We start from the raw sequence: 135,882 nt of genomic DNA, 5'->3' as shown, positions 1-135,882 counted from the left end.
TTAATTGTCCTACAAAAAAACTTAACGTGAATGTAGACCCAATGAAAAATAAAAAAAAACAACACATGGACTTAGGTCCACATATTAAATGCATGGCCACAAAAATACTAAGAATAGTTCCACGTATAGAGAAACTGTCTATTGCTTCTTGAAATATATATCAGATAGTACAAAAACAGAAGTTGAACTTAGGTCCACCACTTGCATGGATTCATCTAAGTTTTCCTACGGACATGAAAATATAATTATTTTGATACCATCTGGTTTTTATATAGTTATATATAATTACACCTTGGATATATTCGAGGATAGTTTGATACAAACTATGGAATCATTTTATCCCCCTATTATACAATTTTTAAAATGTCTGAAAAAAGAAGAAGAAGAATGACTAAGAGCTGTAAACTAATTACATGTATTTCAAAATATATGTATGGAATTAGTTCCTTTATGAATTCAACGTAGAATTTTCGTATCAACGAACATGAAAAAGATTAGCATTCTACAAATTTTTTATTTCGATGATTCCGAAGCTTATAGAATAAGTCATATATATATATATCGAGAGCAACCCAGTCCATATAAAAAAAGTTTAATCCTAAGAAGCCTAGTGACTTGGCTAGTTGGACTGCTCACTTTAAGGCCCAGAAATATCGGGCTAAAGTAGATTTTATTTCATTATAATTTGAATTAATTTACAATTATCAATTTAAAGTGGGCCTCATAATCCACTAACATAATTCCATTACCTTTTTCTCTCCATCTCTCCTACTTTACCAATTTTTTTCTCCATCTCTCTTACTCTACCAAATTATCCATTAAAACCCGTACCGTTTAAAATGTCCCTATTTTTAAAAAACGTCGGGAGTAGAAGATACTCCAAAGCTATTAATGAAAAGGAATGGTACTAAATAATCAAGAAAGTCTTGCAAATCCAATCATCCTACTTAACAAAATATAGTGCAAAGCTATTAATGAATCATGAAAGTCTAGCAAATCTCATCATCCTTGATCTGCCCTTTCTCCATGAACCTCTTGTTGATTCGACGGACGGATGGGATGGTTGCGGACAAATAATTCATTCTTGGTGATTTACCACCTCGAATCGATATCACAACACAACATGCTGACATATGATGTGACGATAGAAGTGATTCATGTCGATTAACATTATGAACTACAACGAGATCATAGACAATAACTCAAAACTATGGTGTGTGTCGGATTGACACAATAAAGTTAAACCTGAACACTAAAACAACAAAGACACCTTAGAACCCAAAATCTACACAACAAAGAAACCGTAGACACGAACACACGAATGTAGACTAAAATTCTGAACTAAAACGATATCACATTCTTAAATCCAAAATTTTTGAGTGAGAAAAGGCTAGGATTGAAAATCAGGGGACTGACTAAATCCGTCGCATCTAAATCCTTAAACATATCCACAAATTCAAAAGTTCCTTTCTTGTTGGAATAGTAGATGAGACGACCTTTGTCCAATAACATCAAAATGTCACCATCTTTGAAAAGTTTGAATGGTTCAACAAGCATAGAATTCCAATCAAAATCACAAATAATTGGACCCAACTTGTACTCTATAGTCCAAGATTCCTCAACTTGGTATTCCTTCATCAACCATATGATAAAATCATCATCAAAGGTGTAACAATAACACAAGCAGTCTCTCAAAACGCACAAATCCCCATATCCATATCCATTAGTAGGAAAAGAGAAGATGCTAAAACGTTCTGTTTCAACGTCAAAACCACAAATAGAATTGTTATACCACAAATCTATTACCGTCCAATTGAGGCTGTGATTACATAAAATAGGTTGAGCCCAAAATTTGTAATCAGATGCAGCTCCGGCTTCAATGTGCCTCCATTTTCCTGTTCCGAGGGTGTATACATAATGAGTGTTGAAACCATTGTCCGCATTGATGCAGACCACCTTATATTCCCCACTTATTTTGCTCACACCGAATCCAAATTTTAACACACGCTCCAGGATGTAAAGAGGGTAAGAGGGCTCAGTATATTCACGAGTCATCGGATTGCATATGTAAAGAGGAATACCTTTTGTTGCTGATGGGAAGAGAAGAAGCAAGTCATTAGCAGTGGTACCTTCTATTGGTGATCTGTTTGGGTGAGGGATCTCCAAATCAGCTTCGTCTTCGTCTTCAATTTCGAAAATCGTGCATCGAGCTGAGGGCGTGAAATGAACTAGAGCAGATGCGGTTTTGATTTTGGATTTGACGATATCGTTGGACTCGATCAGATTGAGCCATGGTTTGCAAACACATTTGCTGATTGCAATGCCTCGTATAGAGAGCCGCGATAGGATGTTGATTGTCATATCTGATGGTAGATTTGTGAAGAATTCACGCTCCATTTCTGGTAGAACTCTGCCGTTCAAACAAAGTGATGAAGAAGATGAATTAGGGTTCTTAGCATCCCCTTTTATACTGTTTTATTTTTGAATTCTTAAATGCAAAAAAAGCAACTTTATTTTTTTAAATTCAAATTAATGTTAGGTGGTGATGGATCCGCGAATTTCTGACGTTAATAAATGCTGGTAGAGAATGAAGATTATGACACAAAGAAATTACGTGGTTCGATTTACTGAGGTAAATCTACGTCCACGGGAAGAAAAGGGGGCAGAGTTGTATTGCTTGATCTGTTTTCTACAGCTTACAAATACAAACTTGCTATTTGCTATATGGTCTTTTATCTCTAGAGAGCTTAACCTTCTTCTATCTGATCTAAGTTCTATTTATATCTTGAACTAAGATCGTGGCTTGCATCACCACCCTAAGTCGTGGATGTCGTGTAGGTCATGGCCTAAGATCGTGGATGTAGCGTAGGTCATGGCCTACGATCGTGGCCTGAGTTGACACCACGTGGTAGTGGGTGTGTTGGACATCCTGTATGGGTCCACTAACTCCTTGTTCGGTCGAATACTGAGACCGAACTGCTTTGGTTGCCGATCTGAGAGTAGAGCTTGATGCCGACCTGAGAGCAGAGCTTGATTGGATGGCTTTTACCGAGCTGTAGGCTGAGGCCGAACTCTTTGGTAATGCCGAACTCATACTCCTGCTTTGGTTGCCGATCTGAGAGTAGAGCTTGATAGGTTGGCTTTTACCGAGCTGTAGGCTGAGGCCGAACTCTTTGGTAATGCCGAACTCATACTCTTCCTTGGGCTTTGGGCTGATGGGCCGTCATTGCTGTTGGGCTTGTTTAGTACGCACCCCATCACTACCCCCCCCGAAAAGCGAAGTGAATCACTTCGGCGAAGCGAGTCACTTCGGCATTCTGGAAAAGGGTACGGGGGAGGCTGAAGTCAGGGGACGTGCCCTGCGCGTGACTGCATTAAATGCTGCATTAAATGCGACAGTAAAATCCGGCCGTCGAATCCTGAAAAGGTGGGATATGAAACGGTGCGATGATTTGAAATCTTTTCCAAATCTGATAAATACCGCCTTTCTTCATCATTCGAACACCTTTGCTATTGGCTTCTGCACTCTCGATCTTTTGCGTGAAAAATTTCCTTCCGCTTTCAAAAATTTCCACAGGATTTCTTCAAACTTTCAAAGAGTAAGAACCATGTCTGCTTCTTCTTCGTCTGAGTCTGGTAGCGGTAGAAAAGGGGGTAAGGGGTCTTCTAGCCGGAAAGAATCCGGGGAGAAGACCGTAGAGTATTTTCACAGTATCTTGAGTAAGGATACTGTGATATCCCTTCACGAAAAATACTCTTTTCCTGGGGGGAAGGTGGTGGTACCTGACGGTGATCATAGGGCTGACTCCCCGCCGGAGGGTTACGCCACCGTGTACGAGGCCTGCTTAGAATGCGGGCTTCGTTTCCCCCTCCCTTCTGCCTTTATAGATTTACTAGATTTTTTTCAGCTTCCTTTAGGCCAGGTGACTCCGAACTCTTGGAGGCACTTGTCGGCCTTCGCTGCCGAACTCCGTAGGTTAGGAAGGGATTTGTCTTTGAAGACGATCCTTAAATTCTTTCAATTTAAGAGGAAGGGGTCTTGGTTTTACTTGATCCCTGTACAGCCCTTTAGGGCCTTTTGTAAAACGAAGTGGCCGAAGTGGCAAAACCGCTTCTTCTACTATGATAGGACCGCGGCTCCTAGTTTTCCCTGGAGAGGGCCGAAGTCCGTTATCCGTCACCCTCGGCCTGAACCGTTGGACGAGCTCGATGGCGAGCTCAACAAGATTCCCATAGTTAGGAAACAATACACGGAGTCTGAGCTCGTCAAGGGCGACGTCGTGTTCGACATCTCGTCTTCGGACGAAGAGGCCGAGGGTGAGGATTTTTCTTTATCTTTATGCTCTACTGCTTTAACGAAGAAAACTAACCTTGCTTTCTTGCTTTTTGGCAGTGTATATGCTGAACAAAGCTATCCGAAAGTCCTCCGAGCTTGTGGAGCCGGAGAGGCAGAGAGCCCCTTGCTCGGCGTCTGAAGCCGAGAAGAATCCGAAGAGGCAAAAAAACCTCTTCTTCGGATCCGAAAGAGCCGGAGTCGTCTTCGGCTAAAGGGAAGGGGAAATTTCATGAGTCCTCAAAAGTGCCGGGGAAAGAGCTGGTCATCTCCGAGGTGGTTGCAGACATCCCGGAACACGTCCCTGAGCCTTTTCAATGGCCGACGAATTTTGTGGAGGTAAGCTTTCTGACTCGGCTTCTTTTCCACATTTTTTGATGGCCATTCTGTTGAGTTTTTTTTTTCTTGTTCATCTTCAGAGAGCCAAGCTCGTCTCCGTGGAGCTCTCCAAAGTATCCCACGACTACGAGGAGATGCAGAAGGAGTTGCATCTTGCTCGTAGTCTGGCCGAACAGGCTGAGGCCAAATTTGAGAGGGCCCGAGCTGCTAGGATCTCGGCTCAGGAGGAAGCTCGGTCAGCCAAAAACCAGCTGATCATCCTGCGAGAGCAGACGAAGCTCCGGGAGGCTCAGAAGGAGGCAGCCGATGTGGCTTCCCAGGGGGAGGCTCTCCGTGTTTACACGGAGAAACTCTTTTTGAGCAGCCAGTTCTCGGCCTTTGTCGGTAGTCTGGTAAGGCTAATTACCGATAAGGGCGAGCAGGGGGCCGACGTCGTGCTGCCTCAGTACAGCCGAGAGATAGCAGCTCGGCTTCAGAATCTGCCGCTCCTTGAGGAGCTCGCTTCATCCTCGGTCCTGCTTTCTGCAGACCGAGTCCGGAGTTGTCGAGCTGATCGGGACGAGAACCTGGAGGCTATCTTTGCCTCCGTGGGACCCGTTTCACCCGCTTCGACTTACAACGGAGAGGGTGAGGCCGAGCCGCTGGAGCGGGAGGCCGAAGTCGATCAGGCCGGGCATCCGGAGAAGGAAGCCGATCAGGAGGCGGAGGCGAGGCCGGCAGGAGGCGAGGCTGAGGCTGAGGTAGCCCAGGAGAAAGAAGCTGTACCAGACCGAGGAGCCGGAGACGAAGCTGGCGGAGTATGATTTCGTCTCCCTTCTCTTAGTCTAGTTTCTTCCTTGTAAAATGGCCTTGAAGCCCTAGTGTAAAAAATTTTCCTTGTGAATGAAAAATTCTCTACACTTGTCTTCGTATAGCTTTTCGTACTCGCCTTTATTCCTGTTGTATTTTACTATCTGCTCGGTACAGCTGCCGAACTAATATAGCTGCTTTGTACCCAAGGAGATGGAGATACTTCACTGGAAACGGCTGTACTCTTCGGCTTTGGACGAAGCTGAGAGAAGAGCTATAGCCGATCAGACGAAGAATGACGAGCTTCTGGCTCGTTTAGTGAAGCTGGAGGCCGATATCAAGGACTTAGAGTCCGATAAGAAAGATCTGGAGGCCGAGCTGAATACGGCCATTGCTGAGAGGACTGCGTATGAGGATTACATCCGTGTGCGCGGGGGAATGACCATATCAGATGTTCAGAGTCGAGTTGACGAACTGTGGGAGGAATATCATGTACTCCGTATGAACAATGTGCTGGAGAGCCCGGCTTGCCAACAAGTTGTGACATCACTGCGGCGTTGGGCTTCTCGGTACAACATTGTTCTTTCTCGGCGCCCCTCCATAGAAAGATTCCTTCGGCATATCGCGCCAACAGATGCTCGCACTCCAGATCAAACCTCTGGTTCCCTTGTTCAAAATCCTACTCCCAGCCAACAACGAACTCCGGAACAGCCGGAAACGTCAAGACGAGAACGGGCTCAGGAGCAACCGGAATCGTCAAGACAGGGACGGACTGAAATTCGCCGAGGAGTTGTGACTATGAGCGAGCAAGATCAGCAGATGATTATTGCAGAGACTCTTCATCGCCGAGGTGTTAGGACTTCTCGGGCTCGGGGAAGAGGCGTTGGGTCGAGGATAGCATCTCGTCGACCTGCTTATTCTTCATCTGCTCGGAACAACCGAACTCGGCTTCCAGAGGATTTTGCAGATAGGTGGCTTAACTTCAGCAACCCTGGACAGTAGAATAGTCCTTTGTAATAGCGTAACGCCATTTTGTAGGGTAGCTAAGTTGTATGCCGAACAAGATTTGAAAAATGAAATTTTGTTTTCGCTTCTAACACTGTATTTACAGCTTAGCGAAAAAATTTCATCGTACTCGTCCTCGGTCTTATGAAGTAAACTTCTTTGACCGGACTTGGGCCTTGGTCTTATGAAGTAAACTTCTTTGACCGGACTTGGTCCTTGGTCTGATGAAATAAACATCTTTGACCGGACTCGTCTTTGGTCTGATGAAATAAACATCTTTGACCGGACTCGTCTTTGGTCTGATGAAATAAACATCTTTGACCGGACTCGTCTTTGGTCTGATGAAATAAACATCTTTGACCGGACTCGTCTTTGATCTGATGAAATAAACATCTTTGACCGGACTCGTCTTTGGTCTGATGAAATAAACATCTTTGACCGGACTTGGTTTGTGTTCTAATTTGGCGATTTTTGTCGCCGGGATCGAACTTTCCCTTGTCCTAATTCGGCGAGTTTTATCGCGTGGATCGGACTTTCCCAGTTAACCGAAGTGGTCTTATGCAGTAAACCTCTTTGACTAGACGTGGTCGTCCCCGGCCTTATGAGGTAAACTTCTTTGACCGAGCTTGGTCGTCCTAATTCGGCGAGGTTTATCGCGTGGATCGGACTTTCCCTTATTGCAGTTCGCTTCAGACGAAGTGCTTATTAAGCTGAATTGCGGTCTTGTATCCTCCTTGGAAGCTTGGACTCACAATCGTTGGCTTATTGCAGTTCGTTTCAGACGGACTGCTTGTTAAGCTGAATTGTGGTCTTATATCCTCCTTAGAAGCTTGGACTCACAATAGTCTTTAATAATCGATCTAAAAAGGGGATCAGTCTTTAAAGAACGATATACCTTGGTACCATTTGTAAGAGACGACAAGCACATAGAGACAAAACACATAGGGAAAAAATGAAAAAGACGAAAGAAAAAGACTTTAAACCTTTTAAAAAAACGACAAGTAAAAGGTACAAGTAAAAAACAAACAAATAAAAACACATACCCCTATGACCGAAATAGACACGAGACGGACTGACCGGACTGTCTCTTACAAGTGGAACTTCTTGAGGTTGGAGATGTGCCATGTTCGGGGTACTTGTTCTCCTGACATGTGAGTCAATTTATAAGACCCTTTGCCGAGGACTTCTGACACCCGATATGGACCCTCCCATGTGGGTTCGAGTTTGCCCAGCTTTTCTGCTCGGCTTACTTCGTTGTTTCTCAAGACGAGATCTCCCACTTGAAATTGAAGCTTTTTCACCCTTTGGTTATAATACCGGGCTACTTGCTCCTTATACTTGGCTGCTTTTATGCACGCCAATTCTCTTCTTTCTTCGGCGAGATCTAGTTCTGCTCTCAGTCCGTCGTCATTCATTTCTGAGGAGAAATTTAGAGTTCGGGGACTGGGTACGCCGATCTCCACTGGAATTACGGCTTCAGTGCCGTACACCAGACTATACGGAGTTTCACCGTTGGAGGTTTTGGGTGTAGTTCGGTAGGACCATAGGACTTGAGGGAGATTTTCTACCCATTGTCCTTTGGCTTGTTCTAACCGAGCTTTTAACCCTTTCACCAGAATCCGGTTCGTTACTTCCGTTTGTCCGTTTGCTTGGGGATGGGAGACCGAAGTGAACCGCTGTTGAATGTTCAGCTCTTGGCACCAATTCTTGAACGTCTTGTCGGTGAACTGAGTCCCATTATCCGAGATGAGGATGTGGGGTATGCCAAATCGGCACACTATGTTCTTCCAGACGAAGTCCAATGCCTTTGAGCTCGTTATCGTAGCTAATGGTTCAGCCTCCACCCACTTCGTGAAGTAGTCCACGGCAACGATAAGGAATTTCATTTGCCGAGGAGCTTGAGGAAGTGGTCCCACTATGTCTATGCCCCATTGCATGAAAGGCCAAGGGCTTTGCATAGTGTATAGATCGGTCTGCGGCATCCTTGGGACATTTGCATGAATTTGGCACTTCGTACACTTCTTGACGAGCTGCACTGCCTCTTGTACCATGGTTGGCCAATAATATCCCCATCTCAGAACTTTTTTAGCTAAAGCTCTGGCTCCGATGTGGCTACCGCACGATCCTTCATGAACTTCTCTGAGGATGTAGTCCGTCTCTTCTGGTCCTACGCACCGCAATAACGGCTGGAGGTAAGACTTTCTAAAGAGGACTCCTTCATGAAGTTCGTACCGAAGTGCTCGGCACGTGATCTTCCGAGCTTCTCTCTTATCCTCGGGCAATTGTCCTTGATCCAGATACTGCAAGATCGGCGTCATCCAGTTCGGCGAGCTGGATACTGAATGTACCTCGGCTTCATCAATGCTTCGATGCATTAATTCTTCCGCCTTTGAGCTCGGATCTGAGGCCAATTTACTTAAGGCATCTGCTCGGCTATTTTCCGCTCTGGGAATGCGGATTATCCGAAAATAGGAGAAACTTCGGCTGATGCTTTGCGCTTTGTCCAAATACTTCTTCATTCTCTCGTCACGAGCTTCACTTGTACCCAACATGTGATTTACTATGACTTGTGAATCACAATGGACTTTGAGAGATTTGACGAGCAGACTTTGCGCTAACTGGAGTCCGGCCAGGAGGGCTTCGTACTCGGCTTCATTATTAGTAGTGGGGAATAGGAAACGAAGTGAGTAGGTTACCTCGTGTCCGTCGGGAGCGACAAGTAAAATACCAGCTCCACTTCCCATCTTGTTTGAAGCTCCATCTACGAATCCGCTCCAGCAGTCCGGCGGCTCTACTTCGGATTCCAAGGGCTGTGCTAGTTCGGCATTGGCAGGATTCTTCTGTTCGGCAATAACGGGAATTGCTTGATCGAACTTCGCTTCTGCAAGAAAATCCGCCAAGGCTTGTCCCTTGATGGCTTTCCGAGGTAGATATTCAATTGTGTGCTCTCCCAACTCTATAGCCCACTTGGCGATTCTGCCTGATGCTTCTGGTTTGGTCAACACTTGCCGAAGTGGCAGATCAGTTAAGACGCATACCTTGTGAGCATAGAAGTATGGCCGCAGTCTCCTTGCTGCATTTACTAATGCTAGAGCAATCTTTTCCAGAGGTTGATACCTGGTTTCTGGACCTCTTAATGCTCGGCTTGTAAAATAGATGGGAAGCTGCTTTAGGCCTTCTTCTCGTACAAGCACCGCGCTGATGGTTTGATCCGATGCCGCTAAGTATAAGAATAGTACTTCGGCTTCGGTTGGAGCAGAGAGAATAGGAAGCTCGGCTAGATAACTTTTGAGCTCGTCAAAGGCCTTTTTCTGCTCGGCTCCCCACTCGAACTTTGGTGCCTTTTTCAACACCTTGAAGAACGGCAGTTGCTTTTCGGCTGCTTGGGAAAGGAATCGACTCAGTGCGGCTAGACATCCGGTTAGCCTTTGCACGTCATGTATGGACTTCGGCATTGCCATGTTCTGAACGACTTGAACTTTTGAGGGGTTTGCCTTGAGTCCGTCCTTTGAAACCCAACAACCCAGAAACTTTCCCGAATCTACCAAAAAGGTACACTTTTGGGGATTAAGTTTGAGGTTGGCTTTCTTGAGCACGTTGAGAGTGGACTTGAGGTTGTGCTCGTACTCCGAGGTGCTTTTGCTCTTGACGACTATATCGTCAACATACACTTCGACCTCCTTTCCAATCAGGTGCCGAAAAAGCTTGTCTACCATCCTTTGATAAGTGGCTCCGGCATTCTTTAAACCGAATGGCATCTTTTTATAAGCGAAAATGCCGAAATCAGTAATGAAGGCCGTTTTTGAAGCGTCAATCTCATCCATTAAAACCTGATGGTATCCTTTGTATAGATCAAGAAAACAAAAAATTTCAAAGCCTATCAGAGCTTCTACTTTTTTATCTATGTTCGGAAGGGGATAGCAATCTTTGGGACAGTGCTTATTTAGATCGGTGAAATCTATGCACATCCGCCATCCTCCTTCCTTTTTCTTGATCATGACAGGATTGGCCACCCACGAAGGATACTTCACTTCGAATAACACATCCGCCTTCAATAATTGACGGACTTCGTCATGGATGACTTGACTTCGTTCTGCCGCAAAGAGTCTTTGCTTCTGTTTTATCGGCCGGACCGAAGGATCAATATTTAAACGATGAGTGATTACCTCGGGGGGCACTCCGGTCATGTCCAACGGAGACCATGCAAAGACGTCTTTGTACTCCTTGAGGAGCTGGATGGTTTTTTCCCGAAGTAGAGGCGTTCCCGCGAAGCCGATCTTAACCGTTCTGGATGGATCGTCTTCGTACAGCTGAACTGTCATCGAGTTCGGCTCCGGTATGACTTCGGTCATCGCCTCTGACTCCGGCTGCTGTGATTGCTATGCTTGGTGGTGCCGATCTGACTGCTCGGCACTTCTAAGCGCAATTTGCAGACATTCCTTTGCTCTCTTTTGGTCACCTCGGATGACCGCTATCCCTCCTTTAGTAGGGATCTTGATGGTGAGGTGATAAGTGGAGCAAATGGCCCGAACTGTGTTGAGCCAGTCTCTTCCCAGGATGACGTTGTACGGGGACCGAGCTTTCACCACGAAAAACTCAATCATCGTACTGGAGCTAGTAGGCGCTTTCCCCACCGTGATCGGAAGGCTGATAATACCTTCAGGGCGGGTGTCCTCCTGGGCGAAGCTCTTCAGGGGAAGCGGAGCCGGGCTGAGCCGAGCTGGGTCCACTTCTAGTTTGTCGAAGCACTCTTTAAAAAGAATGCTGACTGACGCTCCTGTATCCACAAACACCCTGTGGATCAGTTTGTTTGCCACTCCGGCTTGGATGACAATGGCGTCTTGGTGAGGAGAGATGGCCGGGACGGGATCAGCATCCGAGAACGTAATCACTTCGTCCTGCTTCAGCCTTTTATGCGTTGGCTCTTCTCGATTGGAGCCTCTGCGCTCTGACTTCAGGGACGACTTGGTCTTCCCGGCAGGGAGAGCGTCAATAGTCAGGATTACTCCATCATATTGCGGCTCGTCATCGTCTTCGGGATCCGGCTGCCTTTTCGGATCCTGAGGAGCGCAGTTCGCACCTCTCTGCTTCTTATTCTTCTTTGACTGCTTGTTTTGGTATTTTTTCAATGTCCCTGCCCTCACAAGAACATCGATACCTGCAGCCAAGTTTCTGCACTCCTCGGTATCGTGACCGTGGTCTTGATGATAGGAGCAGTAGTTATCCTGGGGTCGGCGCGCGGCTGATTTCGTCATCCGCTTTGGCTTTTCGAACAGGTCAGAGTGCAGTTCGAAAATTTCCGCTCTCGGCTTGTTCAGCGGTACGAACTGAGCGGGCGACTTCTCGGGATTGAGACGAGGTCCCAATCTGTCTTGCACCGGAGCCCTTTGAATTCTTTCAAATGGAGTCCGGCGAGGATGCCCCTGATCGCTATGATCGGGCTTCCTTCTGTCTCCTCGGGTCGATGAGCTGTCTAACGACCGTTTGCGACGGTCTGCCTCATCGGCCCGGGAGTACTGGTCCGCAATGTCCCACATTTCCTGAGCTGTCTGCGGACCGCACTCAACGAGCTTCCTGTAGAGAGCTCCGGGCAAGATTCCATTTTGGAATGCCGAGATGACAAGCAGATCGTTGAGATCGTCTACTTGCAGGCATTCCTTGTGGAATCTTGTCATAAAGTCGCTGATTTTTTCGTCGCGACCTTGACGAATGGAAAGCAGCTGAGCCGAAGTGATTCGGGCTTCCGCTTTCTGAAAGAACCTCCTGTGGAAGGCATCCATTAGATCTCGGTAAGATCTGATGCTGCCCTGGGGGAGGCTATCGAACCACCTTCTTGCGTTCCCGATGAGCAGCTCGGGAAACAGCTTGCACATGTGGACCTCGTTGAGACCCTGGTTCGCCATGTTATATTGATAGCGCCCCAAGAAATCGTGAGGGTCCACGAGCCCGTCGTAAGTCATCGACGGAGTTCGGTAGTTCTGTGGTAGGGGAGTTCGGGTGATGTCGTCCGAGAACGGAGTCTTCAGTGCTCCGTACACGGCGAATCCGATATCTCGTCGGTATGGAGGAGATTGAGTTCTCCTGTGATTCCGGTACCGAGGAAGAGCAGGAATATGTCGGGGTTGAGGATTCTTCTTCCTGGAAGACACGGCACTACTGCGGTAGTGACTTTCATGTCTGGATGAGGAAGGAGAATCCTCCGCTTTCGTCTTCGGCTCTTGGCTCTTTTGCAGGAAGGCTAAGAACTCATCCTGCTTCTCAGCCAAGAACAGCTTGACAGCCTCATTCAAATCAGGCTGCTGGGAAGACTCAGTGGGACGATTTTTGGAGCGGCCTGTTCCTTCGCCATGAGAACTGGTGGTGGATTTATCCCTAGGCTGTTTTCCAGACCTATGGGATGGATTGGCTTCCTCCTGGTTCTCACGGGCAGGAATACGGGTACTCTGCGATCTGGTATGCATTTTTTGGGTGGAAAAAAATGGATCAAAAATTCGCTTTATCACAAATTTTGTTCTCTTCGTTTCCCACAGACGGCGCCAGTGATGGATCCGCGAATTTCTGACGTTAATAAATGCTGGTAGAGAATGAAGATTATGACACAAAGAAATTACGTGATTCGATTTACTGAGGTAAATCTACGTCCACGGGAAGAAAAGGGGGCAGAGTTGTATTGCTTGATCTGTTTTCTACAGCTTACAAATACAAACTTGCTATTTGCTATATGGTCTTTTATCTCTAGAGAGCTTAACCTTCTTCTATCTGATCTAAGTTCTATTTATATCTTGAACTAAGATCGTGGCTTGCATCACCACCCTAAGTCGTGGATGTCGTGTAGGTCATGGCCTAAGATCGTGGATGTAGCGTAGGTCATGGCCTACGATCGTGGCCTGAGTTGACACCACGTGGTAGTGGGTGTGTTGGACATCCTGTATGGGTCCACTAACTCCTTGTTCGGTCGAATACTGAGACCGAACTGCTTTGGTTGCCGATCTGAGAGTAGAGCTTGATGCCGACCTGAGAGCAGAGCTTGATTGGATGGCTTTTACCGAGCTGTAGGCTGAGGCCGAACTCTTTGGTAATGCCGAACTCATACTCCTGCTTTGGTTGCCGATCTGAGAGTAGAGCTTGATAGGTTGGCTTTTACCGAGCTGTAGGCTGAGGCCGAACTCTTTGGTAATGCCGAACTCATACTCTTCCTTGGGCTTTGGGCTGATGGGCCGTCATTGCTGTTGGGCTTGTTTAGTACGCACCCCATCAGGTGGCAACTAAAACTACGTTATTTTATTTTATTATTTAATTTTAAAATGTAAAAAATAAAACTCCACACAATCATCGATCGTGGATCCTCTGTCGTGGAGGAAACACAGCGGGAGCTACAATGCCATGAAACGGCAGCATTTTTTGGGTCATTTACTCACTTTGAATTCAGAAGTAGCTATCATTCTCCATTCCAAAACTAGCGAGAGAGAGAAAGCTCGAGGTATGAAGGTGATACGGATCCCCCGACAACAGCCGCAGCCCCAGAGCAGCACGCAGAAGCAGAGCTGGAAACGGCGCCTCCAGCGTTCCCGGAGCCAACACCGAGGGTGAGGGTCCGAACGGAAGAGATGTCGGCGACGACGAGATCCTTGAGGCCTCGAGACAAGCTCAAGCCTCCAAGCAAGTTCAAGAAGTAGAAGAAGTAGCCGTGTGTTTTTTATTAGTCCTTTTGATTTTCTCTCCTTTTATGTTTTATTGATTTGTGAACATTAATTTAATTACTGTTGAGTCGGGCCTGATTTATAAGCCCCGTTCGGGTTTTCTTTGCGGTTCTTTCCCGGATGTCTTAGGATACGTCGAACCGCCCTAGGGTCCTTAGTATAAAATAGGGTATTTCATCCACACATTAATTTTATGAATGAAATATTTTCCCTAAACCTATCTTGTGCAACAAGTAAATTACTTTCGTTTCTTTGCTGTCGCGTGGAAGACGTCCACGAACCAGCAAAATTCTCGATCAATTCCGCGAGGTTGTCGTGGGAATTGCTCGTTGTTCCGTCGAGAAGGAAGATCACGGGCTCGTTACGGAGAACGTCCGTAACAACTGGTGCTTTCATCCCGTAACTCATCATCAACAACGCATACGAAATCTGATGGCGTCGGATTTCCCGGTGGCTGGTACGTCGTCAGCACTGCATTTAGAGCCGGCGCGTCAGCGGAATGTGAGCGAGATCGGGGGTCCACCCCCATCAACGGACCCGATCACGCTAGGGTTTGCGCAATTGAATGCGCGTTTCGATAAGATGGATCGGCGGGTCGACAATTTGGAGCGCCGACCGCCGACACACGGTGAACATCACGAGACCGTCTGGGATGACGCCGACCAAGAGTGGGAAGAATACCGCGGGAACGGTCGGACCGGCCGCGAGGAGTTTGATCGTCCATACCGCCAACAGGGTCGGGGTCGCGGACGACCTGGTCGGGGTGGTCGCGGTGACGTTTCGGGGACGGAGGGTTCCCGGGCAGGGGAGGTCGCCTCTCTCAACGCCGCGATGATCCGGGATATAGTACGGGCCGCCGTCGAGATAATTGGGACCCACCTCATTGGCACGACAATTGGGATGACGATGGCTACGAGGATCGCGGGGTCTCCGGCTGGGGCCCGACACTGCGTCGAGAGCGTGTTCCACGCCAGGGGTCTGATTATTCATCGGGTGTGAAGATGGACGCCCCACACTTTAACGGGGCGGATGCGCCAAATTGGATCTCCCGCGTACAATATTATTTCGATCACAAGCGGATTCCGGAGACTGAGCGCTTGCATTATGTGGTAATGCTTTTTGACCCCCCCGCTTCAGAATGGATATTTAATTATAGAGAGACCAATGGGTTTGTTACTTGACCGGAATTTTTGGACGACGTTAGACATCGATTTGACCCATAAAGCTTCCGAAACTACACTGGTTTGATAGCCAAGCTGGTTCAAACATCCACCGTAGCGGAATATCACGCAACGTTCGAACGATATCTCAATCGGGTGACCGATTTATCGGAGTCAGCCTTGATTCCTATCTTTATCCAAGGGCTAAAGCAGCCCCTGCAGGAAAAGATCGAATTGCAGAACCCGGAGTCATTGGCGGAGGCAATGGCATTGGCGCTGCGTTTAGCCGCAACACAGGAGGAGCGGCCGCAGCAGCCGTCGCCTTACCCGCGACGTCAGTGGTCGGGACGGGAGCAAAGGGCCACCCCGGTCCCCATTTCTACCCCTGCTTCAGGCCCTCAACTGCAGGAGTCGCGGGGCCGCGACACAGAGAGGACCCGGCCGTACCCAATCAGGGTGTCTAATGCGGAGAAATCGGAGCGAGCCCGCCGCGGGCTTTGTTACCATTGCCCCGAAAAATGGGTCGCGGGCCACGTTTGCAAGGCTAAACTTCTTTGCTATGTTGACGACGACGTTGACAGCCCGCGGGAGGATAACGCGGAGGATCAGGTGCCAGAGGAGGAATTAATTACTGCAGATTTATCGCACCTCCACGCCTTGGATGGCCGCGGGAGCTCGAAACCGTTTATTGTACAAGGAACACTGGGCGATGCCAACGTACGGGTATTGATTGACACGGGAGCGACCTTGGACTTCCTCCAACCGCGAATCGCGGAGATACTCCAATTAGAGCTGACACCAATCAGACCGTTCCGGGTGTTAGTAGGTAACGGTGCATCCCTGCTTTGTACCCACATCTCGCGGGGCACGAAGCTAACGATGCAGGGCAACATATTTGTGGTGGATCTCCATATTCTCGCTCACCATGGACCGGATGTGATCTTGGGGATGCATTGGTTGGAATCGCTGGGGAAGGTGTCGGCGGATTTTGTCAGAAAGACGTTGGAATTTACCCACGGAAAGCGGACAGTTTTCTTGCAAGGCTTGATGCCGGGACCAAAACAAATCTCTCTTCATTCGTTATACACATTGACGACACAACCATTGGACCACGAGTTTTATGAGATTGTGCCAATTGACAGTGGGGCCGACGCGGTGGACGGGGCCGATGTTTTTCCCCCTGATTTACCGCCCGAAATTCTGGAGGTCTTGACTACGCACCAGGCGGTGTTTGAGCAGCCCCGCGGTATGCCTCCACCGCGGCCATTCGATCATCAGATCCATCTTCTGCCGGGAACAAGACCGATTAATGTCAGACCGTACAGGTACCCCTACTTCCAGAAAACAGAAATTGAGAGGCAAGTTCGTGATATGATGGAGCAAGGTATTATTCGCCACAGCCATAGTCCTTTTTCATCCCCAGTATTGTTGATCCAAAAAAAAGACGGCACTTTTCGTTTTTGCATTGATTACCGGGCCCTCAATAAGGCAACCGTTCCGGATCATTTTCCCATACCTACGGCGGATGAACTCTTTGATGAGTTGGGCAGTGCAAAATATTTTACAAAGTTAGACCTTCGCTCGGGTTATCACCAAATTCGAATGAGCGAGGACGACATCTTCAAGACCGCTTTCAGGACTCACGACGGCCATTTTGAGTTTCTCGTTATGCCTTTCGGGTTGACCAACGCCCCGTCTACCTTCCAAGCGGCGATGAATGCTATTTTCCAGCCATTTCTCAGAAAGTGTGTTATTGTCTTCTTCGATGACATATTGATTTACAGTCCGACCCTCGAGTTGCATAGCCGACATCTGGAGGCAGTTCTTGAGCTGCTCCAAGCAAATAAGTTCTTCGTCAAGCTCTCAAAGTGTTCCTTCTGTAGCATGTCGGTCGAGTATTTGGGGCACATCATTGACGACGGTCTCCTCAAAGCCGACCCGACCAAAGTGCAGGCGATGACGGCGTGGCCTACGCCGGGAACAGTGAAGCAACTACGGGGTTTCTTGGGTTTGACGGGCTACTACCGCCGCTTCGTCGCTCATTACGCGATGATCACGGCGCCCTTGACGGATCTACTAAAGAATGAAGCATTTCGGTGGTCCCCCGAGGCCGAGACCGCATTTACGGCTCTTAAGACGGCGATGACCTCGGCCCCGGTCCTACAACTGCCAAATTTCAACTTGCCGTTTTGCGTAGAGACGGACGCGTGCGAAGTAGGAATTGGCGCAGTGCTAATGCAACAGGATCATCCGATCGCGTTTTTTAGTAAGAAACTGGGACCTCGCCGGAGAGTGGCGTCTACGTATCATAAAGAATTGTACGCTATTGTGGAAGCCGTGCAGAAGTGGCAGCAATATCTTTTGGGGCGCGAGTTCATTATCCGAACAGATCAGAGGAGTTTGAAAGAGTTACTCCAACAAGTGGTCCAAACACCGGACCAACAGCTTTATGTCAGGAAGTTGATGGGGTACAAATTCATGATCGAATACAAACATGGCAGCACGAACAAAGCGGCAGATGCTCTGTCCCGCCAACACGATGTGCCCGCGGCTCAGCCAGATGAGTTCCCCAGTGACAATGCCCACGTCCAGGAGACGACTGTTGAAAAGGAGGTTCAGCTACTAGCAGCCATTTCCAGACCAGTACCCGACATATTGCGGGTTCTGCAAGATGAAACCGCATCATTACCCGAATTAGTTGAGCTATCGGCTAAGATCAAGTCGGGTGCCGCACCCTCGCATTTGTCGTGGGCAGATGGCCTTATATATTACCATCGCAGGGTGCTGGTGAGCGCGGAGTCCAAGGCGAAACGTGCGTTGCTGCAAGAGCACCACTGCTCGCAAATTGCGGGTCACCCGGGGCATGAGAGAACATTCCGGTTGTTGGCGGCAGGTTTCTTTTGGCCGAGAATGCGCAAGGACGTGGTGACGTTCTTGAATGAATGTGTGGTGTGCCAGTCCACGAAGTACTCGACGCGCAAGCCGGCAGGGTTGTGGCAGCCCCTACCGGTTCCATCGCAGGTGTGGGAGGATGTATCGATGGATTTCATCACCGGGCTCCCCCAATCCCGCGGGTACACGACCATTATGGTGGTGGTGGATAGGCTTTCAAAGTATGCTCACTTTGCCCCACTCCCCACCAAATTCGACGCCATCCGAGTGGCGCAGCTGTTTGTAAATACGGTGGTCCGACACCACGGATTCCCTAAGACCCTGGTGTCGGATAGAGATTCGGTTTTCCTCAACGCAACATGGGAGGAAATGATGCGTTTGAGCGGCACCAAACTTCATTTTTCGACAGCTTATCATCCGCAGTCGGACGGGCAGACAGAGGTCCGCAATCGGGGTTTGGAGCAGTATCTCCGAGCGTTCGCGTCCGATAAACCTTCGAAATGGACGAATTTCCTACCGTGGGCTGAACTAGCACTAAATTGTTTCCATCACTCCGCGTTGGGCACGTCGTCTTATAGGGCCTTATATGGAAGAGAGCCGCCCTCCCTGGTCGCGTCTCCGCCATCGGCAAAAACGCCGCCTAATGTGGCAGATATTATTAAGCAACGGGGGGAGCTGCTGATCACTCTGCGTCAAAATCTCTTGCGCGCTCAACAGCGGATGGCGGATGTAGCAAATCGACACCGCCGACATGTAGAGTTTGACGTTGGTGACATAGTTTGGCTGAAACTGCAGCCTTACAGACAACACTCAGTGGCCAGACCACTATCGGCAAAGCTAGCGCCGAGGTTCTACGGGCCCTTCGAAATCTTGGAGAGGGTTGGCCCGGTGGCTTACAAATTGCGTCTCCCGGAAGGGAGTAGAGTCCACAATGTGTTTCACGTGAGCCTGTTGCGGGAATTTGTGGCGGGTGACGGCGATGTGGACGGGGTGAAATTGCCTCCAGAGTTTGTTGGGGATAGGCCGGTGGTCCGCCCGGTGGCAATATTAGAGGAACGTGTCAGTGTGCGTGACGGTCGCCCGGAGAAACAGGGCCTGGTGCAGTGGGAAGATGATGCTTCCACGCCGACGTGGGAGCCGATCGAGGAGATTGGTAGGCAGTTCCCGGAAGTTCGCCTTGTGGACAAGGCCATTCTTAACAGAGGGGGGGTTGATACGGATCCCCTGACAACAGCCGCAGCCCCAGAGCAGCACGCAGAAGCAGAGCTGGAAACGGCGCCTCCAGCGTTCCCGGAGCCAACACCGAGGGTGAGGGTCCGAAAGGAAGAGATGTCGGCGACGACAAGATCCTTGAGGCCTCGAGACAAGCTCAAGCCTCCAAGCAAGTTCAAGAAGTAGAAGAAGTAGCCGTGTGTTTTTTATTAGTCCTTTTGATTTTCTTTCCTTTTATGTTTTATTGATTTGTGAACATTAATTTAATTACTGTTGAGTCGGGCCTGATTTATAAGCCCCGTTCGGGTTTTCTTTGCGGTTTTTTCCCGGATGTCTTAGGATACGTCGAACCGCCCTAGGGTCCTTAGTATAAAATAGGGTATTTCATCCACACATTAATTTTATGAATGAAATATTTTCCCTAAACCTATCTTGTGCAACAAGTAAATTACTTTCGTTTCTTTGCTGTCGCGTGGAAGACGTCCACGAACCAGCAAAATTCTCGATCAATTCCGCGAGGTTGTCGTGGGAATTGCTCGCTGTTCCGTCGAGAAGGAAGATCACGGGCTCGTTACGGAGAACGTCCGTAACAGAAGGACTGAATTAGCACAGCCAAACATTTCAATCCCCGAAATAGTTCTTGTCTTACTAGAATAGTAAAAGAGGGAGAAGTCACCCCACGCCATCAACATGTCTCCATCTTTGAACACTTTGAGTGGCCGAACTACTTCATAACACTCACCCCTATAGTCCTCACTTTTTCTAATCACATATTATTTTCTCCACGATTTCTCGTCTCCATATTCCTTCATCAACCAGATAACAATCTCATCTTCGGATGAGTTATCACACACGCAAAGGCTTTCCCCCAAAGCAAACACGTCTATCAGAAGCCCTCCTCCTTGATGCGGAGGAGGAGCTGAGAATACGCGAAACATCTCTGTTTCAAGATCAAAGCAAGATATCATGGGCTTGTTATCTAAATCAAGCACAAGCCAGTGAAGATTTCCATTCAGAAACGCCCCAATGGAACGACAGTTATACACGAAGGGAGTGGGAGGGGCGACGACCCTCCTCCATGAACCGGCTCCAAGGGTGTACACGTGGCACTCGGATTTGGGAATCCGTAATACTCTATACGTGCCTTGATCACGTATGCAATCATGGAAAACCCTAACTAACTTATGTTCGTTGGTTACTCTGCTGGCTCCGAATCCAAATGTGACTACTTGAGGGTACGTGTAGTCAAAGTCTTGAGGTGAATGGATTTCAATATATTCACGGGTGATTGGATTGCATATGGAAAGGGCATTCGGCCTGATGTTGGTGTTGCGCCAGAGAAGGAGGCCGTTGGCTGGCGTTGATGTAAATTCTTCAAGGGGGAGTTTTAAGTTGGGGATGAGGAGATTGTAGTGAAGCTCATGGTGCTCGAGATTATGCTCGTCTTTGAATATGTAGAGTTGTTGTGATGAGAGGTCTTCGTGGAAGACGGCTAGGACGGGGGTGGAGTTGGAAAGATGATGGTTGATGAATTCTTGAGCGTTGAGAAGATCGAGCCATGGCTTGCAAACGGATTTGCATCGCAAAATGGTTGGGACGGGGAGTCGGGAGAGGATGTCGATGGTGATGTGTGATGGTAGATTTGTGAAGAATTCCTCCTTCATTTGTTGGGAGAGTTTTGTATGATAATAAACTTGTTGAAATTTTGGCTGTATTTGTAAGGAAATGCATTAGAAAAGTATGGGAGATAAGACTCTTGCCTTCCTATTTGGAAAAGTCTTCTTTTTCTTAGAAACGCGTTTATGTAGAATATTCAAAGTAGTTGAAATTTCTTCACACGCCAACAACCAATTAGATGGCTTGTTAATGAGTTAACTAGTTTCTTAATTAGTGTAACGTAATAGAATATTTATAACCATATAGCTTTGTAAGAAAAGGAAAGATCATAATTTGTTAGTATAAAATTTTATAAGCTTGGTACTTTAAAAAGTTTTTATTTGGATCAACTAGATTTTATTTAAATGATGAACAACAATTCGTCATTTACTCTATAGTTTTCCTTTGATCTTAATTATCGGTTATAGATGAATCGTCTTACAAACTAAATATCTTTTCGTCATCATATGAACTAGCTAGATTGTTTTCCAAAAATATTGCTAGATCTTATAACTTGAAACAATTAAGGTAATTCACAATGCACGTCCCTTGTCCGTCCCGTTAATAAGGCACCCACAACCATCCTATCCTCTGGGACATAACCGATGCCAAATCGGGTCAACCATCGATCGTTTCATGATCGAAAAGATCGATTTTTCCTATTCAAGAAGACCTAAATATTCGGTCTGATTTTTAAAATGTTGAGTGAAATACCAAAACTTGAATCACTCTAGCAAATCCAAACACCACACTATAATATAACATTCAACTCAAACACATCTTGTACAAATGCAAACACAATTGGAACGAAGAGTGTATATTAGAAACAAAAATGTTAAGAAACGAGTAGATTATACAAAAACAAGAAAGAGATATGGTGATTTTATGAGTATATTTGTAAAGAAATGAGAGATAGAATTAACGAAGTAAGGGACAGAGAAAATACTGGATATGATGAAATACCAAAACTTGAACTCATCGCAGCAAAGATAAGGGTTTCTTACTGTACACTTCCTTTCCACAAATTATACTCATCTTTGTTATTTTGGTGCATCCACAAAAAATGAGTCCAATAACTTTGAAAGACAGTAATCCACTATAAGAAAACCTTCAACAAGAACACATCTTGTAAAATTAAGACAACAAAGCAATTTAACAATATAAGCTAGAGCAAGATTATAGACAATAGACCACAAACCACCTTTAATTCATTAGATGGCACAAACAAGCTACGGATGAATAACAATCAATCCATAAATAGTTTCAGATGAGCCTACAAAGACAACCAAACATTCGACATGAACACGTATGTAGACTAAAATTATGGACTAAAACGAGATCACATTCTCGAATCCGAAACTCTTGAGTGAGAGAAGGCTAGGACTGAAAATCAGGGCATAACCCTTCTTTGCATCTGCATCCTTCAACATATTGACTTGTTGGAGAGTTCTAGTCTTGTTGGAGTAGTAGACTAGAATAGAACGGTCCAGCAACATCAAAACATCACCAGTAATCAACCTCCATTAACAACAGAAATTAAGAAAATTAAGAATCAGGGTTCTTCTCTTCCGAAAATGGGCCAAAACTCAGACAAAATATTAGGCGTGATTTAGTTACATGATTTGGTGTATAATATTGGCTTGATTTAGATATTTGTTTCTTAAATCTTAATCAAATCATAAATAAATGATTTAGAAGATTTGGATATGTTTGTAGAATATATTTAATATACGTATACAAATATATTGATTTAATAAAATTGGAGGAAATATTTAATAAAACAAAATAATGGATTATATGAAAAAGATTTAGGAGATTAGATTAAGATTATAGGGTGAATTTAAGATATTATATAAAAAATATTACATGATTTTATTTAAGAATTAATTAAGATTTAGAAAATATTACTCCTAAATCACGTCTGATAATATATGGAAAGAATAAGATTACGCCTAACTCACGTCTAATATTATGTGGAAAATATTTTGGAGACTTTAATTAAGATTTAGGAAATAAATATCATAAAATTATGCCTAATATCACCAAATCACGCCTAAATATGTACTCCTTTCATCCCTGAAAAATAGACAACATTTGAAATCATACGAGTTTTAATGCACAATTGGCGGAACACCACACGAACATTCAACACAAACGCATTGAGAATATGTAGATTTATTTCCTTTTTCATTATTTCTTTAAATTATTTTCATTAGTATGTAGATTTATTTCCTTTTTTTAAGTTGATTTACCTTCCTAATTGAGAATTCGTAGGAGTAGTCCATTAAATTATTACTCTTAATTTATGAAGATAAATAGATTGAATTCCACAAATTGTTAAGCAATGAATAGTGTATACTAAAACATTAAAGAGATGGTGATTTTTTGATGAGAGTATATATTTCAAAACACGAGAGAGGATTAGCTAACCGAGTAATTGAGATAGAGAAAATAAGTGGATCAAAATGACATATAGTGCGTGTGGGGCCAACACAATAAGGCCAAACCTAAAAATCACACAATAGAGAAACATTGTACACGAACATGACTAGATAACTACAAAACACATAGACTAAAATTGCAATTTAGAACGAGATCACATTCTCTAATGCGAAACTCTGTAGTGAGAAGAGTACAGGAGTGAAAATATTGGGAAAGGTGAAGTAATACTCCCATGCATCTGCATCATTAAATATACCTACTTGTTGAGTAGTTCTTGTCTTGTTGGAGTAGTAGATGAGGACATTGTACCGCCCCATCAAAATGCCGCCATCTTTGAAAACTTTGATAGGATAAAGCCAATTTACATTGTTATTTAAATCAATAGTACTCAACTTGTACTCTATGGTCCAAGATTCCTCAACTCGATATTCTTTCATCAACCAGATGTTGATTTCGTAGTCCCGTGTGTAACAGATACACAAGCAGTCCCTAAAAACAGTCAACTCCAAATTCAACTCCTCAACTCCACCGACATGAAGGGCTGGAGGAGGAGAGAAAATGCTAAAACATTCTGTTTCAATATCAAAACCACAAATACGATAGAAGGGTCGAACCCAATCATCCACTGTCCAATGGATGTTACCGTTACATACAGCGCGTCCATCCCAACGGAATTCGAAACCAGAAGCAGCCCCGGTTTCAACGGTCCTCCATGATCTTGTTCCAAGGGTGTATACATGAACCGACATGGATTCGAAGATCCCACCCAAACAGACCACCTTATATTGCCCACTTATTTCGCTCACACCAAATTCAAAATACGTAAAACATTTAATTGAGGTGTATTCCTTAGGAGGGCAGAGCAGGATATGTTCACGAGTGAGAGGATTGCATATGTAAACAGGATTTACAGGATCATTGGTGTATGAGTATAGAAGAAGCAATCCATTAGCAGTGGTACATTCCGTTGCACTGATTCTGAAAGGGATATCGAAATCTGTGAGCGGAATGTAGTGAAGATCGTGGCTCTCATAATCGGCTTCGTCTTTGTCTTCGATTTCGAAAATCGTGCAATGAGGTGGGTTCCTCTTGAAGCAAACTAGGGCGGGAGGGGGTTTTATTTTGCCGTAGTCGGAATTGAGCAGATTGAGCCATGATTTGCAAACGCATTTGCTGATTGCAACGCTTCGGAATGGGAGGCGTGAGAGGATGTTGGTCGTTAATTCTGACGGCAGAATTTGGAAGAAATCACGCCCCATTAGTGTAGAAGAGGCAGAGCAGCTGTGAATAAGAATTAGGGCTTTAATAAATCTAATTATGAATTTGTTCACGCAGACAAGTTTGAAACCCCAACCCAAGACTTCCACATCCCGGCCCGATAGTATTACGAGGGGTGTTCTATTGGCTCGCTAAGAGGAGGCTAAATTGTCCTTTATAAAATTGTAAAAACATAAAAGAAAAGCTAAATTAAAAGTCAAAACATCAAAAAATAAATTTAAAAACGCAGAACGGAAAATAGTGAGTTTATAGATTGATATTGACGTTTTTACTTAATTAGTTTAAATCTTTTCTTTTAGTAGATTTTTCCTTTAAATTATTTTTCATTAGAATGTAGATTATGTCAAGATTATGTTTCATACTTGAAGATTTATTTCCTTGTTTATTTTAAACTGTCCATTAAATAATTCGTATTTATGAAGCTAAATAGATTGCATTAATTCCACAAATTGTATTGACGTTAAATCCACGGCTATTCACAGAGACAAGACGAAGAGCACATGCATTGAAGCAACGAAAGTAGAGAATCCGAAATGGTTAGGAGTGAAAACCAGTGAGGTAAAGTAACCCCTTCTCAACTGTATCCTCAAATATACCCGACTTGTTGAATAGTTCCTGTCTTGTTGGAGTAGTAGATGAGCCGATGTTTATTCAGTAACATCAAAACGTCCCCATCTTTGAAAAGTTCAATTGGATCAACACACATAATCCCAATCAAAATCAAACTGAAAATCACAAGTACTCAACTTGTACACTACGGTCTAAGATTGCTTTCTCGTCTTGGTATTCCTTCATCATCCAGATGACAATTTCTTCATCCTCCTCTATACAAGAATAACACACGCAGTCACCATTCCAAAGTTGTACAAGGATTTGGAGGTGATGGAGAGGTTGGCCAGCAACTTTGGAGCTTGGTAGCCTTGCGTGCATCTCACGCTAGTTAGGGTTCTATACCGGTTATCTTTAAGGTTAACGATCTTCGCAAGGCCAAAATAAGAAATCTTCGCGCTTCTCGTTCAATAGGGATGTTCTCAATCCCTACATTCCTCGTGTAGATATGTATAATAGCCCAACACGATCACAAAACGCAACATTATTCTCGAACACCACAAGAGAAGAAAACCTCTAACATGATCAGATACACATCCCATGCAAACACGAACACGATAATGGATTAATAACACGATAAAATTCATGTTGACACGATCTGATACAACAAAGAACAAAAGTAGAGCAACTTTATCAAACTAGAAGTCTAGAACAAGATAAAACAATAGCACAATATATATACTAGCTAGGCTCGACATATAGTGTGTATCAGTTCGACACGAACAAGACCATATAACAACAAAACACAAATGCAGACAAAAAGTATTGACTAGAATGACGTCACATTCTCGAATCTGATTCCTAAGTGAGAAAACCCTTGGAGTGTAAATCATGGCAAAGCTAATGTCATCCTCACCCGCATCCTTTGGATTTCCATCCGTAAGCATACCGACTTGTTTAGTCCTTGTCTCATGAGAGTAGTAGAAGAGGCACTTATCTTCAAACAACATCAAAATGTCACCATTTTTGAACAGTTTGATTGGATGAACAGTCATATCATGGCAATCAAAATCATAAACAAGATCAATATCAAAATCAACACTATTCTTGCAGTCTATGGTCCAAGATTCCCCGACTCGGTAATCCTTCATCAACCAGACGACAAGTTTATAACCTTGCGTGTAAGACAAACAAAGGCAGTCCCTCAAAACATTCAACTTCACATTTGCAACACATCGATCAACGGCGGGAGCAGAGAAGATGCTAACACGTTCTGTTTCAAGATCAAAACCACAAATCCATAAGGTATGAGTCGAATCATATACCGACCAATGGAGGTTGCCGTTACATACAATGTGTGCATTGTAACAGAATGTGTAGCCACAAACAGAGCCGGCTTCAACGCGCCTCCATGTTCCTGTTCCGAGGGTGTACACATGAAAAGAGCCGGATCCAGCGTTCACATTGGTACAAACGACCTTATATTTCCCACTTATTTTGCTCACACCAAATCCATAACTCATCAAATAAATATCCGACTTGCATTGCCTGGGGCAGCACAACTTGATGTATTGACCAGTGAAAGGATTGCATATGTAAACATCAAGCTCTAACACTGAGTGTAGAAGAAGCAATCCATTAGTTTGCTATTGATTCTGATTTTCCGTGAGGGATTTCGAAATCTGTGAACAGATGAAAGGGAAGATTATGTCTAACCAGATCTGCTTTCTCTTCCTCTTCATCTTCTCCTCCGTCTCCGTCTCCGTCTCCATCTTCTACAATATTTTATCACGGATCTAAAAATATATAAAATTAAACTAAAGAAATACTAAAATCAAAATAAATCTATAAAATAAGGTATTATGAATTCAAATTAAATGGAGCCATTTATTAAATGATATACAATTAATGAAAATAAACTTGTACCAAGCCCATTTACATTACTTTTGAATGAGATTGACTAATGGGCTGGTTCTATTTGACCCAATGAAACTAAACCCATTGGTTTTAGCCCACAACCAATTAACTAAACACAATCCAGGTTAATAATTGGGCTAGTGGAGATTGGTAGATTAATACTCCCTCCATCCACAGATATGCGAGACGCTTTTGTTCACACCCATTTGGGAAATATGATATTAAATAGTTAAAATAGAAAAAAAGTAAGTAAGAAAAAATAATATAGAGAAGACTATTCCGTACATTATTTTCTCTTAGTTTACCTCTCTCCATTCTGATTACTTTACACAACTATTATTTTTTCAAAGCGAGTACAATGCCTTGCAAAGAAAATATCTAACCTAATGCGCACACGCTGCCACTATTTTATTCTATTTTCTGGTCTTCTATTTTCTTTCTTCTATGTTGATGCTAGAACATCTAGGCCAAGGGCGGAAATGGGGTATAGGGTTCGGCACATCCAAGCCCCCTGTTGGTGTGGTGGCTTGACCTAGGCTAGGTCCACCCTTCATAAAGCATGGCAATTTGAAAATAATAAGAGTTTAGTATGAAATTAGTAAAGTATAAGAGATATAAAAAAAATAATTAAAGTATTATAAACACATATGGATGAGTATATTATATAAACTTTTTTAATGGTTTTTCTTGATTCTTATAAATAATTCAATCCAACTGATGGTATGCACATTTGGAACAATATCACTATCTAGATTCTAGACAAAAATTGTATTTTGAGATCGGTCGATTGTTATGTGCGCTTGTAACTAGAGGTTATGTAGATTCTTATCTTTTATTACTATGTACTCTCTCCGTCCCATGTTACTCGCACTTTTCATTTTAGGCCGTAAATTTGAGATTGATTTTTTAGTGTAATTAAATTAGAATTTTAAATATAATAAGACATCACTTAATAAAGAAGCTCTTAACTTAATCTAACATATTAATTAAATGCATTAATTCTAACTTAAATTATAAATAGTGTAAGGAGTTTATGACGAGCCGAAAAACAACAGTGCAAGTAACATGGGACGGATGGAGTATTTTTCTTAAAAAGATTGGGTTATGTGACAATTTATTTCTTATCTGTGTATGCAATGCAAAAAAGAAAACATTTAATTTGTAAAGGGATAAAGAGAGTTTATAAAAGTATGACACATATTTCAATAGCTTTTTCAATCCACTTTGCTGTATATTTTTTAAAATTCGTGTTGTAACTAAAGTGAATAATTGTTGGCGAACGTAGGGAGTATTATTTTGATTCTAGCTATATATTCGAGCATATGTATTTCAACGACTAGTCCAATAATTTGGTGCATGTAGTTCATCAATTTACATTTCAAATTATTATGATTTCATTTTTCTAATATAGTTTATTTGTCTAAATTTCTTAAAGTTGTGACATGACTTACCTTTACTGTTATTTATCACTTATAATTCCATGACTCATCTATCCACTCATGAAACTTTTGTTTTGTTTTCTTTTCTTTTTCTGATACCTCAATAAAACACGAACCCCACTCCCGATTTTCTCTCTTTCCCAACGTGGAAAACAAAAGCTTTGTCCCACATGTTAATAAATTAAATAGACTCTTCTTAATAGACTAATATTTTACATTATTACTTGTTAAAAAAACTTTTCATATTAACACTTTATCTAATTTTGCCGACAACTCAAAATGATAAAACTATTCTGTTTTTGGGAGATGGGTGGAGTAAATAGGTTCTTGAATGAACTAGATATCTTGAAAAAAAACAATAATTGGGGATGGTATAATTTATAAACCATATGTCACTTTTGATGATTATTAGGCCTATTTGGAGGATAGTGTCAAGCTTTTCGAAGAATTGTTCTTCATTAAATTTTAGTTTTAGCATGGACTTCCATTTTTTCTTTTTTGTTATTTTGTTAATCAATAAATGGACCAGTTCAACGTTATCCATCTATAAAGTTTTAGTGTAAATATCTATCTAAATTTTTATTCAGAACAATGATTGGAGAGACCAAGACTAATAATATTATTTGTATTCCTGTCATTAAAACTCTTTCAAATTCAATTAAGTTATTTTGCTTTATTGTAGTAATATACTTCATGTAAAAGAAATTAATATATAAAGTATCATCGTGCATCGCATGTTCCAATAATTAAATGGTGACCGAAAATGAACTGAATAATCCAAAGCACTTATTCTTCTTACTAAAATATTTCATGATGATTAGCATCCTTTACACTTAACATCAGTCATTATATTTTAATATATATAGCTAGTGCTATATATATATGGTTTGATCTATACAAAACTAGATTTAAATACAAAAACGCAGAACAATATCATACGTGTGACACTTTTAAGTCATAGTTAGTTAATATTTAGGTCATGCTAACAAAGCATGACGTAAAATGATCTTAGCATGACATTAAACCCAAATATTATAATATGACCTAAAATTGCTTAATTATGACCTTCCAGATTTTTGGTTAATTATTGACCATTAGATCATCTAATCATAGGGCCAACATTTGGGCTGCATTTCTGGATTTAAATGCATTTTTATTTTGATATCTCCCTATATATATATATAGTACTAGCTATATATATTAAAATATAATGACTGATGTTAAGTGTAAAGGATGCTAATCATCACTCCATTATTTCAGAACATAAGAATAATACATTCTTATTCCAAAAAGGAGGACCAACATACATTTCTAGCTATTTTAAAGCATCCACTGTTTAATACAGTTTCTTTTTTTCCCCTTTCAAATATGGACTCCCATGCAGGGATCCAATGAGAAGTGTGATTGGTCTAAGGAATTTTAGAAAAAGTTTGTGGCTGATTTTGTATTTAACATATCACCTTTTAATATAAAATATATTTCTGGTTCATAAATAAATAATCCAATTATTGATCCTTTTTTAACTTTATATTTACATTTTGAGACAAATACTGTAAATATTCATCTCCTATAATGACGGAGTCATATGGCTCTGAGGGTATGGAGCCGGTGAAATTGTTGGAGCTAAAGTCCAGAGATTGAAGGAACGTTAAGTTTCCAAGATGCGGAGAGATGGTTCCGTGGAGGAGGAAGCCGGAGAAATTGAGGGCCGTGACCCTTTGGTGGTCGAGGCTGCATGAGACGCCAGTCCAGCTACAGACGGAAGCGCTAGTGGTCCAGTTGCTGAGCAGGATGGAACCGGGCTCCAAATTGATGGCGCTTTTGAAGGCGAGGAGAACGTCTTGATCAGTAGTTGAGTTGGAAAAGGAGGTGATAAATCAAATGGACTCTTTTTCCTAATTGACTAATAATTTGGGACGAGCCATATTATTGGTAATATTAGTGTTTTCACTGAATAACCAACGAAGACGTTTGAGAGTGTGGTGACTGAAAATTTGTTCCTTCGTTCATCTTTTAACTTCATTTACATATTAAATAGGATGAATAATTTTTTCCTTTGTTCATCTTTTAAGTTCATATATGAATAGGATTCTTATTATTTATAAAAATAGGTCCTTGAAAGAGCTATATATCTTGAAAAATAAAGAATTTGGGATGGTATAAAACCATATGTCTCTTTTGATTATTATTAGGTCTATTTGGATGATTGTCTCAAGCTTTTGGGAGAATTGTTCCTTCTTAAAATTTTAATTTCAGCATGGACTTCCGTTTTCTCTATTTTTGTTATTTTTTTTGTTCAACATTATATATCAATCTAAGTTTTAGTGTAAATAATATCTAGATTTTTATTCAGAACAATAATGATTGGAGTGACCAAGACTAATAATATTATTTTTAGTTATTTTGCTTTATTGTATTTGTACTCCTAATATATATACTTCCTATCAAAAAAATTAATATATACTATCATCGTGATTCGCGTGTATTGAATTTTCCGATAAATGGTGACCAAAATGAACACTAATAATCCAAAGCACTTATTCTTTTTACTAAAATATTTCATGATGATTAACATCCTTTACACGTAACATCATATGTTCATATATATTTATATTTATATCTATATATATATATAGGGGTGTGTTAAGGTCATTCGCAGCTTTTCAGTCCAAGCTTCAATCAGATCACAGCCATTGGATCCTCGAATTGGATGGTTGTGATGATCTGCACTATTTGACAAAAAATTTGCATTATTGGTCGGTGTACATTATTAGAATGAAAATCTACATTATTACACTATAATGGTGCATTATTAGACAGTATGCATTATTCAACTAAAAATCTACATTATTAAATGACACGTGGCATCAGTCTAACCGTCGGATGACAAAATCGTGGGGTTAAGATTAAAAAGAACAATAGAACAAAAGATACAAAAAGGAAATGAATACATCCCTATATATATATATATAGAGTTGTGATCAATGTCGAACCAATTTTAAAGACCGAACTAGAGACCAAATCTGGGCCATTAGATTTAGTTTTTTTGATGAGATGTGTTGCTGTGTAAATTTTTCAGTCTTCATTACAAGCCCATTTTACTTCATTGTATAGGTTTATTACTTCATTCCGTACGTAATACCTTGAAACTACAACATGTTTTTACTTTCTTCTAGTAGATTTTGAAATGATTCAACATATGTTTCATTTGAATTCATTGACCTGAGTTTTTACTTTATTTACATTAAAAAATACAATTTATTCAAGTGCGTTTATTACTTCATTCAGAAACGTTATTACTTCATTGGATAAGGTTTTTACTACTTTCCAATATGACTTCAAATGCTTCTACACATACTTCATTCCAATAATTTATTACATCATTCCATGTGTTTATTACATCATATTAGCGTTGTAGCGGTGGTGATAGATATTGTAGAGAGAAAGAACGACATGTGACGGCGAAACTGCATTTACGTACTGGGATGAAGTAATAATTCTACTGGAATGAAGTTAAATCTTCGTAACATGTTAGTATGACTTATTTACTTTCGGATGAATTAAATACGCTAGTGATGAAGGCGAAAATAATTGATAAATTTGTGCCTCTTATCCATAAAAAACTAGATCTAAAAACCCTAATTTGGTATGGTTCGGTGGTTCGGTCTTTAAGAGTGGATTTGTGAATAATGAGACTCTATATATATAGATATATATATAGAGTTGTGATCATATATATATATATAGAGTTATGATCATATGATAACCCCTAAATATCGTAATAACCCTATAACCAAATCTGGACCACACATATTTCTAATCATGCGGTTGAGATTCAAACTTAGATTTACTTCATAAAAAAAGCGCAGGGGTAAAACTGTCATTTCCCTCATTTAATTTCTGAATTTCGCCAAATATCACGTAAATGATAAAATGATAAAATGATAGGTTTATTGCATAGAATGATAGTTTTGAGATTCAAACTTAGATTTACTTCATAAAAAAAAGCGCGGGAGTAAAACTGTCGTTTCCCTCATTTAATTTCTGAATTTCGCCAAATATCACGTAAAATGATAAAATGATAAAATGATAGGTTTATTGCATAGAATGATAGTTTTGCCGGATAGAATGATACTCTGAGTTGATAAAATGATACTTTTGACTGACTGATAAAATGATTAAATGATAAAATGATAGGTTTATTGCATAGAATGATAGTTTTGCCGGATAGAATGATACTCTGAGTTGATAAAATGATAATTTTGACTGACTGATAAAATGATAGTTTTGCCGGATAGAATGATACTCTGAGTTGATAAAATGATACTTTTAACTGACTGATAAAACGATAAAATGATAAAATGATATATGTTAGGTTTATTGCATAGAATGATAGTTTTGCCGGATAGAATGATACTCTGAGTTGATAAAATGATACTTTTAGCTTATAAATGTTAGGTTTACTGCATAAAATGATAGTTTTACTGGATAGAATGATACTTTCAGCCGATAGAATGATAGTTTTGCCGGGTAGAATGATACTTTCAGCCGATAGAATGATAGGTATTTTTGGTGTATTAAATGACATTTTTGTTTAATAAAATGATACTTTTACCTAATAAAATGATAATCTAAGCGGATAAAATGACAGTAACCTTATAAAAATGATACTCTGAGTTGATAAAATGATACGTTTACTGCTTTGTAGGTTTGGATATTATGTATTGTGCCGATTATATTAGGTTTATTGCATAGAATGATAGTTTTTCCAGATAGAATGATACTCTGAGTTGATAAAATGATACTTTTGACTGACTGATAAAATGATATATGTTAGGTTTATTGCATAGAATGATAGTTTTTGCGGATAGAATGATACTCTGAGTTGATAAAATGATACTTTTGACTGACTGATAAAATGAGCGAAATTCAGAAATTAAATGAGCGAAATTTGGATACGTAAAATTTATCATGAGCGTAATGACATATTTACCCCCGTGCTTTTTTTTATGAAGTAAATCTAAGTTTGAATCTAGACCACGTGATTTTAAAAATGTGTGGTCCAGATTTAGTTATAGGGTTATTACGGAAATTGGGGTTATCATTATAATGCACCCATATATATATATATATATATATAGGGGAGCGTTATTCTCCTTTTCACATCTTAGATCCTTTTTCCTTCTTAATATTACGCGTTAGATCTAAGGCATCAACGGATCAGATTGATTCTATAAAACTGGTTCCGTATTGCATTATAGAAGGTGGTTGTATGCATTACAGGGTTATTATTGACATTTGACGGAAAAGTAACTGCCACATTTTGGTATCTGCGAATAATGCACCACATGGTCACGAGTAATGCATATAATTGACTATATAATGCACAATATGTGAACTGCAATGCATACGAATAAGATGTACCATGTTATGATGTTTGGACACACGTTTCTTGTTTCCCCTAAGGGTTTAATAAGCTTAGGGGCTAGGGTATAGTATGTAATCTTCACATGGTAACGAGTAATGAATATAATTGACTATATAATGCACAATTTGTGAACTGCAATGCATACGAACAAGATGTGATGTGTTATGATGTTTGACACATGTTTCTTGTTTCCCCTAAGGGTTTAATAAGCTTAGGGCTAGGGTATAGTACGTACGCATTAATAACAAATTATAAAACGATACGAATAATTCACCAAATTGTCACGAGTAATGGATGTTATTAACTATATAATGCACAATATGTGAACTGCAATGCATACGAATAAGATGTACCATGTTATGATGTTTGACACACGTTTCTTGTTTACCCTAAGGGTTTAATAAGCTTAGGGGCTAGGGTATAGTACGTAGACATTACTAAATGCACGTATGTAATCTTCAATCCGTTGATTAACCCATATACACAATACCTCTAATAATGCATAATATACTGAGATAATGACAATTAACAGCTACATAATGCACATACGTATATTCCAATAACAACAATTTGTTAGTAATGTCTACGTACTATACCCTAGCCCCTAAGCTTATTAAACCCTTAGGGGAAACAAGAAACGTGTGTCAAACATCATAACATGGTACATCTTATTCGTATGCATTGCAGTTCACATATTGTGCATTATATAGTTAATAACATCCATTACTCGTGACAATTTGGTGAATTATTCGTATCGTTTTATAATTTGTTATTAATGCGTACGTACTATACCCTAGCCCTAAGCTTATTAAACCCTTAGGGGAAACAAGAAACATGTGTCAAACATCATAACACATCACATCTTGTTCGTATGCATTGCAGTTCACAAATTGTGCATTATATAGTCAATTATATTCATTACTCGTTACCATGTGAAGATTACATACTATACCCTAGCCCCTAAGCTTATTAAACCCTTAGGGGAAACAAGAAACGTGTGTCCAAACATCATAACATGGTACATCTTATTCGTATGCATTGCAGTTCACATATTGTGCATTATATAGTCAATTATATGCATTACTCGTGACCATGTGGTGCATTATTCGCAGATACCAAAATGTGGCAGTTACTTTTCCGTCAAATGTCAATAATAACCCTGCAATGCATACAACCACCTTCTATAATGCAATACGGAACCAGTTTTATAGAATCAATCTGATCCGTTGATGCCTTAGATCTAACGCGTAATATTAAGAAGGAAAAAGGATCTAAGATGTGAAAAGGAGAATAACGCTCCCCTATATATATATATATATATATATATATATATATATATATATATATATATAGGGATGTATTCATTTCTTTTTTGCATATTTCCTCCTTTTTCCTTCTTGATCTCAGCCCCACGATTTTGTCATCCGACGGTTAGATTGATGCCACGTGTCATTTAATAATGCAGATTTTCAGTTGAATAATGCACACCGACTAATAATGCACCATTAGTGTAATAATGCAGATTTTCAGTTGAATAATGCACACCGACTAATATTGCACCATTATAGTGTAATAATGCAGATCATCTGGACCGTTGATGAATGAGATCTAACGGCCCATATTAAGAAGAATAAAGGATCTAAGTGATGAATAGGAGAATAACGCTCCCTTATATATATATATATATATATATATATATATAGGGGTGCGTTATATTGATAACCCCAATTTCCGTAATAACCCTATAACTAAATCTGGACCACACATATTTCTAATCATGCGGTTGAGATTCAAACTTAGATTTACTTCATTAAAAAAAGCGTGGGGGTAAAACTGTTATTTCGCTCATTTAATTTCGCAGCCGATAAAATGATACTTCGACCTATAAAATGACAAAACTATCATTATAAGCCAAAAGTATCATTTTATCAACTCAGAGTATCATTCTATCCGGCAAAACTATCATTCTATCCGACAAAGGTATCATTTTATCAACTCAAAGTATCATTTTATCTGCTCTGAGTATCATTTTATCATTTTATCAGTCAAAAGTATCATTTTATCAACTCAGAGTATCATTCTATTCGGCAAAACTATCATTGTATGTTGTAAACCTAACATATATAAGCCAATGTATCATTTTATCAACTCAGAGTATCATTCTATCCGGCAAAACTATCATTCTATCCGGCAAAACTATCATTCAATTCGCCAAAGGTATCATTTTATCAACTCAAAGTATCATTCTATCTGCTGTGAGTATCATTTTATCATTTTATCAGTCAAAAGTATCATTTTATCAACTCAAAGTATCATTCTATCCGGCAAAACTATCATTCTATGCAATAAACCTATCATTTTATCATTTTATCATTTTACGTGATATTTGGCGAAATTCAGAGTATCATTTTATCAACTCAGAGTATCATTCTATGCGGCAAAACTATCATTCTATGCAATAAACCAATCATATTATCATTTTATCAGTCAGTCAAAAGTATCATTTTATCAACTCAGAGTATCATTCTATCCGGTAAAACTATCATTCTATGCAATAAACCTATCATTTTATCATTTTATCATTTTACGTGATATTTGGCGAAATTCAGAGTATCATTTTATCAGTCAAAAGTATCATTTTATCAACTCAGAGTATCATTCTATCCGACAAAACTATCATTCTATGCAATAAACCTATCATTTTATCATTTTACGTGATATTTGGTGAAATTCAGAGTATCATTTTATCAGTCAAAAGTATCATTTTATCAACTCAGAGTATCATTCTATCCGGCAAAACTATCATTCTATGAAATAAACCTATCATTTTATCATTTTATCAGTCAGTCAAATGTATCATTTTATCAACTCAGAGTATCATTCTATCCGGCAAAACTATCATTCTATGCAATAAACCTATCATTTTATCATTTTACGTGATATTTGGCGAAATTCAGAGTATCATTTTATCATTCAGAGTATCATTTTATCAACTCAGAGTATCATTCTATCCGGCAAAACTATCATTCTATGCAATAAACCTAACATATATCATTTTATCATTTTACGTGATATTTGGCGAAATTCAGAAATTAAATGAGCGAAATGACATATTTACCCCTCCGCCTTTTTTATGAAGTAGCGTATCATTCTATCCAGCAAAACTATCATTCTATACTATAAACCTAACATATATCATTTTATCATTTTACGTGATATTTGGCGAAATTCAGAAATTAAATTAGGGAAATGACATATTTACCCCTCCGCCTTTTTTTATGAAGTAAATCTAAGTTTGAATCTCAACTGCATGATTAAAAATATGTGTGGTCCAGATTTAGTTATAGGGTTATTACGATATTTAGGGGTTATCATATGATCACGACTATATATATATATATATATATATATAGGGATGTATTCATTTCCTTTTCCTATATTTCCTCCTTTTTCCTTCTTAATATCAGCCATTAGATTAGAGAAATGGACGGTCAAGATCAACATTGGGTAATTAATCTCGTGTTGCATTATTTGTCTTATTTTGTGCATTATGAGGGTACAATAGTAATCTAATAATGGCTGGAAACTGCTACGAATAATGCACCACATGGTCACGAGTAATGCATATAATTAACTATATAATGCAAAATATGTGAACTGCAATGCATACGAATAAGATGTATCATGTTATGATGTTTGGACACACGTTTCTTGTTTCCCCTAAGGGTTTAATAAGCTTAGGGGCTAGGGTATAGTACGTAGACACGTATGTAATCTTCACATGGTAACGAGTAATGGATATAATTGACTATATAATGCACAATTTGTGAACTGCAATGCATACGAACAAGATGTGTTGTGTTATGATGTTTGACACACGTTTCTTGTTTCCCCTAAGGGTTTAATAAGCTTAGGGGCTAGGGTATAGTATGTACGCATTAATAACAAATTATAAAACGATACGAATAATTCACCAAATTGTCACGAGTAATGGATGTTATTAACTATATAATACACAATATGTGAACTGCAATGCATACGAATAAGATGTACCATGTTATGATGTTTGACACACGTTTCTTGTTTACCCTAAGGGTTTAATAAGCTTAGGGGCTAGGGTATAGTACGTAGACATTACTAAATGCACGTATGTAATCTTCAATCCGTTGATTAACCCATATACACAATACCTCTAATAATGCATAATATACTGAGATAATGACAATTAACAGCTACATAATGCACATACGTATATTCCAATAACAACAATTTGTTAGTAATGTCTACGTACTATACCCTAGCCCCTAAGCTTATTAAACCCTTAGGGGAAACAAGAAACGTGTGTCAAACATCATAACATGGTACATCTTATTCGTATGCATTGCAGTTCACATATTGTGCATTATATAGTTAATAACATCCATTACTCGTGACAATTTGGTGAATTATTCGTATCGTTTTATAATTTGTTATTAATGCGTACGTACTATACCCTAGCCCTAAGCTTATTAAACCCTTAGGGGAAACAAGAAACATGTGTCAAACATCATAACACATCACATCTTGTTCGTATGCATTGCAGTTCACAAATTGTGCATTATATAGTCAATTATATTCATTACTCGTTACCATGTGAAGATTACATACTATACCCTAGCCCCTAAGCTTATTAAACCCTTAGGGGAAACAAGAAACGTGTGTCCAAACATCATAACATGGTACATCTTATTCGTATGCATTGCAGTTCACATATTGTGCATTATATAGTCAATTATATGCATTACTCGTGACCATGTGGTGCATTATTCGCAGATACCAAAATGTGGCAGTTACTTTTCCGTCAAATGTCAATAATAACCCTGCAATGCATACAACCACCTTCTATAATGCAATACGGAACCAGTTTTATAGAATCAATCTGATCCGTTGATGCCTTAGATCTAACGCGTAATATTAAGAAGGAAAAAGGATCTAAGATGTGAAAAGGAGAATAACGCTCCCCTATATATATATATATATATATATATATATATATATATATATATATATATATATATATATATATAGTGATGTATTCATTTCCTTTTTCCATATTTTGTCCTATTTCCTTCTTGATCTCAGCCCCACGATTTTTTCATCCGACGGTTAGATTGATGCCACGTGTCATTTAATAATGCAGATTTTTAGTTGAATAATGCACACCGACTAATAATGCACCGTTATAGTGTAATAATGCAGATTTTCAGTTGAATAAATAAGGTCCTTCACAGCTTTTCAGTCCAAGCTTCTTTTTAATCACAGCCCTTGGATCCTTGAATTGGATGGTTGTGATGATCTGCATTATTACACTATAATGGTGCATTATTAGTCGGTGTGAATTATTCAACTGAAAATCTGCATTATTACACTATAATGGTGCATTATTAGTCGGTGTGCATTATTCAACTAAAAATCTGCATTATTAAATGACACGTGGCATCAATCTAACCGTCGGATGACAAAATCGTGAGGCTGAGATCAAGAAGGAAATAGGAGAAAATATGGAAAAAGGAAATGATTACATCCATATATATATATATTTCCCAATATACGAATAATATATTCTTATTCGAAAAAAAGGACCAAATATATTAATCATTGATAGCTTTTTTAAAGCATCCACTATTTAATGCACTCTCCTTTTTTCTCATTTAAAATTTGGACTTCCATGCAGGGACGGATCCAATGGGAAGTGCGATTGGTCAATGGAATTTTAGAAAATGTTTGTGGGTGATTTTTTAATTAAAGTATCACCTTTTAATATAAAATATATTATAGTTCATAAATAAATAATCCAATAATTGGTCCTTTTCTAACATTGCTTGATTTGATTATTTTTTAACTTTATATTTATATTAATATTTTCATCTCCTATTTCAAGCAATAATGACAGTCATATGGCTTTAGGAGGCCTTTTTGGAGGGTGTATAAGTAATTTGTATATTTGATAATTAGGTTGTATTAACAATATACTTTTTGTTATGTTGAGGAAGGTGAATTATAGAGAGTATGTTTGATAATTGAGTTGGACTTCATATACTATATACTTATCAATTTTTAATTAATAAAATAAAAATATACGTATCAATTTAATCTGACAAATGTTACTTTAAACACATGTTAACGATGTGGCTTATGCTTATTTGAATTTGCTTTTTTACTTTTTACCAGGTGATGAGGGGCCACTAATCAGAACACTAGCTACTTTCAGCGTTAATGTATAAAGTTTTATACCATTTTAAAGTTGAAGCACATTTCTCTTTTCTTTAGTTAAGTGGATATAATATATAAAATTTTTGAGATGGCCTTGGTCGGGTCCGGCCGCACCATATATAAAATTCCTATTTTAATTATTTTTAATTAATTGGTAAATATATTTTTAACAAAAGAAACATAAATTTGAATTAATGGTTATTAAATTTTAAATAGGAATTCATGGATTTTTGGGGTTGGAAACGTTTAACCGTTGATTAAAATCCACAAAATATTGAAAAAAAAACATAGATGAAAGTGCATTTTCGTTGATCCTCTATCGAAATAACAATCAAAATAACAAATCATCATTTTTCTAAACTTAGTATTTGACATAATGATAATTTATATTATAGTACATTTTAATTAGAGAGATTAATAATACGTCTTAATTGAATAAGTAGGATAGATGCATAGTGCATCTAGAGTACTATAAAGAGAGTTTTGGGGGAATTATTTATCCATTGCACAAAAAAACACTACACCTAAATATGGCTGCAACTGATAATCACTTTAAGCTTACAATGCTCCTCTTTGGGTTGCTCTTCGTCACCTCTCTTCATCTCACAGGTAATCAATTGCTCAAATTATTTATACCTTATCGTCAATTCTAACACAAACACTAGTGTAGTAGATGCAGTTTGTCAAGTGTAACAAACGCACATGTTTCATACGACATAAGCGTCAATTTTGTTAGGACCGAGTTGTGATCCTGCTTTGCAATGTTCATTGTATAGCAGGATTGAAACTCAGTCCCAACGAAACCTTTGCTTTAACTATGTTGCATGAAACACATATAGTCAACAAATGTTGACTCGTTAGACTGTCTTACACAAGTATAATGACAGTTTCTTTGTTGTGTGTTTTTCATGCAACATAAACTTAAATTTTGTTAGGACTAAGTTTTGATCCTGCATTGGCAGGATCGAATACCCCTGTCAAAATCCTTGCTTAATTATGTTGCATGAAACACATTTATATGCATTTAGCCAACTTGACCAGTCATTCTTACTTACACAACTAGAATTATGCAGCTGGCCAGGTTGGCACATTCTTCGGACGGCTGGGCACCAACGTGCCCGGCCCGGCCGCAACGGTGCCCCTGTACCAACAGAACAACATCCGCAGGATGCGTCTCTTCGACCCCCACGCCCCGACTCTCCGCGCCCTCGGCGGCACCAACATCCGCCTCATGATGGGCGTCGCCCACTCCGACCTACGTGATCTCGCCAACTGCCCCCAGGCGGCGACCGCCTGGGTCCGCAGCAACATACTCCGCTTCCCGAACGTCACGTTTCGCTACATCATCGTCGGGAACGAGATCGACCCCAATTCTGAGCTGGGGCCGTTCGTGTTCCCGGCGATGCAGAATGTCTACCGCGCCATCCGCGCGGCCGGGCAGGGAGGCCGGATCCAAGTCTCGACGTCCATCCAGATAAACCTCCTGAGCCAGTGGAGCCCACCCCAGGCAGCCGCGTTCAAGTGCAGCGTGAACTGGTTCATCCGGCCGATACTCGAGTTCATAAGGGACACCGGAGCCCCGATGCATATCAACGTGTTCCCGTTCTACGCCTACCTCAACGACCGGAGGAACATCAACCTCTCCTTCGCGCTTCTGCAGCCCAACAGCGGCGTCGTTCTCGGCGGCGTCTACTACGACAACCTCTTCTACGTGATCCACGATGCCTTCATTGCCGCCATGACCAAGATCCTTACGGCAGCATCGCCATTATCCCTTCAAAAAAAAACTGAATCGGATGTAAAAGTGGGGTCTAAGGTAACGTCTGGTCAACCAAGCCCGCCACCGCCACCGCCATCGGCACCTCATCGAAATGGAAACATTCCATTCGACGATGGAGAGCGCAACACAACAGCTCTCAGCGATGGACCCATCTACACGGTTAACAATGCAAGAACCTACATCAACAATTTGATGCGCGTAGTGAGGACTGGAACACCGATGAGGCCCGGCCAGCCTATAGAGACGTACATATTTGCTATGTTCGATGAGAATCTAAGGCCCGGCCCGGACTACGAGAGGCATTTCGGTATCTTCCTTCCCAACGGCCAGCCCAAGTTCCCGTTTCGGTTCCAGTGATTTCTTAAGTGTGTGTGTCGTACATGGTGGTGTGAACGAGTTTGCCGTGTGCGTTTAGACTGTACTCCCTCTGTCCACGAACTAGTGTCTTGTTTACTTTTAGCAAGAATTTTAATAAGTGCAATAGGATATCCATATCCTACTTTTATTGTAATTTCAAGTTGATTAATGTAGTTGGATGTGTTGTGAGTGAAATAAGTTCAAATGTGTGTCGTTGTAACAATGACTGCAGTGCGAACATTAATGGAAATATTAGGATATACTCCCTCGATCCCCCAAAATTCATCACTATTTGACCCGACATGGATTTTAAGAAATGTAATAGAAAGTGGGTTGAAAAAGTTAGTGGTACGTGGGTCCTACTTTTATATATTAGTTTTAAAATAAAATGTGAGTGAGAATGAGTTAGTGGAATATGGAGTTCATTGCCAAAAATGGTAAAAGTGAAAGGTGATAAATTTTCAGGGACGAAGGGAGTAAGATATAACGTTGATGGTTACAACAACAAATAAAATTGGGAATAAATTATGAAGTTTTGGTAAATTTTTATCACTCGCAACTTTGAAATTCCGCGGTAATATGGTGTAGAAAATCCTATCATACATGGACAAAATGTCCAACCATTTAAACATTTTGTTTTCTTTTCAAGGCAACCCTAACCCCAATCCAATCGCCATCGTTGCCGCAAATCGAAATCTATCCATATCCGGCTTCCCCTCAATCATCTTAAACACCACCAAACCATGTCCTCAATCATCTCTTCTGTCAACCTTCTCCATCTCTACAATCTTTGTTAGAAGTAGCCTCACACGCGATTGTCACGTTAGGAGCTTCAGGCAAAGTTAATAAAATATTCATTTTTGAAAAAGGTCATTTGGTATAATTTTATATATATACATCAAATTTGTGACAAATATAACCTGGTAAAGGGCTGGATCCGCCCATGGGCACGAGAGTGATTACTACAATCCCACTAATTAGCCCCAAAAGATCGATCTATTATTGAGGAGAATTGTCGATTGAACTTTGTGGATTAGGTACGATGAGAACACATGTCTCATGCACACTTCGCAGGCCCGTCAGTTCGCCACATGCGCAAGGTCATTTGTGCCTATCACACATGCGCCCACGTAGGCATGCACAAACCGAACCGGACCGGCGGTTAATCGCTGGTTCATAAACCGGAACTAGAACAGGTAAACCGCCAGACGGTTCGGCGGTTCACAAGGTCCGGTTCAGGTTCAATGAAATGTGAAACCGGAACCACTGGTTCCGAACCACCAGTTCAACGGTTAAACCGACGATTTAAAATTTAAAAAATATATACTTTTTATTTATAAAAATTAATTTTTATATTTTAAAAATAATTTTTACAAATAATTGAATACAAGAAATTTATAATAGCCAATATATATTTGATGGGCTTGTGAATTCTATGAAACCATTTATTTCTCTTTTATAGAGATATCCTTGAATGTTTTATGTTTCACTTTCGATGTGGGACAAAATAGGTTGAAGCGTTTTCTTTTATAACTACGTGTTTAGATCATTCATTCATCTTTTTCTAATGTGGGATACGAAATTTTCTTTTGTCTTCTACTTTTCTTCTTTTTTATATAATATATATAATAAAATTATTATTTGAATAAATTCTTGATTGATAAAAATAAATAACTGTTTAGAAATATGATTTGTATATAGAAAAATAATTATATGTATAATAGTTATTGTTAAGAAATAACTGTGGAGATCTATCATATATAGTTATAAATAAATAACTGTCAAGATCTATCATATATAGTTATAAATAATGACTTCTCCCACATTGAAAGAAAGAGTAACACATCCAAGAATGTGTAACTATAAAATAGAATAATCCAATACACCCTCTTCCAAATTAATACCTCGAATCCAACTTTAATTATTGGGACTTTAAAAATCAAGAGGTCTAACTTAAAGTATTGTTTATTAAATTTTATAAATAAATTGTAATCGTTATAAGTTGTAACTTTAGGTCTTGTTCAATTTTATTATCAATAAAATTGCAACTTTCACCTTATTGTTTGAATTTTATTTATGCATATTTTATACGTAATAAAGACTAAAAAGACAAAAAAAATCAATTGCTTATACTTAAAGTTAAACCTTTTGATTTTTAAAATATCAATACTTAATATTGGACTTTAACATTTAAATTGGAAGAGAGAGTATTGGATTATTCTTTTTTATAGTTATACATTCTTGGATGCGTTACTCTTTCTTTCAATATGGGATAAAATTCATTATTTATAACTATATGATAGATCTCACATCATTCTTTGTCCATATAAGTACTCTATCTTCTATTATTATAATTTAACAACAAATATTATTACATGAACTATTATTCAATAGTGCTTTATCATTATCGATTTGCTTATGTTTATGAATTTATCTATATGTTAACTAATAAATACTATTATACACATTAAAAGAATAATTATTATATAAATTGTATAAACCTAACGATGACTATTATACAAATAAATATTTTTCCATATACAAATCATATTTCTCAATAATTGTTTATTTTTATCTATTAAGAATATATTCAAATAATAATTTTGTTTATATATATTATACATAATCAAACATACTACTTCTCCACGCCACAACCATTCACAAGCTCTAAATACACACAAAATCAAACATACTACTTTTCCACGCTACAACCATTCACAATCTATAATACACACAAAATCATACTACTAATCCACACTATAACCATTCACAATCAATAAATACGCACAAAATAAACATACTACTTCTCCACACTACAACCATTCACAATCTATAAATACAAACAAAATCATACTACTACTCCACAATATAACCATTCGCAATCTATAAATACACACAAAATAAATACTACTACTTCTCCGCACTACAAACATTCGTAATCTGAAAATGCACACAAAATCAACAAACTACTCCCTCCACACTATACAACCATACTTGCCACACCAAATACCTCGACACGCAAGACATACCAAACATTATTGCTTAACTAAAGTAAGTAGCATACGATCTATCACCTGCGATGCTTCTTCTGCATATCTTCGACTGTAAACTTGGCTTTGATCTTCTGTAGAGCAGCTACTACTTGCTTCATGTTGATTCTTTCGTGTGGTAAAAAGGCCACACATTTCATTGCCAATTCAAAAACAGATGTCACACATTCTAACTTTGCAGAAGAATGTTCATCTTCTATTGATACCAAAACAGAGGCCACAACTACACTTATTTGATTTCCGTTTAATGCTTTACCCACCCACTCCTTTATGCTCATTTCGCCGTTGAACATATCATCTATCGGCTTCTTGCTTGTGAACATCTCCAACAACAGTATCCCATAACTGTATACATCTCCCGTTGTGGATACCATTCCTTCTGATACAAACTCTACAAATTGCAATTCTCACGTTCAACACAAATCATCATAATAACATAAATGATTGTACTAAGTTCACACTAAAGAAAGTTAAATTCAAGATTTTATAAAATTACGCATTACCTGGTGCTACATATCCAATAGTTCCCATAGCTATAGTGTGAACTGCAGCCTCGTCGTGGTCAAAGAGCTTGGCGATACCAAAATCCCCAACATGAGCAGTCATATCTGCATCGAGCAACACATTGCTTGGTTTTATATCACAGTGAGCGACAGGGTATATATGGTCATGATGAAGATATTCCAAAGCTAACGCCACATCGATTGCTATTTGTAGTCTTTCCACCAGATCAAGACAATTCTTGTCTGAATGCAGCCATTTCTCCAAGCTTCCATTCGGCATGTATGCAAGAATCAAGGCTTTGAATTCAGGGTTACTGCAACAACCATGTATCTTCACCAGGTTTCTATGTCGAATGGTGCTCAGTATATGGCTCTCAGTTTCAAAGATCCTGGCGGCTCCTTTTACTTGTAAGTTGAACTTTTTCACCGCAACATCTCTCCCATCTGCTAGTGTTGCTTTGAATACTGAACCGATGCTTCCTTTACCAAGGAGATTCGTCTCACTAAACGAACTTGTTCCCTGCTCTAGTTCTTTCTCCGAAACTAATTTCCAGCTCCCTAGTTTTGATGAATTATCTGTAGTAGGTGGATTTTCTCGTGGCCGCCTCCATCTCCTTATCAGAATGAGTAAACCAACCACCACAAATAAGAATGCAACAAAGGGTGGAACAACATATTTCATTACAACAGCAACAACCTTTGATTTTGGATGATTTTTCGGACAAGATGGCACTTGATATCTCTCCGAGCCACATAACTCAAAGTTGTTGAGAAATGACTGAGCATCAAACATGGTAAAACAACCCTCATCTGGTATATACCCTTCCAATTTATTATAAGACACATTTAAAAACTTGAGTTTGAGATTTTCCAGTGATTCAGGTATCAAACCAGAGAGGTGATTATAGGATAGATCCAATACCTTCAATCCTTTGGCCTCTCCCACCGACTGAGGGATGGAAGCATTAAACGTATTGTTCGACAAATCTAGGTATACAAGTGACTCACATCCGCCAATTGATTCAGGAATAGAGCCTGAAAACTTGTTAGAGGATAAATTTAACGTGTAAATAACTTTCAACCTTCCAATATACGGAAGTTGACCACTCAGATTGTTCGAAGACAAGTCCAAAAGTATGAGGTCTGCAAGACCAAAGATTTCCGAAGGGAGAGTGGAACTCAGCTTGTTCGAGTTCATTGCGACCATTCTTAGAGATTTAACATCCCCCAAACATTCTGGTATCGAACCTACAAGCATGTTGGCATACAAGCCCAAGTTGATCAATTTACTCATTCGACAGAGATCACGAGGGATATATCCTCCCAGCCGGTTATTATAGAGGAGTAACATCCCCAGTTGTTTCAACTTCCCCATTGTTGCCGGGATGAATCCTGTGAGATTATTCGTAGATAAATCCAAAGTTTGTAAATTGCTCAAATTTCCAAAAGCAGAAGGAATAACTCCTCGGATGCTGCAGTTAAATGCTTGAAAACTGGTGAGAGAGGCAGATAAGTTCCCAACCGAAGGCGGGAGAACACCATTTATCCGCGGGTTATGTGATATGTCCAAGGTCTCCAAATACGGGCAGTTAGTTAACGAAGAGAGAAATGTGAGCTCTTGATCCGGAGAGTCAGCTCCCGTTAGATTGTTTCCCCAAAGTCGAAGGACTTCGAGGGACCTTAAGTTATCAAAGTGGGGAATGGAGCCAGTGAATGAGTTATTATTCAACTCCAAGCTAGTAAGCATGGAAGCATTGCTGATAGTGGTTGGGATTTCTCCGGTGAGTCTATTGGAAGATAAATATAGCTCTTCGAGATTGACAAGTGAGAGGCCTATGTTTGGAGGAAGACGGCCGGAGAGATGATTGAACGAAAGAGATAATACCTTCAATGTAGAGAGATTAAATATGGAATGTGGGATGGAACCTCTCAAAGCATTTATCTGTGCTTGAATAAGTGTGATGTTTTTGAGATTACCAAGCTCTTCAGGTAGTTCACCTTTCATCAAGTAATTCATATTCAGTAAATTTCATTAATATATAGTAATGAACTTGCATGCGTCAGTGTATTCTTTTAAATGTATATCATGTCATTATACGGGGTAGGTCGGTGATACGATCCCACATCGGTTTCACACGAAAGTGTGGAATAGCATATAATAGGGAGTCAACCCTTTACCTTTGACCATGGTTTTGGGTTAAGTTAGGGCTTCCTATCTTATATGTTTATCAATTTGGTGCGGTGAACGTGGATCCGGATGTCCTACGGAAAGGGGCTACCCGTAGGTGTGACCAAGGGGTGCCACCGAAAAAAAAAACGTGGGCCCGAAAGGAAAAAAGGGCCGTAAAGCGGATGGTGGGCCCGTGGCGTGTGCCGTCCGTGGACGTCCGGTTTAAAAGAGGGATGGATTGATACGATCCCACATCGGTTTCACACGAAAGTGTGGAATAGCATATAATAGGGAGTCAACCCTTTACCTTTGACCATGGTTTTGGGTTAAGTTAGGGCTTCCTATCTTATATGTTTATCAGTCGGTATGATATAATGTACCAAAATTACCATACCGTAACTGTATCGAAAATATCGGTATGACTTATGAGAGAATATCATATCGATACCGTATCAAATACTTCGGTATACCAGATTTCGGCGCACTATATACTGTTATACCGTACCGATTACTAATATACATACCTGTCAACTTGTTGGAATCAATGAATAACGTTTTCAGCATAGTAAGGTTCCCAATTTGCTTTGGTATGTGACCTAAATTGCATAAAATACTTTTCAGTAAAAGAGCATGTGATGATTGAGTTGGTGAATTTTCAGTTATATCTTGTTATTTTCATGAGCAATATTTAAAGATATTAATAATCTGTTTACAAGACTACAAGATATGTCAGATAAAAGTACAATCTAATTAATATTCGAACACCAAAACTTGAGTGCAAACATGTGTAATTAAAAATCAAATATTGTATTAATTACTCCGTCTGTCCCCCATTAATTAGAACCGGTTGACTTGGCATGGGTTTTAAGAAAAGTAGTGAAAGTGGGTCCTACTTTTATACATTAGTTTCATAATAAAATGTGAGTATGATAAGTTAGTGGAATATATGGCTCATTACCAAAAGTAGTCAAAAGTCAGGGTGTCAATTAATGGGGGACAAAGTTAGTAATAGTTAATCATTAACTAAATACTCCCTTCGTTCCACTTTAGGAGTCCCAGTTAACCAGTGTGTCCCACTTTAGGAGTCCCGTTTGAAATATTCCATAAACGGTAATAAGTCACTCATTCCACTAACATTTTTCCACTCACATTTTATTATAAAACTAATATATAAAAGTAGGACCCACTTTCCACTAAATTAAGAAATTGTGTTAAATGAGTTGGATGAAGATATAATAAAATAGGAGATAAAATAAAGTAGGATAGATAAGAGAGAGTAAACTAAGAATGATTGAATACTTAGTTTTTTTGTAAAAAAAAAAATGACCCACTTCAGTTGAGACATCCCAAAAACGAAATACGACTCAATTTAGTTGGGACGGAGGAAGTAGGATTTATTGTTTAAAAACAACGTTCAAAACAAGGCGGATGGTCCGAGCGCACGCGTTACGCGCGAGCCCACATGCTCTTAGTGGTATTTCTTCTCTCCTTATAGTTTAGTGATATTTCTCAACTTTAGTCAACATGTTAATTTTACCTGTCAAGCTGTTGTTATTAAGTATTAGATGCTGCAACGAGGTGAGGTATCCAATTTCTTTGGGCATGTCACCTACAAATACAAGTACAACATAGTTAGCCAAAAAGAAGACTTCCAAATTATAGCTTCTACATACTCTAAAGTTGTTAATTAATTACCTATCAAGTTGTTGCTGTCAAGATACAATATTTGAAGCCTGGTTAAACTGTTGAAAATGGGGACGCTACTAGTAAGCATGTTGTTACCAAGGTACACAATTTCCAGAGAAGAAATGTTGAAGACAGATGAAGGAATGTCTCCTGCTCAATTAGAATCATTATATAAAAAAGTTGATGAATATTTAACTAAACATGATAGTAATTTCAAATAAGAAGAGATGATGATACCTTCCAAATGATTAAAAAACATGCTTAAGAAAGTAAGCTTCGTCAAGTTCCCTATTTCAGTCGGTATGTTGCCAGTGAGTTGGTTAGAGGATATTTCCAAATCTTCCATATCTCCGCACTTGCATATACTCTTCGGGATTTTTCCATCAATTTTATTTTCGGTCAGAAATAATCTCTTGAGTTTCGGAGTGTTAGTGCATATATCACTTGGGAGCTCGCCCGATAGCTTGTTAGAGCTGAGGTTGATCTCCACCAACATAGACATGTTGGCGAAGATGCCACTCGGTAGACCTCCCACGAGCTGATTACTCGCTAAGTTCAAAGTCTGCAGCCTTTGGATGTTGGACAGCTCTGAGGGTATGGAGCCTGTGAAATTGTTGGAGCTCATGTCCAGAGACTGAAGGAACGTTAAGTTTCCAAGATGTGGAGAGATGGTTCCGTGGAGGAGGAAGCCGGAGAAATTGAGGGCCGTGACCCTTTGGTGGTCGAGGCTGCATGAGACGCCAGTCCAGCTACAGACGGAAGCGTTAGCGGACCAGTTGCTGATCAGGATGGAATCGGAGTCCAAAATGATAGCGTTTTTGAAGGCGAGGAGAGCGTCTTGATCAGTAGTTGAGTTGGAAAACGGGGAGGAAGAGGTGATCAGTGTAACGCTGGTTAATGTCAAGAGCACGAGAGCGAGAGAGAAGGGAGGGGAAGAGGTCTCCATTAGTTGCTTGAATCTTTCGAAAGCTCAGATGAAGATGAAGACGAAGACATCATTTAATTTCGAAATTTGGTTAGTGGAAACAAAAGAAAAAGCATCTACTTTCCTAAAGCATCTTTGTGTACACATCATATTTAACAAACTACTTTTAGTCTTTTAGCTTATGTCCCACAAGCATTATATCTTTGTTATGTTCCACTTTATCACAATATCAGTAAATCTATTTTACTTCTGCTGACCTGCATAAATTTTAGGAAAACTATAAACTTCCATCTTATTGCAACGAAGTCGTTTCATGAAAAATAGTATCGTGCTTAAATTAGTATATACTCGTTTTAGAGAGTTGATCTGCTACATTGTAACAAAAAAAGCATCAAGCAGCAGCACGAAGTCTGAGCATATTAAAGCATAAACATATAAAGCAAATATACTACCTACATTAAGTTAAAACCTCATAGTTCTGCGGAAATCAGTCCAACAAGAAGAAGCTTCGCGGTCAGAACGAATATAAGTCTTCCATTCCAAAACTTCTCAGGGATAGAAAGCTTGAGGTGTGGAGAAGAATCGCATCTACACGAGATTGATCTCCACCACGAGCATCAAACATCTCGATCTTCCGCGAAGATTGTGTCTTGCCATTGTAGTAGAACAGCAGGGACTCATCACATTTCATCAAGATGTCCCCATTTTTAAAAACCTTAATAGGGGAAACAAGCCCATCATCTCCACAAAGCTTGGCATCTTTGTTGATGACATATTCCTTTATCCAAGACTTCGCCACCCCATATTCCCTCATCACCCAGATAATGATTTTTCCTTCGGATGAATTATCACATAAGCATAGACGACCCTCCAAAACCGACAAGATCCCAACAGACCCTCCTTTTGTCAGAAGAGGAGGATGGGAGAGAGAACGTGCTGAAATGCTCTGTTTCAAGATCAAAGCAAGATATTCGTGATGGGGATTTTGGTTCTACCACCAACCAGTGAAGATTTCCGTTAAGAAATATCCACATCGAATGATACAGTAGCTTGTCACCGGGTACGATACTCCTCCATGTTCGTGTCCCAAGCGTGTACACCTCACAGTGAGATCTGGTAACTGTAAATCTAAACGGATTCTCTGCTAACTCATAGTCACAGACAGCCGCAACCACCTTATGTTGACCAGTCGTTTTGGTCACTCCAAATCCAAATATAACTATATTAGACGAAGAGTCGAGAGAGTCAGGATACGGACAAAGCTTGATAAAGTCTCGTGTTACAGGGTTGCATACATAAAGATCACAAGGTGTGTCACCCGTCATAAAAACCAACCCATTAGCTGAACCCTGAAGCGCTTCAGCACGAGGGGAAACAACCTTGGTGACCAAACTGTTGCGGAGATCATGGTGCTCAAGGTCAAGGCTGTCTTGAAATTCAAAGATTTCGTACGAGTTAGACTCCACACCAGACCGAACCACAATAATAACGTCTCGGGCGGAGAGCCTTGAGAGGATATCAATCTTGTTTTCGGTCGGTAAATTTACGAAGAATCCTCTCGTCATTTCTCTACCTAAAACAACAGACAGTCGTATTAGAATGTTAATCAAAGAAATCCAGCAACATGTTCGATATCATATCAATTTCTAATTCCAAATTGATTCTATCTAAGAGTGGTGAATACCAAATTAAAATTGGGCGTAATGAGCAATCCTAATTGGTGAATACATAATCTGAAAATGACAAAGCTAACAAAGCTTACTTCTCTTAGTTGGGGAAAGGTAACAGAAATCACACACACAAACACTGATTTGCTAAGATGCGGGAGCTGAAATGACAAAGCCTATAAATATCACACACACAATCCTATAAATATCGCAGCCTATTTAAAAAAAATAGAAATTGATAAGATATTCGGAGATAATAAACCGAAATATGGAAATTATAGAAACCTATTTGGCAGCGGAAAGACGATGAGGTGGAAAGCGACGACGGCCGCTGGAATACGGTGGCGACAGAGCTGGTAGATTGGTGGTGGAGATCAAGAGAGGCCTAACCCTAGAAAATATAGGCAAATTAATTAAATAAAATTAATGTATAATTATAATTCTTATTCTGATTTTTTAAAAACAAACCCGCCCAACTCATATAACTTGAATTTTGCTATAATACAATTTGAGTTGAAATAAAAAAATTTATTAAAAAAATGGATGTTTTGTTTTTAGTTAAAAAAGGAAATGACGTACTTAATTGAAACAATTAAAAATGAATACGACTCAATTTAGTTGAGAAAAAATGAGTAGTAAAACTTAGTAGAATTTGGATCATACTTTTACATATATATCGATTTGACCTTATTGATACTGTATGTTGATATTGTATGTTGTTATCTTGTCTGGCTTGTGGAGTATATATATTGTGGGGCACCGTCTATGTATGAAAATACTCATTTTTGCTAGAGTGATTCAAGTTTTTGGTATTTCACCCAACATTTTAAAAATCAGACTGAATATTTAAGACTTCTTGAATAGGAAAAATCGATATGTTCGATCGTGAAACGACCAATGGTTGACTCGATTTGGCATCCATGATGTCCCAGAGAATAGGATATTAGACTTTCTCAAAGTGACAAATCTTATGGTTAGCTTAATATGCCATCTGTTTCCTTTATAATTGAGTTATTTTTTCATTTTGGTAAGTTTTCTCATAATTGAGTCATTTTCATATATAGTACTCCCTCCATTCCATAGTAGTTGAGACATTTTTTTCCGGCACGAAGATTAAAAAAAGTTGTGTTAAATGAGTTAAGTAAAAGAAAGAATAAAGTAGAAAATGAAAAATGTAAAGAGGATAAAGTAAGAGAAAGTAAAGTAAGTGAGAATAAATATGTTGATTTTTATTAAAAAGGGAAATGACTCCACTACTATGGAACGTACTAAAATGACAAAATGACTCTACTACTATGGAACGAAGGGAGTAACCTTTTCTCTTTCTTACTTTATTCTCTCAACTTTTTTCCCTCTTTTACTTTTTTATCTATTTATTTAACACTTAAAACCTCTCATCAAACTAAACTCACACGGAAGCGTAGTAAGTAGTAATTCAACTTCGAAGACTATTTTACACAAAATTTCACATGCATTTCTCACTAAACAAGGTAAAATTCACAAGTTTATCATCTATGCTATCATCCAAATTCTAAGTTACATTAGATGCATCAAAACCTAGCATATATAAAAAATGAACCACATAAGAAAATCAAAGCGAATGATTCAATTATACACGATGGTGGAGTTGTAAGTCGACTTTTTACATAACTAGTGTAACAACTGTGCTATGCACGGATCATTAATTTGCTACAATCTTCAGCGAACAACCGTATAATAGTACTCATCCGTCCCTGAAAATTTGTCACCTATTTTTTTTTTGTTCGTCCCTGAAAATTTGTATTATTCCTCGAGATTTTCCTCCGTTTCATTACTGTGGGTCATCTCTATCTATCTCCCCTTTCTTAATTTTCAAAATACACAAAATTTAAGTTTTTTTAAATCTTGAAATCTCTATCTGCCATTAGTGGTAATGAACAGTATCAATATAAATTTAAAATATATATATAAAAATAAGATTATTCAAAGGAATGACAAAAAGTATAAATAACCTTTTTTAAAAAATTTACATATCTGAGTTAGTAAATTCAATCAAAATTTGGAGCTCAAACAATCACCACAAATTTCATGATTCCACCCCATCTTCCGTCCCCTGTATACAAAAAATTAATCACTAATGCAATATTTCGATAATACAAATTAATGCAATTTTGCTTCTCATTAGCAATCGACTTCAACAACTCCGATCAAAGAAATTGATGAAAATAACATTAATCATTAAAAAACAGCAACTGAATTTACCAAAACAAACTGATGATACACATTAATGCAATATCGCTTCTCAAAATCAATCGGCTTCTACAACGTGTATATAATCAGCAATTCCATAATTTCCATTCATTGAAATTGATAAAAACAATAAACACATGAAAACAATTAGACATGCTTATAGCAGCTGAAAACCAATCAAACTTTTCTATACTCGATTTCTCCTCCGGCTAAATGGCTAACCTTGTGGCCAGCAATCTCTTGCGCCTTAGATTTGGTTGAAAGAGCGAAGAGAGAAGAAGGTATTTATAGAGCTTGATTAGGAGTAGTATTTAATTTCAGTTATAAATATAATTAAAATCATATTTACTAATCCGTTACAAACTTACAACTAAAGAACATGAAATTATGTAACAACAAAATTTTATAAAGTTTATTATCCAACCAAAATTATTTCCCCACACCGATATTAGATTATAACTACCACTAATTTCCCCTTTTCGGTTTTAGTATACCATGATAATAATGGTCTACAAATTTATACTTATAAAATAAAAACACCTTCATTTGAATTAGGCATAATTAACCTAATTTTGATTCTCACGTTTATTGATTTATAAATGCTATATATTTTGAGTATCATGCCCAATCATCTATCAGTAATTTATAATGTCATTAACTATATAACTGGCAACTCGATGAATATATTTCAAATATGTTATACTACTATTTAAAACAATTAATGGGCTCAAATATTTAATCCAATGACTGTTATAAGTAACTGAAAATGTTTATTATCAATTATATACACAATTATCTACAAATATTGAAAAGGTTCATAACTAATACATATTTAAAATCTTGCCCAAAATTTATAAATATTCAAAAAGATGGACAAAACTCGTCTTTTATATATGTATAGATGGATATGGAATTGTTGTAAAGTGAGGAAAATTTTTGGGAGGAGGATGTTGAAAACGTCATTGTTATACCATATTGATTTAATGATAATCATGTCTCGTATATATATTAAATGGTGAATAGCTTACATGGTATCAAAACAGGCCCAGGTACGTAGAAAGATTAACAGGGGAGCATTACTGTCCTTTCACCCTTCCTTCCAATCACATGCTGTCACGTGGCAGGTATAAGCAACATAATAATGATATTAAGCAACAAAGGATCGACACATAAGAATTACCTCAGATTGCATAAAAGACGGTTTATGCTGCATTAAATGTTATTTATTTTGTATTATAGACTAAAATGCAAAATAAATTGCATTTAATGCAATATAATAATGTTATTAAGCAACAAAGGATCGACACATAAGAATTACCTCAAATTGCATAAAAGACGGTTTATGCTGCATTAAATGTTATTTATTTTGTATTATAGACTAAAATGCAAAATAAATTGCATTTAATGCAACATAAACAATCATCCACTAAGTTTGTTGCTTAATAATATTATTTTATTACTTATATATGCCACGTGGCAGCATATGGTTGAAAGAATGTTCTGATTTTAATTTGAGTTATTTTTAAGTATACCCCAAAGATTAACATAAGAAAATATCTAAAATAAAGGAAAGATATCAAACTATAAAATCACTCTTTTATATTTTGCGTTTTTAAAATCTAATTTTTATGTTTTGCTTTTTCTATTTTAGAATTTTAATTTAGTTGAAATTTTATAAAGGACAGCGTATCCTCTTTACAAAAAAGTTACTATTATACTAAGAAATAGGTTTACTAAAGCCCTAATTCTTATTCACATAAAATAAACGCTTCTCTGCCGCTTCTACTATGTGTGTTTGAGTTTGAGTTCTCCATTAATGGGGAGGCGTGATTTCTTCACAAATCTACCATCAGAAATCACCATTAACATCCTCTCATGGCTCCCTCTCCGAAGCATTTCAATCAGCAAATGCGTATGCAAATCATGGCTCAATCTGCTCAATTCCGACTACTTCAAAATAAAATTCCTACTCGCCCTAGTTACCTTGAAAATTAACCCATCTCGTTGCACGATTTTCAATATTGAAGACAAAGGCGAAGCCGATTTGGAGAGCCACGATCTTCACTACATTCCGCTCACAGATTTCGAAACCCCTCTTGGAATCACATCAATGGAATGCACGGCCGCTAATGGATTGCTTCTTCTTCACCCCGACAGAGATTATACCTATAATCATGTTTGCATATGCAATCCTCTCGTGAATATATGTAGCACCCGCTCCTTTAAGAGCTATTAGAGGAAAAATGACAACTCTCCTTTAACCATAGGAGACCAATGACTCACCAAAGAGAGCAAGTCAAATCCAAACAAATGAGAGTTATTAGCCAAGTACATAGTACTACAAATCCAAACAAATGAGAGTTATTAGCAAGTACCTAGTACTACAAATCCAAACAAATGAGAGTCATTAGCCAAGTACCTAGTACTACAAATCCAAACAAATGAGAGTTATTAGCTAAGTACCTAGTACTACAAATACCACCAAAACTCCTTAACTAAAGGTACTACAAAGAGATCAAATAAGAGGATATGCTATGTATGAAAACAAATGAGGATCAACCCCATTTAATTCCCCAAAGTACACCAAGTTTGGCCTATATAAACCCCTTCACACACATCAAACTTCCCTCCTACACACTTCAAATCAACAAAGTTTAGTGAGAGTTGAGAGTGAGAAAGAGCAAGAGAGTAAGGAGGGACAGCCAAGGAACCAAGAGGAGTCAACAAGCAAGGTAACTCCACAACACCCTCTTGCATCATATAGAGAAAAAAAAAACTCATAGATGGTTTGAGCCATTAGAACCATAGACAAGACCTCAACAGTAGCTAGCTCTTAGAACAAATAATGGATCAGCAGCAACACTTGTAGAACCTCACCACAATGAACATTTGCTCAACAAGCAATTTTTCACATAGCAATAAAAGCTGCCTGAACCGAGAACAAAAGGGACTTGAACAATAACAAGGATATGCAAATAACTGCAGTAGCTCTCACATTAGAATTCAAACTCCAAAGCCACATAGCTACTGCCAAGACGGAAAAAAATTTAACGGCAAGAACAACGAAACCAAGGGGACTAAGGGGAACGGGACTTAGCTTAATCGTGAAGGAGGCAGTGGTGAAACGGTGACAGACGGCGGCTGCTCGTCGAGCAGCTGGAGACGGATGGAGCAGCCGCGGAGGTGACCGTGAGAGGACTCCGCTGCGCCAATAGCGGTAACACCGTGACAGCTCCATGGAGATGACGACGGTGGTGCTGACCGTTTAGTGGAGACAACACTGGATCAGAGGCGGCGGCAGCGAGCCGCAGCGCTTCAGCCGGACAGCCAGCGAGGCGGCGGCTAATCGGGGAGCAGCGGCTGGGTGCAGGAGGGCGGCGGAGTCGGCCGCGTGACAGCGGCGACACCGGCTCATTCTCATCTCAGAGCTAGCGGCTGGTCCGGTGCGAGCTCGCCGCGAGATGGAACTCGGCGGCAGATCTGGAAAGAGAGGAGGTTGACGGCGGTGATCGGTGTTGGCGGCGGAACCCGAGAGAGATATAGACGGAGGGCCACGACGGTGAACCGCGGCGCGCACAGCAGCGGCGGCGGCGGTGGTGTGAGCTGGGCCGAGAGAGGAGAGAGGAGAGGGGAGACGGAAGAGAAAGAATGAGTGGAGAGGGGAAACTGAGAGAGGAGGCGGAGCCGGCGAGCTCCGGCGACACGGAGCGGTGTCGATTTCGCCGGAGGAGGCGTGAGAGCTAGGGAGAGATGCGCCGTTTTTTTTTCCTGGGATTGCAAATTGAAAGTGAAGTGGGGAAGGGATGAGTTGACTAGGTTGATGTTATGAATTTTGTGACTTGGGCCACTTCAAATTAAATGGTTGGGCTACCTTATTTATTTAATTTGGGCCATTTAATTGTTTGATTTGGACCTTAGTGATGAAGAACAATAATGGCCCGATGTGGTGGATAAAAGAAGTGAGTTGGAAGTTTATTCTAGAAATGGACCAATTAACTCTAGTGAAAGAATGTGCTATGAATTTGGGCCAAGGAATTAGCATTGTTGAGCTTGGAAATTTATTATGTTGAGATGGAATTTATTTAGAGAATTGGGCTTGGAGCTTAATTAATTAATTCCCGAATAATTTATTAAGAATCCAAAGATGGAAAGTGGTGAAGTGGGAGAAGCAAAAGCCGGCCGGTGCCTTAAGAAAAATCTGAAAAAAGGGTTTAAATAGGGATTTTCCAAAAATCCATATTTTTATTTAATAAGTGCTCAAGTAATTATTTTTTTGAGAAAGTAGAATTTCTCCAGAGTTAGTAAAGCAGATAAATAAATTATGCAGAGTAGTGAAGCCGAGGTAGGATTAAGAAAAATTCTATAAGACGAGACTAAGATATAGGTGCTATCCAATAGGATGCATGTATTCTTTTCTCAAGAGAAATGGTTCAAGTACTATTTAGCGTGCTACGTTATTTATTTTCAAATGATAAACTGCTCAAGGGCAAGTGAGGCCAAAGCGAGTAATTGAGTTGAGAAATAAGCATATCAAGTGGGCATTCTTTTCAAAACGTGATTATAGTATGAAAATGTGAATCTTTTCTAAACATGTTTGTCATGCCATGTTTTGCTTTTACGACTACCTATCTGCTTGGCTATGCCAATCATGTTAGATCAAATTCGGGTCCCAGTAAGGCCGCAAACCCTACTCGGACTAGTGTACACATATGGGGACCGTGTGCTAGCTTTCGAGTTAACCGGTCCAGTGACCGTCGTGGAATGTGGCCACATTCCCGGTTCACATACGTTCAGATATGGTTTTATGTTTATGTGATTGCGCAATCAATTTTATGAAATGAGAGGAATTTAGTGACTCGGGTCATTTTAAACTAAAAACCCAGTGTTCACTCAACTGTGATTGACAAATTAAATGGAACTTATTTTTGACATTATGCTCACTGAGTATATCAAGTACTCAGCCATGCAATCTACTATGAAATAAATTACTATTAGAATTGAAATTAAACTAACCCATTTAGTAAATGATACTACAATTAGTTAAAATAAATTAATACCAAGCCCATTTATTACTAGTTGTAGTATTATTTTTAAATAATCGAGCTTGATTAATGGGCTGGATTGACCACTTATTGAGGCTATTTGACCAAATGAAACTAAACCCATTCGTGTGAGCCCACAACCAATTCTTTTTTCATGCTCATTTTGAAAAAATAATTTAAAATAATTAAAATAGAGAAAGAATAATTAAGAGAGACTGATATAGAGAGGATTCTTCCATATTTTACTTTACTTTTTCTCCATTGTAACTAATATAGAGAGGATTCTTCTATATTTTACTTTACTTTTTCTCATACTTTACTAATTTTAAATTAAAACTTAGTGTCATTCCCAAAGTCCTTATTTTTACGAAATGGAGGAAGAAGTAGGGCTGGCAATTTTTGACACGACACGATAACACGACACGAACCGGCACGAAAATAATGGATTTGGGTCAGAGCTTATTGGGTTCGTGTCCTTATCGGGTCGACCCGTTAAGGACACGAAAATTTCGTGTCGTGTTCGTGTTATCCGTTAACAATACGTGTTCGTGTCGTGTTCGTGTCGTGTTCGTGTTATCCGTTAACAAATAATATTTTAATATTATTAATTCTTATTATTTTCATTTTTAATAGGTTTAACCGTTATCAGGTCGTGTTGTTATCGAGTCGTTATCGTGTCATCTCATGTACGTGTTGTTATCGTGTCGTGTTGACCCGAATTGGTTCGTGTCGTTAATGGGTTCGTGTCGTGTTCGTGTCTGAGGGTTTCGTGTCGTGTTCGTGTCTGAGGGTTTCGCGTCGTGTTCGTGTTCGTGTTTGAGGTTTTCTTAATAGGTCGTGTTCGTGTTTATTGTTATCGTGTTCGTGTCGTTATCGTGTCGACACGATAATGACCCGACACGCACGATTTGCCACCCCTAGGAGGAAGTATTATTTTGATTCTAGCTATGCGTTCGAGCATATGTTTAGTCCAATAAATTAAATAGGTGTATGTAGTTCGTCAATTTGGATTTCAAAGTATTATTAATTAAATTCATTTTTCTAATATAATTTTTTTGTCTATTTTCATAAAGTTGTGACATGATTTATCACTTATTCCATCACTCATATATTCACTTTGTCCCACATGTTGATAAATCAAATGGACTCCTTTTCCTAATTCACTAATATTTTGGTAATATAAGCGTTTTCACTGAATGACCAACGAAGACGTTTGAGAGTTGACTCTGAGTGGTGACTGAATAATTTGTTCCTTTGTTAATCTTTTAAGTTGATTTATAAATAGGATTCTTATTATTTATAAATAGGTCCTTGAAAGAGCTATATATCTTGAAAAATAAAGAATTTGGGATGGTATAAAACCATATGTCTCTTTTGATGATTATTAGGTCTATTTGGATGATTGTCTCAAGCTTTTGGGAGAATTGTTCCTTTTTAAAATTTTAATTTCAGCATGGACTTCCGTTTTCTCTAGTTTTGTTATTTTTCGTGTTCAACGTTATATATCAATCTAAGTTTTAGTGTAAATATCTATCTAGATTTTTATTCAGAACAATCATTGGAGTGACCAAGACTAATGATTGGAGTGACCAAGACTAATAATATTAATTGTAGTTATTTTGCTGTATTTTCCTATAAAAAAACTAATCCCTCCGTCCCCCAAAGTTTTTGTCACATTTTACCATTTTCGTATGTTCCACAAAGTTTGTCCCACTTGGAATCTTACTAAAAATAGATATCAAATGCATCATCAATCTCCTCAATGTAGAACCCTTATTCCACTACATACCTTCATTTATTACAAAATCAAACAATTTCTTAAAATTCGCACTGGTAAAATTAGGACAAACTTTGGGGGACGAAGGGGGATGGAGTAATATATACTATCATCGTGATTCGCTTGTATTGAATGTTCCAATAAATAAATGGTGACCAAAATGAACTGAATAATCCAAAGCACTTATTCTTTTTACTAAAATATTTAATGATGATTAACATCCTTTACACTTACATCGATAGCTTTTTTAAAGCATCCACTATTTAATCCACTCTCTTTTTTTCTCTTTTAAAATATCGCCTTCCATGCAGGGAGTGCCAGGGAATTTTAGAAAATGTTTGTGGGTGATTTTCTAATTAACATATCACCTTTTAATATAAAATATATTTCTAGTTCATAAATAAATAATCCAATAATTGGTCCTTTTTTAACATGGCTTAAATTAATATTTTTTAACTTTATATTTATATTAATATTTTGACAGAAATACTGTAAAATTTCATCTCCTATTTCAAGCAATAATGACGGAGTCGTATGGCTTTAGGGGGCCTTTTTGGAGGGTGTATAAGTAAATTTGTAGATTTGATAATTAGGTTGTATTAACAATATAATGTTGAGGAAGGTGAATTATGGAGAGTATGGAGTATATATTATAAAACAACAACATTCAAAGGCACAATTCTCACCACTAGCTGATCGATGAACTTCACATTAATAATCAATGCTTAGAAGTTAAAACTAGTAAGGAAACATGTAGTGTGTGTGGGCCATAATTGAGTTGGACTTCATATATATATACTTATCAATTTTAAACAAAAAAACTAAAAAAATAGGAATGAGATCAAATGCAAGCTCTAAATATTGTAAACGGTTATCTGGATCGTTAGAAAATATCAACAAATGATAAAATAATAGCAACAAAAAATGTCAACACAATGTCAACGGTTGATGATGTGTTGAAATTGTGTTGACATCAAAATCTTGAAATTTTATAATGTGTTGACGTTGATACTGTGTTGAAAAGTTTGAAATTTGTACAATATATGAGTTTGCACTTTATTACTACCCAAAAAAATATACATCAATTTAATCCGACAAATGTTACTTTAAACACAGTTAAAGTTGTGGCTTCTGCTTATTTGAATTTGCTTTTTCACTTTTTACCTGGTGATGAGGGGCCACTAATCATAACACTAGCTACTTTCTTCGTTAAGTAAATATAGATAATGCATAAAGTTTTATACCATTTTAAAGTTGAAGCACATTTCTCTTTTCTTAGTTAAGTGGATATAATATGTTAAATTCTTGAGATAGCCTTGGTCGGGTCCGGCCGCACCATACAGCCCTAGCTTTATTTCTTATTTATTTTAATTATTTTTATTTAATTGGTAAATATATTTTTTACGAAAGAAACATAGATTTGAATTATTGGAAGCGTTTAACCGTAGATTAAAATTTACAAAAAAAAAAGATGAAAGTGTATTTTCGTTGATCCTCTATGCAAATAACAATCAAAATAACAAATAACCTAACACTTAAAATACGCTTTAAATCATTTATCAAAACATAGTATTTGATATAATGATAATTTATACGATAATAGTACATTTAATTAGATAGATTAATACAGTACATCATAATTGAATAAGTAGGATATACGCATCGTGCATCTAGAGTGCTATAAAGAGGAGTTTTGGGTTAATTATTTATCCATTGCACAAAAAAACACCATACCTAAATATGGCTGCAACCGACAATCACTTTAAGCTTACAATGCTCCTGTTTGGATTGCTCTTCGTCGCCTCTCTTCATCTCACAGGTAAACAATTGCTCAAATTATTTATACCTTATCGTTAATTCTAACACACATACACTAGTGTAGTGGATGCAATTTTTCGAGCGTAACAAACGCCTATGTTTCATACAACATAAGCGTAAATTTTGTTAGGACCGAGTCGTGATCCTGCTTTGCAATGTTCATTGTGTAGCAGGATTGAAACTCAGTCCCAACAAAACCTTTGCTTTAACTATGTTGCATGAAACACATATAGTCAACAAATGTTGACTCGTAAGACAGTCTTACACAAGTATAATGACAGTTTCTTTGTTGTGTGTGTTTCATGCAATATAAGCTTAAATTTTGTTAGGACTAAGTTTTGATCCTGCATTGGCAGGACCGAATACTAGCCCCGTCAAAATCCTTGCTTAATTATGTTGCATGAAACACATTTATATGCATTTAGCCTATCTTGATCCGTCAGACAGTCTTACACAAGTAAAATTATGCAGTTGGCCAGGTTGGCACTTTCTTCGGACGGCTGGGCACCAACTTGCCCGGCCCGGCCGCAACCGTGACCCTGTACCAACAGAACAACATCCGCAGGATGCGTCTCTTCGACCCCCATGCCCCGACACTCCGAGCCCTCAGCGGCACCAACATCCGCCTCATGATGGGCGTCTCCCACTCCGACCTCCGCGATCTCGCCAACTGCCCCCAGGCGGCTACCGCCTGGGTCCGCCAGAACATACTCCGCTTCCCGAACGTCACGTTCCGCTACATCATCGTCGGGAACGAGATCGACCCTAATTCAGAACTGGGGCCGTTCGTGTTCCCGGCGATGCAGAATGTCTACCGCGCCATCCGTGTGGCAGGGCAGGGAGGCCGCGTCCAAGTCTCGACGTCCATCCAGATAAGCCTCCTGAGCCGGTGGAGCCCGCCTCAGTTAGCCGCGTTCAAGTGCAGCGTGAACTGGTTCATCCGCCCGATCCTCGAGTTCCTGAGGGAAACCCGAGCCCCGATGCATATCAATATATTCCCGTTCTACGCCTACATCAACGACCGGAGGAACATCAACCTCTCCTTCGCGCTTCTGCAGCCCAACAGCGGCGTCGTTCTCGGCGGTGTCTACTACGACAACCTCTTCTACGTGATCCACGACGCCTTCATTGCCGCCATGACCAAGATCCTTGCGGCAGCATCGCCATTATCCCTTCAACAAACACCTGAAATGCAGGCAGGAATGGAGGTTAAGGGAACGACTGGTATTCCATCAGGAGGGGAAAATGCGGCGCCTCCGCCGGAGGGAAGCATTCCATTCGAGCGCAACACGACAGCGCTCAGCGATGGACCGATCAACACGAATAACAACGCTAGAACCTACATCAACAACTTGATGCGCGTGGTGAGGACCGGAACGCCGATGAGGCCGGGCCGGCCGATAGAGACGTACATATTTTCTATGTTCGATGAGAATCTGAGGCCCGGCCCGGACTACGAGAGGCATTTCGGGATATTCCTTCCCAACGGCCAGCCAAAGTTCCCGTTCCGATTCCGGTGATTTGTTAAGCGTGTATGGTGGTGGTGTGAACGAGTTTGCAGTGTGTGTGTTTAGACTGTATCGTGAGTGCAATAGGATATCCTCCTATTACTATTATTGTAATTTCAAGTTGATTAATTTAGTTGGATGTGTAGTGAGTGAAATAAGTCCAACGTTTGTCGTTGTAGAAGGGATCGTTTCATAATAAGTTCTATAATTAAAATCTTTCTTTACATAACACATATTCAACTAGGGGAGTGTTCATATCCATAACAGAAATTATGTCAAAAATCAAAGCAAATCACATTCATTGGATCTTGTGATGTAACCGTTAGATTAATGTCATGTGTCATCTAATAATTTAGATTGTGTAATCTAATAATATAGCTCAGATAATAATGTAACGCGTAACAGATAATCCCGATTCCAGATTTTCTTCTACTCCACACTAAGACCATTCGCAATCTATAAATACGCACGAAATAAACATGGTACTACTCCACACTACGACCATTCGCAATCTATAAATAAGCACAAAATAAACATACTACTACTCCACACTACAACCATTCACAATCTATAAATACGCACAAAATAAATATACTACTTCTCAATACTATACATCCATACTTGCCGCACCAAATACCACGACACACAAAACATACAAAACAATTACTGTATTACTTAACTAAAACTACAATCTATCACCAGCGATGCTTCTTTTCCATATCTTCCAGTGTAAACTTGCCTTTGATCTTCTGTAGAGCAGCCACTACTTGCTTCATGTTGATTCGTTCATGTGGTAAAAGGGCCAAACATTTCATCGCCAATTCGAAAACAGATGTCACACATTCTAACTTTGCAGAGAAATGTCCATCTTCTATTGATACCAAAACAGAGGCCACGACTACGCTTATTGCATTTTCGTTTAACGCTTTACCCACCCACTCCTTTATGCTCATTTCGCCGTTGAACATATCATCTGTCGGCTTCTTGCTTGTGAACATCTCCAACAACAGTATCCCATAACTGTATACATCTCCCATTGTAGATACCGTTCCTTCGGATCCAAACTCTACAAATTGTAATTCACACGTTCAACACCAATCATTATAATAACATAATAAGAAAGTGAAATTCAAGATTTTATAAATTACGCATCACCTGGTGCTGCATAACCAATAGTTCCCATGGCTATAGTGTGAACTGCAGCCTCATCGTGGTCAAAGAGCTTGGCGATACCAAAGTCCCCAACATGAGCAGTCATATCTGCATCGAGCAACACATTGTTTGGCTTTATATCACAGTGAACGACCGGGTATGTATGGTCATGATGAAGATATTCCAAAGCTAACGCCACATCTATTGCTACTTGTAGTCTTTGCACCAGATCAAGACAATTCTTGTCCGAATGCAGCCATTTCTCCAAGCTTCCATTCGGCATATATGTAAGAATCAAGGCTTTGAATTCAGGGTTACTGCAACAACCAAGTATCTTCACCAAGTTTCTATGTCGAATAGTGCTTAATATATGACTCTCAGTTTTAAAGATCCTGATGGCTCTTTCTACTTGTAAGTCGAACACTTTCACCGCAACTTCTGTCCCATCTGCTAGTGTTGCTTTGAATACTGAACCGATGCTTCCTTTACCAAGGAGATTCGTCTCACTAAAAGAACTTGTTCCCTGCTCTAGTTCTTTCTCCGAAACTATTTTCCAGCTCCTAAGTTTTGATGAATTTTCCGTAGAAGGCGGTTTGTCTTGTGGCCGCCTCCATCTCCTTATCAGAATGAGTAAACCAACCACTACAAATAAGAATGCAACAAAGGGTGGAACAACATATTTCATTACAAGAGCAACAACGTTTGATTTTGGATGCTTCTTCGGACAAGATGGCACTTGAAATCTCTCCGAGCCACATAGCTTAAGGTTGTTGAGAAATGACTGAGCATCTAACTCAGAAAAACAACCTTCATCTGGTATTTCCCCTTCCAGATCATTATAAGACATATTCAACTTCACAAGCTTGAGCTTTTCCAGTGACTCGGGTATCGAACCAGACAGGTGATTATAGGACAGATCCAATTTACTCAATCCTTTGGCCTCTCCCACTGACTGAGGGATGGAACCATTAAACGTATTTTTCGACAAATTTAGGTATACAAGTGACTCACATCCGCCAATTGATTCAGGAATAGAACCTGAAAACTCGTTAGAGGATAAGTCTAACTCGTTAATAGCCTTCAGCCTTCCAATATACGGAAGTTGACCACTCAGATTGTTCGAAGACAAGTCCAAATATATGAGGTCTGCAAGACCAAAGATTTCCGAAGGGAGAGTGGAACTCAGCTTGTTCGAGTTCATTGTGACCATTCTTAGAGATTTAACTTCCCCCAAACATTCTGGTAACGGACCTACGAGCATGTTGGCATGCAAGCCCAATTTTATCAAGTTTCTCATTGGACAAAGATCACGAGGGATATATCCGCCCAGCCGGTTATTATAGAGGACTAACTCACCCAGCTGCTTCAACTTCCCCATTGTTGCCGGGATGAATCCTGTGAGATTATTTGTAGATAAATCCAAAGTTTGTAAATTGCTCAAATTTCCAAAAGCAGAAGGAATAACTCCTCGGATGCTGCAGTTAGCTGCTCGAAAACTTTTGAGAGAGACAGATAAGTTCCCAACCGAAGGCGGGAGGACACCATTCATCCGCGGATTATCTGATATATCCAAGGACTCCAAAGACGAGCAGTTAGTTAACGAAGAGAGAAATGTGAGTTCTTGATCCGGAGAGTCAGCTCCCGTCAGATTATTTTCCCAAAGTCGAAGGACTTTGAGGGACCTTAAGTTATCAAAGTGGGGAATGGAGCCAGTGAATGAGTTTATATTCAACTGCAACCAAGTAAGCACGGAAGCATTGCTGATAGTGGTTGGGATTTCTCCGGTGAGTCTATTGGAAGATAAATGTAGCTCTTTGAGATTGACAAGTGAGAGGCCTATGTATGGAGGAAGACTGCCGGAGAGTTGATTGAACTGAAGAGATAATACTTCCAATGTTGAGAGATTAAATATGGAATGTGGGATTGAACCACTCAAAGCATTTGAGTATGCATGAATAAGTGTGATGTTTTTGAGATTACCAAGCTCTTCTGGTAGTTCACCTTTCATCAAGTAATTCATATTCAGTAACAAATTTCATTAGTAAGTAATGTAACTTGCATGCTTCAATGTTTTCTTTTGAGATACATACCTGTCAACTTGTTGGAATCAATATATAATGTTCTCAGCATAGTAAGGTTCCCAATTTGCTTTGGTATCTGACCTGAATAGCATAAGACACTATATAGTACAATAGCATGTGATGAAGGCTTATAAAATACCTAAAAGGGGCTCTAGTTGGAATGGTCCTATTATACGGCAAACTACGTCTTTCCTACAAACTACTCCGTCTGTCCCAGAAAATTAGGCACTTATTCCCATTTTCGCCCGTCTCTAAAAAAATTTGTCACCTCTTATTTTTACTATTTTTGGTAGTGGACCCCCTTCCACTAACTCATTCGTACTCACATTTTATGTATAAAACTAATTTATAAAAGTTGGACCCACATGCCATTAACTTTTTTTGATTCACTTTCTATTACATTTCATAAAACTTGTGCCTCATCAAATGGTGACAAATTATTAGAGACGGAGGGAGTACAAACTAAAATATGGACCATTAGATTTCAGATTTTGGAAATTTGCTCTCTCTCCTTCAGTCAACATGTTAATTATACCTGTCAAGTTGTTTTTATCAAGTTTTAGATACTGCAAGGAGGTGAGATATCCAATTTCTTCGGGTATGCCACCTACAAATACAATTACTACATAGTTACCCAAAAAGAAGACTTCAAAATATAACTTCTACATATAACAGATATATACTCTCAAGTTGTAAATTAATTACCTATCAAGTTGTTTCCGTCAAGATACAATCTTTGAAGCCTGGTTAAACTGTTGAAAATGGGGACACTACTAGTAAGACTGTTGTCACCAAGGTACACAAATTCCAGAGAAGAAATGTTGAAGACAGATGAAGGAATTTCTCCTGCTCAATTAGAATCATTATATCAAAATGTTAATGAATATTTAACTAAACATGATAGTAATTTCAAATAAGAAGAGATGATCATACCTTCCAAATGGTTTGAAAACATGCTTAACAAAGTAAGCTTCGTCAAGTTCCCGATTTCAGTTGGTATTTTGCCAGTGAGTTGGTTAGAGGATATTCGCAACTCTTCCATCTCTCTGCACTTGCATATACTCTTCGGGATTTTTCCATCAATTTTATTTCCGGACAAAAGTAACCTCTTGAGTTTCGGAGTATTACTGCATATATTACTTGGGAGCTCGCCCGATAGGTTGTTAGACCTGAGGTTGATCTCTACCAACACAGACATGTTGGTGAAGATGCCACTCGGTAGACCTCCCACGAGCTGATTACTCGCTAAGTTCAAAGTCTTCAGCCTTTGGATGTTGGACAGCTCCGAGGGTATGGAGCCTGTGAAATTGTTGGAGCTCATGTCCAGAGACTGAAGGAACGTTAAGTTTCCAAGATGTGGAGAGATGGTTCCGTGGAGGAGGAAGCCGGAGAAATTGAGGGCCGTGACCCTTTGGTGGTCGAGGCTGCATGAGACGCCAGTCCAGCTGCAGATGGAAGCGTTAGCGGACCAGTTGCTGATCATGATGGAATCGGAGTCCAAAATGATGGCGTTTTTGAAGGCGAGGAGAGCGTCTTGATCAGTATCTGAGTTGGAAAACGGGGAGGAGGAGGAGGAGGTGATCAGTGTAACGCTGGTTAATGTCAAAAGCACGAGAGCGAGAGAGAAGGGAGGGGAAGAGGTCTCCATTAGTTGCTTGAATCTTTTGAAAGCTCAGATGAAGATGAAGACGAAGACGAAGACGAAGACGGAGACATCATTTAATTTCGAAATTTGGTTAGTGGAAACTAAAGAAAAAGCATCTACTTTCCTAAAGCATCTTTGTGTACACATCATCTTTAACAAACTACTTTTAGTCTTTTAGCTTATGTCCCATAACTACAAGAATTATATCTTTTAGTGTTTTAGCTTATGTCCCACAAGCATTATATATTTGTTATGTTCTACCTCAACTCAATATCAGTAAATCAACCTTACTTCTTCCTTATTCACTTCTGTTCACTTACATAAAATTTAAGTTCAATCTATACGCAACAGTGAACATCCATCTTGTTGCACCGACGTCGTTTCTTGAAAAAGATATACTCGTAATAGTAAACCAGGCTACATGCTTAAATTTGGATATACTCGTAATAGCGAGTTGATCTGCTACACTGTAACAAAAATGCATCTAGCAGCAGCACCAAGTCAGAGCATATTATAGCAAAAACATATAAACAAATACACTATCTACATTAAGTAAAAAGCTCATAGTGCTGTAGAGATCTGGTACAATAATTCTCCATGTTCGTTTCCCAAGCATGTGCACCTCACAATGAGATCTGGTAACTGTAATTCTATGCTAAATCATAGTCACAGACAATCCTAACCTGCGTCTTTAGCAGGGAGTCTTGGCAGAATATCGATAGTGGTTTCTAACGGTATATTCTTTAAGAATCCTCTCGTCATTTCGAGATTGTTAAGAATGATTTTCTGGGCTTATTTGGTCAGAATAATCAATCAGGACATTGTAGTCTACAAAATTTATCCCAATTTCTTCATCATTTCTCTACCTAAAAGAACAGACACCCATATTCGAATGTTAATCAAAGAAATCGAACATTCCATTCACCATTTCACCCACACCACTCAGCAAGCCGACAAATAATGCCAAATACTTGACAAATAATGTATACCAATGCATAAATAATGTACACTTTCAATCAACTAATGCGCACATTAATACTTCAAGTTAATCTCCCATGTACACAAGCAGTTAAAAAAAGGAATACTACACGATACATAATGTGTAACCCGAGATTTAATCATGTACCAAAGCAATCAAATAATGCACAGAAGAGTTTTACAATTACCCATCCAGCCATTTACAAGATCTGTCGATGAATGCACAGAAGAAGCCTAATTGATGTTCAACTACTCAAGTAATTCTACATTCAATTAATTTGATAGGTTACCTGCAGCCATTGTAGGTTGAGATCTTGACGGTCGGCCTCTTTTCGTCATGTTAACTCTATGATACGAACCACAAATCAAATCGTCGAATACACACTTTTAAACCAGTAAATAATTACAGATTCTATATAAGACAAAACCCTAACCAAAACGACAACCCATTTGTGATTACACAAAATCGCGACCAAGTCGAGGTTAAAACCATTGATTTTTTGGATGAAAAATATGGGAATCGACTAGTAGACGGTGTCTATCGTCGTCTACCGGGTGCTATTACTAAAAAAACTTTTTGGAACCCTACCTTGTCTACGCGTTCAACAATATGTTCGCGCGCTACCGGAGTGAGAGTTGGAGAGTGAAACAAACGAAAACGATCACTTTCTGGAAATACCCGACGAAAAACAGTGGCGGCTAGGGTTTGAAGAGTGGTGGAATATGGGGAGAAGAATTGCAGAGACGTGGAGAGATGGATTGACGCTTGGAATGAGAGAGAGTGAGTAGATGGAAGGTTGTATCAAATCCCGCTTAATTTTCGCTCCTTCCGTTTTGGGCGGTTTTCAATTTTCAATTTCGCTCCAGTCCGCCATCAAATCCCGGTTGTATCAAATCCTGCTCCTTTCGATCCTAGTGTTGGAGATTCGTGCACCACACACTTATACAACATGATCTATCGTACAGTGAGGATGTACGATATACCATTCATCACACTCCAAGAACACTGAGTGTTGAGCCAAGACTACCATTAATACCATTTAAGTTTATTTACTAATTATTTAAAATTAAAATATAATTAACTTGACATTATTTCAACTACTAAATTATTCTTAGTATAATAGTTAGTTCATTACTATACAAATTATGATTGGATATCTCAGTTTATCCTCTCTTTTATTCTATTAGAATTACAATGCTCAAGTGGAAAAGGTGAGATCATATTATCTTTAGAGCATCTCCAATGCACGGATATCCCACTCGGACATCCACTAGGACTTTCCAAAAACACCTCCTGCCACGTCACTAGGATTTATCATCCCACTGCCACGTCACTAGAACTTCCCCTGCACAATCCGTCCTTCCCATCGCCCTTCCCACTAGGACTTCCCGCAATAAAAAATCACAAATTCACAAATAAAACAATTTACGTTTACGGAAATAAAATTTCAACACGAATACGAACGGGAAAAATTAACAACTTCATTAAAAAAACATACATGATTCGAAAAAAAAATTACATATTAATAAAACAAAAAAAAAATTAATCACATCAACGTCAACCCCTCCGCGTCCAAACCTCTTCGATAATATCGTGCTGAAGTCGAACATGGGCATCTGTTTGCCGCATGTCGGCAAATGTACGCATCCGCTCGACCTCTCCATGAGGTACCCCCATATTCACATTCGCGGTGGCCACGCCGTGACTTGGACCTGCACCCGTATCATCTTCATTGGTCCACTGAGTCAGTTCCGCAGCTTCATTTTCGACAATCATGTTGTGCATTATGATACATGCGTACATGACATCGCCGATGTTGGGAATATACCACTGCCGTGCAGGACCCTTCACTACCGCCCATCGACTCTGGAGCACACCAAATGCCCGCTCCACATCCTTACGCGCTGATTCCTGATGGCTCGCAAAGTATGTCTTCTTTTGTCCGAGCGGATGCTTGATTGTCTTCACAAAGACGGGCCAGTTGGGTATATCCCATCTGCCAAAGAGTATCCCATATTGTGCTGGTTGCCGTTTGCGATGAAACTGATGGCGACGACTGGAGAACGTTGATGTCGTTGTTCGACCCTGCGACTCCAAAATAAGCATGCCATATCCACAGCCGGTAGTCAGCTACAACTTCAAGGATCATCGAGGGATGCTTGGCTTTGAAGCCGGTAGTGTACATCCCCTTCCAGGCGGCGGGGCAGTTCTTCCACTCCCAATGCATACAATCTATGCTGCCCAACATCCCAGGGAACCCGTGCACCGACCCATGCATATCTATCAGCCTCTGGCAGTCTTCGGGGCTCGGACTCCGAAGATACCGCTCCCCGAATATCGCTCTCACGCCCGCGCATAAATTCTGCAGACACTCGACGGCTGTCGACTCGCCAATGTGGAGGTACTCGTCGAACATGTCGGCCGCGCCTCCGTACGCCAATTGTCTGATTGCGACAGTGCACTTCTGTAAGAGAGTGAGTCCGGTTTGCCAACTGTATCCTCTCTGATCCTAAAATACAGGTATCTTCTCTCTAAAGCACCCACGATATGCATAAACAACGGACGATGCATCCTAAAACGTCGCCGGAATAAGGCATCCCCAAAACGCGGCTGTGGAACGAAGTAGTCCTGATACAACCGAATATGTGCAGCAAGGTGGTCACGGGGTATTGTAGTTTGACGACGGATCGGCCGATGTACCGCCGCCTGTTGCCGCCGCTCCTCCCTCTGGTGTAGCAGCCTATCTATCGCACCTTCCACAGCGACCTCCAATTCATCCTCGCTATCACTGTCACTAGCCATTCTAGATATACTAGAAATTAGAGATGTAGAGAGAGAAACTTGTTAATACAAGTGGTGCGAATGAAATGAAGTTCAACGAGCCGTATATATAGAGTTTTTTTTTAAAAAAAATTAATCCCGGACGTCTGACCCATGCCACAATGGCGGACGTCCACCCGCCCGTCGCGCGGACGTCCGAGGACATCCGACGTCCTTACGGGACGTCCGTATCCGAGTGTATGTGTTACAATGGCGGACGTCGCTGTCGCCCGTCGCGGAAGTCCAACCGGACGTCCGCCATTGAAGATGCTCTTAGTACACTCCTCATTGCCATCGAATGGCGCTCCAAATTTTAAAATATCAAAAGAAAAAGAAAAAGAAATAGTAAAAGTAAAAGTAAATAGCGATGAGAAGAAGCCCTAATTCCTAATTCACAAAACACACACGGCTCTGCCTCGGCTACCATTTCTTCCTCAATCAGTGATTCAATCCATCAATGGGGCGGCGTGATTACTCCACAAATCTACCATCAGAAATCACCACTAACATCCTCTCACGTCTCCCTCTCCGAAGCATTTAATTCAGCAAATGCGTTTGCGAACCATGGCGCAATCTCCTCGGCTCCCTCGATTTCGCCAAATCCCAAAACCCTCCCGCCCTAGCTTGCTTGATGCCGGCGAGGGCGCACGATATGTTCGGCTCTACTCGCTGCAGAGTTTTCGAAATTGAAGAGGAATTCGAAGTCGAAGACGAAGAGGAACACGGAGATGAAGAAGAAGAAGAAGAAGAAGGAGAAGACCAAAATCAAATGCAAAATCAAAATCAAAATCTCGACGAAGAAGAAGAGGAACACGACGATGAAGACGATGCCCAATTTCAAAATCAAAATCAAAATCAAAATTTCCATGAACTTCACTACAATCGGCTCGCTGATTTCGATATCCCCTCGGAAAATCAGTACCAGTATCAATGGTAGGTATCGCAGCTAATGGATTGTTTCTTCTATACTCAGAGTTAGGGCATCCTGACATCCCTCTTTTTATATGGAATCCTCTCACTCGTGAATACATCAAGCTCTGCTGCCCAAACAATCCATTTCCTTTAATTTTATGCTGAGTTTTGGATTTGGTGTGAGCAAAATTAGCGGGCAATATAAGGTCGTGTGTATCAATCGCGATGGCTCTGCTCATCATGTCTACACCCTCGGAACGGGAGCGTGGAGGCGCGTTGAAGCCTGCCCTGCCTCTGGTTTCGGATTCAATTTAGATGGGCGGATTGAGTGTAACGGAAACCTCCATTGGACCGTGTATGATTCCACTCGACCCTTGTTGATATGTGGTTTTGACGTTGAAACGGAATGTTTTAGCATATTCTCTGCTCCTCCTGCCGCTGTAGATGAGCGTCTAACTGTGGAGTTGAGTGTTCTGAGCGACTGTCTGTGTGTTTCTTACGTGTGGGGCCATGAAATTGTCATTTGGTCGATGAAGGAATACCGAGTCGAGGAGTCTTGGACCATAGAGTATAGGTTGAGTACTAATGGTTTTAATTTTGATTTTGGTATTCGCAATAGAATGGAGTCTGTTTATCCTATCAAAGTTTTCAATGATGGTGACGTTTTGATGTTGATGGTGGCGAACGACATTAACTTCTACTACAGAAAGAGGCATCTCATCTACTACTCCAGCAAGACAGATACTATTCAACAACTCGGTATGATTAATGAGCAGCTTGGTACGATTGGGTCATATGGTATGGTTGCGGAGCAACACCTTACAATTGAGGATGTGTATGTAGAGAATCACCTCACCCGTGCCATGATTTTTACTCCAGCCCTTCTCTCGCTAAAGAGTTTCGGAATTGAGAATGTGATCTCATTCTAGCTCATAATGTTAGTCTACATTTGTGTTTTTGTCGTTAGATAGTCGTGTTTGTCTTCAAGGTTTGGCTTTACCCGTGTCAACCCAACACGCACCATATGCCACTGTTAGCTAGTAGTAGTATATAAATTGTATGGTGCTTTCTGACTCTATGTAATCTATGTAACCTCGTTCTAGTTGATATTAACCTACATATTATTTTTCGTTGTTGTCGTGCATGTCAACACAACTTAAATTTCAATGTTACGAGTTCATGTTTGTGTTTAATGTTTTCTTATTATATGGTGTTTGGGTTTGATCTTATCATGCTTTGTTGTTAATTCTGTCGTGCCATTATATACTTTCTCTGTCCCATTAGTGTAATAATGGAGTGCTCATTTCAGTTGGAAGAAGCTCGGCTAGAAAGGAGTTCGGTAAGCTCGGCTTACCGAGCTGGAACTAGCCTGGAACTAGAAGAGAAGAAGAAGGCAGAAGTCGGTAAGCTCAGCGGTAAGGAAGCTCGGTAAGGAAGCTCGGTAAGGAAGCTCGGCGTTGAGCTGGAATGAGCCGAGAAGGAAGAGTTCGGTCTTGAGCCGAGGAAGGAGTTCGGTCTTGAACCGAGGAAGGAGTTCGGTCTTGAACCGAGGAAGGAGTTCGGTCTTGAACCGAGAAGGAAGAAGCAACCTAGCCGAACTAGCCGTTGGAGCAGCAGTTAGTTAGCTGAGGTGTAGCGGTTATTCTTCTTGCTTTCTTGATTCTTCTTGTAGTTAGTTAGTAGCAGTTGCTACTTGATTGTAGAGCTTTAAATAGCTCACCGTGTATGTAGTTTAGAGTAGAGTTTAATCAATAAAGAGTTTTCCAGTTTTCTCTCCAAGATTATCATCTTCAATACTCAAAGTGTGAGTGTGTGTGTTTCTGCATTGTGTGATCTCATACAACAGTGAGTGTGTGTGTGATCTTATTGAGTGTGTGAAAGCCTTGTGTGTGTGTAAATCCCAACAAGTGGCGCCGTCTGTGGGAAAGGGATATTGAAGCTGATTTGCAGAGGATCAAACGGTTTCAGAGATGGCAGCAAGGCTTGATGCAGAAAAGTTCACAGGCAAGAATGATTATGGCCTGTGGAAGATGAAGATGAAGGCGGTTTTAATTCAACAAGGCTTGGCGGCAGTTCTTGCAAAACCAGAGGAGAAAGGAAAGGCTCCAGTGCTTGATGAAAAAGCTCAGGCAAAGATGGAGGAGATGCAGCTCAAGGCACATTCTGCAGTGATTCTGTGCCTTGGAGATAAGGTCTTGAGGGAAGTTCAAGAAGCCAAGACTGCGGTGGAGATCTTGGACAAGTTAGATGAAGTTTACTTGGCCAAATCCTTGGCTAACCGGCTGTATCTCAAGAAGAGGCTGTATGCCTATAGTTTTTCTGGAGATAGGTCCATCATTGAGCAGCTAGAGGAGTTCAACAAGATCATTGATGACCTGGGATCTGTTGATGTCAAGATTTCAGATGAGGATAAGGCCATTCTCACATTGAATGCCTTGCCTAGCTCGTATGACCAGCTAAGTGATGCAATTATCTATGGAAGAGATAAACCTATCACCTATGCAGAAGTCTATTCAGCCTTGATGGCCAAAGAACTCCAGAAGACAGCCAACAGAGGCTCTGCAAGCTCCAATGTTCAAGCTGCAGAGGCCTTGAATGTGAAGAAGTTCAAGAAGCAGAACTTCAAGAAGAAGTTTGAGGGCCCTAAACCCTCAAGTTCTGATGCTCAGAAGGAAACTAGAGTTTGCTATTGGTGCAAGAAACCTGGACATTTGAAGAAAGATTGTCATGCATGGAAGAGAAAGATGGCCTCTGAGGGACACAATCAATCTGATTGTGTGGAGAGTGCTGATCCCCCGGCTCAACTCATGAATATCAGTGATAGTGGGGTCAGTCATAGGTGGATAATGGACTCGGGGTGCAGCTTCCATATGTGCCCCAATAGAAGCTGGTTTCATGATCTTCAAGAAGCATCGGGTACGGTTGTTCTTGGTAATAATCACATTTGTCAGATCAAAGGAATAGGGAAGGTAAAGCTAAGCCTACAAGATGGCTCTATAAAGATCCTAACTGGGGTGAGGTATATTCCAGAAGTGAAGAGGAACCTCATCTCATTGGGAATGCTGGAGCAGAAAGGGTTCACCATATTGATGAGTCAAGGAAAATTGTTTGTGAAATCTGGAGATGCAGTGATGATGGAGGCTGACAGAGAGCATATTCTCTATTATCTGAAGGCTAAGGCTGTTGATGGAGAAAACAATGCAGTGTCAGATGATTCCATAATGCTATGGCACAAGAGATTGGGCCACCCAGCTGAAGGAAGCTTGAAAGAACTCATCAAGAAGGGTCTGATCTCTGGAGATTTCAACAAGATGGACCCCTGTGAGCAGTGTATACTTGGAAAGGCTAAGAAGGCACCCTATCATACAGGTATTCACTCTTCTACAGCCCCTTTAGACTACATACATAGTGATCTTTGGGGGCCTTCACCGGTGTGTTCAATTGGTGGAGGAAAGTATTATCTAGCTATCATTGATGACTATACAAGAAAGTTGTGGGTATATATTCTTAAAGAAAAATCTGAAACACTCACAAAGTTCAAGATATGGTGTAAGGAGGTTGAGCTAGAGAAGGGTAGAAGTGTTAAATGCTTAAGGACAGACAATGGCCTAGAGTTCTTGTCTGCTGAGTTTGATCTGTTCTGTAAAGAGAAGGGTATGAAGAGGCACCGGACTGTTCCTGGTAATCCTCAGCAAAATGGTGTTGTGGAGAGGATGAATAGGACAATCCTAGAGAGGGTAAGGTGCCTACTTCTTGGGTCTGGTTTGAGCAGCAGATTCTGGGGTGAGGCTGTGTATACAGCAGCCTATCTCATCAATAAATGCCCATCTACTGCCCTGAAATCTGAAACTCCTGATTACATGTGGTATGGAGCTCATAGTGACTACTCAAAATACAAGGTGTTTGGGTGTGTGGCCTATGCTCATGCTAGGCAAAGTAAGCTTGAAGCTAGGGCTCTGAAATGTATCTTGCTGGGATATCAGAGGGGTGTTAAGGGGTATAGGCTCTGGTGTATTGAGCCCGGTAAGCAGAAGGTCTTGGTGAGTAGGGATGTGGTGTTCTTGGAGGATCAGATGCCATTCCTGAAAGATAAGCTGGACTCCAATGAAGATGAGGGTGATTTCTTCAAGGTGGAGCCTGTGGGGGTTGGCCTAGGAGCAGGTGGAGTTATTGACTCAGGGAGTGAGTCTGATTCAGATAAAGAAGAGGCTCCAACTCAGGGCAACCAGGCTGGTGAGTCTATATCAGACTCTATCAGAGACTATCAGCTTGCAAGGGACAGAGTTAGAAGAGAAACAAGGCCACCAACAAGGTTCTCTGATGTTGTGTATTATGCTCTGTGTGCAGCTGAAAGTATTGATGGTGCAGATCCACTCACATATAAAGAAGCTATGCAGAGCAAAGATAGAGAAAGATGGATTGAAGCCATGAATGAGGAAATAGAGTCTTTACTCAAGAACAAAACATGGATTTTGGTGGACAAATCCAAGCTGAATACAGATGAAAAGGGGAGAGTGAAGGTGATTAAGATTAACACCTTGCACAATCCGGCTGACATGCTAACAAAGTCTCTAGGTAGAGACAAGTTTGATCATTGCAAGAAATTGATCAATGTTTGTGCAAGAACTGAGATGAGCCCTCAGGTGGAGAATTGTAATAATGGAGTGCTCATTTCAGTTGGAAGAAGCTCGGCTAGAAAGGAGTTCGGTAAGCTCGGCTTACCGAGCTGGAACTAGCCTGGAACTAGAAGAGAAGAAGAAGGCAGAAGTCGGTAAGCTCAGCGGTAAGGAAGCTCGGTAAGGAAGCTCGGTAAGGAAGCTCGGCGTTGAGCTGGAATGAGCCGAGAAGGAAGAGTTCGGTCTTGAGCCGAGGAAGGAGTTCGGTCTTGAACCGAGGAAGGAGTTCGGTCTTGAACCGAGAAGGAAGAAGCAACCTAGCCGAACTAGCCGTTGGAGCAGCAGTTAGTTAGCTGAGGTGTAGCGGTTATTCTTCTTGCTTTCTTGATTCTTCTTGTAGTTAGTTAGTAGCAGTTGCTACTTGATTGTAGAGCTTTAAATAGCTCACCGTGTATGTAGTTTAGAGTAGAGTTTAATCAATAAAGAGTTTTCCAGTTTTCTCTCCAAGATTATCATCTTCAATACTCAAAGTGTGAGTGTGTGTGTTTCTGCATTGTGTGATCTCATACAACAGTGAGTGTGTGTGTGATCTTATTGAGTGTGTGAAAGCCTTGTGTGTGTGTAAATCCCAACAATTAGAAATGAAACGTTTTCCTTTTTTGTCCGTCCCATTAAAAATGAAACGTTTCTAAAAATAGAAACAATACTCTCTCTACTTTTTCTTATCTGTTACTTTACTCTCTCTTCATTAACTCACAAAACAACACTACATAAAATCTTGTGCCGAAAAGCAAATGTTGCATATTTAATGGGACGGAGGGAGTATATCTTAGGGTACTGTCTATGATGCACCAAATATGAACTGTTGTGGTCTAAAATATTAAGCTTAGCCAAATACCCCTAGACTCAATTTTCACTAGTCTCTTGTTTATCAAAAATCTCACTACATTCTCAATTTTACCAAAAATAGTACTAGTACGTATTTTCTTTGTCCTATGTTAAATGTATCATATTTTTTTTGGTCACATCTCATTAAATATTTCTATTATTAGTCAAAAAGGTTGAAATTATCCACCCATGTTGGTCAGTGGTGTCACACGCATAATAAAATTTACGACAAACCTGTGAATACATATTGATTATTGAATCAATATTTCAACTGATTATAGACTATATTGTCGTGTTTTCTCCCTTCCTAGTTTCGCTGCTGCGCAAGTGTTCTCATGCATTTTTCTTTCTTGTATTGACTTCTTATATGAATATACTTCTACCAAATTAAACAAGTACTTACAATATTCGATTTCGGTTCGATTTTTTTTGCCAAATCTAACCCTTCCAACGCTATCAAGGGGGCTTTAGATTTTCTTACCAATTATTTTGTAATATGCCAACTACCAAATTTCTTACCAATCCATTCTAATTCTAATTTCCGCCGCTTTTCGCTTCTCATAGTACATGTGAAAAAAAAACATGCTCACACACACCTACTGACAATACTGTAGTTGTATCATCCAATTCCATGGCTTGATTCAACTTATTAAAGGGCTATATAATACCCTCCATGGCCTGATTCAATATACCAACAACCTCATCATCATTAACAAACCTGAATACCAATTTACTACCATTTCATGGACATGGACACCTTTTCCTTGTTGCTTTTAAACATCTTCTTCATGCTCACCTCATCTGCACCACTTACCGATTTCACCACCGATCGAGAAGCTCTTCTCGCTTTCAAAAAAGCCATTACTGTCGACACGAGTGGCGTGTTGAGCAAGAAATGGCTCACCAACACTTCCATCTGTGACTGGACCGGCGTCTCGTGTGGCATCAAACACCACAGAGTCACAGCACTCAATCTCTCCAACATCGGCCTCCACGGAAACCTCACTCCACATCTGGGAAACCTAACGTTTCTACGGTCCTTGGACATCAGCTACAACTATTTCTCAGGTAAAACTGTTTTAATTAATCATGTATAATTAATTCGATGCAGCTTTCACATTGATTTAACTATTCCAGTTCCATATTTTGATAGGAAATATTCCGTCTTCTATCTTCAACATTTCGCGGTTGGAACTCATAAACCTCCTTGGCAATAAACTGTCTGGAAGCATACCCACAAATTTGGTCAGTTTACTAAACCTCCAAGTGTTGGATCTTAGCAGCAACAACTTAACAGGTTGAAGTATTCAGTTCTCTACAATACACCAAATTTAATTCTAATATTCCAAAAGTTTATGTATCTAAAACTCGCCAGCAACTACTCGGCATGTGCCTGTTTTCTGTTTTATATAATCCTGCAAGAAGTCATTTAAATGATCTATTTAATCAATGTTCAACTTAGGTTCCATACCGAAGAAAGTTGGCAACCTCGCTTCGCTAATGTTTCTATATTTGGGTTTCAATAAGTTTACAGGTATGTTTGCATATGATTCAACTGTCATTCATTAGCCGCGATTTGTATTGTTTGTATGTGTTATGGAAGAAAATTGGCATGTATGTCTTCAATCATACCTCATGGTTTTGGACACTCAAATATATTGACTTCTTTTTATGCTATAATTTTAGGACAAAATATAAAAATAAGGCTTTAATTTATCAAGTTTGAAGTATTACTGTTTGGCTCTTCCAAATTCAACTTATCTTGATTTATATTATAACAGGCGAAATTCCAACCTCTATCACCAATGCATCTCACCTTGCTGCTATAAACTTGAGCAGTAACTCATTCACTGGTCCCATCCCCGATTTCGGTCATCTAAGACAGCTGGAAGTCCTTGTTCTAAGGGAAAATAATCTGACAGGGGTGGAGTCGGCGAATCAAGAATTGGGATTTCTATCTTCATTAACAAACTGCCCAAATTTGATTTGGTTGGATATTAGTAACAATCTAATGATGAATGGTATCCTTCCAGCCTCCATAGGAAACTTGTCTACTTCTCTTGTTACTTTTTCAGCGTGCCACTGCAGCATCAGAGGTATAATTCCTCATGAAATTGGAAATTTGAGGAATTTGGAAGTTTTGGATTTATCCAAGAATCAACTCACAGGATTCATCCCAACTACATTTCCAGTGGGTTGTAGTCTTCAGTCACTCGACTTAAGTGTTAATAACTTGGAAGGATCATTACCCCGTTCGCTTTCCAATTGTCGAAGTCTACAGCTTCTTCATGTTGGAAACAACAAGTTGGAAGGATCATTACCCGATTCCCTTTCCAATTGTCGAAGTCTGCAGGTTCTTAATATTGGAAACAACAGAATACAAGACACCTTTCCAGTTTGGACGGAAAATCTCACTTATCTTCGCGTCCTCGTATTGGCATCCAACAACTTCAGCGGAACCATTTCTTCGCTCACTTACAAGGGTACACTTCCATTCCCTAAACTACAAGTTTTTGATGTATCCCGTAATGCCTTCATTGGCAATCTGCCCCGTGAATATCTGATTAATTTCAAAGCGATGATGGATGTGCAAGAGAATCATCGAGGAGAACAAGATCAGATTCCATTTTATACACATTCATTCACATTAACAGTTAAAGGTTTGGATCTACAATACAGGAAAATTTGGAGAGTCTTCACAACAATTGACATGTCATCCAACAGATTCTCTGGCAATATCCCAAACACCATTGGAAATCTGAATTCCTTGTTACATCTGAATCTGTCTCACAATTGCCTCACAAGAGGTGTACCTGCATCTCTTGGAAACATGACAAAACTCGAGTCGCTGGACCTGTCTTCAAACCGATTGGAAGGTGAAATTCCAACGGAGCTAACAAAGCTAACATTTCTTTCTGTGATGAGCCTTTCCATGAATAATCTTTCAGGGATGATACCTCAATCCAATGGCCAACTTTCCACATTTGAAAATACATCATATGTTGGGAATTCTGGACTATGTGGATTACCGTTAACACGAAAATGTGAAGAGCCTTCGCCTCCAGTGATGCTGCAAGAAGATGATGATGATGATTATGGTATTCTAAACGGATTCTGTTGGCAGGCAGTTGTTTCTGGGTATGGATGTGGATTCGTAATTGGTGGTATTGTGGGTTGTGTGACTCTTTGGTATGGAAGGCCTAAATGGTTGTTGGAATGGATCTATGGATTTTACAGGATAAAGATGAGAAGCCGTAGAGGAAACGTGGCAGCACAAAGAAGAAGAAGATAAGAAGGTTGAGCCTTTGATGTTGAATAATGGCTACTGTTTTTTTCTTACATTTATTTGCATGTTATATTTAACTTTCTAAGTTATGTTATATTTACGATTGGGTCGCTTGGTATGGTTGCGGAGCAACACCATACGATCGAGGATGTGTATGTAGGGAATCACCTTACCCGTGCCATGATTTTTACTCCAGCCCTTCTCTCGCTAAAGAGTTTTGGAATATGCGATCTCATTCTAGTTCATAGTGTTAGTCTACATTTGTGTTTTGTCGTTAGCTGGTCGTGTTTGTCTCGAAGGTTTCTTTATAGTGTGGTGTCTGGCTTTGGCTTTGGCTTTATCTGTGTCGACTGTCAACCCAACATGCATTATATGCCACTGTTAGCTAGTAATATATAAATTGTATGGTGCTTTCTGACTCTCTGTAATCTCTCTAACCTCGTTCTAGTTGATATTAACCTGCTTATAATTTTCGTTGTTGTCGTGTCACGTCAACACAACTTAAATTTCATTGATATGTGTTCATGTTTGTATTTAATGCTTTCTTATTCTATGGTGTCTGGGTTTGATCTTATCATGTTTTGTCGTTAATCCTATCGCGCCTATAAAAGAAAATGGACTGATTTTATGTGGATGTACCAAATATGAACTGTTGTGGTCTATTGTCTATGATCTCGCTCTAGTTTATATTGTTAAATCGCTTTGTTGTCTTAATTTTACGAGATGTGTTCGTGTTAAAGGTTTTCTTATTGTGTACGGTGCTCGGATTACTGTCTTTGCTTAAATGAGTTCTAGTTTTGGTATTTCACAATATCTAGTATTTTAAAAATTGAATACGCTAGTTCGACTAGTTTGATGGCGAACCGGTGTTGTTTGATACGACCATTGAAGAATCAAATACAGAATCGACGCGAGATTCACGAACAAATGTGGGACGATATTATTACGAATACAAAGCAAACGAAGGCGATTACAACACACTATCACTTAGCTCGCTACTCAATCGGAGAAAACAACTCGATTGTGGATCACTCACCTAGCTAGCTCAAGAATCACAAAGTGTATTCACTTCTCTATCTAGTTTCTTGAATCACACGAATATATGGAGAAAAAACAAGATGTGAAACTGAAAACTGAAAAACTAGTCGTTGTAACTGAACGAGCTGTTCAAATACAACGGTTGGTAGCCGAGCTTAATCGAGCTCGGTGTTGGAGAAGGTTAATCGAGTTCGGTGTTAGCCGAGCTTAATCGAGTTCGGTGTTAGCCGAGCTTAATCGAGTTCGGTGTTAGCCGAGCTTAATCGAGTTCGGCCCTCAATAATGACTTGGGCCGATGGTTGGTCCAGCCACACCAAAACCCAACAAATCTCCACCTTGGCTGCATCCACCATCCGGCCAGCCAAAACTCCACCTTCACCAAAATTCCCTCATCTTCTTGCAGTCAAGTTAACCAAGTCTAAACAATGCTCGAACTTAGCACTTGGTAGGGGTTTAGTCATCATGTCAGCTGCATTTTCAGAGGTGTGGACCTTCTTGACTGCCACCACGCCTTTGCTTATCTCATCTCTTACAAAATGAAGTTTGATGTCGATGTGCTTACTTCTCTCATGGAAAGTCTGGTGCTTGGCCAAGCTAATGGCGCTGTTGCTGTCACACAAGATAGTTACAGCCTCTTGCACCACACCAAAATCCCCCAATATTCCCTTTAGCCATTTAGCTTCTTTAACCGCTTCTACTAAGGATATATACTCTGCCTCCGTTGTAGAGAGCGCAACCACAGATTGGAGATTAGACTTCCAACTGATTGCTGTACCAAAGAGCTTGAAGATATATGCAGATTGGGATTTTCTGCTATCAATATTTGCAGCATAGTCTGCATCACAGTAGCCTATGAGCTCATCCTCACCGTCTGCTGTGCAGAACAACAATCCCAAATCTTGTGTGCCCACCAAATACTTCATTATCCACTTCAAAGCTTGCCAATGTGTGCTACCCGGGTCTGCCATGTATCTGCTGGTCAGGCTTATGGCATGTGACAGATCAGGCCGAGTACACAACATCATGTACATAATACTCCCAACAATACTTGCATAAGGCACCTTAGACATCAACTTCCTTTCCTGATCATTAGCTGGATTCTGACTGACAGAGAGCTTGAAGTGTGGACTTGTTGGAGTTGATACCTTTCTAGAGTCAATCATCTGAAATTTGATTAACATCTTCTTGATGTAGCTATGCTGCATCAACCATAACTTCCTAGCAGCTCTCTCTCTTATGATATCCATGCCAAGAATTCTCTTTGCATTTCCCAAGTCCTTCATTTCAAAAGCTTCTTCCAAATCCTCCTTCACTTGCTTCACGTCTGCCTTACTAGGGCTTGCCACAAGCATATCATCCACATAAAGTAACAAGTAAGCAACAGCTTTACCTCCCTTGTACCTTATGTAAACACAGCTATCAAAGGCAGATTTCTTGAAGCCAAGTCTCTCCATCTGTCTGTCAAAAGTCAGGTACCACTGCCGGCTGCTTTGTTTCAGTCCATAGAGGCTTCTCTTCAAACAACAGACCTTATCCTCATCTCCCGGCCTTATGAATCCTTGTGGCTGCTCCATATAGATTGTCTCCTCCAACTCACCATGCAAAAAAGCTGTCTTTACATCAAGTTGTTGCAATTCCCAATCTCTTCGAGCCACAATTGCCAAGAGTATCCTTATTGAGCTGTGTTTCACCACAGGAGAGAAGACCTCGGTGTAATCTATCCCCTCCTCCTGTGTGAAACCCCTTGCAACCAAGCGAGCCTTGTATCTGATACTATCATTCTCAGAGGCCTCCACCTTTTTCTTGTAAATCCATTTGCAAGAGATAGGTCTTTGTTGAATCTGTGATCTGAGAACTAGGATCCAAGTTTTGTTTTTGATGAGAGAGTCTATCTCATCCTTCATAGCCATTTTCCATTTCTCTTTGTCTTTGCTGCCAATAGCTTCCTTATAGGTGCTTGGTTCTGAGATCTCCAACTCCTCTGCAACACACAAGGCATAGTATACAAAATCTGCATCTCTGAACCTTGCTGGTGGTCTGATTTCCCTTCTGGTTCTGTCTCTGGCCAGAGCATATTGCTGAACTTGTGGCTCTGGATCAGAGACATCTGGAGTATTATCAGTAGGCTGCTCATTCTCCTCATCTGAGGACATCATTGGCTCTTGGAAATCAGCAGCATCTGAGGCTCTATGTTCTGGTTCAAGTTGATCAAAACTGACCCCAGCAGGTTCTGGAGTTGTCACTGTCTGCAGAGTAGGCTTGAATGGCATAATTGACTCATCAAAAATGACATCTCGACTGATGATGACTTTTTGATTCCCTTCTTCTGTGCACCAAAGTCTATATGCCTTAGCACCATCTTGGTAGCCAAGGAAAATGCATTTTAGTGCTCTAGGTTCTAGCTTTCCTTGCCTTGTGTGAGCAAAGGCTCTACAACCAAAAATCCTAAGCTTCTCATAACCTCCTAGGCTTCCATACCATCTGCCATCTGGAGTATCAAAACCAATGGCTGAGCATGGACATTTATTGATCAATTTGGCTGCTGTGGAGACAGCTTCTGCCCAGAATTTCTTAGGCACTCCAGATTCAAAAATCATGCATCTTACTCTCTCAAGGAGAGTCCTATTCATTCTCTCCGCGGTTCCATTTTGTTGTGGATTCCCCGGAGCTGTCCTATGCCTCTTCACTCCCCTTTGCACACAGAAGTTATCAAATTCCCTTGATAGGAACTCAAGCCCGTTGTCTGTCCTCAGACACTTCAAGCCATGCCCTTTCTCAACTTCAACTGCCTTGTACCATGCACTGAACTTGCTGAATGTGTCTGATTTCTCCTTGAGGATCCATACCCAAACCTTCCTGCTATAGTCATCTACTACACTCAAGAAGTACCTTCCACCACCTATGGAATTAACCGGGCTAGGACCCCATAGATCATTGTGACAATAATCCAGAGGTCTTGTGGAGTTGTGCTTTCCTGAGCCAAAAGGCAATTTCTTTCCTTTTCCCAGTAAGCAAGACTCACACATTTTTACACTCTCCCTATCATCACATGCAAAAACGCCCTTCTTGATCAATTCTTTAAGCCCTTTATCACCCACATGGCCTAATCTCTTGTGCCACAACACCAGATTCTGTTCCTCAGCAACATAGGAATCTCCCACAATGACCTCAGCCTCCAGATAATATAATCTATTTATCCTAGAGGCTGACATAACAATAGCACCACCATTCATAATCCTCATACTCCCACCAGAAAATACACAAGAAAATCCTTTCATTTCAAGCACACCAACAGATACAAGGTTCCTCTTAATAGTAGGTATATACCTTACTTCAGTCAGCAATTTAATAGAACCATCATGCACCTTAAAACGAATATTACCAATGCCTTTAACAACACACACCTGGTTGTTGCCGAGCAAGACTGATCCCTGTGCTTCAGTCAGGTTCTCAAACCAATTCTTGTGGCTGCATATGTGGAAAGAGCACCCGGAGTCCACGATCCAAGAGTCTGCAATGGGCCTCTCAGTCACATTCATGACCTGAGCCGGCTCCAAATCTGCTGCACAGTCAGCAGTGTTCTGATCAGAATTGCCATCAGCCTGCTTCTTCTTTAAGGCCCAGCAATTTTTCTTGATGTGCCCAGGTTTCTTGCAATAGTTGCAAGACCTGGACTCCTTCTGATCCCACTCCCTTTGGCCTTTTCCTTTCCATTTTTCAGAACCCTGCCTCTTCCATTTTTCAGGTTTCTTGATATTGGCTTTCACGTTCAAGCTTTCCCCAGCCTGATCACGCAGTCTTGTTGAAGAACTCTGAAAATCTTTCAATTTCAGGGCCGAATACACCTCTTCATAGGTGATCTTGGAGTCTCTTCCAAGGAGTATAGCGTCCTTGAATTGTTCGAAGCTCTTCGGTAATGAATTGAGAAGCATAAGTGCTTTATCTTCATCCTTGATCTGCTCATCGATGTTCTCCAGATCATCCATGCATTTACCAAAATCTTCGAGCTGCTCCAAGATGCTCTTCGCCTCTGATATCTGGAAGGTGAAAAGCTTCTGTTTCAGATGAAGGCGATTTGCAAGAGACTTCGTCATATAGATGGACTCAAGCTTCCTCCATACTGCCGCAGCGGTCTCCTCCTTCGAAACCTCCCTCAGGACTCGATCGCTGAGACTCAGGATCAGAGTGCTATACGCCTTTTGTTGAAGTTCTTGAGCCTTTGGATCGACCTTTTCATCCGCACCCTTGGCGGTGTCGGCCTCCCCATTTTTGACGATTTCCCAAAGCCCTTGCTGCATCATCACGGCCTTCATCTTCAATCTCCATAGACCGAAGTCATTCTTGCCCGTAAACTTCTCCAATTCGAATTTCGCCGTAGACATCGCGCCGATTTCTTTCCCACAGACGGCGCCAATTTGAAGAATCAAATACAGAATCGACGCGAGATTCACGAACAAATGTGGGACGATATTATTACGAATACAAAGCAAACGAAGGCGATTACAACACACTATCACTTAGCTCGCTACTCAATCGGAGAAAACAACTCGATTGTGGATCACTCACCTAGCTAGCTCAAGAATCACAAAGTGTATTCACTTCTCTATCTAGTTTCTTGAATCACACGAATATATGGAGAAAAAACAAGATGTGAAACTGAAAACTGAAAAACTAGTCGTTGTAACTGAACGAGCTGTTCAAATACAACGGTTGGTAGCCGAGCTTAATCGAGCTCGGTGTTGGAGAAGGTTAATCGAGTTCGGTGTTAGCCGAGCTTAATCGAGTTCGGTGTTAGCCGAGCTTAATCGAGTTCGGCCCTCAATAATGACTTGGGCCGATGGTTGGTCCAGCCACACCAAAACCCAACAACCATGACATAAAAATTGTTGATTAATTGAGCACTGAACTATTACTTGATGCATTGATGAGCATTGCAAGATCTAGCATTCATGCTTGATCAAGCATTTGTTCGATGAGAATTGCGAAATACTTGATGCATGAAGCACGATCGTGTTTGCTGAGCATTGCAAGATTGAGCATGGAAGTTCGATCAAGCATTTGAGCTTCAGGCATTGTGCAATACTCGATGCATGAAGATCGATTGAGCACGTGTTGAGCGTTGAATGGCGGGGGCATCGAGTGTAAGCGGCGTGGATTCGTAGCAGTTTGCTTTGCTTGTGGTGGTCGGGCATATAGCTTTTTTTGTGGCGACGATATTGTGAAGTTCATAACAAGTTGGGATTCTCAAAATGCGTTAACTTAAAGAAAATATCGTATTTGTGTTCTAATATATTTTTTTTCTAACAAACTTTAATACTTCTATATTTCCTCCAAATTAAATAAGTACGTATCAGTGCTCTAATATATTTCTTATATTCCAACAAATTTTAATATATTTCATTCAAACTAAATAAGTTCACCAATATGTTTCTTATATTCAGGCAAACATTAATATATTTTCTTCAAATTAAACTAGTGCTTCAATGTACTTTTTATATTCCAGCAAACTTTAATATATTGCTCATTTTTTTTGTAAAATTATATTAAAGACATAACTAAATTAGTGCTCCAATACAGTATATTATAAGTCCTTGATCCCAAAAAATAGACAAACTTATATATGACACGGTTTTTAATTAAGAGAGAGATTGAAAAAGTAATAAAGAGAGGTGGAAAAGGCCGTGAAAGTAGTGTTGTGAATTGTGGGGTCCACATTATTAGTGATGTGTAATTGGTTAAAAACTTTTCATATTTAGACTCTGTCTAATTGGGAGGGACGGTCCGAAATGATAAACCGGTCTATTTTTTTTTGGGTAAGGGGAAGTATTAACTAATACTCAGTATAGTATTTCCTCATTCCTATATTAAGTGTTTCATATTTTTTTTGTTCATATCTCATTAATGATTACTATTATTAGTCAAAAAGGTTGCAATTATCAACCCACGTGTCTCACACGCATAATAAAGTTGACGGCAAACCTGTGAATACATATTGAATCAATAATTCAATTAATTATAGACTATATTGACGTGTTTTTTTCCCTTCCTAGTTTCTCATGCGTTAATTATAAACCATATTATGTGATATGTGAAAAACATGGCAGAAAACACATGCTCACACGCACCATGCCACCATCTACTGTGTGAGATTCAAATTATTATAGGGATGGAAATATATATATATATAATTAATACCCTCCATGGCTTGATTCATTATACCAACAACCTCATCACAATATATAGCAATTAAGTAACATTTTCATGGCCACCTCTTTCTAGTTGCCTTTGCAACTCATGCTTTTAACTACAATAAACATCTTCTTCATGCTCACCTCATCTACACCACTAGCCGATTTCACCACCGATCGAGATGCTCTTCTCGCATTCAAAAAAGCCATTACTGTCGACACAAGTGGCGCGTTGAGCAAGAAATGGCTCACCAACACTTCCATCTGTGACTGGGCCGGCGTCTCGTGTGGAATCAAACACCAAAGAGTCACGGGCCTCGATCTCTCCAACTTCGGCCTCCATGGAATCCTCTCTCTACATCTCGGAAACCTAACCTTTCTCCAATACTTGGACGCCAGCTCCAACAACTTCACAGGCGTCTTACCTGCTGAGCTGTCTAAACTACGTCGTTTGAAGCTAGTAAACGCGACATGTAACAACTTCAATGGACAAATACCGAGAGGCATCCTTACAAACATGACAACATTGGAATATATTGATCTGAGGTTTAACAACCTAACAGGCGCTCTCCCAAGCAATATATGCAATAACACTCCGAAACTGAAGAGATTATCTCTCATAATGAATCAAATATATGGAAAAATTCCAAGGAGTATACACAAGTGCAGCAATATGGAGGAGTTGAGCTTGTCAACGAATATGTTCAACGGAAACATACCAACCGAAGTTGGGAATCTTACTATGCTTACACTTCTATCTATATATGATAATGATCTCCAAGGTAACTATACTAATCTACATATAATTAATGAAATGGAGCTTTCACATTGATTTTAACTATTCTAGTTAACTTCATTTTTCCATATTTTGATAGGAAATATTCCATCTTCTATCTTCAACGTTTCGCGTTTGGAATTCATACACCTCGATGGCAATAAACTGTCTGGACGCATACCCACGAATTTGGATAATTTACTCAACCTCCAAGTGTTGTATCTTAGCAACAACAACTTATATCTAAAATACTACTCTTTTGGCGCCGAATAAAAGCTCTATGATCGATGTATAATTAATTCAATGGGGCTTTCACGTTGATTTAACTATTCTTGATGTATACTATAACAGACTCACATTCACAGGTGAAATTCCAACCTCAAAAATGTTTTTCATGTTGGTGATATGAGCATTCTATGTTGAATTCATAAAGGAACTAGTTCCATAAAGACTGTTAAAATTACATTTCAGTAATTTACAGCTCGTACTCATTCTTTTTCTTTTTTCAACCATCTTAAAAATTTTGTACATTAGGAGAATAAAATGATTCCACTATTTGTATTGCTAAAAATATGCACTCATTCATTTTTAGTCTGTCCTACAAGAATATGCACTTTCCAATTTTAGAAACTCTCTTTTCTCTAATGAGATGAGACTTATTCTCTACTAGCAATACTTTAATTATTTTTTCTCTTTACCTCTCTCTTACTTTACCAATTTTGTATTAAAACTCGTGCCGATCCCAAAGTGCATATTGTTTGGGACATAGGGAGTATATAAGAACAAGTAGTATCAAAATATCATCGGATTTTTCCAAAATGTAACTATAGATATAAGAAACAGATAGTATCAAAATAATTATATTTTCATGCCCGGAGTACCACCAAACTGTTGTTTTTCAATTAGATGCATCCATACAAGTGTACTAAGTCCATTGGAAAAATTAGATGCATCCATACAAGTGTACTAACTCCATTTTATGTTTTTGTATTTTATATGTAGAAGTCCAAAAGCAATAGCCAGTTGTCAATAGTTCTTAGCAGTTTTATGGCCATGCATTTAATATGTGGACCAAGTCCATGTTATGTTTTTGTATATTATGTAGACCTAATCCACCTTTTGTTTTTGTATATTATGTGTCCATGTTGTGTTTGCCTGATTTTCTTTTTAGATATTTATGAATATACACGATGCATCTATTTAACAAAAATTGTGAATATGATTGATAATCGTATTCTAGAAATTGTAAACTCTGTGATATATACCACTTCATTTAGCTCACATTGACTACTATTTAATACCTTCTTTTTTAAACCACTTCATCATCATTAGCAAAACTAAATTGCATTTTACTACCACTTTCATGGAGACCTCTTTCTTACTCCCTTTTTCACTCATGCTTTTAATTACTTTAAACATCTTCTTCACCCTCACCTCATCTTCATCACCAACCGATAAAGATGCTCTTCTTGCTTTCAAAAAAGCCATCACAGTCGACACGAATGGCGTGTTGAGCAACAACTGGCTCACCAACACTTCCATCTGTGATTGGGTCGGTGTCTCATGTGGCATCAAACACCACAGGGTCACGGCCCTCAACCTCTCCAACTTCGCCCTCTATGGAAGCCTCTCCCCACATCTCGGAAATCTAACGTTTCTTCTGTCCTTAGACGTCAGCTCCAACTATTTCACAGGCGTCTTACCTGCTGAGCTGTCTAAACTACGCCGTTTGAAGCAAGTAAATGTGACATACAACAACTTCAGTGGAGAAATACCAAGAGGTATCCTTACAAACATGTCTGTATTGGAATATATTGATCTGAGGTTTAACAGCCTTTCAGGCGCGTTGCCAAGTGATATATGTAATAATACTCCGAAACTGAAGCAATTATTGCTTAAAATGAATCAAATCTATGGAAAAATTCCAAGGAATATACATAAGTGCAGCAAGCTGGAGGAGTTGAGGTTGTCAATGAATATGTTCAGTGGAAACATTCCAACCGAAGTTGGGAATCTTAGTATGCTTACAACTTTATCGCTATGTTCTAACGATCTCCTGGGTAATTATATTAATCCATGAATTAATTCAATGAAGCTTTCACATTGATTTTACTATTCTCGTTGACCTCATTTTCCATATTTTGATAGGAAATATTCCATCTTCTATTTTCAACATTTCACGGTTGGAACTCATAGCCCTCATTGGCAATAAATTGTCTGGAAGAATACCCACTAATTTGGACAATTTACTCAACCTCCAAGAGTTGAGTCTTGCCGGGAACAAATTAACAGGTGTGCGCAACAACTTATACCAATCACTTATAACAAAACTAACTTGTTATTTAATTCAATTGAATTTAAAATTTAGGGACATTTTGTATTGTATATGTACAACCACTACTTAAATGCATAACTAGATAACATGAATTTAGTTCATTATAACAGTGTTTTTAGTTCACAACACGAATTTGAAAACAAGGAGTGAAGCAAAACGTCATTATAGTGAACTAAATAACTCACGGAGTAAATATTTCATTATAATTTATAGTGAACTAAATTGCTATTTCAGTGAACTAAAATCGCTCTTAAGTGAACTAAATTAGTGTTCTATAGTTATACTAAGATCATCTCCTAAAAATTATTCTTTCACTTTTTTATCTGTTTCATGTTAAGTTTGGTAGTTTAATCCCAAACAATATGAATTTGTCCAAAATTTGCTGATGCCAAGTATATTTTTACGAGTTTAATCATTTATATTATTGTATTAATAAATATAAAACCTAGTTAATTTTTAGTCCCAAATATTTGCTCAAAGATAACTTTATGATCCTACGCTTTGTTTAGTACTCCATGTTTTGGTCCCAAAAATATGAATTGATCCAAATATTACAAGAAAATAAATTATATTTTTTTGAAAAAAGTTATAGAATAAAATTATTTATTTCTGAAAAAATTATATGAGAAAATAATATCAGAAAACTATACTTATATAAGAAAGTATAATTTATTTTCTTAAACAATATATCACAAAATATAATAATAATTTCTAAAAAAGAATCATATTATCATTTATTTTTTATGAAAGAAATTTCGCATATGTTGCACTTAAAATACAAGAAAAAATAAATTTTATTTTCTGAGAAAAATAGAAAATTTATATAAGAACATACAATTTATTTTGGAAACAAAGTTGTAATAGAAATAATAATTCATATGAGAGTTTCAAAATATAATTTATTTTTGAAAAATTCATATCATAAATATAATTCACATAACAAATCATTAATACTCCCTTTGTCCCAAGAAAGTTGAGTCACTTCATTTTTTGCACTCATTTTGAAAAAATCGTAATGAATAGTTGGAGTGGATAAATAGTAAAGTAAAACCGAAAATAATGTAGAGATGACTCTTATCTACGTTATTCTCGATTTTACTTTACTATTTATCCACTATAACTATTTATTACGATTTTTTCAAAACAAGTTATACTAAAATATAAATCATAATTTTTCAGAAACAATTATATAAAAAAATAAATTATATTTTCTTATATTTTGTTAATTTTTAGTAATTAGTTAACAATATTTTAGTTTTTAATTACTCCCTCCATCTCAAGGAAGATGACCCCTTCCTTGGGCAGTACGAGAATTTATGCAACTTTATTTTGTGTGTGAAGTAGAGAGAAAAATAAGAGAGAGAATATAATAGAGAGAATGGTGTTTTCATTTTGAGTAATGGATCTTCTTAGTTGCGACAAACCAAAAAAGAAAGTAGTAGTGATTAACTTGTGGATGAGGTAAACTTATAGTCATTTAGCGCTTCAGTTAAAAATAAAATCATTTTAGATCAATTCATATTGCTTGGACCAAAATATATCAATTCATATTGCTTGGACCGAAATGTACCGTATATATATTGTGTAGGACAAAAATCTTCGTTTGAGCTAATGTATATGTATAATTTTAGACTTCATTTTTAATGTTAATTAATTCATACTCCCTCTGTATCATAAAAATAAATATTTTTGAATAAGCACATATTTTATGCACAATTAGTAAAGTAAGCTAGAGATGGAAAGAAAAAGTGATTGAACTGTAAAATGAGTCATGCCTTATAATTGTTGGTGTAAAATGAGTCCTACCCAAAAATTATTTTTAAGGAAAAGACTAAAATTAAAATAAATCTTATTTTTTGGAGACGGGTATATATTAATGGCTTGACTTTGACCAATGTTTGAAACGTTATGACTTTAAAATTTACAAAAACGACCCTTCAATTTGAATTATTACATTACGATAGGTGAATTGCTAAAAGAGGCTTGGTAATCTAGTAGACCTTACTTTTTATTGCATCCTTCACCAATATGATATCCGCTTGCATTCCCTCTTCCATATTTAATTATCAAATTTGATTACACACTTTCTCTTCAACATAATCAGTTTTCTTGCAGTCTTACTTTAAACATGTCTCTCACTTGAACAATACCTTTATTTATTTAAGATTAAATTCCAAAATTGATTCTCCCTAGATTTGCTCTAAAAATATTTTTGTCCTAGACACTAAGTTTTTTAACTTCTAGTTTCAAGTTGTGTGTTTTTGTCCATAATTAACAGTTCCGTCAAAAACTAACGACATACTACATTTTGACCAGATTAGCAAGTGAATTATAATTCTAATGAACTATTTTATCCTAATTAATTCTCTGTTTAATTAATCCCGCATGATGGCTTTTAACGTGTACTAACCAATGTTCAACTCAGGTTCCATACCGAAGCAAGTTGGTAACCTCACTTCGTTAAAAATACTAGATCTGGGTAGCAATAAGTTGACAGGTATGCTTACATATGATTCAACATATAGTTTGGGTATTAAACTATAGTTTATTAGTTGCAATAATATCTTTATATTGCCTACAACATTACTCGATGTATGATGTGGTTTGCATCCTAACAGTATCATGATTTGATCACTTATTTCAATTTCATTACTACTTGGATATCAAAATAACTACTTCCTTTGTCCTATCTCAAGTGATTCGTATTCCTCTTTTGATTGTCCCAATTAAAGCGATGCATTTCTTTTTTTTTGACACTTGTCTGTCTTTTAATTTTTGGTTGTGTTAGCAATCTACTAGTTGTTGATTTATAGTATTATAACAGATTCAAGCTCACAGGTGAAATTCCAAACTCTATCACCAATGCCTCTCAGCTTTTTGCTATAGATATGCAGAATAACTCATTCACTGGTCCAATCCCCGACTTCTGTAAATTAAGCCTGCTGGAATTCCTTAACCTCATGGAAAATAATCTGACCGAAGCAGAATCGCCATTTCTCTCGTCTTTAACAAACTGTCGAAATTTGATGATCTTGGGTATTAGTAACAATCCAATGATGAAGAGTATCTTTCCAGCTTCCATGGGGAACTTATCTGCTTCTCTTATCATCTTTTTAGCATCTAACTGCAGCATCAGGGGCTTTATTCCTCCTGAGATTGTAAATCGGAGGAATTTGCTGGCTTTGGATTTATCCGACAATCAACTCACAGGATTCATCCCAACTACATTTCCTATGGGTTGTAAGCTTAAGTTACTCGACTTGAATGGTAATAAGTTGGAAGGAGTGCTACCCAAATCCCTCTCCAATTGTCGAAGTCTGCATCTTCTTCATATTGGAAACAACAGAATACAAGACACCTTTCCAGTTTGGACGGAATATCTCACTGATCTTCGCGTCCTCATATTGAGATCCAACAACTTCAGCGGTACCATTTCTTCTCTCACTTCCAAGGCTAGGCTTCCATTCCCTAACCTGCAAGTTTTTGATGTATCCCATAATGCATTCATTGGCAATCTGCCCCATGAATATCTGAGCAATTTCAAAGCGATGATGGATGTACAGGAGAATCATCGAGGATCATTTTATAGTAATTCATTCACACTAATAGTGAAAGGTTTATATCAAATATTTCTGAGATTAACAAACAGCCCAACAATCGACATGTCATCCAACAAATTTTCAGGCAGTATCCCAAACTCCATTGGAAATTTGAGGAATTTGCAGGTCTTGGATCTATCCAACAATCAACTCGCAGGATTCATCCCAACTACATTTCCAAAGGGTTGTAGTCTTCAGTCAATCGACTTGAATGGTAATAAGTTGGAAGGAGCATTACCCGAATCCCTTTCCAATTGTCGAAGTCTGGAGGTTCTTGATATTGGGAACAACAAAATGCAAGGCACCTTTCCAGTTTGGACCGGAAATCTCTCTGGTCTTCGCGTCCTCATATTGAGATCCAACAACTTTAGTGGTACCATTCCTTCTCTCACTTCCAATACTTCTCTTCCATTCCCCAAGTTGCAAGTTTTCGATATATCCTATAATGCATTCATTGGCAATCTGCCCCATGAGTATTTGATGAATTTTAAAGCGATGATGGATGCACGGAAGAATAGTCAAGGAGAACTATGTCGATGTTCATTTTATACAGATTCATTCACATTAATAGTGAAAGGTTTGGATCTAGAATACAAGAGAATTTTGACAACCTTCACTACAATCGACATGTCATCCAACAGATTCTCGGGCAGTATCCCAAACTCCATTGGAAATCTGAAATCCTTGATATATTTGAATCTGTCTCACAATTGCCTCACACGAGGTATACCTGCATCTCTTGAAAATGTTGCGGAACTCGAGTCGCTGGACCTGTCTTCAAACCGATTGGAAGGGGAAATTCCAACAGAGCTAACAAAGCTCACATATCTTTCTGTGATGAACCTTTCTATGAATAATCTTTCAGGGAAGATACCTCAATCCAGTGGCCAGTTTTCCACATTCGAAAATACATCATATGTTGGGAATTCTGAACTATGCGGATTTCCTTTATCACGAAAATGTGAAGAGCCTTCGCCTCCAGTGATGCTGCAAGAAGAAGAAGATGATGATGATGATGATGATGATTATGGTATTCTAGATGGATTCTGTTGGCAGGCCATTGTTTCAGGGTATGGATGTGGATTCGTAATAGGTGGGATTGTGGGTGGTCTGGTTCTTGGGTATGGAAGGCCTAAATGGTTGTTGGAATGGATCTACAGATTTTACAAGATAGAGAAGAGAAGCCGTAGAAGAAATGTGGCACCACAAAGGAGAAGAAGAAGATAAGAAGGTTGAGCTTCAATGTACATTTACTGTATTGTTGTTTTCTAATATTTATTTGCATGTTATGTTGAACTTACTAAGTGATGTTGTAAATTTATGATGAAATCACACCCTTAGCCCTTAGAGCATAACTAAAATATAATCTCATACTCATTCCTTGATTAAAATACGATAATTTGTTATTCAACTTAATGCCTATTATTATAGTTTCATCATATAATCATCATTTTATGGTAGTCATCAATTTCAATTTTTACTAGATAAATGATATTAATATTTATATTTTTTAAAATAAACAACATTTTCAGTTTGACTAGAAGTGAATATATAGAATATATTGGTTTTTGTAACCACATACTCAAATCCTACATGTTGTCTTCACATATGCAATCCGATCACTCATAAATATGTCTACCTCGACTTGCCTGAGGCGTACACTTGTTATTTGAGTTTTGGATTTTGTTTGAGTAAAAATAAGCGGACAATATAAGGTGGTCTGTATCAATACTCTAAAAGTAGCGAATTAACCTTAACTTTTGTGTATTTCACAATCTCAGTGCTTGTTTGGTAGCCTACATAAGGTTAAGATATATGAGTTATATGGATTATTTAGCTGTTTTGGTAGATAGTCCATGTTAGATCATCAAAGCTCATCTCGGCCCGCTAAAGCCCGAAGCGAATTAGTTCAAAAAGGTGGATTATTTAACATCCTAAAAGAGTGAGATAGCATATCTTTATCTTAAAATTCATCTTAATTAATTATCTTATGTTAATTTAACATATCTACCAAACATACAGCATACATAATAATCATCTAAAATTATGATTTAAATAACAAATTTCATTGAATTTAAATCGTATGGAATAATTACGAAAGATACAAAAAATTATGGTTTTATAAGTTAGGGGAGTGGCAAGAAGCCAACAAAAATTATCATTATTGATTATAATTAAAACAGGAAACAAGCATTCTAATAAAGACCTATATATTTACACCATCATCGAACTCTTTTTTCTATAGAACGATTGTTAAGAGCATTGCTATGAGAGATAGCAAAGATGAATAGTGGGATCGAGAGTGCGAGTCGGGAGAGATGCAAATATATAGAGAGAGTCACACTAGATTGAAATTGGCCCCAAAGTGCAAAGCAAAAAGACCTATTATAAGCCATTGGATCAGAAAATGGAGGGCCTAGATCACGTACTATCATGGTCATTATGCAATGTCATTATAAGGGAATTCATCTCAAATCATAATCTCAATAATATTATGTGCTTACCATCAGAGATTCAAACTTGAGCAGATGCTCCATGGCTCTTGTATCCATAAATCGCAGATGCTTTAGCTTCAATTATTCCTAGACCAATTTTCTGCACTAAAAATATAATTGTCAGCCCGGAGCCATGGCATCCAAAGTGTATGAAACGATGTCGTTGCAATCAAATGGACAAAAATATATGAATTTCCATCTTATTGCAACGCAATCGTTTCTTGAAGACAGTCTGTGTCTTAATAGTAAGCAAGATTTCATAATTAAATTGGGACATACTCGTGTTAGATAGCCGATCTGATACATCAAGTAAAAAGCTCATAGTGATCCTCAGTGAAAGTTGGTTCTAGCTCCTTTCCGAAATTTCTCAGCGACAGAAAGCTTGGGGTGTGGAGAATTGCATTCGCACGAAAATGATTTCCACTACAAGCTTCAAACATCTGAGTCTTCCTAATAGTTTTCGTCTTTTCAGAGTAGTAGAACAGCAGGGATTCTATATATACCATCAGAATGTCACCATCTTCAAAAAATTTAATAGGGGAAACAATCATTTAGTCTCCACAAACGTCGCGATCTTTGTTGATAACATATTCCTTTCTCCAAGATGTGTCAACCCCATATTCTTCCATCACCCAGATGATGATTTATTCTTCAGTTGAATTATCACAAAGGCATAGACTACCCGCCAAAGCCGACAAGCTCCCTAGAGACCCTTCATTCACCAGAGGGGGATGAAAGAAGGTGCTGAAAAGCTCTGTTTCGAGATCAAAGCAACAAATTTGTGGTGGGCTGTTTGGATTTGCCACCAATCAGTGAAGATTTCCATTAAGAAATATCCCAATTGTGTCGAACAGTACCAGGGCAACGGGTATGACGCTTCTCCATGTACGAGCTCCAAGAGTGTACACCTCACAATGAGATTTGGTAAGCCTAATATTAGGCGAATCCTCTGTTTCGAAACTATAGTCATAGACAATCCGAACCACCTTATGTTGGCCAGTCGTTTTAGTCACTCCAAATCCATACGCAACTGTATCAGATGAAGAGTGGGGAGAGTCTAGATACGGACGAAGCTTGATAAAGCGTCGTGTTATAGGGTTGCATACATAAGGTTGGCCGCCGGTCAGAAATAGCAACCCATTAGCTGAACCCCGTATCAGTGCAGCGCGAGGGAAAAGAAACTTGGTGACCGAGCTGTAGCGGAGATGATGGAGTTCAGGATCAAGGTCGTCTTCAAATTCAAAGATTTCGTACGAGTTAGACTCCACACTAGACCGAACAACAGCCATCCCCGGGACTGATTTAGAAATATGTAACTTGACAAAGTTGCGAGTGTCGAGTAGCTTAAGCCATTATTTGCAAACACACTTGCAACGAAAAACAGCTCTAGGGGGGAGCCGTGACAGGATATTGATAGGGATTTCTAACGGTAAATTCACGAAGCATCCCCTCTTCATTTCGAGATTGTTTAGAGGGAATTTCCAGAGTTTAAATGGTTAGAGTATCCAGATTATTGCAGTCTGCAAAATTTATCCCAATTTCTTCATCATTTCTCAAGCCGTATCAGAATGCTAATCGAGTAAATTCAACATTATGAAATCAATTTCTACACAGTTAAAACCTTCTACTATTGAAATTCTAGTAATTTCATGGTATCAATTTCAAACTCCAAAACCTCTGTAGCCAGGATAGGGCTTTCACTAGATATGAGATCAAAATTTGGGGGTAACATTTCTTCATTATTAAGAAGGAATTTCCAGAGTTTAAATGGCCAGAGTATCCAGATTATTGCATTCTGCAAAATTTATCCCAATTTCTTCATCATTTCTCAAGCCGTATCAGAATGTTAATCGAGTAAATTCAACATTATGAAATCAATTTCTACACAGTTAAAACCATCTACTATTGAAATTCTAGTAATTTCATGGTATCAATTTCAAACTCCAAAACCTCTGTAGCTAGGATAGGGCTTTCACTAGATATGAGATCAAAATTTGGGGGTAACATTTCTTCATTATTTAGAAGGAATTTCCAGAGTTTAAATGGCCAGAGTATCCAGATTATTGCATTCTGCAAAATTTATCCCAATTTCGTCATTATTTCTCAAGCCGTATCAGAATGTTAATCGAGTAAATTCAACATTATGAAATCAATTTCGACACAGCCAAAATCTTCTACTAATGAGTTTCTAGTAATTTCATCGTATCAATTTCTAACTCCAAAACATTTCTAGCTAGGATAGGGCTTTCACTAGATATGAAATCAAAAATTTGGGGGTAACATTTCTGCAGTCATCTTCTCACAAAACCAAAATGAAAAAGGCAATCGACTAAATGAATCAAAGCATATTAGAATCCTGAGCTGAAAAGCGAAATTTCTGGATTAAAAAAAAGTAGAATATGCGAGATGTAACTAGCCGAGCAAACTTACCTGCTATGCCGTGAATTCAGATGGCCGATGAGTTACGGTGGCGCCGCTGATGTGACTGCTGAGTGAGTGGTAAAACAAATACACAAATTTCCTTTCAATAAGTAAAAAGAGTAGTGGAGTACTTGCTACAAGTGAGGCGCCCCAAATCGAACATTATTTTGTAAAAATAATGTAATAAATAGTTAGAATAGAGATAAAGTAAAGTAAGTAAGATAATAATGCATATAGACTCTCTTCTATTTTATTCACTCTCTTCCTTTACTTTTTCTTCACTTTAACTATTTATTATCTTCGCAAAACAACCGGAAAAAAAACGCCCCACTTGTAGTTGGACAGAAGGAGTAAATTATTAATAAAATACAATATCAAAACAAAATGAAAAAAATGGACTACTCACTCCATGCCACCATAAATATGCATTGCCTAATTGCTCCATGCCACCATAAATATGCGTTGCGTCTTCTCTGCTACCTTTTTTTTACCTTTCGCGTGCCTAATTGCTCGTTGCAAGTGCCTCCAAGCTACATTGCTCTTTCAACTTCGCTGCATCTTCCTCTCATCTCGTCTCGTTTCTTCTGCTTCCCTTATTGACTCGATCTCATCCCCTTCGCCACGGAGCTCAGGTTTTGAATTCCACACTTCCATAAAACTTCATACTTGAAGAAGTATTTGCTCTGCAATTTCAGTTACTCAATTACAATGAGGCACTTTATCATTATTTTCATCCAAAAAGAAGATCTAAAGAAGGTAGTCTATTTAGACAAACTTCTCCTTGACATAGTTTAGCAAGAAATTATGCAACTAGCTATGCTATGCATTTATCAGTTCCATCCAAGAAATTATTTTCATCCAAAAAAAAGATTTCTATTTTATTACCAAATCGACACAATATATATAGGAGTGTGTTCGAATCCGAACACATATTTATTGCAATTCAGAACTAAGAACAATTATTAAGCCATTGGATTTGAAGCTCTAATGGATACATTTTTATTGCAATTCATTCATTCTACAAAAATGCAGTAATCAGGAGTTGTACCTGGTGCCATGGAACATGGACGTTCGAGAGCGACCAGAAGAATAGACCAACTCTGCAAGTCAAGAAGCAGCGTTTTCTTCACTAAAAGGAGAAACGCAACAAGTAGTCTTGCTTTAGGGGACATGAGAGTTAAGGAGGTGGCAGCAATTCCTTAGATCGAGGATGGCTCGATTGCTCACCCACAATTAAAACCAAGACGCACATTTCCTTCACCAGTAATCACCACAAGAGCATTCGCCATCCTTAAAATGACGAAACCTTTTCACATCTCTTACGATAATCTCTCTACTCTCAGCTTTCGACATGAACTTGATTGCATTGTGGCAGTCCCCACAAATACGCAGGTTCTTGAAGACTCTAATGGTGGCTTCACGAGGAAGCTTCAGGAGTCCATAAACGACCGCCAACTTCTCACTATGAGTGGATAACGACTGCTCCTTTTGTTCCGACACTATATCGTGCAATACATACTTAGTATCCGGAACATATCCCAATTCCCTTAACCTTAAAACGAACACCTCCAAATATTTATACACTTGATGAATCTCAGGGTGCACAGCATCGTCAACCAAAAACACGTGAACCTTCTTCTCAACCTCAAGCCAGCTACACCCCGGCTCCTTCTTAACTCCTCGGTCCCTCATAAATTTACGGACTGTGGCAACACTATCCCACCGCCCTGCAGCGGCAAACATATTAGCCAAAAGGATATACGTGCCATCATGCTTCGGAATCATGTCAAAGAGTTTTTCAGCAGCACGGACGCCTAAGTCCATGTTTCCATGAAGACGGCAGCCAGAAAGCAAAGCCTCCCAAATTTGTGAACCGGCCTCAAAAGGCATGGTCTGGATCACATTTTGAGCTTCGGTTAATCTCCCAGATCGAGCCAACAAATCAACGAGACGTGCATAATGATCTTCACAGGGAGTTATTCCATACACTTCCTTCATGGATTCGAAGTATTTCTTTCCTTCATCAACTAAACCGGCATGACTACAAGCAGAGAGGACTGTGAGGAATGTTATCCTATCAGGCAAAATGTACTCTTCCAACATCTCTTCGTATAACTCCGTTGCTTTGGCCCCATGTCCGTGTTGACCAAGCGCTGCTATCATTGCATTCCACGACACAGAGTCGAGACACGGCATTGTGAGAAACGCCTTGTATGCAGCATCAAGAGCACCACATCTAGCATACATTGTTATAAGAGCATTTCCTGCTGAAAGGCTCGAGTCAAAGCCAAGTCGGATAAGCTGTCCGTGGAGCTGACGCCCTTGTTCCAAAGATGCAAGCACAGCGCAAGAGGTAATAGCGCCTGAAAATGCATAGTCGCACGGCTCAAGCCCACAAGACTTCATCCTATTGAAAAGTTTCAGAGCTTCTTCGCCTAAGCCATGTTGTGCTAACCCTGATATCATAACTGTCCACGATAAAACGTTTTTCTCATACATCTCATCAAAAATGGCTTTCGCCTCGTCAATTTCCCCCACACTCACATAAGCTGATAACATCGCATTCCATGAAACAAGATCCTTGGTGCAAGCGGCATCGAAAATGTTTCTTGCTTGGTGAACTTTACCACACTTCCAATATAAACTGATCAAGGCGTTGGTCACAGAAACCATGAAATCCGTTGGGGGTTTTGCCTCTATCCGAAGAATGTACGCATGAATTTGCTTACCATGAAGAATCAAGCTCCAATCAGCACAAGCGCTCAACGCATTAGTGTAGGTAAAATCATCGTATTTAACCCCTAAAGACTGCATTTTTCTGAACATCTCAAAGACTTTCACAACCAACCCCTCTTGTACATATCCCGAAATCATAGAATTCCACGCCACCACCAAATCTTGATCCATCGAGTCAAAAACTTCTCTAGCAGAATCAAGATCTTTGTTTCTCACATGCCCTGTGATCATCGTTGTCCACGACAGCTTATCCTTTACCGGCATCTCATCAAACAGTTTCCTCGCAGAGGCAAAAAGCGAAGAAGAAGACACGAAGGGAGAAAACGCACACTTGACATAAGCAGATAAGAGTGCATTTAAAACAGAAGTAACCAAACCGCAGCCTGATTTGAGCACAACACAATGCATCTGCTTGCATTGCTCCTCGCGAGTGGCTATAAGGGCCAAAGCTGCAAGCGTGCTTGTGAAAGTGAAACAGTCGGGTTCGAACCTCTTCCGCCTCATTTCATTGAAGAGACGAACGGCAGCATGGCCGTCGTTGCCATGGCAACAGCTCGCGATCATGGCATTGTAGCAGACCGTGTCTCGGATTCTCAGCGGGGTTTTTTCGAATATCTCTTTGGCCAAATTGGGGCTCCCAGAAGCAGAATATGATGCGATCATAGTGGTTCTTGCAACAATGTCTGGTTCGGGAATTTCATCGAACAGTTTCTCTGCGTAGCTCAAACGAGAGGATTTGCTGTAAATGTCAATCAAACGGTTACGAATGTGGCCGCGTGGAATAAAACCGGATGCAATCATGTGGGCATGGATGCCGGCGGCGATATGGTGGCCGGAAGGGCCGCGCTGGTGGCATAGAAGAAGCTTGGCAGCGTAGTTATTGGCCAAGGCACTGATATCCACCGTTTGCCGGAGTATTTGAATGGGATATACAGCTTTTGCGGCGGACATCAGTATAGCCGAAATTCTTGGAGATTCAAACGCTCAAAATCATGAATCCGGCGGCGAGGCAGCAGTGTTGTGGATTTGTTAAAAATTTTAGAATAAATATTCATTTCCAAAAAATAATGAATATTTCTAGTTATTATTTTTTCTAACACATCAAAAGCCCAACTAATTTTATTTTTCAATGAAATTAAAATTTTGTGAATATTCGGAATTTAAATATAAATATGATAAAATAATAAAAAATTAATGAAGACAGAATGAGTATCAATTTACAAAAATTAGAAATGGGCCAATTTTATGGAGTACTATGATGAGAATAAAAAAATAGAATATTGTTTGAAGATGGAATGAGTATCAATTTAATGCGACTAATAATTCAAATTTTACATATTACTCAATATATGAATTTTTTATTGAAAATACACATTAATTTTCGCAACATAAATGTAGAACAAAGAAGGACACTAAATTCGATAGGATATTGTACAGGTATCAATTTTATTATTTTACACTTATTTATACTAAATTAAATACTATTATCTATCATTAAATTTCAAATTAAATTTTTATTCTGATTTATTCAAAATGAATTCTTAATACTGTATGATTACATTGGGCCTTTTTATTCACATGGAATGGACCTTGATGTACGTAAATAATGGTATTTTCTTTAACGACTTCAATTCTAATGTTAATTGGGCCAACAAATGATTCTTTTTGGGCCAATTCTTTTTGGCCTCTCATTTAATATATCTAGCACAATAGGGAGTACTAAATTAAATTAATTTAATTTGTTTTAGACATTAACTAGGTATCTTCTTTTCTAATATTGTTTATGTTATTCTTTTATAAATAAAGGACTAACACAATGATGTGGACCCTCTATATCTCCATAAAGTGTCGATTCATTACTTGCTTTCATGTTTTGCTCTATTAAGAAATTTGATTTATTTAAAAAAATTTAATGAGCAACACACCTAATATGTTCAAATGGAGTGTAAACTATCCTCTTATTATATGGAGCATAATAGTAGTTACGTGGCAACAAAATTTGATTTAAATTGATGGCGTAACGTAAAGAAATAGTAGTAGTAATAATTTTGTGATGTTTGTCATTTATTTTACTTACTAGAGTGTTGATTGATTATGATATTTTAATTTTTAAAAATGTCGAAAGACTAGAAAAGCACCTAAACTTAGTTGCCTCCAATCTTTTCTAGAATTCACTAGGGCTATCAAAGCACACCAGTTGAATCTTTTAGGGGTAATTCTAATTTTATAAATATATTACTATTATTTAATTAATTAAATTTGAGGATAATGACTTTGTAGCATATCATTTCTTTAGTTCTTTAATGCTATAACTTATTAATTTTACATCAATGTTATTCCTCTCAATTAATTGTAAGATTAATATTGAAAATTATCGAAAAACTAATTGTGAATTGTGAATATCCTAAAATCACCTACTATTACCGTGCACTTTTTTATCATGTTCTTCTTAACTCCATCCCTACAAAATGAACTAAAAATTGAAATACAAGACGTGGCAAAGCAAATTATTATAAAAAAACACAATCAAGATAAAGCATTAGTTAGATTATGGAGTAATTTATAAACATGGTTTGATTGGTTTCCAAACCACCAACACAACATTGCAGTTATGATCCACAGTTGCCAAGTTTTGACTCCACAATTATACCCATTTTTTAAAAAAAAAAATTTAAGCAATGATTTAAAAAAGATTAAAAATTAATTCAAGTAGTGCATGAATTTCCGGCTAAGGGACAAAAAGCATGAGATCCGGTTTAGCAGGTGAAGAAAGTGACTCACAAAAAATCTTTTTTCATACTACTATAATGCTGCCCTCCACAATCCCACCCCAAAAAGAGGAAGAAATTTGAAACATGACAACAACAAAAAAAATAGTCTTGGAATTGATGTGTGTTTCTTGTCTCTGTGTGTGTGAGAGAGAGAAATTTCATCATCAAATCCATTTGAACTGAAACAGACAAAAGCTTCACAGAGTGCAAACAAATGAAAATGTGAATCTGTTTATTTATCCCTACTGTCCAAACTCCACTTTCATCATTTTTATTCTACTGGAATTATCAGTGAATGTCACACCTGCCTAAGTGTAGTAAATTGATTTTAATTTATTTTTTGAGGAATGGGGAAAAAAAAGACAGCTAACTTGTGGTAAAATAATGATCAAGATTTGACCTTTTTTGTCCCCTCCCCCTTGTTTGTGTAATAAGAAGCTTCCATTCCACTTTTATCACTGCTCTCTCTTTTATGGGAAACAGAAACATAAACAGAGAAGAAGCTGCTTTTTGCTTGGTTCAAATCTGCTCCTGTTTTGTGGGCATTTCCAGCTCAACTTTCTTTCAAATTAAATTGGGAAAATTGAAGCCTCATTCTTGATTATTTTAAAATGTTGTTTTTTTCCCTCTTTGGGGATGTCGATAGAAAAGGCCTATTTAGCACCCCCTCCATATTTAGACTTGCTCTAAGTCGAACACAACTTATTAACGACACAAATGTGGTCCACTTCATTCAAACAAGACCCGTAAAAGAACACGATAAACTACTTCACAAGAGAGTTTCCTCTCATAAGTCTAATTCTTTATGTTTAAAGATTAGTACTCAAATAAATCAAAACTAGTAAGATTAGTAATAGTATAATTAATTAATAAAAACAATATTTCATTCATCCACGGTATATATATATTTAAGACAGAATAAAATATGAGAGAGATATATAGAAAAAATATGCAAAATAACACTCGTATTGGTTAAATGTGACACGTGTATACAATTTGGAAAATCAATTCATTTTTCGTATTAAATTAGTTTTGGCAAGCAACCGAATTAAAAACATGCAATTATTTTTTATGACCGAATGTAGTACTAATATTAATAATAAAGGACCACATGAACTCATCATGAAATGATTATCATACTATAATAACACGTACTATATGATAAACTCGATACTAATCTTTTACTTTTCTGCGTTTCGTATCATGCTTTCTTGTCGTATCTAAAATTGTCAGCCTCTAAAAAAGCAAAAACTCCATAAAAACATCTGGAATCGAACATTTTTGGCAAAATTTAGTAGAAATCCAAAATTTCTACTTTCAAAATAATTTTTCAGCATTTTACGATATATACTAAAATACAATAAGAAACAACATTGGGAAAATGGGTAAAAAAAACTAGACAAACATAAATTACAACAAGAAGCTACAAATCTAACCTACTCTTACCATTTTTCATTTTTTGCTTTTCTTCTTCCCATTTCTTGAAATTAAAAAAAGAAAAACTACCATTTTTTTCTCCAGATTTTTTTTCTCTATCTATGGCTGCATAAATCCAAGAGCTTCTTCCTCCCTTCAACAATGTCATCGAAGAAATCATCAAGCTGCCCAACAATATTCTCAGTCCCACTTCTCAAATTCCCAAAATACCCCTTCAGATTCTCCACTCTCTCTCTAACCCCAATTTCCGATTCCCACTCCACGATCCCCTGCGCGCACCGCTTCTCCAGCTCCGCCCTCAGCTCCTCCATCGCCGCCTTCGAGCGGCGGAATTCGTACATCAGGACCCCCGCCCGCGCCGCCGGCTGCCCGATCTCCGCCGCCACCCGCCGCTGCAGCCGCGCCGTCGACATCGTGAGGCTCGATCCGAACAGGACGTCGTCGTAGCCGCTGAAATTGGGGGAATTCGATTCCGGCCAGAAATAGACCAATCCGTTGAACAGAATCGTCAATAGGAGGGAGCTCACATTCCTCATTGCGTAGAGCACGCCGCGGAATCCGTTGAATCCGTGCAGGCGTGGCTCACTCGCGTCGAATTTGAGGGATAGAGGTTCGATTCTCGTCTCCGTCAGCGACCGGTTTTCCTCCTGCAGCCCTACTGCATCCCTCCTGCATCCTGATATCGCGCGGATCACCTGTTCGACGAAATGCCGCAGTTAATAAAAATCCAATCTTTATCCATGATTTGGGTTTTTAGGGGCTGTGGATTACCTGGCGAGAGAGCTGGGGGCTCAAATGGCGATGGCTGTCGAGGGAGGAGATGATGTTTAGGCCGGCGGAGTAGTAGTTTTCCATGCCAGAAATCCCAGTTTTGAGGATTTGGCAAACCTCCCAAAGCTTGGAGCTTTCATCCATGTATTCATCAAGCCATTTCTCACCCACTGGTAAGTGGAGTTTTTGGACCAAAATGGTGAGCTGGTTGTGGGAGGATCTTAGGAGGGAGAGGACTCTTTGGAGGAATTGTATCGACATGAAGTTGCTCGATAGAAAAGCTCGTTCGAGATCGTCTATGCCTCGAGTGAGGAAGTTGTAGAAGCCATTGACAGAGTTGGTTGAAGAAGCATCCATCATAGGAGGGAGGAGGGAGGGAAGAAGAGGTTAGAATTTAAAAGGGGGTGAAGAGTGAAGAGGATGGAGGAGGAGAATAGTTGCAAAGATTGTGGTATTTAAATTGGTGGAGAGGGTGAGAGAGAGAGAAGGAATGGAAGGAAGGAAAATCAAATCTTGGAAGCTCACAGGTTTCTAAGGTTGAAAAGGATTGTTGGGAGCAATGATGAGTGTTTCCTATAGAGGGGAAAGGATGATTAGTAATCTGCCATTTTCATAGTTTAATGGGAAGGAAAAAAGAAGAAAAGGGAAACTTGAGGGAGATGAAATTGTCTTTTGGAGAGAGAGAGGGAGAAGAAGGGCTTTGTTTTATGCAACAAAGTGGTTTATCATTATTGATTATGTGGAGATGGGAGGAAACAAAAAGGAAAAAGAAGATAAAAATTGCTAAAGTTGTGTATGTGACATTTATTTATATCTTGGCCCTTTTCTACTAATCTTATTTATGATGTTAGATTGAGTTCATTGTGTGGTAATATCATGTTGACTTGAATTGAAAACATTGATTAGTAGTAACTTAGTGCTAACCTCACCTCATATTGTATTTTCTTACTATGTTTTACTACAAGATTTTAGTTTCCTTTTTTTCTTCCTCGAGCAACTGGAATTGTTCCTTCAATACCCTCTATTTTCATTGAAATTTGTGGATTTTTGTTTCCTCCTAGATATAGTAGTCTTTGCCTTGTCTTTAGTTTAATTTCTTGTGTTCTTTTAAAGGGGATTTTGGAATGATGGGATTCTTTGTATTAGCATTTTGCACCTTTCTACTATGCAAGAAATCAGTCTTTTTAGGCCACCCAAACTCATTCTTACTTTCTTTTTTTAATTTGGGTTTCTTTATTTTTATTTTATTTAATTTAATTTTCATCTTCATCATATGATTCTCTCATTTATTGGTCGTACAATGTATAATGCTCCCCCTAGAGCTTACAATGAACAAACCCACATGATTCTTGAAGCACTCCATTTGATGAGTGGCCCCCTTCACCCTTCAATCATCTTTTATGGAGGCCTATACCACCCCTTATTGCTAATGGAATTCTCACTTGATTTACATAGTAAAAGGAAAGGCATTCTCATAATATGTATATATATGAGTATGCTTCTTTTTGTTAGTGTTGATAATTATACAAAGATCAATAGTGTAGATTGATAAACAGATTGGAATGAGCTACTAACTAGTGGCCATCTTTGCCATACAATTGAATGTGGAGTGGAATAAAAATAGCAATATATGTGTTGAGCACCTATTCAGCTTAGCATTCAAAAAAATTTGTCAAAAATTGTTGAGATAGTGTAAAATTAAAAAGAAATTAACTTTAAAGCTCTGTAAGCCTAGTACTACCCATATCACCAACTGATTTTGAAAGATAAGTTGGTTTTGAAAGGGAATATAGATAGAGTTTGGCTAATTTTTTATTCATGTATCAAGTACGTTTTAATTAATAAGACTGTGCCTAATCTTCATAAAATCTAATGGAATTTAACATAGCATCATAAGTTCTAACATGCTATCATTGCAAGGCACATGCTCGAGTTGAATGTGTTATTGGCAGTGACGTATATGAGAGATCGTGTTAAGATATTATCAAATAAAGGACTCACATGTCAGGGAACGCGTTGAGAATTGAGATATTCACATGTAGATTGTCCCACATTGAAAATATAAAATAAAAAGTGATCATGGTCATGGGATAAAACATTTTTCTTCCAACTTCTAGATCGAGGGTTCAAGTAACTATGGACACAAGTAAATAGCAATCTCTAAGTATGTTTTAATAAATGAGATTTACACTTTAACTCGGGTAAATTCTAACCAAAATTATTGTTCCAATGCTTATTTCTAGCCTAGTTGTCTAAGTGGGAAGTTGAGGGGAACGAGAATTCTTGAAATTTTATATGGTTGATTTTTATTTAATTAAGAAAAATGTGACTTTTGAGAAGAGGGTGGTCGTGGGTTTTTGGAGAATGGGACATCAGAGGATGTTGGTCCTTTGAGATTTTGTTGGAAAGTGTATTAGTGAGAATGGTCCAATGTTTAAGGCCGTTGATTTGGGTGCCCCTTTTCCTTTGCTGCCCACATCACCTACATCTAATTATAGGATGAATCTTCTTTTAAGTATTTAGTAATAGAGTGATGATAAACAACCAAATTTTGTACCATGAAAAAAAGTTATACTATTAGTTATTTGATGTATTAATTATATATTAAAATAATAAATGTAGTTAGTGGAAAAGTTAAAAAGATTTGATCAGTCTTTAGCCTCATTTTTAATTTTTTTTTAATATTTAAATTACCTCTATATTACTTTTTTTCAAATTTGAATTAAAATATGCATTAATTATATTTTATGATTTCGAAAAAGTAAAAAATTTATATAAAAATCATTAATATATGACCACAAAATTATGCACGTTCCATGTACTATATATGCACCCATATGTTTTAATTATATGTATAAAGTAACCGATTTTTTCTCAAATAAACCAGTTTTTTGTTGTACAAAATTTGGTCACATAGATTTATTGTTACTAATATTATAGTTTACCAAATAATTTTATAGGGTGATGATAAACAACCAAATTTTGTAAAATCAAAATAAGGTTACATTAATGATTTGATGTATTAATTATATATTAAAATAATAAATGTAGTAAGTGGACAAGTTAAAAAGACTTATTAGCTTTTAACCTCATTTTTTATTTTTATATTTGAATTTCCTTTCTATTATTTTTAAAATTTGAATTAAAATAGGCACTAATTACATTTATGGTTCCAAAAAAGTAAAAAAATTATACACAAATCATAAATATATGACCACAATATTATGCACTTTCCATGTACTATATATGCATCCATATATTTTAATTAAATGCATAAATAAATCTATTTTTTTCAAATAAACTAGTTTTTGGTTGTACAAAATTTGGTCACATGGATTTGTTGAATTTGATATTATAATTAGCTAAGTCACACATGTGCTGGATGCTATAGCGAAGAATTTACATAAGTATCAAGAATATATAAAATTTATCACAATTTTTAAGTAGTCTATGCATTAAATATATGTAATTATAGTGAAATTTTATGTTACATACTTGTTGTATTATGTTTTGTTTTATGCATCTATTCTAATCTCTTTTCAAAATTACCCTTGACGTCATTAATTCTATAAATTGTTTAAAAATTAAAGCTCAATTTATTCATTTTCTCTATTATTTAAAATTAATTAATTAATTAAAAATAAGCTTTGATTTCTCTGTAATTTATAATATTAATAATGTCAATAAGAGATTTTATAATGCCAAAACACAAACTAAAAGAATTCATAACTTAGTGACATAACATTTCTCTAAATAAATATATTTAAAAATTAATTTATTGTTAAAAGGTAAACAAGAAATATACCCATACTATTTGGAAAGAAAGTGATTCTTTCATAAGATATGTGACATAACATTTCTTTAAATAAATATATTAAAATTTTTAATCTATTGTTAAAAGGTAAACAAGAAATATACACATACTATTTGGAAAGAAAGTGATTCTTTCATAAGATATGTGACATAACATTTCTTTAAATAAATATATTAAAATTTTAATCTATTGGTAAATGGTAAACAAGAAATATACACGTATTTGGAAAAAGTACATACTTTCTAATAGTAGTAATTTATCTAATTTAAATTTTTCTTTCACTACCCCAATCAATCGAGGAGTTGAAGCATGCTTTTGGGAACTATTTTGTAATAATTCACTTTTTATTTTAAATCAATCCCATCTTCTATGTCAGACTATAAATGCATCTAGGAGTATATGATATCAAATAAACGTACAAATTATGATCTATAAAAGTTAATTTATGTTCTGAAATTAGGTGGAAGAAAAAAACTGGCCACCATCATTTTCCATCCTAATAAAGATGCCATGCTCTATAAATTTCTTCAACAAGAATGTTTCATTTTCTTCTTAATGAACCCTAGATGGATCCAACTGTATGGTCCATATCCCCCTCATCAATGAAAATGATCTCATGCATATATATCTGGATTTAATAATTGGAAAATAACATCTCATCAAAATTACATAAGAATGTATGAATAATGCATCCAATTACTCCAACATCATATGGCTTCCATATATATTCAATTTATTTAGGTGTTCACTCATGTGTGTGTATAATGTACTAACAACAACATTAAAATTCTCTCCATTGTTCAACTATCATATTTTTGTTTCAAATATTTGTAATATATTATGAATTCATATGATATCTGAATTCATAAATTTTTCAGTCATAAAATCGTCACTCTGTCAATTATGCCAACTTATGAGAAATTGTGCACATATATTTATCATCTACTAATATGAAAATTGCTTCTAGGGGCCACATTTATAGTGTCGATAATCATGGGAATAAAGAAATTGATTAAAATTTACTTTTTCTAAGATGATATCTCATGCGCGTGGATTAATGGGTCATGCACTATGTTTAACTACTTAAGAATAATAAAAATTCACTGACTTAGGTACATGTGTATACTAATACAAGTATAATCAAAATTATCCTTATGTTTTCCACTAATATATTTTTACTTATAAATTAAAAATTATCATCATCTATTAGCGAAATAAAGACTCATTTTACTCTAAATGGACGCTTGCAATTAAAATTCCCATTTCACTTTGTTTTCTATTTTCGGTATATGGGTCCGCATTCCGATAAATCATTACACTCATATCAACATTCCATTATAAAATTAATGTCCCGTTTGTTCACTAGTAATAGTATTAGTAGTAGACGACAAATATTTTAATATCAAATTGGTAAAGTACGAGAGATGCTAGAGAAAATTAATGTGATTGGTGTATTGTTAGCGAAAGATGTAGATCATCTTATTATAGAGAGAAACTTACGAAATATAGGAGATTACTTTTTATGGACGACTTCAAACCCAAAAAAATACTCCCTCCGTACGTGAAATGTGGTCCAGTTTTGTCATTTTGGTCCGTCAGTGGAAAGTTGTCCACTTTGCTTTGTTCTCAATTTTTAGTAAATGGATCTCACTTTACACTAACTCTTTACACTCACATTTTATTATAATATATAAATGTGGGATCTTCATTGCACTAACTTTTTCAACTCATATTTCTTCACATTTTTTTAAAACCCGTACCAAGTCAAATTTGGAAAATATTTCAGTGACAGAGGGAGTAACTATTGCTTGTGCATGATAAAGTATACAGATATGACTTATTAACTTTATAATTAAATTTTCTTCATATTTTAAAAAAAACTTGCATCGAGTTAAAGTAAGACTTTTTTCTCGTAGAATGGTGGATGAGTATATATTCCAGGGTGAAGAAAGGCATAATGAACAATTGAGTGGTGGATCGTACTTGGTGTTTCTGCAATTGTCGTTTCAAGCAATAGTGATTTTATTCTAAAGGCTTGTTACTCTCATAATATACATTGTCCATTTTGGGCATGCAATTATAACAAAATACAACACTTAACCATGCTTTGTTCTTGTTTCGACTCAACGAATTTTGTCACTCATGCACGAGAGAGATGTCACTAATTAACAATTGATGTAAATATACATATTTTAAATAAATGATAAATCTCAATAACTAATTATATGATTATTCAAACTAAATAGAGTATCATATTTTATGTATGTTTTATCATCATAAACCCTAATCTTCTTCTTCTGAAACTTTCTGTTAATTTTAAGTCATTTTTATTAATTCATTTATTTTAGGTTTAATTTGTCAATGAGTTTTAATTTTGAAGTTAGCAATAAATTTCGTTTGCGTAAAAGAGCTTTTGTGTCACGACGTGTAGACGAGAGGGCTACAATTAAACAACGAGCTTAGATGAATTAATATTCTGTGGAAACATGATTAATTACTTAAAAATTTTCCCTTTCAGTCTTTTCTAGCAAATAATTGAAAATATTGCATGGCAAAACCAATCATTGTGAGAGTGAAAAAATGTGCAGCCTTATTTAAAGATATAATGACACAAATTGAATTTTCAATTATTTTAGCTCTATATTTTAAAAAATGTGTAATACTAATATTTATTAGTAACTGTATATATATTAAAACTTAAAATGTTATATAGCTTGATTTTAGAATATCAATCATAGTCTAGACCAATTTTTATTGATATCAATAAATTAGTATTTATCAATAATTTATATACTACTATGGAATGCAAGTTTCTAGGAAAACTTGATCTTGACGGAAGAATATATAGAGAATTGATTCAAGGACAAGACATCATTATAAATACGTATGGAATAAAAATAATAAAAGTGCTCTCAAGAAATTATTACAATTATAAAACCAAAGAAAAGATAAGAGATATAATGATGAGATTGTCAAGAGAGAGAGAAAAAAGTAGAGCTAGAAGAATAAAATCCCATAAATTTATAAGTTCTTTTACATTTGGGCCATGATATATTTCCCCTTTTTAGGCTAGCATTAGGGTGAGTTCTTCACAATAGTCTTTTTCTAACCTTAGTTAGTTAGTTAATTAGGTTCACTTTGAGATTCCTTCCCTTTATTTATTATAATACTAGTATAAAATACAATCTATTTCGAATAGCATCTTAATGAATAACTAAGACAAAATGTCACCATTTTGAAAATAAAACGGTTGTGATTAATTCTAAATGTTGCAATTGAATATAACAACTAGGGTCTAGGGGTAATTTGCTCATTAGAGAAAAATTAGTTATGAAAATAATAGTATGATTTTTGCAAAATGGTGTGATTTCGGCGAGATATATGTGTCATGCCAAATTCTTCAATCTTGTCAAGGATTGATTTTATTTTATTAATTACTATTATATTCATATGTGTCGTGGCCACTTTCGTTACGTGTGTAAATGAGATGCAACAAAATAAAAATTAAATCAGAAGAGAATTAATAAGGTAGAGTATATATAAAGGCTATACAAAATGAAGGCTGGTTCTAAAACATTAACATAAATGCATAAAAGACTAACAAAATGCCTTGAGTAACAAGCATTTATATAATCTAGTACCACAAGTGGTTGTAGGTTTTAATGCTCTATTTATTACAACTTTGAGATTCCTTTTCCATGGCGTCAAATTATTCTTGTATATGTGGTGCACAAAATGAAATTGATGTTTCTGCTACGTTCAGGGACGGAGTTAGGAATTTATCTTAGTGGAATCAAAATTGGAAATTGGGAAAATTGAGGTCGGCATTTGCCCTCGTATCGATGACATAACTACGCACTTGAATGTAACACGCTAAAATTGATGTTTACCGACTGATTACAACATAAAATTTAAATGTAATATAGTACTATGTATTATATACTCGGTTAGTAATTAAAACGTTTCAATCTAGCATATAGGTGGAGATGTCTAAATCTAGAAAAAACACACTACTATTAATGAGTATGTACGTGTTTAATATATTGGATCAAAGGGGGCTCATATGATGACCACCACATATTTTTTACTTTAGTATTTTATGAGTTATTTTTGCAGCATAAAAATTTTTATAGGCATATATGTGAAATTAGAGGGGAAAAAATGGAAAAAATCAAGTTTTAGTGTACATGTGATATGTAAATTTGAATGATAGTCATACAATTATGAGGCATTAAAATAGTATTTAAAAATTATTGATGCAGTCTAAATGCCAATATAATAATAAAAATGCACACCAATAATGAGCAATATATCCATTGTCTCGAATTAAAATATTGACCGGATATAATATCTACAAAATGGAGAGGTGAAATGTCACATATATATAGGGAGAGCACTGTATCAATTTTGGCAATTTACATATGTTGATTTGATAGGGTAATGTATATGTCACAGTTTCATGAAATGATATGTCTCCAACCAATTGAATGTTGAATTTCTCCTCTCTTTAGTGGTATGGCATATGAGACTAGTCACATCCACATTATAATTACCATATACTGTTTCTTGATCTATATATTTTTTTACAATTATTCATTTTGGTCAATAATATAAAATCTTGGAAGGGGGCCTTTCACATTAAATTCATTATTCACTTGTTCCATGGATGTATCTTAATCCCCCCTATCTTAGAAGAATGTCGACACACGTGTGCTTAGATGGTTTGTGGCCATGACTTGTCCTTGAATTGATCACATCAAGAACAAGAAATAAGAGTCTAAAAAACAAAAATAAAAAAATGAAGGTATAATTATATTAGTTCATTTTCTAATTCCCACATTTGTGTTGAGTTTTGATTTATTTAAAACAAAATCTTGAGTAAATACAATGAGATGATCTTGCACAATCCACATTGATGTGTTGATGAGTTTGCTTAATAATATGTTTGCTTGGTTTGTGGTTCGTTTGAGTTTGTCGATGCATGTGTTTTAGTTTATTCCGTTAAATAAATTTTTTTTTTTTTATTTTTTGGCCTTATTTTTGAAAATTAAGCTAAATTAACTTACAATGTGTTTCTTTATTTATGTATTGATGAAATGTCTCAAATGGAATAGAATGGTTAATCACACTACTACAAATCTTGTACTTACACCACAAAAATATAATGTGACTAGCTGTAAATTATTGTGATTGCAATTTGATCATGATATTTATTATTGTGATATTTATAACTCATAGATCATGTGATTGCAATTTGATCAAGTAAATTATTGTTTTCCCAAAATTTATTAACTTTGGATTATGTGGTCCCAATATGAGTTGAATTTTTCTGCATGAGTAATGGGTTTTGGCCCCAAAATAATTGAACCTATTTAATAAATATGATATAAATACTATAGTAGTTAGTTATGGGCATTTCCTTCTCAAAAGTACGATATGAGCAGTTTGCCAGTAACTCGAAAGGGCCTTCTCAAAGGCTATGAAGTGTTTGTTGAAACCACAAGTTAATTTTCAATATTCATTGATGATAATTTTATTTTATTTTTACTTGAATTTTTTTTTTCATTTAATGCCAATCCCAGAGCTGCGTGACTATTTATTTGTCGGTGGATATTTTTATTTTTTCCTGTTAAACTAAATCATTAATTTACTAATCTATCGCAGACTGAAACACTACATATAAAAAATTGTAGAATCAGTTAGAGATAGAGGAATGTTATCCTATATCACTTAGGTAAACATCATATGTTAGTAACACATTTGCTTAATCAACATTTAACATTATCTATTTTGTTTTATATATTTAGTTCAAGGGTGACGTTTTCACTGATGATTTTTAATGTTATGTATTTAATCGGATCAAAGCATATACAATTACTCTCTGCTTCCACTTTAGGAGTCTCACTTGAGCTCGGCATGAGTTTTAAGAATTGTAAATGAATATTGGTGAAAAAAGATAGTTGGAATATAGGTCATATTTTTATATATTAGTTTTATAATAAATGTGAATTAAAAAAAGGTCAGTGAAAAGTTGGGCCTATCACCATTTATGGAATATTCCAACTGGGACTCCTAAAGTGAGATATCCAAAAATGGTAAATCGGGACTACTAAAGTGGGAGGGGGGAGTATATCGTATTCATAACTTCATTTCACAGAGTATAAATTTAAAATAAGAATTAGATGAGAAATGTGAACTCAAACAAAGAGTAAAAAGTGAAACAATTTAAGCACAAGAAAATTATGATCTAAAACACATCTCTTTTTTCAATACGTATTTTAAAGATTTCATTAACCTTTTTTTGTTTGAGATGGAGATAACGTCAACATTTATCCACGAAAAAATTTACTTTTGAAACTCACACAATACAAAAGAATAAAAGAGAAAGCAAAAATCATTGGCCCAATTTTGTTCTTAAAAGTTTATTGGCCCAAGAATAGAGTTGCATATAAACCCAGGCCCAAAATTCCAATTAGAATATCAGTGAGATTACTAAGATGAAAATTTCCTAATTAATATCTTTGAAAAAGTGAAATACTACTTATATGATTTGTAATAATAGTAAATATATAAAAAAAATTGTTCATACTTCTGAAATAGTTCAAAATATTTGAAGCAAGAGTATGATGGAAGGGCGTTTTTAATGACTACTAATTAAAAGAGATAAGATGTAAATGCTACTTGCTCGTTTGTATAATTTAGTCTGAGCTTTTCCTTTGAATAAGAAATGGACTTAATATTTATGTGAATAAAAAAAGGCAATACATAAATAAACACATTAAAAAGTTTTTGGAGAATCATGAAAGTGACAAGAAAGCAAATTATCCTTAATCTGGTTTAGATAATACAACTTTCTTTAGCTCAGTTAGCGATTGGACAAATTATGGGCAGTTTATGTATTGTTTATATGCAAGTTGCAGTGCTGATGAACATATTAAATAAGCAAATATTAATTGACCTTTGGCCTAATTCAATCTTTGAATACATCAAAATGAAATGAAATATGTTTGAGATGGTCCATTTGCCAAATCCTATATTGGGGTTTATATGATTAATAATTTTTTTTATCTTACTTTTATTCCATTTGCCAACTCCTTCCAAAGAAGGCCATTTTTACAGAAAATCTCGACAATACGGTTGAATACTTCCTTCGTCCACCAAATGTTGTTCACATTTGAGTCAGTGTAGTTTTTAAGAAATGTGAAAAAAAGAGAGATTCGTTTACCAAAAATGGAAAAAAGGAAAATAAACAATATTTTGTGAATGGATCGAAATGATAAATATGGATAACATTTGGTGAACGTTTCGAATGAAAACTATATGTATAATCATACCACTAATGACGGGGATATAATCAGTTCATAACTATTTTAAATTGATAACTGACAACTATGTCAACAACCTATATTATAGATGTCGAGTTGACATGCGTATGTCTTTTGTTGACATCTATATTTCAGAATGTTAAACTGCAATCAAAAGGATACCTTTTCCTGCAAAAGATCAAAGAAAGAAAGATGCCCGCAGGGGCGTAGCGCAGTTGGCAACGGAGGGGCAGATCTTGCTGCAATGAGTCTGGGTTCGAATCTCACTGATGTCGTGTAGTTGCTTCCATCTCTCAGGCACAAGTGTGAGGCCTTGGGAGATGGGCTTCTGGCAGCCAGTGGATTAGAGCCTCCCCCTTAACGGGCTACTGCGTACCCTGATTGAACCTCCTCACATGATGTCAGGCCGGAGTGTGGAGGCCGCCAAGGCGACGGAATCGCCTTTTTTGCTGCAAGAAAGCCCGGACAAAAAGCAAGGAATGTCTTCCCTCCCTTCATCTCATCAAGGAATCTCCTCTCCACAAAACTCACCTATATCACCACCAAAACATCACACAACATTACAATCAACCATGTCAAGTAACATCACTGAACATCTAAGAGGAGCCCCGGACCCCCCGAGGGCGACTACCACAGCGCAGACGACAACGAAAACTCCATCGAAAACGAAGCCTCGGATCAAGAGGACGACGTCGACAACTCCAACTACATATACATCGTCAACACAATCCTAAGCGGCACTGCCCGTCTCAACGTCCTGCTTCCCACGGCCACCATCCTCGCCTTCTCCATCTTCGCCCCCTTGATGACCAACGACGGCAAATGCACCGCGTTAGACCGGTGGCTGATGGGATTTTTCCTGGCCGTGTCGGCCAGCTCGTGCGTGTTCTTCTCGTTCACGGACATGTGGTTGGTTTTGTGATTAGTCTTCTCTTTGTGTTGTTTCCTTTAAAGAGGAGAGGCATTGGGTATCCTTTCCTGCTGCAGATTGATCATTTCCACAACAGAAAATGATGATCAAATAATCACACACACAAACAAATAATGTCTTTTTCCATAATGAAGAAGCAATTTTCTTGATTGTATTTGAGAGATTTTAAAGAGGGTGTAAACTCATATTGATGAAAAACAACATAAAAAAAAATGGGAGTAAGAAGAGAGACATGTGATACGGAATGCTAACTTTGATTTAAGTTGGCATAAAAAGTGTGTGTGAAATTCTTATTTGGCATCCCAAATCGGGAAGCTTTTTATATACATTCTGAATTTATGCGTCTCCTATTAATGAGACGCATAATCCTGATGCGAATGAGACGTCTCATAGGATTTGCGGGTGTAGTCTTCCTCGTATAGGTGACACATAACTTTTATGCGTCTCCAATTAATAAAACGTCTCCCTTTTATAGTTTTGATTCAATTTTTTTTCTATAAATGCAACACGAACAAATACAATCATCTTCATTTCAAAAATTCTCTACACAAACTTTCAAAATTCAATGGACCCCACAAAAGAAATGACAATTTTGAAAAAACTACTTTTTTGAATAGAAGAGAATCCGCGGTATCAAAACCAGAAATGTAAAAGAAGAGCTATAAACAGAATCTTCGAAGGTATGGTTACAAATGCTTAGATACTCACTACATGTGAATATATATATATCATCAACTAGGAAACAACAGAGAGAGAATGAAGGAGGCCGATTCTTGAGCAGTTCCGCGTTCTCGAGCTTGGGCCTAACGCTCCTCGTCAAAGTTCCAGTCTCTCACGATGTCCCTCCTCACAGCATGGCTCCGGACGAGCCTTGGAGGGCCCGAAACGCCGGTGCTTGGAAGGGGCTGGGGCATCACCTTGGAAGATGCGAACCCGTGATTGGCTCTTGAATGAGGGAGTGCGGTTTTTCTGGCCAAGCAGCTTGCGATAGCCGAGCATCTCCCTTCGTTGTCAGAGCTTGACACGGAGTAGCTTCGGAAGGAATGTGATGGACTCTCTACGCCATGGCATACGAGACATGCCAGACTCATGCTGTCAGCGAGCGATGTCAGTCAAATCAGACGCGGTCTTCCCTTGCAGCGCTGTGCATGGAAATTGAAAAGAAAAACTCGATGAATGAATCCTTATTTTATGCTGAAAGGCATTAAATATCATGTAGTCATCGATTGCCTCACGAGGGAAGACGAGTCAAGAGAATAAACAGATTCCGTCGTTTTCCCAATTATAATTTCCTATCCATTTCATCGACAGGCAAGAGACGAAAATAGAGGTCGATCTCAGTAAAGGATTCTCAAGACGAGACTAACAATAGGGGATAAAATACACAAATATATAGTACATGAGTAGACACAATATAATGGTTTTAATGATACAACTCAATTCACTACTTCATCCATCCCAAAATTATGAACATGTACAAACACAACACCGAATTCTGAACTACTTCACAATAAGCAAAACCCGGTAAACGTCTTAAAGAGGCAGAACATACATACAGGTTGAAAGAGCAACCAAATTATAAATTCACCTTCGTCCCACTTTAGCGGTTCACCATAAGTTCCCTATTCCACCATCTTAATAGGTAATTAAGAAACAAGTTTTCGAAACAAAAAAGAAAGGCTGCATCTTTAGACTTCGAGTTTCAACGAGATTTTTCAACTGATTTATTTAATGTAAAATCGGATTCATTTGATACCAAAATATCGACTTTCCAAACCAAAAAGCGAAAAAACCAACGGAAAATCAGCATCCTTGCACCAAATTATCACAAGAAACAGGAAATTTTATTATCCAAATGATTCTTGAATTAAATCTTCAATACATTCCAAATTAACCAAACCATACCACAAAAGCAGCAGTAAAAACATTTAGCTAGCATTCTAAATTTCTAATTATATCTCATTCACCAACAACTCCAATAACACAATCAATGGATGATAATCCACCCAACAGCAAAAATGAATCTTGCTAGCTCAACAAATCCAAACCAAAACAGCATCACAAAACAAGAAAGAAATAATCTCGAATCAATTCACACAAAAAGTAATACTCCCAAAACCAAATCTGCCGTTTCTATTTTCAATTGAGCTCACAATCGATACGCAAAAATCTCAAATTAACAATCATGAAAGTATATAAAGGAAAAATCCCCAAATCAGCTAATCAGCCCTAATGGAAATTCAAACCGAATCCTAATGAATAACCGAATCAATGCGATGCCAATTTTGTTTTTGAAAATCCACAAAACTAATTAAAAAAGGCGAAGACAGCAAAATTAGAAGAGATCTGAGGGGGAAACCTGAGTAATAGTGAAAACAGTAGCTAATTGTTCAATCAATTCAGCTTTAGACTTAGGGTTGATGATTTTTCTGGGTGCGTTGAATCTTGAAATGAAGCAAGTGATGTTCAACTCAGTGCGTTTATATATCGTCTGTTTCTACATAATTGTTTTTACAGTTGGGATGATTTGTACCTTGTGTTTTACAGTTCTTTCCTTTTCTGTATTTGTGTAATTCTTGAAAAAGTAATAATTGCAGTTCGGTTAAATAATTATTGTAGGAATCATCATAATAACGGAGCTATATTTACCTAATCATTTTATTGATAATTGAACAGGTTAATTTAATCAATAAACACAACATTGGGTGAATAAGTACATTTAATGAATTATGTCAAATTTTATGGTGTTGGTGTTTCCATAACGACGTAATAAGGACACGATAATTTGACGTAATAAGGACACGATAATTTCAAATTGGATTCATGTTGGATTTATGTAACTTTCATCATCGATACTATTATTTTATTAATTAATTATTTCGGTTATTAGTGTAATAGTTATGGTTCATTTAAGTTTAAATATTTAAATTTAGAGATTCTAGACTTTATATGATATCATATTATCTTAACGGTTTGTTATCATGTCCTTATTATGTCATTAATGTGCTCGTATTATGTGCGGATCTTGTTTGTATTGAATGAAGTGTCAAAAGTTTTTTTAGTAAGTTGTGTTTAAGTTTAAGCTTGTTGAGTTTGTGTCGTTATCGTGTCGACGCAACAATAAGTTGATTCACGGGGCTAGTCAATATTGGAAAATTTAATTGAGATCTAAGAGTGTTGGCAAACAAAAGTTTATATCATTATTATTTTTGAAGGGAAAGTTCATTTAATTACTACTCAATATTGGGAAATCTAGTTGAGATCTCAGAGAGTAGGCAAGAAAAAGTTCATCCAATTATGAATTACTCATTTTGAAAGTAAAGTTCATCTAATTATTAATTAAGTATTATATTACTAATATTTATAGTTTGCACAGTTAATGATGGAGTTTTGTGTTGTTTGACGTAAATTCATTACCTTAATAGAGCGTTTCTCTAGTTAGATTCCATGTAGTTCATCATCACTCACAAGTAGTTTAGGCTAAAATTAAAATTATAAGTATATCATCCAATAATAGTGATGAATCTATAACCTAATTTTGGGAGAGGCGTATTTGCAATCAGAAGTGACGAACTATAAAATCGTACCTTTTGAAAAGAAAGCAAAATGATTGTATAAAAAACTTTTATAATTAAAATATTAATAATTTCGGGACTTCTAAAGTTGCATTGATAACAATGTAATGGTCTATGCGCCGCCATCAAAGTTTAGATTTAAATTAAAGTAATCAATCAATGGTATAATGAAAAGTGCTGTATCATGTTTGCAAATCGTTTCATCTAGTGAAACAAAATTTCTAAATTTTGTAGTTAGGTCATAATTTCGTGTTCTAACATAGATAGGGATATATATTTGGGCCTTTGTTGCCTTGTTGGTATGGATAGAATTGACCTAATAGAGTTTTGAACTCTCTACAATGTTAATTTTGCACTAAGATAAACTAATTAGATACATAATAATTAATGTCAAAGCTCAGAATATGACAATAAATTGAGTAACCAAGCAAACAATTTTAAAACACAACATGATTGTGACACGTGGAAGCACGAAGGCCAACAAAATTCATGCCATGTTTGCTGCATTAAAAGCACTAAAAAAATGTAACACTAAAAATACAAAAAAATTGGTAAGGAATTAATGGCTCTATAGTTAGCTAGTATTCCAAAGGAAGCATTGAGTTGAGTATCATCATTCCAGTTTACCATTTTTCTGTAGTGTCAGAATGTTTGAATTGACTTGTGACTCAATTTATTGCATTCTGCATTGAAATAAATTTAGGTACCAAACTATCTCAAACACTCCATTACAAAAATCTCAAAAAATATATGTTCTCTACTTTTTTATTCTAATCAAATTTACAATTATAAGAGCACCCACAATGGACGCCAATGGGCGCCTGATGGCGTCCATTGTCCTCGGGCGCGGACGATGGCACCATTGTGGGTGCCTGCCATAGGGCGCGGACGAAACACACGCCCGATAGATCGTCCGCGGCGTATGGCACGGACGATGGCCTATCATCCGCTCCATTGTGGACGCGGCGGACGATGGCCTATCGTCCGAGCCATCGTCCGCCCCACTGTGGGATCGGCGGACGATGGTCGAAGACGATGACACGCGTTTTTTATTTTTCTATTTAAATCTCGTTTCTCATTCACTTTTCATATGAACATACCGCCTCTCTCATTTCGCTCATATCTCACGAATCTACCTCTTTCGCTCATACCGGCCTTACACCATTGCAAAAGTGCACGGCTGCAATCCTTCAGTTGGCCTACGGCACCACGGCGGACATATTCGCCGAATACCTCCACATCGGTGAAACAACAGGCCGCGAGTGCCTGAAAAACTTTTGTAGGGGGGTTGTGGAGGCCTACGGCGACACATATTTGCGCAAGCCGACTGCCACTGATTGCCAGGGCCTGATGAAGATGCAAGAGAGGGTGCACGACTTTCCAGGGATGTTAGGGAGCATCGACTGTATGCACTGGCAGTGGAAGAATTGTCCGATGGCGTGGAGAGGCCAATTCACTAGTGGTTGTAAGGGCAGTCACCCGACGATGATCCTCGAAGCCGTCGCTGACTATCGGCTCTGGATCTGGCATGCTTACTTCGGCGTAGCCGGGTCGAACAACGACATTAACGTCCTCAACTCATCCACCCTCTTCACCGAGCAAAGTAACGGCAACGGCCCGGTCATCGAGTTCACTGCCAACAGGCGCCAATACCACATGGGGTACTACTTGGCCGATGGCATCTACCCACGGTAGCCTATTTTTGTGAAGACGATCAGCTGCCCAATTGGTGAGAAGAGGGTTTTATTTGCGCACAAGCAGGAGTCGGCGAGGAAAAATGTCGAGCGGTCATTTGGTGTGCTCCAAGAGCGGTGGGCAATTGTGAAATGGCCGGCTCGTTTCTGGTTCAAGGAAGTCATCGCCGATGTCATGTATGCGTGCATAATCATGCAGAACATGATAGTCGAGAATGAAGGCGAAAGCGTCACCGATTGGAACGAAGATGACGGTGCATCTAGCTCATCCAGCACGTCGACCGAGACCCACTAGAGGATTACCGTCGGGCTTCAATGAGGTTCTAGCTAGACAGACCTCAATGCGCAACCAACAAGATCATGCTCAGCTCATGAACGACATGGTTGAAGAAGTGTGGGCCCGTAACCATCGTCGCTGAGTTTGCGTATTTTTTTAATTCGTATTGTAATGTATTAATTTTTATAAATGAAGGGAAGTTTTTTCCTAATTTATGTAGTTATTTAAATATTCAAATAAAAAACAAATGACGTGGCGAGCTATAGGGCGCGCTTAAGGGCGCCCCAATGCAGGTGGGGGTTAGGAGGATAAAACTGATGACGTGGCGCGCCATAGGGCGCGCTCTGGGACGACGCCCCACTGCTAATGGTCTAATCAGGTTATCCGAAGCATTAATTATGACTGCACTAGCGTCTAGCATCACTTCGAGCGATATAATTAGGCAAAACAATGTAGCCTAGCTAAAGATTACAAATCTGCATTACAAGCCCAAACCGATTAGAGTAGTTTACTTGTTTATAATTTTATTTTCTAAATAATTCTCAATAAATTGAGGGTAGGAATATCAATCGGACCACTCGCTCAATTTTGGGTGCATTCAGTTCCAAGTCTATTTTCGTTCTGGTATATTAGGAATTTTCCTTTTACTTCGGGCTAAAATATTTTGGCCCCAACTCTAACCACTTGGTTTTAGGCCAAAATATTTATTAAGGAAATTTATAGTATATCTTTCTCGATAATTATTTTCTTTGTAACAAAGAGTATGTTTATCAGAGGGAGTAGTATTTAGTAAATATTCATTTTTCCTCTAAAAATAAATACTTTAAAAATAACACAAATTTTAATATATAAATTTGTTAAAGTTAAAAAAAATAATTGACGTAGTATAAATAAATAATGAGACCCAAATCATTAATAGTGTTATGGTGAAAATATATGCTATGCTTTTTGCGTTAAAACACAAAAAATTGTGACACTACAAAGTACAAAAAAATTGTTAAAGAATTAATGTCTCTAAATTTAGCTAAGAGGACCTCTCCCACTTCAAGATAGAAGTACAACACAAGGAAGCATAGAGTACCATCATCCTAGTTTACCATTTTTCTTGACCATTGAATTGACTTGTGACTCAATTATTATATTCTGCCTGGTTATAAATTTAGAAACAAAACTACTCTATTAAAAATATGTCAAACAATATGTACACTTTACTTTTTTATAATTCTAATCAAATTTACAATTAAAATTAGGTTGTTTCAACCATTAATTATGACTGCACTATTAAAATGTAGCCTAAACCTTATACAAGCTCAAATTGTTTAGGATAGTTTATTTATTTATAATTTTAGTCTCTAAATAATATTAAAGTGGTGAAAAAGTAAATTAAGAGAGTACAGAAAATGAAACGCATGTATTAAGACGGAACAGAGGGAGTACATTACAATTTACATAGAAGACTTTTTCTAGTATACATATATAGAAGAAGACTTAGAATCATCATAATCAAAACTAATTGGACAAGTTCAAGCCACACATATGAGCTCCAAATGACACCTTTTGGCTAAGAATAACTATATAATCAGTACATGTCATTTATACTTGAAGGGCTATACTATAATTAAATGCTTCTAATATTAGGAAGTGGTGACTACTTACTAGGAAATTTAGGAAATCTAGGAAATCTGTTACAATAATTGTAATACTACTAAATATTATAGTCACTGTGAGAGTAGGAAAATCAAGTTCTAGTTTGTTAAAAATAAATGCTTCATTGCTTAGGTAACAATAAATTTAAAAGTTGACTTATATAATAATTTCACAAGAGTATCGTGATTCGTGAATACTGAATACATATTGTAGACAATATATTGCATTTATTTGGTATGGTTGACCAGTATGATTGTCATAAAGATTTTTTGTTTTTTCTTTGAAAAACTCTATGAGCCATGAAGTCAAATTTGGCGACCATTTTAAATTATGTAATAAAAAAGTACTACTAGTACTATTTTTCTTAATAAAAATCACCTTAGAATCAATAAGGATTCATTTCCAGCTAATTTTGAAGGCCCATTAATTCTTATGCTATGGACTTGCAAATATAAATAGTTCTAGGGAGATTACATGTTATTTGATGCATTGCATCTGCCTTAAAATTAATTTAGTAGATACGAATTAACGATCATAGTAACTAATATACATATAATTAGTGACGGAACCAGAAAATTACATGAGCCGGTGCTGAAGTTTAAGAAAGTAATGGTAGTAAAAATTACTATGAACTTTGGTTAAATTCAGTTATATGTCTAGTAATTTTGAGTATTAATCATATAAACTATTAATTTTAATATTTATCTCAATTTTTTATGAGGATTTTAGTAAATTTGTACGTACTATCTAAGGTGCATTCGAAGAATTCAACGAGGACAAAACCGTCACTGAATTTTATCATTTTTTCGCACTGCGCTTAACAAATAACTCCAATACGTAATCAATTTGAAACAGGTATGCGTCAAATTAACATCATACAAATAGAAAATCATAATTTATGATCATTGAAAATTGAGAAAATGTTGAATTTAGTTTATGGTTAATTTCATGCATGTAATAATGACAACTAATTTCATATGCTTTTGATGTCTCCATACACCAATGAGTAAACGCACAATTACACACCTTTTGCATAACTCTCACTAATCATTCAAGCAAATAGTATATAGATCAACATCATTATGAATTGTCTCATTCGTAAACTATTCTTCCAATGTAGAAGAGGAACAAAGTGTTTACATTGAAAACGGTGATTTGTCTCCATATTATATAAAAAACGGTGATTTAGTCTTCAATAGCAGTGGTAATCGGTAATAGTTTCAGATTATTATCGAAAATTTCATAAAAATTAAAAGTAAAAAAATAAAACTTCAAAGCCACATCGTCTCTTTAAACCAGCCCTATTAATGGGTACTAAGAGCATCAACTACGCGTCGCGCCGGCGTCCCGTGACCCGTTCCGGAGAGACGGGTCCGTCGCGCGACGCGTTGCAGCTCGCCGTCCCGTCCCGCGCCTCGTCACGCGTCCCGTGTCGCCGAGACAAGCGACGGGCCGTCTCGCCACGCGCCTGGCGCGACCAGACGTCGTGCGTGACGCCCACTCGCCGGCTCGCGAGTGGGCGTCGTCAGGTGCTGACGCAATAAATCAATTTTTTTAAAAAAAGTCGAATTTAAAAAAAAATACTTTTTATTTATAAAAATTGTTTTTATATTTAAAAACAATTTTTACAAATAAATAAATACAAGAAATTCGTAATAGCCCACATATATTTGATGGGCTTGCGAATTTATGAAACTTATTCTTGGTTGCTTCTCTTTTATAGAGACAACCTTGAATGTTTTATGTTCCACTTTCGATGTGGGATAAAGTCATTCTTAGTTGCTTCTCTTTTATAGAGACAACCTTAAATGTTTTATGTTCCACTTTCGATGTGGGACAAAGTCATTATTGGTTGCTTCTCTTTTATAGAGACAACCTTGAATGTTTTATGTTCCACTTTCGATATGTGACAAAGTCATTCTTGGTTGCTTCTCTTTTATAGAGACAACCTTGAATGTTTTATGTTTCACTTTCGATGTAGGACAAAGTCATTCTTGGTTGCTTCTCTTTTATAGAGACAACCTTGAATGTTTTATGTTTCACTTTCGATGTGGGATAAAATCATTCTTGGTTGTTCTTCTTTTATAGAGACAACCTTGAATGTTTTATGTTTCACTTTCGATGTGGGACAAAATCATTCTTGGTTGTTTCTCTTTTATAGAGACATCCAAGAATGATTTTGTCCCACATCGAAAGTGAAACATAAAACATTCAAGGATGTCCATATAAAATTGTATTTTAAATTATGTCATTTTTATTTTTTTAAGATTTTAATAATTATTTTTTTAAAATTTTAAGTTGTATTTTTATTTTATGCTGTAATGTTATTTTAATTTTAATGAAATGTGTTTGTTTTAATTGAATTGGGTTGGAAAAAAAATAAAAAATGAAATTGAATGAATAGTAATTAAGGGATGGATGAATAAAGTACAGTGAGGCCCTCAAATAGTGGTCAAATAGTAGTTAAGGGATGATTTAAGGGACGGTATAGAGACAGCGTAGTGGATGGCCTAATGGTCCATCGTCGGCTAAGCCCCGCGGGAGCGGGGGCTTGGCCTTTACTGGTTCCGTCAGTGCATATGATGTGCTATGCCCAACTAATAATATTTGGACAAATGGAACCTCTCCAGCTGGAAGAATACACTACTCTAGAGTTAGAGCATCTCCAATGCTGGCGGACGTCAAATAGCCGTCAAATAGCCTTCACACTGCCACATCATCAGCACTACAATTCTCCTGCCACATCAGCTTGCCACATCAACTGGACATCAAATAGCCATCAAATAGCCTTCACACTACCTATCCACATCACTAATAACAATTATATAATTTAATTTACAATTGTATCAACATACATAATTTAATTTACGAGACAAATACGGAAAATTCGAATAATAATATTAAAATTTAAAAAGTACATTACTTTTAAAAAAAAGTACAACAATTTAAAAAAATTACAAAAAGTAAAAAGTACATTAATTTAAAAAAGTAAAACAAAATCACTCATCGCCGCCGTCCTCGTCTCCGTCGTCGCCCAACGCTTCTTCACTGCCGTCGCCGCCGCCTCCGTCGCCACCTACGCCGCGGCTATTCCCGTCGGTGTCCCTCCTCATCGCCTCCAGTTCTTCACGCTGGCTCTGGAGCAATACGCGAAGAAACGTCTCCCGGATTTCGGCGCGGGGCTGCGACGACTCGCCGACCTTCTTCGCCTTGCCCTTCTTCTTACCCCGCCCTACTCCCTGGCTTTGAATGAGAGTTTCAGAAACGTCGTTAATATCAAAACCCAAGTCCGCTAAGGAGAAGGTCTCCGAATACTGTGCATCCGTTGGGGTCGATGTGTGCGAAGAACCGGTGGAAAAATCAAAAGTCGGCCGATAGGCGTTGTCCCCCCCGTGCGTCGCCTGCGACTGTGGAATCATATGTTGCGCCGGTGGCATCATCTGCTGCGCCGGTGGCTGCATGCCGGGTGCCCACCCCGGCATCATCTGCATAGGGGGCTGCATGCCGGGTGCCCACCCCGGAATCATCTGCTGCCACGGGTACACGTTGTAGTACCCGCTCATTGGAGGCCAACCACCTCCCCCAGGAGCCGGGGAAGTATGGGACCCTGCCCCGGGAGTCGGGGGCGTCTGAGACCCTACACCGGGAGGCGGGGGAGTCTGAGACCATCCCCCGGGATTAACTGGAGTACCTTCGTAGTTGTTCTCCATTGCTCGTTATTGATCTTGTACAGAAAGTAAGGTAGAGAGAGAGTACTCGTTAAAACAAGTGGTGCGAATGAAAATGAGGTTCAACGCGCGTATATATTGTGTTTTGCGAAAAAAAAAAAAAAAATATTTAAATCCGACGCCGGTTTGGCGCCGATCCGGGAGCCACAATGGCGCCCGTGAGGATCGGCGTGGGAACCGGCGTCAGCGCGGGAATCGGCATGGCGACGCCGATTTTGACGCCGATTTCGCCCACGCCGGTTCCAATGGTTCGGCGTCAAACCGGCGTGGGCGAAAAATCGGCGCTCCGGTGGTGACGCCGACCATTGGAGATGCTCTTAACGGCACAAATTCTTTAATATGGAAAATTTGAATAGTATACACAATGCCCCACTAATAATAAATATGAATAGTATATATACGCATTAAAGATCCAATTTTTACGACTTAAATCATCAATTAATAATCTTTCATATAATTTAAAATAATTCAACCTTACTAAAATACTAGTACACTTTATTAGATTTATATGTAATAATTTAATATGAACTCATACAATTAAAATACTACTCCTACTATTTGTTACTACTATTAAATTTAAATTAAAAAGTCAGCAATCTTATTTTTATGCCATTAAAATGAGATTATACGTGTACTACGTTAAAAAATTATCATAAAACCAAGAAGATTTAGCAAACCTACATGTATAAAAAAAACCGTGAAAGACAATTTTTTAATGTGATTAATGACACTAATTTGTGTTTCTAAATATACCACTAACGCTTTAAAAACATCTTTATTTTTAGTGTCCCAACTAAAATTAGAGGACGCAAATGAAAGCGTTCTAAAAATAAAAATACTAAGTTAATTTACCTTTATTTAGGAAGACTTTCTTTTGCGTCCTAAATTATTGTTATTTTTAAAAAAATTTCGACGCAAGTAATTGCGTCTAAATTTTTGTGTCCCTAAAAAATATTTTTTTTTGTAGTGATTCAAAATTACTTAATTATAAAAGAAAAATTATGAAACAAAGAAAATAAAAAAAAAGTGGCGTATCTTTGAACTCCATTGATGGCAATGAAAACTCTATTTTTAATTGATTTGAAAAATGATGGGATATTTAAGTTATGTATAGTTTGAAAAATCCTAAAAATTAAAAATTACATAATTAAAATCCTAAAAATTAAAAATTATATAATTAAAATACTAAAAATTAAAAATTACATAATTAAAATCCTAAAAAATAAAAATTACACAATTATTGGCTAATATTACCCGAGGAAGACTACGCATCCAAAAAATTAAACGGATATAATTACACAATTAAACGGATATAATTTTTTTGGGAAGGAATTTTTTTTTATCGGTTTTTTTAATTAAAAACCGATTTAAAAAAAAATTAAACACAACGGCTATGCCGTTGACGAATGAGGGCGCGCCACGTCAGCTGCTCGTTGGCACGGCACTGCTCGATGCATCGAGCATCGCCGTGCCAGCGGCGCGAGCGCAGAGGCGGCGGGTGGCGTCCGTGCCAGCGGCGCGGACCGCCATGGCGACGGACGCCACCGTTGTGGATGCTCTTATAAGCAGTAGTGTATGCACATTGGAACAAGTACCCCCAAAACTTTGTAATTTAAGAGCATCCCCATCCGTGCTCTTGCCAACGAGCATGGATGTGGGCCCGGACCCACTTTTACTCCCTGGCCTTAGACAAGAGCACAACACTCACATCCGTGCTCTTCCGCAAGGACAAGTTCAAGGGTCCCACCATTCTATTATTCAATTTAAATAAAAACATTTACACAATATTAAAATGCATTAAAATTACCCGGAATACTATTACATATTATAAAAAAAAATTAAAATTACATAATTAAAATTCTAAAAATTAAAAATTACATAATTAAACTCCTAAAAAATAAAATTACATAATTAAAATCCTAAAAAATAAAAATTACATAATTAAAGGCTAAAAATGCCCCCGTGGAATACTATTCATCCGACTCTACCCCCAATGTTCTTTGGAGACCCCGTATTATTGCCACATGCGATCGAAGTTGATCGGGGGTCATAGTTGACCTATCGGCCAAATTGAGCTGGGCCAAAACCCCCCCACAACGAGTTGGTGGGGGGTTGAGGTGGCACAAAGGGAACGGGAGCGGGATCTGGTGCGGATGGAGTCGCGGCGCGACAGCGGTTGGCCGTCGACTTCTTCCTTCCTTGCGGCCAGCGTTGGGAACTACTCGGGCCGGCGTCAGGGCTACCCAAGTTAGCTCCGGCGAGCTAGGTGGACACCTAATCGGAGCCGGCATCGGATAGGGATACCGACCTTGACCGTTTTTCGGAGGAGCTAGAGGAGGATGATACGCCTCCCCTATACTTCGGATGCACACGCACCTCCTGCCAGACATTGAGGTACTTGAACGGTTTGTAGTGTTGGGATTGGTTGGTCGCCAACGCGGCACTGATGATGTCGACCTCGCTTCTGCCGCTCTCCGCCGAACGCTCTTCCTAGAGGTAATACCCCTGGAACTTTTGGATTTCTTCGTTGACTCTGTATATGGCATTGCGCACCATACTCTCGTTGTGCTCGATTGTTCCAGCCGGCAGGTTTTGATTGTACCGGCGACAGATGCGCCACCAAAAATTGTCCTCGGATTGGTTCGTGCCAATCTCCGGATCTTCGGAGATAGACAAAAACGCTTTGAATAATTGATCCATCTCCCCCGGAGTGTACGGGGTGCGGACACCACAAGTAGGAACAGGAGGAGTTTGAGAGCCGTCGCTCCCTCCCGCTCTAGGTACGGGTGGTTCCGGTGCCCAGCCGTATTGCCCCTGAGGGATATCTTGGTCGTCCACCGGGTAAGGCCGATAGCCACCCGGAGCTTGCGAACTTTGAGTTTGAGGAGGGGCCGAAAATTCTGTTTCCGGACTAGGAAATGGTTGCGAGCCGAACCATTCGTGGTTCCAACCGCGGGAGTCAGAGGGGTGATCGTCAGAGTCGGGCATTTTTTTATTGTAATAGTGAAAGAAAGATTGAGAATTGTAAGAATGGAAATGAGAG

At 38.3% G+C, this 135,882-nt stretch overlaps 15 protein-coding genes, 1 long non-coding RNA gene and 1 pseudogene across 24 annotated transcripts; 7 read left to right on the top strand and 10 right to left on the bottom strand.

Moving 5' to 3' along the window:
• Positions 1 to 1,341: 1,341 nt before the first annotated feature.
• Positions 1,342 to 2,397, bottom strand: LOC121780108 (F-box protein CPR1-like). The gene has a single exon (XM_042177629.1). The coding sequence runs from the start codon at positions 2,395 to 2,397 to the stop codon at positions 1,342 to 1,344; it is 1,056 nt and encodes a 351-aa protein (XP_042033563.1).
• A 17,382-nt stretch (positions 2,398 to 19,779) lies between these two features.
• LOC121779404 (F-box protein At3g07870-like) lies at positions 19,780 to 21,095 on the bottom strand. Its single transcript, XM_042176738.1, has one exon. The coding sequence runs from the start codon at positions 21,092 to 21,094 to the stop codon at positions 20,204 to 20,206; it is 891 nt and encodes a 296-aa protein (XP_042032672.1). The 5' UTR covers position 21,095; the 3' UTR covers positions 19,780 to 20,203.
• A 2,576-nt stretch (positions 21,096 to 23,671) lies between these two features.
• On the bottom strand, positions 23,672 to 24,873 carry LOC121780107 (F-box protein At3g07870-like). Its single transcript, XM_042177628.1, has one exon. It carries the CDS (start codon positions 24,785 to 24,787, stop codon positions 23,672 to 23,674), a length of 1,116 nt encoding a protein of 371 aa, XP_042033562.1. The 5' UTR covers positions 24,788 to 24,873.
• Positions 24,874 to 25,538: 665 nt separating this feature from the next.
• LOC121780106 lies at positions 25,539 to 27,127 on the bottom strand. The gene is made up of 3 exons (XM_042177627.1): positions 27,072 to 27,127; positions 26,272 to 26,903; positions 25,539 to 25,630 (listed from the first exon to the last, which is right to left on the bottom strand). Exons 1-3 carry the CDS (start codon positions 27,125 to 27,127, stop codon positions 25,539 to 25,541), a joined length of 780 nt encoding a protein of 259 aa, XP_042033561.1.
• A 13,740-nt stretch (positions 27,128 to 40,867) lies between these two features.
• LOC121780367 (glucan endo-1,3-beta-glucosidase, acidic-like) lies at positions 40,868 to 42,723 on the top strand. The gene is made up of 2 exons (XM_042177957.1): positions 40,868 to 41,000; positions 41,465 to 42,723. Exons 1-2 carry the CDS (start codon positions 40,922 to 40,924, stop codon positions 42,526 to 42,528), a joined length of 1,143 nt encoding a protein of 380 aa, XP_042033891.1. The 5' UTR covers positions 40,868 to 40,921; the 3' UTR covers positions 42,529 to 42,723.
• A 2,584-nt stretch (positions 42,724 to 45,307) lies between these two features.
• On the bottom strand, positions 45,308 to 52,944 carry LOC121780359 (probable LRR receptor-like serine/threonine-protein kinase At3g47570). Of its 5 annotated transcripts, XM_042177948.1 has the most exons (9): positions 52,625 to 52,687; positions 50,175 to 52,435; positions 49,947 to 50,087; positions 49,789 to 49,860; positions 48,776 to 48,847; positions 47,004 to 48,079; positions 46,779 to 46,903; positions 46,082 to 46,695; positions 45,308 to 45,969 (listed from the first exon to the last, which is right to left on the bottom strand). In XM_042177948.1, exons 2-9 carry the CDS (start codon positions 50,881 to 50,883, stop codon positions 45,599 to 45,601), a joined length of 3,180 nt encoding a protein of 1,059 aa, XP_042033882.1. In that variant the 5' UTR covers positions 50,884 to 52,435; positions 52,625 to 52,687; the 3' UTR covers positions 45,308 to 45,598. The 5 variants fall into 5 exon arrangements, with proteins under 5 accessions (XP_042033882.1, XP_042033881.1, XP_042033883.1 ...); XM_042177947.1 differs by having other exon boundaries at positions 46,082 to 48,079; positions 50,175 to 50,896; positions 51,319 to 52,435; positions 52,625 to 52,683; XM_042177949.1 differs by having other exon boundaries at positions 46,082 to 48,079; positions 50,175 to 50,827; positions 51,319 to 52,435; positions 52,625 to 52,681.
• Positions 51,377 to 52,427, bottom strand: LOC121780105. Its single transcript, XM_042177626.1, has 2 exons — positions 51,963 to 52,427; positions 51,377 to 51,853 (listed from the first exon to the last, which is right to left on the bottom strand). Exons 1-2 carry the CDS (start codon positions 52,425 to 52,427, stop codon positions 51,377 to 51,379), a joined length of 942 nt encoding a protein of 313 aa, XP_042033560.1.
• A 1,556-nt stretch (positions 52,945 to 54,500) lies between the features above and the next one.
• LOC121779877 lies at positions 54,501 to 59,449 on the bottom strand. The gene is made up of 3 exons (XR_006045949.1): positions 56,742 to 59,449; positions 55,787 to 55,868; positions 54,501 to 54,621 (listed from the first exon to the last, which is right to left on the bottom strand). It is a non-coding gene; the product is annotated as an uncharacterized LOC121779877 (long non-coding RNA).
• Positions 59,450 to 62,591: 3,142 nt separating this feature from the next.
• LOC121780238 (glucan endo-1,3-beta-glucosidase, acidic-like) lies at positions 62,592 to 65,132 on the top strand. Its single transcript, XM_042177777.1, has 2 exons — positions 62,592 to 63,396; positions 63,867 to 65,132. Exons 1-2 carry the CDS (start codon positions 63,318 to 63,320, stop codon positions 64,913 to 64,915), a joined length of 1,128 nt encoding a protein of 375 aa, XP_042033711.1. The 5' UTR covers positions 62,592 to 63,317; the 3' UTR covers positions 64,916 to 65,132.
• Positions 65,133 to 65,309: 177 nt separating this feature from the next.
• On the bottom strand, positions 65,310 to 69,907 carry LOC121779850 (LRR receptor-like serine/threonine-protein kinase GSO1). Its single transcript, XM_042177307.1, has 6 exons — positions 69,070 to 69,907; positions 68,842 to 68,982; positions 68,672 to 68,743; positions 68,146 to 68,217; positions 66,059 to 68,056; positions 65,310 to 65,969 (listed from the first exon to the last, which is right to left on the bottom strand). Exons 1-6 carry the CDS (start codon positions 69,782 to 69,784, stop codon positions 65,599 to 65,601), a joined length of 3,369 nt encoding a protein of 1,122 aa, XP_042033241.1. The 5' UTR covers positions 69,785 to 69,907; the 3' UTR covers positions 65,310 to 65,598.
• A 4,743-nt stretch (positions 69,908 to 74,650) lies between these two features.
• On the top strand, positions 74,651 to 75,421 carry LOC121780104 (F-box protein CPR1-like). Its single transcript, XM_042177625.1, has one exon. The coding sequence runs from the start codon at positions 74,651 to 74,653 to the stop codon at positions 75,419 to 75,421; it is 771 nt and encodes a 256-aa protein (XP_042033559.1).
• Positions 75,422 to 80,710: 5,289 nt separating this feature from the next.
• LOC121778772 (receptor-like protein 12) lies at positions 80,711 to 83,583 on the top strand. Its single transcript, XM_042176177.1, has 4 exons — positions 80,711 to 81,064; positions 81,150 to 81,293; positions 81,459 to 81,530; positions 81,778 to 83,583. The coding sequence occupies exons 1-4, from the start codon at positions 80,740 to 80,742 to the stop codon at positions 83,286 to 83,288; spliced, it is 2,052 nt and encodes a 683-aa protein (XP_042032111.1). The 5' UTR covers positions 80,711 to 80,739; the 3' UTR covers positions 83,289 to 83,583.
• Positions 83,584 to 90,570: 6,987 nt separating this feature from the next.
• On the top strand, positions 90,571 to 91,701 carry LOC121779478 (receptor-like protein 53). The gene is made up of 2 exons (XM_042176808.1): positions 90,571 to 91,290; positions 91,384 to 91,701. Exons 1-2 carry the CDS (start codon positions 90,615 to 90,617, stop codon positions 91,554 to 91,556), a joined length of 849 nt encoding a protein of 282 aa, XP_042032742.1. The 5' UTR covers positions 90,571 to 90,614; the 3' UTR covers positions 91,557 to 91,701.
• An 895-nt stretch (positions 91,702 to 92,596) lies between these two features.
• LOC121778757 (receptor-like protein 52) lies at positions 92,597 to 98,564 on the top strand. Of its 2 annotated transcripts, none has more exons than XM_042176162.1 (4): positions 92,597 to 93,064; positions 93,432 to 93,575; positions 96,044 to 96,115; positions 96,457 to 98,564. In XM_042176162.1, exons 1-4 carry the CDS (start codon positions 92,647 to 92,649, stop codon positions 98,442 to 98,444), a joined length of 2,622 nt encoding a protein of 873 aa, XP_042032096.1. In that variant the 5' UTR covers positions 92,597 to 92,646; the 3' UTR covers positions 98,445 to 98,564. The 2 variants fall into 2 exon arrangements, with proteins under 2 accessions (XP_042032096.1, XP_042032095.1); XM_042176161.1 differs by having other exon boundaries at positions 92,597 to 93,343.
• On the bottom strand, positions 98,069 to 106,014 carry LOC121778758 (pentatricopeptide repeat-containing protein At1g25360-like). Of its 4 annotated transcripts, none has more exons than XM_042176165.1 (6): positions 103,182 to 106,014; positions 102,540 to 102,816; positions 102,143 to 102,200; positions 99,992 to 101,232; positions 99,722 to 99,812; positions 98,069 to 98,204 (listed from the first exon to the last, which is right to left on the bottom strand). In XM_042176165.1, exon 1 carries the CDS (start codon positions 105,818 to 105,820, stop codon positions 103,391 to 103,393), a length of 2,430 nt encoding a protein of 809 aa, XP_042032099.1. In that variant the 5' UTR covers positions 105,821 to 106,014; the 3' UTR covers positions 98,069 to 98,204; positions 99,722 to 99,812; positions 99,992 to 101,232; positions 102,143 to 102,200; positions 102,540 to 102,816; positions 103,182 to 103,390. The 4 variants fall into 4 exon arrangements, with proteins under 4 accessions (XP_042032099.1, XP_042032100.1, XP_042032098.1 ...); XM_042176166.1 differs by having other exon boundaries at positions 102,143 to 102,197; XM_042176164.1 differs by lacking the exon at positions 98,069 to 98,204 and adding an exon at positions 99,320 to 99,599 and having other exon boundaries at positions 99,722 to 99,817; positions 102,143 to 102,816.
• Positions 106,015 to 108,918: 2,904 nt separating this feature from the next.
• Positions 108,919 to 110,812, bottom strand: LOC121780348. The gene is made up of 2 exons (XM_042177932.1): positions 109,849 to 110,812; positions 108,919 to 109,772 (listed from the first exon to the last, which is right to left on the bottom strand). The coding sequence occupies exons 1-2, from the start codon at positions 110,206 to 110,208 to the stop codon at positions 109,173 to 109,175; spliced, it is 960 nt and encodes a 319-aa protein (XP_042033866.1). The 5' UTR covers positions 110,209 to 110,812; the 3' UTR covers positions 108,919 to 109,172.
• A 10,241-nt stretch (positions 110,813 to 121,053) lies between these two features.
• Positions 121,054 to 122,001, top strand: LOC121780102 (annotated as a pseudogene).
• The last annotated feature ends 13,881 nt before the right edge of the window (positions 122,002 to 135,882 follow it).

Source organism: Salvia splendens, chromosome 19 (assembly GCF_004379255.2).
Source record: "Salvia splendens isolate huo1 chromosome 19, SspV2, whole genome shotgun sequence".
Taxonomy (NCBI): Eukaryota; Viridiplantae; Streptophyta; class Magnoliopsida; order Lamiales; family Lamiaceae; genus Salvia; species Salvia splendens.
The sequence above is the reverse complement of the archived record's forward strand: the minus strand, read 5'-3'. Positions and strand labels throughout refer to the sequence as shown.

Excerpts from the sequence above, each read along its gene's own strand:
- LOC121780238 (XM_042177777.1), top strand. The coding sequence starts at position 63,318 with ATGGCTGCAACCGACAATCACTTTAAGCTTACAATGCTCCTGTTTGGA. Across the intron at positions 63,397-63,866 it reads CGCCTCTCTTCATCTCACAG|TTGGCCAGGTTGGCACTTTC; the intron begins GTAAACAATTGC and ends AAAATTATGCAG.
- LOC121780104 (XM_042177625.1), top strand. The coding sequence starts at position 74,651 with ATGCTGAGTTTTGGATTTGGTGTGAGCAAAATTAGCGGGCAATATAAG.
- LOC121780106 (XM_042177627.1), bottom strand. The coding sequence starts at position 27,127 with ATGGAGACGGAGACGGAGACGGAGGAGAAGATGAAGAGGAAGAGAAAG. Across the intron at positions 26,904-27,071 it reads AGGAAGAGAAAGCAGATCTG|GCAATGCAAGTCGGATATTT; the intron begins GTTAGACATAAT and ends GTGCTGCCCCAG. Across the intron at positions 25,631-26,271 it reads TGGAAATCCAAAGGATGCGG|AGGAGGATGAAGAAATTGTC; the intron begins GTGAGGATGACA and ends ATTCTTGTATAG.
- LOC121780359 (XM_042177946.1), bottom strand. The coding sequence starts at position 50,883 with ATGGAGACCTCTTCCCCTCCCTTCTCTCTCGCTCTCGTGCTCTTGACA. Across the intron at positions 49,861-49,946 it reads TGACAGCAACAACTTGATAG|GTGACATGCCCAAAGAAATT; the intron begins GTAATTAATTAA and ends TTGTATTTGTAG. Across the intron at positions 45,970-46,081 it reads TATTGGATATGTAGCACCAG|AGTTTGTATCAGAAGGAATG; the intron begins GTAATGCGTAAT and ends TGCAATTTGTAG.
- LOC121779404 (XM_042176738.1), bottom strand. The coding sequence starts at position 21,094 with ATGAAGGAGGAATTCTTCACAAATCTACCATCACACATCACCATCGAC.
- LOC121779478 (XM_042176808.1), top strand. The coding sequence starts at position 90,615 with ATGCTTTTAACTACAATAAACATCTTCTTCATGCTCACCTCATCTACA. Across the intron at positions 91,291-91,383 it reads ATATGATAATGATCTCCAAG|GAAATATTCCATCTTCTATC; the intron begins GTAACTATACTA and ends ATATTTTGATAG.
- LOC121780107 (XM_042177628.1), bottom strand. The coding sequence starts at position 24,787 with ATGGGGCGTGATTTCTTCCAAATTCTGCCGTCAGAATTAACGACCAAC.
- LOC121778757 (XM_042176161.1), top strand. The coding sequence starts at position 92,647 with ATGGAGACCTCTTTCTTACTCCCTTTTTCACTCATGCTTTTAATTACT. Across the intron at positions 93,344-93,431 it reads ATGTTCTAACGATCTCCTGG|GAAATATTCCATCTTCTATT; the intron begins GTAATTATATTA and ends ATATTTTGATAG. Across the intron at positions 93,576-96,043 it reads TGCCGGGAACAAATTAACAG|GTTCCATACCGAAGCAAGTT; the intron begins GTGTGCGCAACA and ends TGTTCAACTCAG.
- LOC121780348 (XM_042177932.1), bottom strand. The coding sequence starts at position 110,208 with ATGATGGATGCTTCTTCAACCAACTCTGTCAATGGCTTCTACAACTTC. Across the intron at positions 109,773-109,848 it reads GCCCCCAGCTCTCTCGCCAG|GTGATCCGCGCGATATCAGG; the intron begins GTAATCCACAGC and ends TTCGTCGAACAG.
- LOC121780105 (XM_042177626.1), bottom strand. The coding sequence starts at position 52,427 with ATGACGAGAGGATTCTTCGTAAATTTACCGACCGAAAACAAGATTGAT. Across the intron at positions 51,854-51,962 it reads TTACCAGATCTCACTGTGAG|AACCAAAATCCCCATCACGA; the intron begins GTGTACACGCTT and ends GGTTGGTGGTAG.
- LOC121778758 (XM_042176165.1), bottom strand. The coding sequence starts at position 105,820 with ATGTCCGCCGCAAAAGCTGTATATCCCATTCAAATACTCCGGCAAACG.
- LOC121780108 (XM_042177629.1), bottom strand. The coding sequence starts at position 2,397 with ATGGAGCGTGAATTCTTCACAAATCTACCATCAGATATGACAATCAAC.
- LOC121780367 (XM_042177957.1), top strand. The coding sequence starts at position 40,922 with ATGGCTGCAACTGATAATCACTTTAAGCTTACAATGCTCCTCTTTGGG. Across the intron at positions 41,001-41,464 it reads CACCTCTCTTCATCTCACAG|CTGGCCAGGTTGGCACATTC; the intron begins GTAATCAATTGC and ends AGAATTATGCAG.
- LOC121779850 (XM_042177307.1), bottom strand. The coding sequence starts at position 69,784 with ATGGAGACCTCTTCCCCTCCCTTCTCTCTCGCTCTCGTGCTTTTGACA. Across the intron at positions 68,218-68,671 it reads TGATAAAAACAACTTGACAG|GTCAGATACCAAAGCAAATT; the intron begins GTATAATTAACA and ends TATGCTATTCAG. Across the intron at positions 65,970-66,058 it reads TATTGGTTATGCAGCACCAG|AGTTTGGATCCGAAGGAACG; the intron begins GTGATGCGTAAT and ends TACAATTTGTAG.
- LOC121778772 (XM_042176177.1), top strand. The coding sequence starts at position 80,740 with ATGGACATGGACACCTTTTCCTTGTTGCTTTTAAACATCTTCTTCATG. Across the intron at positions 81,065-81,149 it reads CAGCTACAACTATTTCTCAG|GAAATATTCCGTCTTCTATC; the intron begins GTAAAACTGTTT and ends ATATTTTGATAG. Across the intron at positions 81,294-81,458 it reads TAGCAGCAACAACTTAACAG|GTTCCATACCGAAGAAAGTT; the intron begins GTTGAAGTATTC and ends TGTTCAACTTAG.